At 47.7% G+C, this 141,332-nt stretch overlaps 4 protein-coding genes, 2 long non-coding RNA genes and 1 other non-coding gene across 36 annotated transcripts in view; 4 read left to right on the plus strand and 3 right to left on the minus strand.

Moving 5' to 3' along the window:
• The first annotated feature begins 5,179 nt into the window (after positions 1-5,179).
• On the plus strand, positions 5,180-34,082 carry LOC118143791 (uncharacterized). Its single transcript, XR_004728232.3, has 3 exons — positions 5,180-5,567; positions 9,248-9,418; positions 23,095-34,082. It is a non-coding gene; the product is annotated as an uncharacterized LOC118143791 (long non-coding RNA).
• On the minus strand, positions 15,295-41,687 carry GARIN1A (golgi associated RAB2 interactor 1A). 3 transcript variants are annotated; one of them, XM_078343850.1, is made up of 6 exons: positions 41,087-41,687; positions 28,672-28,697; positions 24,765-24,949; positions 23,118-23,367; positions 21,029-21,147; positions 15,295-17,825 (listed from the first exon to the last, which is right to left on the minus strand). In XM_078343850.1, the coding sequence occupies exons 3-6, from the start codon at positions 24,842-24,844 to the stop codon at positions 17,654-17,656; spliced, it is 621 nt and encodes a 206-aa protein (XP_078199976.1). In that variant the 5' UTR covers positions 24,845-24,949; positions 28,672-28,697; positions 41,087-41,687; the 3' UTR covers positions 15,295-17,653. The 3 variants fall into 3 exon arrangements, with proteins under 3 accessions (XP_078199976.1, XP_054093702.1, XP_054093701.1); XM_054237727.2 differs by lacking the exon at positions 28,672-28,697; XM_054237726.2 differs by lacking the exons at positions 28,672-28,697; positions 41,087-41,687 and adding an exon at positions 28,398-28,662.
• HILPDA (hypoxia inducible lipid droplet associated) lies at positions 40,613-42,842 on the minus strand. Its single transcript, XM_009003114.4, has 2 exons — positions 42,711-42,842; positions 40,613-41,839 (listed from the first exon to the last, which is right to left on the minus strand). The coding sequence occupies exons 1-2, from the start codon at positions 42,769-42,771 to the stop codon at positions 41,580-41,582; spliced, it is 321 nt and encodes a 106-aa protein (XP_009001362.1). The 5' UTR covers positions 42,772-42,842; the 3' UTR covers positions 40,613-41,579.
• A 114-nt stretch (positions 42,843-42,956) lies between these two features.
• Positions 42,957-108,036, plus strand: IMPDH1 (inosine monophosphate dehydrogenase 1). Of its 27 annotated transcripts, none has more exons than XM_078343828.1 (19): positions 42,957-43,535; positions 44,716-44,808; positions 45,370-45,599; positions 89,697-90,336; positions 94,148-94,246; positions 96,247-96,295; positions 98,860-98,961; positions 99,081-99,155; positions 99,433-99,639; positions 99,789-99,876; positions 101,365-101,564; positions 103,242-103,332; positions 103,567-103,662; positions 104,984-105,127; positions 105,213-105,357; positions 105,702-105,845; positions 105,939-106,022; positions 106,585-106,601; positions 107,284-108,036. In XM_078343828.1, exons 4-19 carry the CDS (start codon positions 90,191-90,193, stop codon positions 107,382-107,384), a joined length of 1,788 nt encoding a protein of 595 aa, XP_078199954.1. In that variant the 5' UTR covers positions 42,957-43,535; positions 44,716-44,808; positions 45,370-45,599; positions 89,697-90,190; the 3' UTR covers positions 107,385-108,036. The 27 variants fall into 27 exon arrangements, with proteins under 27 accessions (XP_078199954.1, XP_078199955.1, XP_078199967.1 ...); XM_078343829.1 differs by having other exon boundaries at positions 45,507-45,599; XM_078343841.1 differs by lacking the exon at positions 44,716-44,808 and having other exon boundaries at positions 45,507-45,599; positions 89,697-89,860; positions 90,224-90,336.
• LOC118143960 (U7 small nuclear RNA) lies at positions 56,846-56,907 on the plus strand. The gene has a single exon (XR_004728438.1). It is a non-coding gene; the product is annotated as a U7 small nuclear RNA (small nuclear RNA).
• Positions 81,268-90,996, minus strand: LOC144578453 (uncharacterized). Its single transcript, XR_013524280.1, has 2 exons — positions 90,716-90,996; positions 81,268-89,853 (listed from the first exon to the last, which is right to left on the minus strand). It is a non-coding gene; the product is annotated as an uncharacterized LOC144578453 (long non-coding RNA).
• A 30,018-nt stretch (positions 108,037-138,054) lies between the features above and the next one.
• Positions 138,055-141,332, plus strand: part of PRRT4 (proline rich transmembrane protein 4) — an 11,591-nt gene continuing 8,313 nt past the window's right edge. Inside the window, exons 1-4 of one of the 2 annotated variants that reach the window (XM_035254823.3) lie at positions 138,055-138,180; positions 139,642-140,365; positions 140,452-140,556; positions 140,898-141,011. In XM_035254823.3, the coding sequence (XP_035110714.2) occupies positions 139,714-140,365; positions 140,452-140,556; positions 140,898-141,011 (871 nt within the window). In that variant the 5' untranslated portion in view covers positions 138,055-138,180; positions 139,642-139,713. Of the gene's footprint in view, positions 138,181-138,296; positions 138,436-139,641; positions 140,366-140,451; positions 140,557-140,897; positions 141,012-141,332 lie in introns of those variants that run through there. The other variant, XM_035254821.3, reaches the window with a different exon arrangement.

Raw genomic sequence — 141,332 nt, forward strand, 5'->3', positions numbered from 1 at the left:
GGAGGGAGAAATGATAATGTTATGGTAGAAAAATCTGGCAGACAACAAAATCAGTCCTCCCACGTGCGGCTCTGAGGACAGCACAGCTCCATTCCCAGGGTACCCCTGCGAGAAAACAAGACCCAGGTTTGATCATGAGGAAACGCCAGACAGACCCAGGCAGAAACATAAAGTCTGTGCTAAGAGAACAAGAAAGGCAAGGAAAGGCCAGGAAACGATTTGAGATTGGGGGGTGAGGGGGGAGGGGAAGACCATACTGACAACAGGTGGAAACCAAATTCCATGTATATTCCGGAGGGAAATGTTTCTAGCAGCTTTATCACCCAATCTGGAAACGACCCAGATGTCCCTCAACGGGTGAGTTGATAAAGAAACCGCATTACATCCACACAGCGGAATACCATTTGGCAACAAGAAGGAGCAGACTATTGATTCATGCAACAATAAGTCCAAGTGAAAGAAGACAGAAGGCTCCATATCGTAGGCTTCCATTGACCTGTTTTGAACTCTTCCTCTGACAGGGAGAAAGCTGGTTCTCATGATGTTTCCTTATTTGTTCAATCCTAACATATTGACCATTATCACGTAATGTAGTTTCAGAATTGCTAACCCATATTGTGTGAGAAACAAATTTACCAGCTAAAGCAGGGGTCCCCAACCCCCAGACTGCTGCAGACTGTTAGGAACCAGGTCACACAGCAGGAGGTGAGTGGCCAACAGTGGCCTTCATTTGTATTTACAGCTTCTGCCCATTGCTCACATTATCACCAGAGCTCGGCCTCCTGCCAGATGAGCAGCAGCATTAGATTTTGTTAGTTGCATTGCTCGGGTAAAGAGACCACCAGGCAGGCTTTGTGTGTGCAACGAGGCCGTTTTATTTCATGCTTGGGTGCAAGCGGGCCAAGTCTGAGAAGGGAGTTAGGCAAGGGGCGTAGGAATGGGGACTGGTTATATAGGTTGGGGCAAATGGTCAGTTAAAGGTGGTTATCTATTTTAGGAAGGGGAAGGGCATCACAGGATGTGTTATGGTGAAACACGGTATTGGCTGGATGTGAGGCCCACCTAGATGGAGGGCTCACATTTCCTATCAGTGGATTCCACTGGGACTTAGGAATGTGTGGATTTTGGTATTGTGGGGGAACCAAGACCTCTGTGGATGTGTTTCTTTCTTCTCTGGCTCCTTCAAGATGTCTTTTTTGTTTTATTTTCAGCAATATGAACTTAAAATGTGTAGGGAGTACTGTGCGCACGCGTGCGTGTGTGTGTGTGAGTGTGTGTGTGTGTGTGTGTGTGCATGCTGTGTTTGTCTATCTTGCTTTATGCTCTCTAAGCTTCTTGGATCTGTGGTTTGATGGCTGTCCTTAATTCTGAGAAATTCTTGGCCATTATTTCCTCAAATATTTCTTCCCTTCTCCTGGGATTCCAGCTATGTGTGCATGTTTCAGGCTCATGTTTTAATATTGATTTTAACATTGCAATGGCTCATGCCTGTAATCCCAGCACCTTGGGAGGCTGAGGCGGGGGTATCACCTGGGGTCAGCAGTTCAGGAACAGCCTGGCCAACATGGCGAAACCCTGTCTCTACTAAAAATACAAAATTAGCCAGGTGTGGTGGTGCATGCCTGTAATCCCAGCTGCATGGGAGGCTGAGGCAGGAGAATGGCTTGAACCCTGGTGGTGAAAGTTGCCGTGAGTTGAGAGCGTGCCACTGTGCTGTAGCCTGGGTGACAGAGAGAGACCCCGTCTCCAAAAAAACTCCCCACAAAAATACAAAATAAAACAAAAAATCTTACTAAATGGGAGTATTAAAGAAAGCAAGAATAATGGAAAATTACAAATTCTATATAACTGCAATTCACATGCTAATTAGTCAAAAGGAAAACATGGTACGATGCACCACTGCACTCCAGCCTGGGTGACAGAGAGAGACCCCATCTCCAAAAGAAAAAGGAAAACAAAATATAGAGAAAGCTTGAAAGTAAAAGAATGAAAGAAAAATATACTATATAAGTGCCAACAAAAGAAAGCTAGTGAGCTATATAAATGTTAGTCAAGTGGACTTTTTTTTTTAAGACAGAGTTTCACTCTCGTTGCTCAGGCTGGAGTACAATGATGCCATCTTGGCTCACTGCAACCTCCACCTCCGGTTCAAGAGATTCTCCTGCCTCAGCCTCCTGGGTAGCTGGTATTACAGGCACCCGCCACCATGCCTGGCTAATTTTTGTATTTTTAGTAGAGATGGGGTTTCTCCATGTTGGCCAGGCTAGTCTGGAACTCCTGACCTCAGGTGATTTGCCTGCCTAGGCTTCCCAAAGTGCTGGGATTTAAAGTGTGAGCCACTGTACCTGGCCCAGTCAAATGCACTTTAAGCCAAAAACCATTGCTAAAAAGAAAAAAGACTACTGTGTAACGATAAAAAGTTCAAATCACCAGGAACATTAAAAAACCCCAAATGCATAATAGTCTCTTTTTTTTTTTGAGATGGAGTTTCGCTCTTGTTACCCAGGCTGGAGTGCAATGACGCGATCTCGGCTCACCACAACCTCCACCTCCTGGGTTTAGGCAATTCTCCTGCCTCAGCGTCCCGAGTAGCTGGGATTACAGGCACGCACCACCATGCCCAGCTAATTTTTGTATTTTTAGTAGAGACGGGGTTTCACCTTGTTGACCAGGATGGTCTCGATCTCTTGACCTCGTGATCCACCCGCCTCGGCCTCCCAAAGTGCTGGGGTTATAGGCGTGAGCCACCGTGCCCAGCCCAAATGTATAATAGTCTCAATCTACATGAAGCAAAACTGACAGAACCGCGTGTAGGAATGGACAAAGTCATAATCACAGAAGGTGACCTTAATGCCTTTCTGTAATTGATAGAGAATGCAGACCAGATCAGTAAGGATACAGAAAATTTAAACATGATTAACAAACTTGGTTTAATAGACCATAGGCAAAGCACACTACATCCAACAATTGCAGAATATGCTTTGATTTAAAGTACATAGGGAAATTTACAAGTAAAAAATGCTTTATGAGCAATAAAGGCAATATTCAAATCTAGATCACAATGCCCTTAAGCTAGAAAGCACACAAAAAATTACTAGACTATGGGATTCAGTGGGATTCAGACATCAAAGTGATTGTAAATCAGGAGAGTGCAAGCATCCCTGAAAATGCTCAGGAACGACAGCGAGTGGCCTAGGGGCTTGAGTCACTTCCTTTAGATAATAAAAGAATCAGTGACCTTAGAAGGTTACAGAAATTGACACCCTCAGACTACACAAGAACATATGAATTATTAAATAAAAAGCAATTGAAGTGTTTGTTTCAATGAAGTGGGTTTTTTGGCGGGGGGTGCAGGGGGGAATAAACAGGCCCCAAAATTGCTTTAGTTCTGAATTATCGGAATCTTTTTGTAATACATATCTAAAATTTTTATTAAAAAATTCATTGAAATGTTCGTGAGTTTAATTCAGTTGGTGCCTTGCTAAATGTAAGAGATAAAGAGTTAGAGATGGCTATGAGGACTGGCACCTGGCTGCCCTGGAATACTGTGGTGAGGACAGAAACCAGGAGTTCAGGATTAAGAGCCCTCAGGAGAAGACAGTAAGTTAGCTGGTACAGGATGTTCCCCTCTTCCTTGACAGGACCATGGTAGGGAACCCCCAGGGCTCAGCTGGCTGGAGCAGGGACTGTATAATGAGGCGGCATTGGCAGGACACGGTGGCTCATGCCTGTAATCCCAGCCTTTGGGAGGCTGAGGTGGGTGGATCACCTGAGGTCAGGAGTTTGAGACCAGCCTGTCCAACACCGAGAAACCCCGTCTCTACTAAAAATACAAAAATTAGCAGAACCTGGTGGCACAATCCTGTCATCTCAGCTACTAGGGGGGCTAAGGCAGAAGAATTGCTTGAACCTGGGAGGTGGAGGTTGCAATGAGCCAAGATCATGCCACTGCACTCCAGCCTGGGTGACAGAGTGAGACTCCATCCAAAAATAAAAAGAGCTTTGGAACCTGATCCTATGAACAGGACAGGAATCTAGGCAGGAACCCTCCCTCCCACAGTCAGCCCAGAAGAGATTGAAGATTATAGGACTTAGTTGGAGTCAGTGTGGCAGGGAGTAGGGAGGGGCGGGAGTGACTGAGGTGTTGCTGATGCCATGACTGGGATTGAATCAGGGAGCAGGAGAGGCTGCCCAGGACTCTGCTCTGAGAGCTGGGGAGAGGGTGTGGGAAGAGCAGAGCAGAGGAGCCTAGAGAAGCAGCCCCAGTGTTGGGGGAGGGGAGGGAAGGCAGAGATGGTCCAGGAACTGTCTAAGTGCCACCAAAGTCAGCAGAGAAGTACTGGGGAGGTCAACATCCCTCCAGTGTTGTGGTTCTCAACCCTGTCAAGACCCAAGTCCTCTTTTTATGACAAATATTTTGTCACACCCTTTCACCAACCTGAAATAAAAATCATAGTGATTGTAACCTACCGATATATATATAAATTTTAAAAATTGATATCCTGCCCCAACTGTATATACAAGGAAAATATAAAACAATACATAAATCAATATGTAAATACTTGTGCATGACTTCATTCAAAGTCATGAAATAGACTCAGAAGCTTGTGGCCGGCGTGGTGGCTCATGCCTGTAATCCCAGCACCTTTGGAGGCTGAGGTGGGCAGATCTCCTGAGGTCAAGAGTTTGAGACCAGCCCGACATGAAGAAACCCTGTCTCTACTAAAAAAATACATTAGCCGGGCATGGTGACACATGCCTGTAATACCAGCTACTCAGGAGGCTGAGGCAGGAGACTCGCTTGAAACCGGGGAGCAGAGGTTGCAGTGAGCTGAGATCGTGCCATTGCACTTCAGCCTGGGAAACAAGAGTGAAACTGCGTCTCACACACACACACAAAAGAATCAGAAGCTTGTACCCAGAATGCAGTAGTTACAAAAATGGACCCATAAAGTTTATTGAATTTACTACTCAAAAACAGTAAAGATCTACTAAAGATTGGTAAGTGCGGTTCAAAATACTCAATCAGGGTGGGGGGGCGTTATTGCAAAGTCGATGAAATGCTGGGGTTAGTTGGCTCCCCCAGGGGGCTGGGAGGGGCAGAGCCAATCTGGTGGGGTCCCAATTGTGGCGTTGCGCCACCTGGTGGCAATTGTCCACTCTGCTTACACAGCTGGGTGAAGAAATTGAGGTCTTGGCCAGGAGAGGTGGCTCACGCCTGTAATCTCAGCACTTTGGGAGACTGAGGCAGGTGGATCACGAGGTCAAGAAATCAAGACCATCCTGGCCAACATGGTGAAACCCTGTCTCTACTAAAAATACAAAAATTAGCTGGGCGTGGTGGCTCATGTCTGTAATCCCAGCTACTCTGGAGACTGAGGAAGGAGAATCCCTTGAACCCAGGAGGCAGAGGTTGCAGTGAGCTGAGATGGTCCACTGCATCCCAGCCTGGTGATAGAGCGAGACTGTGTGGAAAGAAAGAAGAAAGAAAGAAAGAAAAGAAAAGAAAAGAGAAAGAAAGAAAGAAATTGAGGTTTTGAGGCTGGCTGGGATTCCCAGGACCAGAGGTAAAGATTCCTGCAGTTTCTGGTTACCCGGCGCCCATTTTCTTGGTTTGATCTGCAGAGACCTGTAGGGACCCAGAGGAGTGGCCCTGCAGGAGTGGCCTGCCTTTTCCTGCTGGCTTTGCTCTTTTCTCTAAGCCCCAGCTAAAATCAGAGTTGTGAGGGGATCTGAACCCACTTATTAAATAGATTTTGCTGTACTAGGAGCAACTTTGTAATATCCAAACTGTGAACAACTTCTGGTTAAGCACCAAAAGAACCCCTCAAAGTACCATCTCCCTTTGACTTACAATATGATTACATTCCTGGACAATTCTGAGTATATTAAAATTGGGTGAGTGAGTAGGGGAAGTTAAGGTCTGGACTCAAGTAGTTGTAAACAGGTTCTTCACCTGCCAGAATGGTTGGAGTGGCATAAGGAGATCATTATTTATTCTCTGCAGGGCTTCTAGCATCATGGGCCTCAATTTCTAGAACGCCGTTAGAGCCCTCCAGCCATGGTGACTCCCTAAACACCCTATCATTTAAGAAACTCCAAACACCTCCTATGGTGGGGTTCTGCCCACTGAAACTCATTGACTTAGAATCTTTTTTCTTTTTTCGAGAACAGGCCCTTGTTCTATTGCCCAGGAGGCTGGTTTTGAACACCTGGCCTTGAGTGAGCCTCCTGCCGCAGCCTCCCAGAATGCCTGGATTATAGACGTGAGCCACCATACTGGGCCTGACTTAGAATGTTAGACCTGAAAAAAGCTAATAATCTTGTTACACATCTCAGTCTAGACAAAAAACTGTGTTGACAGAGAGACTGGACAACTAGAGAAAGTTGATAATTTACATTAGGATTCACTCCTGATGTACATTCTATGGGTTTGGACAAAGGTATAATGACATGTATGTATCATTACAATATCGATATCATGTGGAGTATTTTCACTGCCCTAAAAATTATCTGTGCTCCACCTATTCATTTCTCCCTCATCAATCCCTTACTGTCTCCCTAGTTTCGTCTCTTCCAGAATGTCATGCAGTTGGAATCATACAATATGTAGCCTTTTCACATTGGCTTCTTTCACTTAGTAATATGCATTTGGGGTTTCTCCATGTATTTTTGTGTCTTGATAGCACTGAATGATATTGTATTGTTTGAACATATCACATTTTATCTATTCATTCACCTATTGAAGGGCATCTTGATTTCTTCCAAGTTTTGGCCATTGTGAATAAAGTTTCTATAAACATTCAAAAAATAAAATTAAAAATTAAAAAAAGATTCAGGGAGACTTCTTTACTAGACAACTTAGAATCTTTATAAACAAGACGGAGGCTATATTAGTAACGCCATCTGCTGAGGTGGCCTGCAGTGGAGGGCATCTGAAGGCTGGAGAAGGGTACACAGGGGGCGGATGCAGCAGGCATAATGCCCGACTAGTCACTGGAAATAATGCCAGGTCACACCCTAAGAACAAGCTCAGCATTTATTAAAACTTTTCAGATTGAGCTGAAGGTAAAACAACTCAAAAACTAAGGTAAAGATTGCTTTAAAGGTGCTGCTAGAGTACCATACTAATAATCTAAAGGTTTCTTGTTTCTGCAGCTTCATTTTCTAAAAGGCCAGGTGTAATGTGTGTTTTTTTCTGTTCAGCTTATAAGATGATTGGCTTTCTATTTGAAACCTCTGTGTTGAAACAAGCTGATAGATTGGTATTCAATTTACTACCCATCTACGAGAGTTTAACTGTTCTCTCATCTGGTCAGGATTGAGGCCGTGTATCTGGTTGGCAATATCTGTTTTAGGAGTATTCCTAAATGTAAATATTTAGCTGAGTATTGTTTGTTAAGATAATCTGGTGAACAGCAATGTTTAGGAACTATCTGTAATAGCCTGGGTCAAGATGAAGAGGCACAATATGGTTTGCTCTCTAAGCAAACTTAAAAATCCCTGATCTCTTCTCTCCTTTCCCAGTTATAGTCTGCTCATCCTCAACTTAAGGGAACCACAGAGAAAAACCTTTCTGACAGGGAAGGAGTAAAGCAGAAAAACCACTTTCATCAATCCCAGTTAGGAACTGACATTTAGCATGGACTCAGTTCTGAAACTCTCAACCTCTTCCAGCATGCAGACAATTGTTATTCACAATTGCCAACCACTTGAGGCCAGGCATTCAAGACCAGCTTGGCCAATATAGTGAAACCCTGTCTCTACAAAAAAAACCATAAAAATTAGCCAGGTGTGGTGTCCCACACCTGTAATCATAGCTACTGGTATGGCTGAGGCATAAGAATCACTTGAACCTGGGAGGAGGAGGCTGCAGTGAGCTGAGATCACACCACTTCACTCCAGCCTGGGCAACAGAGCATGACTCTGTCTCAAAGAAAAAATAAAAATAAAACTTAAAAATATTCAGGAAGACTTGGCAGTGGTATAATCTATACTTCTTCTTTTGGTGACCATAAAGATACTGTATTCAGACCTCCAGCTGCAGGGAAACCCCATTCCAGGGACATGCAAATCCCTCTAATGTACACTGGGTTTGAGGGTTCCTTGTCAGTCTGCTGAAACTTTCTTGGAACTGTGCTGCAGCCTGAGACTCTCCTACCCAGTCCTCCTTGATTTCCCACTGGCCAAATCCAACCAAAGCTGCAAAGCATGGGCCTCCCTTGACACAATCCATAGAGGTTCCCAGCCTCTGGGGCAGAGAGCAGGTTGGAGGAGGGTGGAGAGTGGCTTGGCTTGGTCTGGGGTGGGATGGGGGCAGGAGCATAGAGAAGATACCCAGCATATTACAAAAGACTTGGTTTGGGCCAGGCGTGGTGGCTCACGCCTGTAATCCTAGCACTTTGGGAGGCCAAGTGGGGAGACCATAAGGTCAGGAGACAGAGACCATCCTGGCCAACATGGTGAAACCCTGTCTCTACTAAAAAATAGAAAAATTAGCTGGGCATGGTGGTGCATGCCTGTAGTCCCAGCTACTTGGGAGTCTGAGGCAGTAGAATTGCTTGAACCCAGGAGTTGTAGGTTGCAGTGAGTCAAGTTCGTGCCACTGCACTCTAGCCTAGTAACAGAGCAAGACTCTGTCTCAAAAAAAAAAAAAAAAAGACTTGGCTAGGCCTGTGTTAGAAATAGATGCTCAGTGCTGCAAAGAAAAATTAGCAGTGAGACAAAGGATTTTTCAGCAACACAGTTCTTATTTTCTGGACTGCAGGAAGGGTACCCTTGCTAGCCATTGTGACTTAAGAGTACAATGAACAAAGGAAAACACACAAATTTATCCCTTACACATTGGTGGTTGTCCTTACTACTGTGTCTGATCTCCACTGGCTGGAGCCAGACCCCACACTCCAAACTAAAACCCGATTGGCTAACAACTTAAAACTTTTCTAAATAGGTGAAGGCAATGGAGAGCTGGGACATGCCTGTGAGCACATCCAACACAGACATCTTGGTTAAAGTACAAGGACATAGAATGTACTATATGCCTGTAAGCATGGCATGCCTAACAGCTAAATAGGATAGGGCTTAACAAAGTTATCAGCACACTTATTCTTTAACAAGAAAAGAAACTTTAAATAGGAATTTTTTACTCGCCACAGCCTGCAAGGAACATAAATCTTTTTCTTTAAAGTTTAGACATAGTGAATAGAGTTCCTTAACCTCTCGTTGACTGGGTTCTCATTGTTTGCAGCTAAACATGAGGCTGATACAGACCTTAAAGCAAGAAGCCCATTTGCTGTGAAGATAACGTGAGTACACAAAGACCAAGGGACCTGGGAAGAAAGGAGTCCAGGAAAGATATGAGCAAAGCCAATTTCAGTCTGTAGTGAAGAAGGCTGGAAGTTCACGCATGGTATTCACAGTTGAGTGACTATATTTATGCCTAAATTAACTGCCTTGCAAAATATATTTAGTTTTCATTTCAGTTTGCGAGGTTAGTCATTCTCAACAAATCCTTTTCCTGTGCTTATAACCTCTCAAAGTATTGTTATATATAGATGTGTGGACCACATGGACTGAATTCTTATGCTCAGACAGGAAAAATACTTGTGATCAGTTCCCCTTATAGAATTGCCCTATTCAAGTTTATTTACATTATCATGGGTTATATGTTACACGTGCACTAAAGCCCATGTGCTGATTATTGTTATTATTATTATTTTTGAAAAGGAGTCTCACTCTGTCACCCAGGCCGGAGTGCAGTGGCACAATCTCAGCTCACTGCAACCTCCACCTCCTGGGTCCAAGCAATTCTCCCTGCCTCAGCCTCCCAAGTAGTTGGGATTACTGGTGCCCGCCACCATGCCTGGCTAATTTTTGTATTTTTTGGTAGAGATGGGGTTTCACCATGTTGGCCAGGCTGATCTTGAACTCCTGATTTCAGGTGATCTGCCCACCTTGGCCTCCCAAGGTGCTGGGATTACAGGCGTGAGCCACCATGCCTGCCCCACATGCTGGTTTCTCATCCTTCTTCAGTCAACTTACTTAATCTTAGAAATATGTTACAGAAACTAGCCCTCCTCTTTACTTTTAAGAAGTATTTGCAACGTCAAATGTGTGGTGGCACACGTCTGTAGTCACAGCTACTCAGGAAGCTGAGGTGGGAGGATCGCTTGAGCCTGGAAGGTTGAGGCTACAGTGAGCCATGGTCACGCTGCTGCACTCCAGCCTGGCCAATAGAGTGAGACCTGTCTCAAAAAAAAAAAAAAAAAGGTATGTACAATCTCAAATGTCTTTTAAGAAGGTAGCTCTTCTTGATGGTGAGTCTCTTGATTGCTGAGCACCTTAGCGAGCTTGTATATCTAGTTTACATGTAGAAGCTGGAAGAGCTGAATTCTCTGCATGGTAGAGGAAGAAGAATTGGAAGCTGGGAGGGAGTCTAGGAGGAAGGGAAAGGAAGCCAGATGGGCTGGGAGGCAGGAGGAGGAGCTGTCAAAATGGGGGAGGCCTTTTAGGTGACTTCTTAATCTTTAATAGAGTCTACCAGACTCACAAAATTCTCAGTATAGATTTCTTTAGAAGTCAACAAAGGACTGAGTTCTGTGGTCAGAATGGTTGGGTATAAAACAGTGATGCATGCATTGATGCTGGAGGCAGAAATCAGTGGAGGGAATGAGAAATATATATCTGCCTTTTCAAAGGGGAAAGAGGCCTGAGCTATGTCTGGATTACAAATGATTTTAAGAAATGCACTTGTTTGGTGTCCTGGCAACAAGGGATTCAATTAGGGCCATGCAGAGGGCTGTTTAATCAGGTACACAGATTTAGGAAGGCTGGAGGAACATGTCGAGTTCTAGAAAAGTTTCCAGGGAAAAGATTAAATATTTTATCTTACTATTTTTTTAAGAGATAGGGTCTTGCCCAGGTCTTGCTGTGCTACCCAGGCTGGAGTGCCCTGGTGTGATCATAGCTCACTGCAGCTTTGAAGTCCTGGGCTCAAGTGATCTTCCTACCTCTGCCTCCTGAGTAGCGGGGACTATAGGCATGATTCACCATGTCCAGTAAATATTTTCTTTAAAAACATGCTTAAAAAAAAGAAAATAAAAAAATGCTTACAGTGATAAGATTTAGTTGTCTGCTGTTTAAAATGAGAGAGAGGCTGGGCACAGTGGCTCACGCCTGTAATCCCAGGACTTTGGGAGGCTGAGGTAGGTGAATCATCTGAGGTCGGGAGTTTGAAACCAGTCTGACCAACATGGAGAAACTCCGTCTCTACTAAAATTACAAAATTAGCCAGGCACTGTGGCGCATGCCTGTAATCCTGGCTACTCAAGAGGCTGAGGCAGGAGAATGGCTTGAATCTGGGAGGTAGAGGTTGTGGTGAGCCGAGATCATGCCCTTGCACTTTAGCCTGGGCAGCAAGAGTGAAACTCCATCTCAGAAACAAAGAGGGAGGGGGAGAGAGAGAGAGAGAGAGAGAGAGAGAGAGAGAGAGAGAGAGAGAGAGAAAGAGAGACAGAAAGATAATTGGAAAAACGTGAACAGATACTATCAAGGAATATGGGAAGCAGGTCCAGCTGTCCAGGGAAGGCCTCTGGAGTCAGTCAGGGCAATGTCAGGGGATCGTGCTGGGATCAGAGAAGGGTTCAAATCCCTGCAGTAATCAAGTCAATGGGGTGAGAGGTACGGAAGGTCAGGACATCCCCATGCCCATCATAGGAACATGGCTCCTCCCAGACTGCACATGCTGAAGGCTGAACACCCACGGCACAGCCTTCTGTTGGGTACACTGGCTTAGACGCTGGGTTGGGCTGAGCCTGCAACCCAAGATCTCAGTGATGACAGCTGAGAGGATTGGGCAAAATGGGGCTGACCCCTGTGAGGAAAAGCCCAGAGGCCATCGCCCCAGCGCCTGCTGGACTTTGAGGATCACAAGCTGCCTGAAGCTCATGCCTGTAAGCATAAGGCCTGTGAACCCCTTAAGCAGTTCTGGGATTTTCTTTTCTGGTAATCTGTGAAGTAGAGTTAATAATAAAGGTATCTTACACAATTACGAGAATCTCATTAGATTATAGATGTGGAGACACTAAAAAATGCCAAACATTCACCAATGAAGCATGCTGAGTATGTTTGTGTGACAGCCCCCACCGCTAGTTGCCGGATTCTTCTCCTCCTCCTCCTCCTTCTTCTTCTTCATCTTCATCTTCCTCTTTGTCTTCTTCACCTTTGTCACCTTCTTCTTCACACTGAAAGGCAGCTGGGGCATTGACTGGCATTACAAAAGCTTTCCTTTAAATGAGTGAGAGGATCTGAACACTAAAGTGTCCACCGTTTTATGAAAACTTGAGCCCAAACTCTCCATTATCTGTACACAGCTTGATCATGACCAGGAGCAAGAATCTGAGTTGAATAAATTGAACCAGTCCTGCTATAAGACCATGAAGGGAAACGGGGGTGTGTGGGGCAGGGCGGGGTTGGGGGATATGTGGAGTTCTTGCTTTCTGTTTTTGAGACAGTCTCACTTTGTTGCCCAGGCTGGGGTGCAGTGGCACAATCTCAGCTCACTGCAACTTCTGCCTTTGAGGTTCAAGCTATTCTCCTGCCTCAGCCTCCGGAGTAGCTGGGATTACAGGTGCACACTGCCATGCCCAGCTAATTTTTTGTATTTTAGTAGAGACGGGTTTCACCATGTTGGCCAGGCTGGTCTTGAACTGCTGACCTCAGCCTCCCAAAGTGCTGGGATTACAGGCTGAGCCACCGTGCCCGGCTAGAGTTCTTGCTTTTACACTACAAAGTTTCCAACACAAGCTAACAATTCTACAGTGCAGCACCAAATCACTTTCCACTGTCTCCCAAGACACAGTCATTTAATAATCAGTAATCCAAGTACTAAGAATACTAAGAAAAATTCCTGGAAAACAGGGACCACGCCCTCTCCCCGCCTTGGCTCTGTGCATGGCCTGCCATTGAGGAATCTAAGAACCTACAACTGGCTGACACTCTTGGGGAGAGCGCCCTCACAGAATCTCCAGCATCAGTTTTCCCGTCTGTAAAAGACAGGCAGCTGTGGAGACTGGGAGACCAGCAAGTCTTCCAGATCGAAGTCGTTGCACTCCTCGTTGTACCACAGCATGTGCCATGAACTTGGATGAGCTGACAAAGTCCTCCATGCGGCACAGGACAAAGAAAGGTGGAGTCGGTAACCACATCAGGGGCCCATGCACACATGGCATTGCTCCATGAAAGCCCTGCAGCCTGAGGAGCACGGTGGGCAGGAGGCAGTGGCGACAAGGACAAGGCCTGGATAAAGCCCTGACAATGTCGCAGAGTTCGAGCAAGCCGTGTGGGCACCAGGCCCAGAGCATACAGCTTGTCAAACAGTGCTTGGGCCGCTTTGGCATGGGAGGCTTGGCTGGCTGCAGCATGTGTCAGCCTCCCTCTGCAGCCAGGGAGGCAGCCTGTACAGGTCTGTGACCTCCCAGTTCAGGAAGTCCACCTGCTCCAGCAGCTTCCGCTCTTGGAACTTAAGCTTAGGTACCGTGATGGCTGCAGACAGAGTGGCAGGACCCCAAAACACCGCATTCTTCTTGCATCCAGATATGGCCCTTGAACGGAGTTAGAGGAGGGATGGATGTCACAGACATTCCTTTCCTTCCTTGCCCAAGGCAGTGTACTTAATTTGGAGACTTTAGAAAGGTTATAAAAGCAACTGAGAATACACCAACTGTGAATATTTATTTGCATGTCATGGATACGTTGTGTGTTTCTGGCTGCAACTGCAATTATTAACACCAGAAGCAGTGTTTTGTTGGGATAGAATTTAAAAATCCAGTGATAGTTTACTAAAAGGAAATTATCTAATTTTCTATTAGAATGCCCGAGGGGGAAATAAATTGATTTGTTCTAAATCGGGCAGGAATCAGAGACAGAGCAAAATCCAGAACCGCCTTCTCTTAGGCTCTCTGTAGTTTGTGGTAGTTCTGGTGGTTTCCACTCAGGTTACAGCTTGTGTAAATGGCCTCAGCCTTAATAACTCTAAATGCTTCTTCTAAATTATGAAGCTTTACCACTCTCAGTGATTGGAACCACTTTTGAAGCCATGATGTTGAATTTCTTGAGATGGGCCCCCTGTGTTTTGATGACCTGTGTTTCTGGGAGGTCATTCATGAATTCCCCAGAACCGCGCGTTTCTATACATTCATGCTCCCAGCTTCTCTGCTTCCCTGCCTGCTGTCTCATCAACATCTGTACAGCCCTAATTAATCCTCTACTTATTATTTTTCTCAAGACTTACAAAGGCATTTGTGAAGCTTTCATCTCATTTCCATCACAGTTTTAAGAGCGTCCATTTGGGTGTTATTCCTAGAGGATGTTTTCTCTTTTCTCTGAATTCCATCTCAGAAACTTTAAGAAGCATTTTTACATTGTCTTGAGGATTGTTTTTGCACATGTCATGTTCTGGTGGAGTTTACTTGACTCTAGATAACAACGTTTTGTTTCTTTTCTCTTTTAAATGGTGTGTATCTTGGTCATTGGAAGTTTTACTGATCCTTTGTGTGGTGTTAATTTCATCTAAGAAATAGATTCTGAGAAATCAGCTTCAAAGATAAGCCCAGTCAGCAAGAGCTGTTGTTTCTTCCCTTGTTTTGTGGGAGAAACAATGTGGAGCCGCCAGAGCTGGCTATGGCAGAAATGGATTTATTTAACAAGAAACAGACACTTTAACTGGGTCAGTCTAGTAGGATGGACCCAGGTACTGGCAGATTCACAATGAATAGACACATATAGTTGGCATGTTTCCCTACACAGCATCCACATTTCTGGGCACAGAACCACATCAATTAGACTTCATGGTTCTACACATAGAAAGCATGCAGCCAACCCAAGCCAAAGGGAATTTATTGGAAGACTGTTGGGGAGCTCTTCACACCAACTGAAGGTTAAGGGAACCAGACATGGAGAATAGGCCAGAACCAAGAAGCAGTAAGCTGGAGGGAAGCCCAGCAACTGTCTCACAGCTGGAACTGCCTCGCCAGGATGGTGTCTCCACCGCCACACCTGCATGGAGATGACTGACGTTCCTGCTCATGTTACACAATTCAGGAAGGGGGCATCCAGTTAGCTAAGTCCATATCAGGGATCTGAAGGGTGATGGGAGGGAGTGGTTACTGGATCCAGGAGAGTCTAGTAGAGGAAGCCACCACCAGAGGAGCAGTGTTCTTAGTGGAAAGGGGTCCTGATCCAGATTCCAAGAGAGGGTTCTTGGACCTCGTGCAAGAAGAATTCAGGGAGAGTCCATAAAGTGAAAGCAAGTTTATTAGAGAATAGCAGCCTTTTCACATGCTAATACATTATAATTATCATATATGAGCAGTGGGGAGACCAGAGGTCACTTTTATCACCATCTTAGTTTTGGTGGGTCTTGGCTGGCTTCTTTACTGCATCCTGTTTCATCAGCTGGGTCTTTGTGACCTGTATCTTGTGCCAGCCTCTTATCTCATCCTTTGACTAAGAATTCCTAGCCTTCTGGGAATGGAGCCCAGTAGATATCAGCCTTATTTTACCCAGCTCCCAATCAAGATGGAGTTGCTCTGGTTCAAATGCCTCCGACAGTTTCCCTCTGTTAACAGCCTACCTTATGTGATCACAAGGGAGGGAATAGTTGTCCCGACCTCATTCTCCTCATCCTCTCTTGTCACCTGCCTGGGACTCCCACTGGCCAAATCCACCTGGAAACCAGAGGCAATGAGCCCTTAGATATAGATCAGCTTGGAGAACATGCAGGAACCATGGGAATTCTGGGGCACAGAACTTCCAGCTATGGAAGAGAAGGATTTAATCTTCACTGTTTTGTCCTTCCCCCTTTCCCCCACTCCCCAAATTGCCCTTCAATCATCCTTTACTTTGACTTAATCTGTATTCAATATGTACAGTATTATGAATAGTCAAAGATACAGTACATAAATTATAATTCTTTTTTTTTGTATAACTTCTTCCTCTTGAAGTAAATAGTTATATTATTTTTTGTTTGCTTGATTTAATAGTCCTGTTCCTAACACACCCCCAAACTTTGCCATATGTGTGACTCTCTTAGTGCATTCAAACACATCAGGTATTCCATCAATTTGATCTTTGTGGAGATGCATTTAGCAGAGTCCTCTCTCCTGCTCCAGTGAGAGCTGACTGCTTCCTGGGGCTGCTGTTCCATCATTCTGGCTCTCTCTTCATCTTTATTCACCTGGATATTGCCTTTACTTTTTTCCTTCATGGAACCCACCCCTTTCCTGAAGCCATGTTTTTCTGAGTTGACTTCATTTTAATGGAGTACATCCTCCGGGAGTTTCTTAAGAAAGAATAGTATGAAAAATTGCATAGAACATGTGGGAAAAGATGTTTTAAAAAGAAAAAAAATTATTGCACATATAAAGTTTGGAGATTTTAATACCTAAGGGTGAAAGTGATTTCACCAGGGACACAAAAATCATTCCACTAACTGAAGACTGAGCTGCGGCTGCCATTTTTGGCTCCTCTTGCCATTAGGATTGCATAGTGTTTTGGAGTTGTTGGAGTGGATTGACTGCTATTATTAAAAGCAAAAAGATGGCTCTATAAAACGGAGGCAGAGAGGAGTAGGAATGGTATTCAGAGGAGACTGAGATGCTCTTCACAGCTCCTGCTCTGTCAATAGAAGATCACACAACTCTACATGTATAAAATCATCAAGGGCTTAGGCTTTTCAGGAGTGAAAGTCTGTGGACTCCATACCAGGGAAAGAAGTCAGTCAAAGGAAGAGGTACCTGGAATGGTAGCATAGGAGGGAAGTCATAAATAACAGCCACTACTGACTTATAACCAAGAAGCCGAAATAAGAACTAAAACTTCCACCGGATTTCTTTCTTTGCAGTGATGTATGCTATTTAAATTAATCCTTCTCTCATTTTTGTACATAGGGTATGCTTGTGGCATTTAAATTTACCAATTGGTCTAGAAGTTTTGGAATACATAGGTAAGAAAGAAACCAGGGAGGCGGGGTGGGTGCAGCAGCTCACACCTCTAATCCCAGCACTTTGGGAGGCCGAGGTGGGAGGATCACAAGGTCAGGATATCGAGACCATCCTGACCAACATGGTGAAACCCCGTCTCTACTAAAAATACAAAAATTAGCTGAGTGTGGTGCTTCATGCCTGTAATCCTAGCTACTCAGGAGGCTGAGACATGAGAATTGCTTGAATCCAGGAGGCGGAGGTTGCAGTGAGCCGAGATCTCACCACTGCACTCCAGCCTGGTGACAGAGCGAGATTCCATCTTAAATAAATAAATAAAACCCAGTCTCAGGTACTTCTTTATAAAAATGCAAGAATGGACGGATACACAGACAGTAGTTTTTCCCACCTATTTTTCCAAAAACGGTGCTCCTGTTCTCAGTCACTCCTTTCCCAAACTCGAGCCTCCCAATAGCACAACCTACAACAATTAGAGACTCACTTGGAGGTTTATTGGCGGAAGTACAGAAGCACCTTGTCGGAAACACCATCTTACCTCTCCCATGGTCCTCTGACCCACAGTGGGAAAGGAGTGTTATAAGAGGTGGTAGCAAGTACACACATGCCAGGAAGAGCATGTTTTGTCTAGTGTCAGGGTCCCAAGAAGTGCTCTCTTAGGGAACTGGCTGCAGGAACTTGTAGAAAGTGTCATGAGGGTCCTCTTGGTCACAGAGGCTGTGGCTCAAAGCAGCTGTCATGGGTATGTTCAAATTGATTGGAGATGCCACTGGCGAGGGTATCTTATAGCTTCTGTAATTGCCTGTTTCAATGGCAGTGTCATTGTTCCTGTTGGAGGCCAGGGAATTTTGGGGTTATTGAAAGAAACAGAAGAAAAATAAAACATTGTTAAAATTTAACTTAAAAATCACTTTTGGTTGGACACAGTGGCTCACGCCTGTAATCCCAGCACTTTGGGAGGCCAAGGTGGGTGGATCACTTGAGGTCAGGAGTTCGAGCCCAGCCGGGCCAACACGGTGAAACACTGTCTCTACTAAAAATACAAAAATTAGCTGGGCACGGTGGCACGCACCTGTAATCCCAGCTATTCAGGAGGCTTAGGCAAGAGAATCGCTTGAACCCAGGAGGCAGAGCTTGCAGTGAGCCGAGATGGTGTCACTACACTCCAGCCTGGGTGGCAGAGCAAGACTCCATCTCAAAACAAAAACAAAACAAAAAAATCCACCCACTTTCTAATTATGTCTTTTTCCAGCGCCAGTGCCTTGAACATATGTGGAAATATGGAAATGCGGGGCAGTTACAATATGCATATGTGGAATGATGTTAAAGGCAACCTGAGGAAAGAAAGCCACAGAGGAGAGGAGGAGGGAGCCCGGAGCTAAGGCCTGCCCTGCTGGAGGAACAAACAACTCTTTGAACCTTAAGCATTGCTGCAATGTGTTGAGAATCTAACGTATTATGACTCAAAGACAAAATCCAGGGGACCAAAAATTTACGATCAGGGAAATGAGAGTGAGCTGGGCTGCCTGAGGGATTGCCAGCCTTGGTAACCAAGGGCTTGGGCTGTCACATGGGGAGAGTCCTTTGTAAAGAGCTGCTGGCTCCTTCTCCTCAAGCTGAAAGAGAGGGCCTTCCTGGGACAACCCAGGGAGCTTGAGCTGTGGCTCCTGTGTCTAGAAAGCGAGGTCTTCCTCCCCAGTGCCTGGTCAAAATATGACGGGATGTTTCCTGAGGACCAGATGTGGACTGTGCCAGAGAGAGAGAGAGAGAGACTAAGCACATACAAACCTGGAGCCACTGTAAGCCCTTCCCAAGAGGACTCCTTAAAGGGGTAATGGGATAGCTAGTGCTTGGGATGGCATGGACCCTGTAGAGCCCACAGCTGGCCAGGGGAGGGGGCAGGTAGTTGCTGGGTGGCCAGATAAAAGGGAAGTGTTGCAGTTGAGGGGTCAAAAAGTGATTTCAAAGAACCCAAGAAAGCTCCTGACCAGCTGTGATGGCTCATGACTATAATTCCAGCACTTTAGGAGGCAAGGTGGGAGAATCACTTGAGCTTAGGAGTTTGAGACCAGCCTGGGCAACATAGCAAGACCTTGTCTCTACTAAAAATAAAAAAAATAATAATCCGGTGTGATGGTGTGTGCCTGGAGTCCCAGCTACTTGGGAGGCTGAAGCAGGAGGATTGCTTGAGCCTAGGAAATTGAGGCTGTAGTGAGCCAAGATCATGGCACTATACTCCAGCCTGGGCAACAGAGTGAGATACTGTTGAAAGGAAAGGAGAGGGGAGGGGAGGAAATAAGAGAAAGAAAGAAAGAAAGAAAGAAAGAAAGAAAGAAAGAAAGAAAGAAAGAAAGAAGGAAAGAAAGAAAGAAAGAAAGAAAAGAGAAAGAGAGAGAAGGAAGGAAGGAAGGAAAGAAAGAAGCTCCTAAGAGGAAAAACGTTAACTTCAAACAGGAAACAGAAAAAGAAGAGTGACGACCCAGTTCCCCTCTAGGAAAGGTCACCTTGATAGGGAGCTAAGGAGAAGGTGTGATAAATTCAGAGTTTTGATAATTTTTAGACATTAGATACCTTAATTTCAGAATTGAGGCTGCTTTCGCAATTTAAATGCGAAAATGGGCTCTCTTTGAGAATATAAAGGACATTTTATATTCTCAAAGAGAGCCCATATGCTATGTGGCCTGCCCAGAAAGCCAGCTTTTATCCAGGGGTAAGAGGAAAACTTCTCCCACTGAAAAAGTTATGAAGGGCAGACAAAATAAATTTGCATCCTGATGATACCCTACAAGTTGCACTTGTTCAGCATATTGGTTGCACTATCTGGCTTTGAGTTTCTAATACTTGTTACAGAAAGAATCTAATACAATTATTAGTAAATTAATGAAACTTTGGAGCTACTGGTTGTTTCTCTTATTCTGTCCATTTTGCAGAAGAGGTAGGTGAGGGCTGGGTGCAGTGGCTCATGCCTGTATTCCCAGCACTTTGGGAGGCCTAGGTGGGTAGATCACCTGAGGTCAGGAATTCGAGACCAGCCTGTCCAACATGGTGAAACCCCACCTCTACTAAAAATACAAAAAATTGTCCAGGCATGGTGGCTCATGCCTGTAATTCCAGCACTTTGGGAGGCCAAGGCTGGTGATCACAAGGTCAGGAGTTCGAGTCCAGCCTGGCTAACATGGTGAAACACTGTCTCTACTAAAAATACAAAAGTTAGCCAGGCGCAGTGGCAGGCGCATGTAATCCCAGCTACTCAGGAGACTGAGGCAGGAGAATTGCTTGCATCCGGGAGGCAGAGGTTGCAGTGAGCTGAGATGGTGCCACTGCACTCTAGCCTGGGTGACAGAGCAAGACTCCTCCTCAAAAATGAACAAACAAAGAGTACAAAAAGTTACGTGGGTACAGTGGCAGGCGCCTGTAATCCTAGCTACTTGGGAGGCTTAGGTGGGACAATCGCTTGAACCCAGAAGGCAGAGGTTGCAGTGAGCTGAGAGATCAGGCCATTGCACTCCAGCCTAGGCCACAAGAGTGAAACTCTGTCTCTAAAAATAATTAATAATAATAATAATGATAATAAAATAAAATAAAAGAAGAAGATGAGGCAGATGAGGTCGAGAGAACTGGGGTTTTACCCCAGGGATCCTTGTGAACTTGGATTGGAAATAGTCAATAGCTAACTCCACCATGAGTCTGCTTTGTTAGCTTATACTTCTTTGTATTAATTTTCTCATCCCTCACTCCTTTTATTGAACACCTGTCATTAGAAAACACTGGGGTTTGCCTTGGGAGTGAATATTCAGATCAAAGAGCCAAAGTCCTTGTTTTCAAAGACAGGCTTATAATAAATGTAAGCCTGTATTCTAGATAGTCATGCACGTGGCTTTTTTTATTTATTTATTTTTTTTGACAGAAAAAGCCACGTGCATGACTATCTAGAATACAAAGGAACTGAGCTAGGTTGGTAGAGGGTGTCATTGACCCCATGACTTCACGCTGGAGGAAGGGATCTGGAGCTGACGCCACAAAGCACCCACCTGTCTGCTGTGAGCTGGGGCTTTCCTGAGAGCCGTGAGACACTGCCATTGGTTTGCTCAGCCGCCAGCAGCATGAGAGTCTCGCTGGGCTGGGGGGTTGACAGGAGGCTGTTTTCAGACTGAATGGAGAAATTTAGAGTCAGGTGTCTGCTGAGAGTGTTCTTGGCCTCCTCAGGGCAGAACTTTGTAATATCACAAACTCCTATCACAGTTGAGTTTCACAGCCTAGCCCTGGGAATCTGTTCCTTCAGTATTAAGCCCCCAGAATCATCAGACAAAAAAATGGGACCCCCTGGCAGGGTCACACATGCTCCTTGGTCAGCTACAGTGGCTGCCCTGTCCAGAGTGCAGATCTGAACATTCAGAGGCAGAGCTGTCAGGCTGTAAAACTGCTGACCCTCAAAGTCAATGACAACATACCTGAAGCACACAACTTAGGTGAGAGAAGAAAAGCATTTAGATTCTGAAATCTGAAGGTTTTGGACAGTCTAATCTATCGGCCTTCTTTCCTGTGCTTCTACACCAATCAAGACCTGGAAAGGCCTTATGTGTGTCAAAGACATACCCTAAATAAACCAAAGAAGAAGGGCAAATACTTGAGGAAATATCTGCAAAAAGCTTGTAATTAAAGGGTCAAAAATCCTGATGTATCAAAAGTTTTATTTTACAAATCAATTTAGAGAAACAGAAGATTGCCAATAGAAAAATGGCCAAAGAACACAACAGACAATGCCATATATACACGTATGGCATTATATATATACATATGTAGAATTGTATATATATGTATATATACATATATGGCATTGATATATATAATATATATAAACAATCTTGTGTAATATATATATAGCTATAAATACATAACAATGTAACAATTGTTACATATGTATATATACATAACAATGTTGAAACTCATTGAAAATCAAAGAGATGCCCCTTTTTTACCTATTATACTAGGAAATTTATTAAAACGTTTACTGCTCAATTGTAACAGAATACACAGTGACACAGACACTAATTTTTTTTTTTTTTTTGAGATGGAGTTTCACTGTTTTGCCCAAGCTGGAGTGAAAAGGTGTGACTTTGGCTCACTGCAAACTTCACGTCCCCGGTTTAAGCAATTCTCCTGCCTCAGCCTTCCCAGTATCATTACGGGGGCCCACCATCACACCTGGCTAATTTTTGTATGTTTAGTAGAGGCAGGGTTTCGTCATGTTGACCAGGCTGATCTTGGAATCCTGATCTCAGATGATCCACCTGCCTCGGCCTCCCAAAGTGCTTTGTAATTTGTAAAGTGTCTGATGATTCTGGGATTACAGGCATGAGCCACTACGCCTGGCCCACAGACACTCACACTGGTGAGAGTATAATTTGCTATGATCTGTATGGAAATGATCTGGTAATATGTGCTAAGAGCCTTGCAAGTATTCATGCTCTTTGAATCCTACTTCTAAAAACCAATCTGAGAATATTATCAGAAATGTAGATGATACACATAAATACTTGTTTTAGCATTATTTACAGTAATAAATAAAGGCCAAGCACAGTGGTTCATGCCTGTAATTCCAGCACTTTGGGAGGCCAAGGCGAGTGGATCACTTGAGGACAGGAGTTTGAGACCAGCCTGGCCAACAAAGTGAAACCCTGTCTCTACTAAAAATACAAAAAATAGCTGGGCATGGTGGCACATGCCTGTAATCCCAGCTACTCTGGAGGCTGAGGCAGGAGAATCGCTTGAACTTGTGGGGTGGAAATTGCAGTTATCTGAGATCGCACCATTACTCTCCCGCCTGGGTGACAAGCAAGGCTCTCAAAAAAAAAAAAAAAAGAAAAGAAAAGAAAGAAAGAGAGAGAGAAAGAGAGAAAAGGAGAGAAAGAAAGATTGATTTCTAAATGTCTAACATTAAAAACTGATTAAGTAAATTTTAATTCATTCATATTACTGAATAGAAATTATCAAAATGGTATTTATAAAGGCTTTTAAAAGACATGGAAACATGTCTATACACACACACACACACACACACGCACTTACATATATATATACACTTATTTCTTGACAGGTCCCAGAGGGAGGCCCACTTACTGTTGTTTCCATGGAGCTGGTGGGCATCTTGGGCACCAGGCAGTGAGTGAATTCGATTCTCTGGTCTTTGGTGGTGATGGACAGGCCTTTCTGCAGAATTTTCACCAAGCGGATCCAGAATTGAAACACAGTCTCTGGGTGTTTTTCGTGGAGCCTCAGGTAGTAGATCTTCTCAGTCACCGTCCTCACCCTCAGGATGCGTTGGAGCCGGTCATAGATTTGTAGCTCCACATACTTCAGGGGGAGAAGCCTGGGCATAATCAGGACATTCCCATGGGGGAGCCAGTGGTTTCAATTGACCACGTGGGTGCCCACCTAGAAGTGGTTCAGCCTCCTACCTCTCTGCCTGGGGGATGCTGGAGGGAGAAAGCTCGTGTAATGAAAGCGCAGGTGATTGCTAAGACTGACTCCTCTCCAATTGCCAGGACTTTCCTAGGAATACAGGTGTGTGCCAGTAAGCTCAGCTAATTTTTTTTGAAAGTTTTTGGTAGAAACAGGATCTCCCTTGTTGCCCAGATTGGTTTTGAACCCCTGGCTTCAAGTGATCCTCCCACCTCAGCTTCCCAAAGAGCTAGAATTACAGATGTGAGCCACTGTGTCTTGCCAAGATAAGTGTAATTAATTCCACTTTACAGATTTCAAGGCTGAGGCTTAGAAAGGCTAAGTGATTCGCCCAAGTTTAGAACTTATTAAGTATGACCTGGAACTAAGATTTCCTGACTCAATTTCTAGGACTCTTTCTCCCTATATCCTGATTTGCTGTGTTGAAAGGGCAAGGAAAAGAATGGATGTCACCTGTTTATCTAGTATTTTTTTTCAATCTCAGCACTTCATAGTTGTGTTTGACTTTCATATCCCCGCCTTTTCCTTGGAAACCCCCTCTATATTGACAAAAAGAAACATTTCTAAATGTCTAATATTAGGGGACTAGTCAAGCAAATTTTAATTCATTCATATTACTGAATAGAAATTATCAAAATGATATTTAAAAAGAGATTTTAAAAGACATGGAAATGTGTCTATACACACACACATGCACACACACTTACACAAAAGGAAGCCACGATTCTCAAAAATTAGGCTCTAGACAAAGACTTTTACTGCCCTATCCCTGCACGAAGCACAGTGCTTGGTATATACAGACACTAAATAAATACTTGCTAGGCCGGGCGTGGTGACATACACCTGTAATCCCAGCAGTTTGGGAGGCCAAGAGTTGGGTGGATCACCTGAGGTCAGGAGTTCAAGACCAGTCTGACTAACATAGAGAAACCCTCTCTCTACCAAAAATACAAAATTAGCTGGTTGTGGTGGCACATACCTATAATCCCAGCTACTCAGGAGGCTGAGGCAGAAGAATCGCTTGAACCCAGGAGGCGGAGGTTGCAGTGAACCAAGATTGTGCCACTGCACTCCAGCCTGGGCAACAAAAGTGAAACTCTGTCTCTAAATACATACATACATACATACATACATACATACATACATACATACATATATACTTGCTAAACAAATGAATGAATGAGTTCTACAGGGTTTATGCACTAAAGAACACTGCCCTTTCTTTTGATCTAAAATCCAGCTACAAAGCAATGCATATTCCCGTCAATCATTCCATCCCTTCCAGCCCCTCCCTCAAGCCTTTACCTGCTGAGGGTGATGACTGGGGCATCACCAGGTGTGTTCCAGGTGGAAAACGGACCCCGGGGCGAGGTAACATTGGCCATCAGGAGGACATTGGGGAGTGGCAGGGAAGGCACTGAGGAGGTCACCCCAAGGATCACAGTGGTAGACCTTTCACAGACATCTTTCCAGTTCCCGGGCTTAGCAACCTAGAAATCAGCCCGAGGTACATGGGTCAGAAAGAAGCAGAAAACAAGGGGTGGAAAGATACAGATACTGGAAAGGGGCACTTCATGTGGGGGGCAGGTGTATGGCACATGGGGCTGGGCCCTGACCTGCTACTGATCCTTTTCGTTGGTTTCCCCAAATAGACTTCGAGGTCCTTGGCCTCAAGAGCCCTGTGTTATCCTTCTCTGTGTCCTCTGTTTTATCTAGCGTAAAAAGATGCATTAGCAAGAAAAAGCTGAGTGGCACTGAAGTTTTCCTTCCCCTACCCTTGGGTAGGAGAAGTCGGCCCTGGTTTCTAGTGGCCTAGAAGGAAGATTGTGTGAACAAAGTCCAGAAGGGGAGGAAAGTGAGGAAAAAACTGTTGAATAGGGAAGACCCAGAGAGCTTGAGTTGAGGGAGGTTTGGAGCACTAATCCCAGGGTGAGGAAGGGGCTATCTTGTTGCTGGGTCTTGAGTGGAATGAGGACCTATTGTGTGGAAGCACCAGGGGGCTGTCGCAGGACAGAAAGACTGGATGCGTGGCCTGGCACTGGGCACAATGTCTCAGCTAAGACACACCCCACCTCACTGTGCATGGCTGGCAGAAAAGCACCAGAGGTATGGCCACTAAGGAGCCACGAGGACCCGGGTAAGGAATGTATGAGGAGGGACCCCTACGTTCCCAAAGCCAGAGGGCCTTCTCCCAATGCTCTACACCTTTTTTTTTTAGAAAATAGAGAATGGGGCCAGGTGCTGTGGCTCATGCCTGTAATCCCAGCACTTTGGGAGGCTGAGGCGGGCAGATCATCTGAGGTCAGGAGTTCGAGACCAGCCTGATCAACATGGAGAAATCCCGTCTCTACTAAAAATACAAAGTTAGCCAGGCATGGAGGTGTATGCCTATAATACAAGCTACTGGGGAGGCTGAGGCAGGAGAATCACTTGAACTTGGGAGGCAAGGTTGCAGTGAGCTGAGATCATGCTGCTATACTCCAGCCTGGGCAACAGGAGTGAAACTCTGTCTCAAAAAAATAATAATAAGAAGAAAATAGAGAATGGGATCTCACTATGTTGCCCAGACTGGTGTCAAATTCCTGTTTGATCCTCTCCTCTCAGCTTCCCAAAGTGCTGGGATTACAGACACAAGCCACTATGCCCAGCCAATGTTCTAGACTTTGTAAAACCATCGGCACCATTGCACAGTCCTTGGTGGAAGTGGGGACAAGGGAAAGCCCTGGGGATGACTGAAATGTAATTTCCCACCAGCCTGACCAGATGGTGTTCCAAGAAAAGTGATTTTTGATTTTGAAAAAAAAAGTGACACTTTCTGGAGCCCATGTTGAGGAATGAAATTCATGAATTCTGCAAAACACAGAGGATTGTACGCATTGAGAGTAAGTGCCCGATAAATGTTTGTGGGTGATGCTGCTTTGGGATGGTGATAGTGATGGTGATGTGGAGGAGACGGGAGAGAGGAAGCAGTGTAACTGTCCGTAACAATGATAACGATAACTAATATGTGGATTGCATCACTTCAAGTAAACTTTGAGCTGCGTGTGATCGTTTATACCTATAATCCCAGCACTTTGGGAGTCCAAAGCAGGAGGATCACTTGAAGCCAGGAGTTCAAGACCAGCCTGGGCAACATAGTGAGACCCTGTCTCTATCAAAACATTTCTTTAAAAAATCAAACTTTGAACTTTACTGTGGGAGTCAGCCACTCCCTAGCAGGTTCTGAGTTTGCTGCTACCTTGGTCACTTAGTGTCCATTCAGATAATCTGAACAGTTTTAATATTAGGCCAAGGAAAACACATTGAGGCCGGGTGCTATAGCTCATGCCTATAATCCCAGCATTTTGGGAGGCTGAGGAGGGCAGATCACCTGAGGTCAGGAGTTCAAGGCCAGCAAGTTCAACAAGGTGAAACCCCATCTCTACTAAAAATACAAAAATTAGCCAGGCGTGGTGGCAGGCACTTATAGACCCAGCTACTCAGGAGGCCGAGACAGGAGAATTGCTTGAACCTGGGAGGTGGAGGTTGCGGTGAGCTGAGATCGCATCATTGCACTCCAGCCTGGGTGATAGAGCAAGACTCTGTCTCAAAAAAAAAAAAAGAATAGAAAACACATTAAGAGAACAAATTTGCAGCCAAATCATTACACCCAAATAGAAATAACTAGAAATTGGATCCTGAGACTGGATTTCCCATGCTGCTCTGTCTCCACCAAGGTTGTGTTAGGAATGAGCTCACCTCAGATTTGTCAGCTGATCACCCAATACACATCTCCCAGGGGCAGCACAGGAGCAGCAGGAGCCATAAACATAGCTCTCCAAAATCTGGGGACTCCATCAGGGAGTAGCTCACTGCTCTGTAAACAGTCTCTAAATGAAGCCCAAGACCCACCTCCAACTGTTCCCGCCTTCTCTCCTATAACCGCTGGCTGGCCGCTTTCCCCCTCCATTTGAATGGGTCTGTGTCTTGCAGACCTCCCTGCATTCCAGTCTCCCTGCCTTTCCTCAGGTACTCTAACGCCCCTCTGGGACACACTCCCCCTGCTCTTCTACTTACCCAAATCTCGGCAGTTTCTTAAAGAATGGCTTACGACACTTCTGGAAAGCCTTCCTCAACTGCCAAAGTCGAGAAAGAATGCCTTCAACACTCTCTGCAGTCATGCCTGGGGCATCAGCTGGCCCAAATTCTCTGACATGCAGCTTGCTTAGACAGTTGCCAAATAACAGGTAAACCAAACTCTTAGGCTTCCTGGCCAGGGACACTCTCTGATCTTTCTCTGCACCTCCTTCCTGCTCTGCATGCAGTAGTAGATGTTTAGTGTTTACCAGCTGATTAACTGGTCATGCTCTCCTGCGCAAGAGCATGGGTTCAGGCTAGACCGCTAGAGGGAGGCAGGCAGTACCTGCATAAGACTTGACATATAAGAAAACGATCACCCTCCACTCCCAGTGGCTCCATCCCAGGCTCACTTCCATTGGTGGTATGTCACCACCACCCTTTTAGGGAATGGTAGGACCTGGGCAAGGCCTATTTACCCAGTGTCTTTGCTTTCAAATAAGGCTGTTTCTAAACCATCCCAGAGTGAGGAGGTTGGATTTCAAAGCAGAGTTTCTAACAGCAACCTTTATTCCTTGTAACCATCCAGTTTGGACAAGCGGCCCAGAAAGGGCCTGTGAATCCTGCCTGGAGATTGAGCTCTGATCTCTCCTTTCACAAAGTATAAATCAGTTTCCTTAAAACAGATGACCTACAGGGAGCTCCAATATACCACAGGCATAAATGGAGGTGAACATGGGACCCAGACACCCTGGTTTTCTCTAGCTTTGGTGGTTCTTTGTTCTCCCCAGGGCTTTCAAAGGCCACAGCATTTCCTAACCAACATCTAGGAACAAGTTTTGGAAAGAAAAAGACAGCTGGCCCTGAGCGCCATGAGGGTACCTGGATAAAGTTGCTTTCAAACACCACCGAGTCGGAGAATAAGTTGAATTCTGGAGAATGAATCAGTTGACAAAGAAGGCCATTTTCCACCCCAAGTTCCAGTCCAGGGCCTGGTTCCCTGACCTCAGGTGGGAGGCCCCTGATTTTACTCATTGATTCTTGGGAAGAATGGGCTGGGGAACATTTCTGGGGCTCCACATAGACCCAGCCCAACGCCAAGATGTTGATGTGATCTGCCCCCACCTCCCCAGCTCTTTCTCCCCTCCTTACTTACAGGCTGTCCACCAGAGCTGGGAGGGCCTGCAGCTCACAATGGCAGGAATGACATCAAGGAATGTGATGGTGATAACAGAAAAGGAAAAAAAAAAGGAGAGGAAGGAAGAGGATGTGTCAGGCTCTTTTCTCCTTCTTTCCACCAACTACAAACCAGCAGTAATGCAGCCTATCCCACTTTTTAAACATTCAATCATACCCCAAATGGGCAATATGACCCTCCCAAAGTTATGCCAAGACAGCAATGAGCTGGCCAGATGCAAAGAAGTCTCTTGGGAACACACAGGCTTTCATTCTCTTGTCTCCCAGTGAAGCCTCTCACAAAACTTCCATGTGACTTGTTCACCTGCTGAGAGAAGCCTAAGGGTAGGAGAAAGGGAGTTCCTCTTCCCTACCCTATCTCATGGGAGAAAAGGAGATTTTTTAAAAAAATAAATAAACACCTATGAACTAAAAAAGTAGGCTTATTTATTTGGAAACAGTGGGCAAAGGAGAAGACAGTTGCACAGTTTTGTGCTGGAGCCAGACCAAGAGAGGTCATGAGAGCTGGTTGTTGCATTTTCAGGAATGTTACAAGCCGTTGTTAAATACAGCAATTATTAAAACTTTTCTTTCTTTTTTTTTTTTTTTTGAGATGGAGTTTTGCTCCTGTTGCCCAGGCTGGAGTGCATTGGTGTGATCTTGGCTCACTGCAACCTCCGCCTTGCAGGTTCAAGCAATTCTCCTGCCTTAGCCTTCTGAATAGCTGGGATTACAGGCATGCACCACCCGCCCAGCTATTTTTTTTTTTTTTTTTTTGTATTTTTAGTACATGGAGTTTCCCCATGTTGGTCAGGCTGGCCTCAAACTCCCGACTTCAGGTGATCTGCCTGCCTTGGCCTCCCAAAGTGCTGATATTATAGGCATGAGCAGCCGGGCAAGGCCACTTTAGATATATTTTAAAGGATAGGCCTTCCATGGCCCTAGTGAGACATTTTAAAAAGCCCTTTGTAATTTTAAGCCATTGATGTTTTGAGATTGCTTATTACCTCAACTTAACCTAGCTAATCCTGATTGGTAACAAGAATAAATTCTTAGAAGTAGAATTGCTGGGAAACTGAGGCAGGCGGATCATGAGGTCAGGAGATCAAGACCATTGTGACCAACATGGTGAAACCCCATCTCTACTAAAAATACAAAAAGGCATGGTGGCACGTGCCTGTAATCCCAGCTACTTGGGAGGCTGAGGCAGGAGAATTGCTTGAACCAGGGATTGCGAGGTTGCAGTGAGCAAGATCATATCACTGCTCTCCAGCCTGGTGACAGAGCAAGACTCTGTCTCAAAAAAAAAAAAATAAATAAATAAAGTAGAATTGGTGTGAAAGGATGTATATGAGCCAGGTGTGGTGGCTCACTCCTGTAATCCCAGCACTTTGGGAGGCTGAGGTGAGATCACTTGAGTCCAGGAGTTTGAGACCAGACTGGGCAATATGGTGAAACTCCATCTCTACTAACAATAGAAAAAAATTAGCCAGGCATGGTGGTGCACGCCTATGGTCCCAGATTCTTAGAAGGCTGAGGTGGGAAGATTACTTGATCCTGGGAGGCAGAGGTTACATGAGCCGAGATCATGCCACTGCACTCCAGCCTGGGTAACAGAGTGAGACCCTGTCTCAAAACAAATAAATAATTTGAAAAAAAATAGTGTATATGCTGATGGATACCACTGTAATGCGCTTCATAACAAGTATACCAATTTACATTTCTACCAACAATGTTTGAGAGTTTGTACTTCTCATAGATCTACCATCCCAGTATGTCATCAAGCTTTTGAACTTATCAGGCTGAAAGTTTTTAAAACAGTATCTCAATGTAATTTTAATTGAGTATCTTTTCATTTCCTTCATTGGTTTTTATTCTCTGAATTTTTAATTCATAACATTTGCCAATTTTTCTCTTAGGCTACTGGCCTTTTTCTTATCTATTTTATAGGCAATCTTTTCATATTGGAAAGATTGAGATGTGATTTTTTTCCTAGTTTTAAATTTGTCTTTGAATATGTTTACTGTAGTTTTATATTTTCATTTATGGCTTTGGGATTTTGTTTGGTATTTTGACAAAGTTTCCCCATTCCAAGATTATACAATAATTTCCCCATGGTTTCCTGAACTACTTTTATGGTTATTATCTTTCTATTTAAGTCTTTAATCCATCTAGGTTTTTTTCCTGGTGTATGAGGTAAAGTCTAGAACCAATGTGTTTGCCTGTATTTCCCCAATGGCTATCAATTGTCCCGTGTCACTTATAGTATAGTATGTTACATCTTTCAGTACTTACTTGAGATTCATTCATTTAACAATTACTTATCAAGTATCTGCTATATATGGTGGGCACTAGATGCTTGGAATAGATCAATGAATAAAATAAAAGGCCTATATTTAAGCAAGGGGATTCCAACAATTAAAAAAAATGATATAGTGTGTTGGAGGTGGTAAGTGCTATAGAAAGAAAAGAACAGGATAAGGGGGAGCAGGAATGTTGGGGATGGATGTGGTGGAAGGTTGTGCTATTAAATATTGGGGGTCAGTTTAAGCCTCACAGTCCAAAGTCTCACCTGAGAAGGCAACTGGCCAAGTTGGAAATCCCTTCTACCCATAAGCCTATAAAATCAAAAGCAGGTGCCAGGCACGGTGGCTCATGCCTGTAATCCCAGCACTTTGGGAGGCTGAGGTGGTGGATCTCCTGAGGTCAGGAGTTCGAGACCAGCCTGGCCAATATGGTGAAACCCCATCTCTACTACAAATACAAAAATTAGCCAGGCATGGTGGTGTGCACCTGTAGTCCCAGCTACTTGGGAGGCTGAGGCAGGAGAATCATTTGAGCCCAGGATGCAGAGGTTGCAGTGAGACAAGATTGCGCCACTGCACTCCAGCCTGGGTGACAGAGCAAGACCCTGTCTCAAAAAAAAAAAAAAAAAAAAAAGCAGGTTGTTACTTCCTGGATACAATGGGGATATAGGCATTGGGTAAATACGGCCATTCCAAATGAGAGAAATTGTCCAAAACAAAGGGGCTACAGGCCCATGCAAGTCCAAAATCCAGCAGGGCAGTCAAATTATAAAGCTCCAAAATGATCTCCTTTGACTCCATGTCTCACATCTAGGTCATGCTGATGCAAGAGGTAGGTTCTCATGGTCTTGGGCACCTCTGCCCCTGTGGCTTTGCAGAGTACAGCCTCCCTCCTGCTGCTTTCATGGGTTGGCATTCAGTGTCTGTGGCTTTTCCAGGTGCACGGTGCAAGCTGTTGCTGGATTTACCATTCTGGGGTCTGGTGGATGGTGCCCTAGTAGGGACTCTGTGTGGGGGCTGTGACCCCACATTTCCCTTCTGTACTGCCCTTACAGAGGTTCTCCATGAGAGCCCCACTCCTGCAGCAAACTTCTGCCTGGGCATCCAGGCATTTCCATACATCTTCTGAAATCTAGGCAGAGGTTCCCAAACCTCAATTACTGACTTCCATGCACCTTCAGGCTCAACACCACATGGATGCTGCCAAGGCTTGGGGCTTGCACCATCTGAAGCCAGGGCCTGAGTTCTACATTGGCCCCTTTTGGCCATGGCTGGAGCAGCTGGGATGCAGTGCACCAAACCCCAGGCTGCACATAGCCTGGGGACCCTGGGCCCAGCCCATGAAACTACTTTTTCCTCCTAGGCCCCTGGGCCTGTGATGGGAGGGGCTGCTGTGAAAACCTCTGACATGTGCTGGAGACATTTTCCCCATTGTCTTGGGGACTAACAATTGGCTTCTCTGTACTTATGTAAATGTCTGCAGCTGGCTTGAATTTCTCCTCAGAAAATGGAATTTTCTTTTCTATTGTATTGTCAGGCTGCAAATTTTTCAAACTTTTATGCTCTGTTTCCCTTTTAAAACGGAATGCTTTCAACAGCACCCAAGTCACCCTTGAATGCGTGGCTGCTTAGAAATTTCTTCTGCCAGATACCCTAAATCATCTCTCTCAAGTTCAAAGTTCCAAAAATCTCTAGGGCAGGGCAAAATGCTGCCAGTCTCCTTGCTAAAACATAACAAGAGTCACCTTTCCTCCAGTGCCTAACAAGTTCCTCATCTCCATCTGAGACCACCTCAGCCTGGGCCTTATTATCCATATCACTATCAGCGTTTTTGGTAAAGCCATTCAACAAGTCTCTAGAAGGTTCCAAGCTTTTCCACATTTTCTTATCTTCTTCTGAACCCTCCAAACTGCCTATTCCCAGTTCCAACCTCTGCCTATTACCCAGTTCCAAAGTCCTTTCCACATTTTCAGGTATCTTTCAGCAATACCCTACTCCTGGTACCAATTTACTGTATTAATCCATTTTCATGCTACTGATAAACACATACCTGAGACTGGACAATTTACAAAGAAAAGAGGTTTAATTGGACTTACAGTTCCATGTGGCTAGGGAAGCCTCAAAATCATGATGGAAGGAGCAAGTCATGTCTTACACGGATGGTAACAGGCAACGGGAGAGATCTCATGCAGGGGAACTCCTCCTTTTTAAAAAACTATCAGATCTCAGCTGGGCACAGTGGCTCATGCCTGTAATCCTGGTATTTTGGGAGGCTGAGGCAGGCAGATTATCTGAGTTCAGGAGTTCAAGGCCAACCTGGCCAACATGGTGAAACCCCATTTCTACTAAAAATACAAAAATTAGCCAGGCATGGTGGCAGGCAACTGTAATCCCAGGTACTTGATAGGCTGAGACAGGAGAATCACTTGAACCTGGGAGGCAGAGGCTGCAGTGAGCTGAGATCACATCACTTCACTCCAACCTGGCTAATAGAGTGAGACTCTGTCTTGAAAAACAAAATAAAAGCAATTGGATCTTGTGAGACTTATTTACTCCCACGAGAACAGCACAGGAAAGAATTGCCCCCATGAGTCAATTACCTTCCACCAAGTCCCTCCCACAGCACATAGGAATTAAAGATGAGATTTGGGTGGGGACACAGCCAAATCATATCACAGAGGTTGTAGTGAGCTGAGATCGCGCCACTGCACTCCATCCTGGGTGACAGAGCAAGACTCAATCTCAAAATTAATTAATTAATTCACAGTGCATTAATACAACATCGATATCACAAACATATCCTGGGTGATATAAAGATATAATTACTGATTCATCATTTGCAGATTTGTACTCTATTACCATATTCATTTTTAAAAATCTTTGATATTTCCATTTTTATAGTAACAAAAACCCAAACGGGAATATAATTGGTCCCAAATCTATCCTTCCTCTGTTTCCTTTTAATGTTGTAATTGGTTCTCCTTTTTTTTTGAAACTTTTTAAAATTAAAAATAAAATTATAATTGGTACTCTCAAATGATTATGCAAAACTGAATAATTTTTAGACTCCTATATATTTGCTTTCTTGATTTGGCAAAGTTCTTGTAACTATTAAGGCCCCAGGAACATTTTATCTTCAGGAAATCTTGTTGGCCACAATTAAACCTCTCAAACTTTCTAGACAATATTATTTTAGGAAGATTTTCAGGTCACTCTTTTACTTCTCCCTAATGCATATTCATACACGTGCACAGGCAGACTTTCGGTGTTCTGTCATGTGAAATTCTGATTCCTCCCTTTCCACTCCAATTCAACACTGTATAACTGTCTTGGCAGTGGTGTATTACTCATTGTTTTATGCAGAGGTTTGCATAATAAAGACCTGTATAACGTGTATCCTTCAATATGCCACATCTGTGGGTAACCCCTCATATAGGCACTGAGGAATGAGAGATAAGCAGAACCCTGGCACAGTTAGGGCCTGAGGAATATCTCAATTTATAGTGTTACTACTCAGCTATTTCCTTTTATATAATCCTTTACATAATCATATATTAGTTTATAGAAATAGGGCTTGATGAATCCCTTTATATAATCCTCTATATATAATCATATAATAGTTGATAGTATGAGTGCCTAAATAATATTTCCCTACATATATACCTATAATTATATCTTAGTTCATAATTGGAAGAATGCCTAGAGTGGACACAGTACAGCGTGAATTAAGGAATAAGCAGCTTATAATCAGAGGAATGCCTAGAGCAGAACAGTGCAGAGCATGATTTAAGGGAAAAACAGTTATACCAGGACAAGAATCCATGGTCCAGGCGGCAGCGTTCAGTATCATAAAGAAATCCACTGTGTGGGTTTGGGGCAGGCTTGGGGCAAGAGCCACTCCTCCCGATAAAGGAGTTGTAGGATCTTGCTCCAGTTCTTGCGGAAAGCTGCCCTCAGACCGGCAAGCCACCTTGGTGACTGTGAACTTTATCAGCTCTTGCTACTGTGCTGCTTGAAAAGCATCTTCCCATAGAACCCATTGGAAGCTGCCAGAAAGTGGCGGTAACCTTGACAGCTCTGTCACTGCTATGTGACTTAAAGCATCCTCCTATAAATCTTCTTATAAGTAGTTTCCCATAGATAGAAGTATTGCACACTGCACCCTCTTCACTGAGCGCGGCCCACCTTCAAGCCTCGGTGACCTAATGGGAGTGGACCCCTTACTGCACACGGCCCTTGCCTTCATGGGAATGGGCCCTTTCCTGCGCACTGTCCACCTCCTGGCCTAGGTGACCTAATGGGGGTGGACCCCATGTTTTATTGCTCACGACCCTATCACTATCCTTAAAGATGATTTCACTCACTGCCCTGCCCCCTAACCTATACACAATAAATACTCACGCTTCTGGACATTTGGGGCCTCGCCTGACTCCGCTGATAGGTGGCGTGGCCCTGGGCCCAGCTGCGTTTTTCTTGTACTTCTGTGTCCTGTCTCTTTATTTCTCGGATCCTGCGCCTCAGCACAGCATAAGGCTCACCCCACGACCCTGTGGGACCCTCAGCCCTAAACACATTCACCTCCATAGCAACAAAAACCCTTCTAAGTGAACTAAAAAGGAAAAGGGAACCTGGTGGCCAGTTTTCAAGACTGTGATTCTCGCCTCCTGGTCTTTGGAGTAGTCTCTCTAAGTCTCTATCCATTATGTCTCAAGGTTGGGCTGTGTGACTAAAAGAATAAGGCACGACTAGTGATATGTCCCTTCCAATATTAGGTTATAAAAGGCACTGCAGCTTTCATCTTGGTAGTTTTCTCTCTCTCCATACCACCCCCACCCTGGCCCTTGCCCCCTTATCATTCCACCTAAGGGGAAGCCATCTGCCATGTCATGAACAGCCTTGTGGAGAAGTCCACATGATGAAGAACTAAGGCCTCCAGCCAACAGCCATCCAGGAACTAAGGCCTGCCAACAGCCACGTGAGCTAACTTGGAAATGAATCCTCTAGCTGCTGATGAGACTTCAGATGACTGTAGTCCCAGCCAACAGCTTGACCGCAAACTCATGAGAGGGTCTGGCTCTGAGCCAGAACCATGCAGCTAAGCCACTCCCAAATTCCTGACCATCAGCAACTGTATGTGATAACAATTGCTTGAAACTGCTAAGTTAAGGTGTATTTGTTACATAGCAATCGACAACTAATAAATATACTAACCCTAACAAATACAGCCCACCACCACCAAGAAGAAATATACAAAAAAGAAGAAAAAGCTTTACATAAAAAGGGAGAGGAAAGCAGGTTTCTTTTTAGTTATTGGGTAATAGTTTCCCTTTGGAGCACTTTTAGCACATTTCCAGCATGTATTGTCTTGCTTTCTCTATATTCTCCCATCCAATTGTTAAGTTCTGTCACCCCTGGGCACCTAAGACCTATTAAAGTTTGAGAACTTCATATAGTATTTTTAAATTTAACATTATATTTTGCTAGTAAGTCTTACATGAGTATAATGTTCTCCAAATTAGAATTCCTCAGATTACATTGAACTACTTAACTTTTATTAATTATTTAATTCTGCAGGTTAAAATGGTAAGTAAAAGGAAAAAAAAAGACGCTAAATTGCATTCATACAATTAAAACAATACAGAAATTTCCAGTCTGGGTGTGGTGGCTCATGCCTGTAATCCCAGCACTTTGGGAGGCCGAGGTAGGCAGATCACTTGAGGTCAGGAGTTCAAGACCAGCCTGGCCAACATGGTAAAACCCCATCTCTACTAAAAATGCAAAAATTAGCCAGGCATGGTGGTGCATGCCTGTGATCCCAGCTATTCAGAAGGCTGAGGCAGGAGAATTGCTTGAGCCCAGGAGACAGAGGTCACAGTGAGCCGAGATCTCACCACTGCACTCCAGCCTGGGCGACATAACGAGACTGTCTCAAAAAAAAAAAATTCCCCATGTGTATGCACATGGTCTAAAAGAAAATAGTAATAAAGACAGTGTTCAAGTGATTAATTATAGGTGATTAATTTGACATATTTTTGCCATATAAAGCAAATCAAGTCTGTAGGCATTGTTGATGGTCTATGGGCAAGGCAGCATGAAAATATTCTAAGTAATACCCATTTTATGATTTTAAATTTTACATTGGGTTTCCTTTAATTAAAAAAAAAAGAAAAGAAAGGAGTCAAATCCCATGTTCCCACCTAAGAATGTCCCAGGAGTAGCAAACAAAGCTCATTATTAACATGCTTTGTTATACTGCATTTCAGTTTTAGTAAAAGAAAGCATGCAGGAGGGAATAGAGCTGCATTCTAGGAATTGACTACCAATCAGCTCAATAACATTGTCTAAGTGACATAGTCGTCTTCTGCCAATTTTCTCAGCAGTAAAATGAAAAGACTGGGCCAGACCTGCACTGTCTAGTGCAGTAGCCACTAACCTACCACATGTGAGCAGTGAGTGTTTAAAATGTGGCAAATCCAGGCTGGGCATAGTGGCTCACGCCTGTAATCACAACACTTTGGGAGGCTGAGGCAGGTGGATCACACGAGTTCGAAACCAGCCTGGCCAACATGGTGAAACCCCATCTCTACCAAAAATACAAAAAAATAGTCTGGTATGGTGGCAGGTGCCTGTAATCCCAGCTACTCAGGAGGCTGAGGCAGGAGAATTGCTTGAACTTGGGAGGTGGAGGTTGCAGTGAGCTGAGATCATGCCATGCACTCCAGCTTGGGCAACAGAGCAAGACTCTCAAAAAAGAAACAACAAAAAACAAACCAGCACCACCAACAAAAACTAACTAAAAGGTGGAAAATCCAAGTAAAGACGTATTGTAAGTACCAGTATACACACTTAGCACCACAAAAAAAGTATTTAAAATATCTCATTAATAACACTTTGTGTTATGTTTTGGAATGATACCTTGAATATATTGAGTTAAATACGTAAAAAGTACCTTCTGTTTCTTTTTACTTTTTAATGTGGACACTAGAAAATTTAAGTTATATACGTGGCTTGAATTATATTTTAATTGGACAGTGCGTGGCTAGATTGTATCTTCCAACCCTTAATATTCTCATATCTTAAGCTTTAGAGGCAGTCATTCAAATTCAGAAAGCGTTAACACTGAAAGTGTTAACTCCCTTCTTTAGAGTCCACTAGGTGGCACTAGAGTTCAGGCTGCAAGCTACTAAGACATTTAAAATTTGTACTTGCACTTTTTAAATTTATTTATTTATTTATAAATGGAGTCTCGCTCTCTCACCCAGGCTGGAAGTTCAAGCAATTCTCCTGTCTCAGTTTCCCCAGTAGCTGGAACTGCAGGAGCACGCCACCATGACAAGCTAATTTTTGTATTTTTAGTAGTGACGGGGTTTTACCGTATTGGTCAGGCTGGTCTCGAATTCCTGATCTCAAATGACCTACCAGCCTCTGCCTCCCAAAGTGCTGGGATTACAGGTGTGAGCCACAATGCCTGGCCTTAAGTTTTTAGAGACAGGGTCTAGTTCTGTCACCCAAGCTGGAGCACAGTGGCATGATCATGGCTCACTGCAGCCTCAAATTCCTGGGCTCTAGTGATCCTCCCACTTCAGCCTCCTTGGTAGCTAGGACTACAAGTGTGCATCACTATGCCCAGCTAACATTGAAAAAAAATGGGGGGGGTGCGGGTGCAGTGGCTCACACCTATAATTCCAGCATTTTGGGAGGCTGAGGTGGGTAGACCCAGGTGTTCGAGAACAGCCTGGGCAACATGGTGAACTCCTGACCTCAGGTGATCTACCCGCCTCAGTCTCCCAGTACTAGGATTACAGGTGTAAGCCGCCGTGCCTGGACTGTACTTGCTGTTTTCTAAATGAGCTGTGCATAGGCTCAACTCCATGCCTTGCTCACCGTGTTCTCTCCACTCGGACACCTTTTCCTAAATTGGCCAGGAGGGCTACCCACTACTCATTTTTAAAAAATTGAAATCCTCTAAGAAGCCTTACCTGAAAATCCCCCTCCTGCCTACAAATAACTTTATATACCCACTATCCTGTATACACATGTCTATCATAAAACCATGACACATTATTTGTTCACATGCTTTCCCCCTACTACCTCCTGTACATTTTGAGGAGGTAGTGATGAGGTCTAGCTGATGCCTGGCATCCAATAGGAGCTGTACACAATGTATCAGTCAGGATAGGCTAAGTTACACTTCAGTTAACAAAACCCCCAGATAACAGGAGCACAATTCCTGTGCTGCAGTTCAGGTGTCAGTCACCTTCCTGAAACAGGCTCAGTCCTTTTGCAGAGGGATGGTGGGTAATGGGAAATACAAAAACATGCCCTAGAGAAAGCAACTGGTCTAGAATTCTCTCCCACATCCCAGTCAGACTGGACAGATTAAGGGCTCTGCTCCATGGCATCATTATTCCAGGACCTACACTAATGGAACATATGAAGCATTGCTGGTCACTGCACAGAGAGAAAAAGAGGGCCTCGCAGGTTTCTCCAGCACTGAAATGCTCTCGTGTAGAAATAACACAAGTCATTACCACTCACAGCTCACTGGCTAGAACTAAAGACATGGTCCCATCCAACCACAAGGGTTAAACTAAACCACTTGGAGGAGAGGCTTAAGGTACAGCTCTCCAATTGAAAGTTCAAAAATATGCAAATTACAGAGGCATGAGAATGAGAAAATATATCAAATACAAGAAATATGACTAGGAAAGGGCAACTACTGGCACGTGAAGCTCTGAAATCAGACAGAAAAAGCCACCTACATTTTTGAGAGTAGTACTATGCTAACAAAGTAAGAGTCATATAAACCCAGTCAGCCACAAGGGGACCAACTTACCATGTATCCAGAAGGTGGGAAACTGGAAATACTTGATAAATAACACTAATGTCAACCACAGTGCAATAAATGAAAGTGATGCTTAACCCACAGGCTTTGATCGTAACACTCTAGGAACACTCACTCAAGGAGCAAAACCAGTTTCACAGAAGACACTGTACTCCACTGTTTCCCTTTGACAAAACTCAATCCAATTAATCAAATGATGCACACACCGAGATGGGAGTGTAAAGTACTGTCACAGGCAGAGGAGTGGATACAATTGTACATGGGACAGGGAGCACAAGAGTGGTGGATACAAGGAAAAAAAAATACCTCCAACTTTTGAGGAAAGGCCAAGTTGCTTAGATCTGGGAGAGCAGAAATAATCATCTGTGGTGTGGACACTTTACCAACTGACTTTGAGAATAATTGGAATTAAGCAGTTTTTTTGTAGGGTAAGTAAAACATGCTGAAGACCACAGAAGAAAAAAGCCACGGTCTGACAGTCCTCTTTGCCCCAGAGACTCAAGGAGAGGGGCTGGAAGTGGCGATGCTCATTTTTCTTCTTTACAGATCCAGTCACGTGAGGACTGCAGCAGTCGTGGCCTAGGCTCACACAACTGGTTGATACAGGGCAGACCCAACTGTCTCTGCCCCCAAATTCAGAGGTTTATTATGTTTTAAACAAAGTGGTTTAAGCACTTTCCTGCTCCAAAGTTTTGAGATGTTAAACCTCAGGTCTAGAAATTAAGACCTTTCCCTACCGAGAATTTCACGGGCAGAAGCTGACATGGCACATAGTAGAAACAGGTATCCCACTTTATTAATTAGAAAAAATCATTTAAGCCACATAGTGGCCACAATGTCCGTAACCTGAGCAGGCTCTGGCATCCCACGATCCCCTTCAGACCAATACACACTATGTAGGCGGAAGGACTTTAAAATGTAAAACAATGATTAATGGGCACTGAACACTCCATCCTCTCCCTCCCAACAGCCCACCCACACACCTCTTCAACTGCTATCCAAACATGGAAGAGCTCATGGAAGACAGGCTGAACACCAAATAATTGAGCATAAGACACTCATGTCTAAAGAAACTCCTGGCTGATGTTTAGGAAGCAGGGTTCAAAACATCCTCTCCCAACAGCTAAAGCTGGGACCTCTAAGAGATGTCAGAGCCATACTGCTGAGGAAAGCACAGCATACAGCAGGCCCTGAGGAAAGGGCGAGTTCAACCTGTCTCATAGCCATGAGCAATCCATTCACACCTGTGCATTAAACAGGCTCTTTCTTTTCTTTCTTTTTTTTTTTTTCATGGAATTTTGCTCTTTCATCCAGGCTGGAGTGAAGAGGTGTGATCTCGGCTCACTGCAACTTCTGCTCCCGGGGTTTAAGCGATTCATCTGCCTCAGCTTCCGAGTAGATGAGATTACAGGCAGTTGCCATCATGCCTGGCTAACTTTTGTATTTTTAGTAGAGACCAGGTTTCACCAGTTTGGACAGGCTGTTTTCAAACTGCTGACCTTAGGTGATCCACCTGCCTCAGCTTCCCAAAGTGCTAGGATTACATGCGTAAGCCACAGCAGCCAGCCTAAACAGGCTTTGTCCAGGCAATGAGCATCTAGTTGGCCAGGTTCTTCCAGGCCTAGTAATAGTTCTCTGGTTACACTGTTGCTCAGCTTGCCTGCTAGGAATGGGACTCCCATCTGGACACGTGTAGGTCAGTGTTCCGAAATATGACCAGCACAGAAAGAAGTCTTATCACATGCCTCTGGATGGATGGTCTGGAAGGCCCTTGGGGGGCTCTGTGTTGGCTAGCTGGCTTCTGGTGGTCCAGGAGGTCCCAGGCGATGGGATCTCTCGTAAGCCCTCTAGGGACTCCATCACTCTAACAAAGATGGAAAGTAGGGTCAGCACCACACCTAGGAGGTAGAGGTTCAACACATGCTTCATGGCTGAAAGGACCCTACTCCTCCGCAGAGCAGCAGAGCTGTCTTCTGCTTCTGGAAGGCCTCTGGATCCTGAGGAAAGAGTAAAAAATCAATCTACACCCTCTTGGGATATGCATGCATCCAGCCCTGACTCTTCTGGGAGCTGAAGGGGAGGCTTAGCCAGTGACGGAGACAGGGATCATAGGAGGTTCCTACACAGCGACTCTCCAAGTATATTTACATTTCAAACTTCATGGCTGCGGAGCCAGTCTCGCTTCTTGGACTAATTCAAGAACATTTCTTAAAAATTTTACTTTCTCGAAAACTTTATTCCTGCAAATTGTGCAAAGGGGTTGCACAATGCACAACCCCTGTGCTGCAGTGCAGGTATCAGTCACCTTCCTGAAACAAGCCCAGGCCTTTTGCAGAGGGGTGGCGGGTATAATGGGAAATATATGAACATGCGCTAGAGAAAACCACCTGCCTGGAAGTCTCTCCCCCACATCACAGATTGGAGTTAACTACAAACTTTTTGCAAATCCAAGTAACTCCAAGAGTCAAATCTATCAAGTTCACTTATTTAACCAACATACCATGAATATCTGCAATGTGTTAGGTACCCTGGAAGATACTAGGGCCACATGGCAAACCTTGTAGACAAAGGGTGGTTACCACCCAACACGCTAAGTGCTGGGACAGGAAGGAGATGGTGAAGGTGCTTTGGGAGGGCATAGCAGGGACGCCTAACCCAGCACTGGTGGGCAAGGGATGGCCGACGTGGAACCTAGTTAGGGCCATTTCAAGACAAAACAGGGCTGGGCGGCTGACTGGGGAACCCGGGTGGGGTGGGGGCGAGGAGAGAGACTCTCAGCGGCGCAGCCCCAGCCCTGCTAGGCTGCTGGCCCGGCCCGCACTCGGGCGATGGGAGTGGGGAGCCGGGGAAGCCCATAGGGCCGCTCACCTCCGGGGGAAGAGCCGGCTGTAGCAGCAGGTAGTGTAGGAGTCGGGAGGAAAGTCGGCATCAAACAGCAGCGCAGAAACTTCCCGCCACAAAACGCACCGAAAACAGAAGCGCGGTCCACCGCAGAACGCTGAGCAAGGCAGCCCAGCCTCCACCTCTTATAGTCGCGGGCCCACCCACCCCCCCCGCCCCCGTAGGGCACGCGCACGCGCATGCGCACTTGACCCCGCACGCACGCGCTGGGACGTACACGCCGGGACGCACGTCCGCGGCCCTGCCGCGTTTGGGGACTGTACAGGGTGCTCTCCTGCGGAACTGTTTCCAGAAGTACGCGTCTTGCGGTTTTGAGTCATTGCGGTCTGAAGTGAGACGTCTCGACTGCCATCTCCTGCCGTAGAAAACGTTTGAAGGAGCCAGAGAGTACATCTCCCTCCTACCTAGCGGGTGAAAAACACCGGCGTACTTCGTGTCGGTGAAGCCCTGCCGCGGAGGGTGGCTTCTTCCCCAGAGATTTCAGCAAGCACTAAATTGTCAGAGGGCAGACCCGCATCCCACTCGTTATTTTCTTCATTTCAAGGACTGAAGAGCAGGTTTTGTTTCACTTCTTAAAGATACCAAGATTCCAGATCCCGAGTTTCAGTTGCCATCGATCTCTCTGGAATGGTGAGGCCCTTGTGCACCACGTAAAGCTCTGCTTTCTGTGAGAGTTTGTCGTGTCGTTTAAGAAGATGTGAAATACACCCGGCCCGGGTATGGGATCCTAACTACATGTGGGCAAGTCACTTGGTATTTAAATGGGCCTCAGATTTCTCATCTGTAATGAAGGTATTGGCCACTAGATGATTTTCTTCTCCCCTCCCCCTCTCCCTCTTTCTCTTCTCTTCTCTCAGAGTCTCGCTGTGTTGCCCAGGCTGGTCTCAAACTCCTGATCTCAAGCGATCCTCCTGCCTCGGCCTCCCTAAGTGTTGGCGCTACAGGCGTGAGCCACTGCGCCTGGCCGCTAGATGATTTTTAAGGGTGCTTTTGGCTTGAACTAAAGAGCCAGGAGGTCACAGTCCATACAGCCTTATGCCCAGATTTGGGGGTTGGGCTGCCCTACCAAGCACCCCCCTACCAAGCACCCCCCTCCACCCACCCCACCCCCACCACCCAGCCGAGACTGTACGGTCTGTCTTGAGAGCAGGCAACGGGGGAATCTCGGAAAGTAGAGTCCCGGAGAGACACTGGGAATGGGGAGGACCCCTGGGAAGGAACGTCCACCCGGTGGAAGGGAAGGCTGCTGGTGGCTTTAGAACTGGCGTTTCCGTGTGCCCGGGTCTAGTGCATGGGCCGCATGGGAAAGAACCTAGACTTTCTACATCTCCGCGAGCTCGGCGGGCTCTGCTGAATAGGGGCTGTTGGACGGGAAGGGAGGAGCCAAATCCCCACTGCTTCCTTACCCCTCCTTTCCCGGCTGGCTGGTTGTGGTCTGTCGGGAATGAAGGGGTGGGGAAGCCGGGAATGCAGAAGGTTGAAGTTGGAGGCCTGCTGGCAGGCAGGCAGACATTTGGAACCAACTTTCCTGCTCAGCCCGCAGAATTTTTGGTCCTTCGTTATACCAGAGTTGCGTCTGGTTTTGTGCTTGACCCTGTGACCCTTCTCTCACGCTGTTACTAAGATAAGTCTCAAGCTGTGAGATCACTGCCAGATCCAAATGCCCCTACTTTGCCAGGTGAGGGCCTTGGACAAAACCTTTAACCTTCTTGTAGTTTGGTTTCCTCAGCTGTTATGTGGGATCATAACAGTCTTAACCTGGATACTAAATGAATTAATCCATCTAAAGCACTTACAACAGTGCTTGGCACATAGAAAACATTCCATGAGTGTTAACATTATCTGTATCATCAAGTACACAACTCCCAGTGAGGGGTTTTGCTCATTAGCAGCCTAGGCTTGGTGAATGAGTGCAGGAATTTCCCAATGACCCTTTGGGTTCTACTGAGTTCTAAATGTATGCGTTACACAGCTGGAAGAAGGGATGGGCGCCTCTCCAGTAACTCTCCCCATACGCACTGCCACCGTCTAAAGGTAACGACAGCTGGAGATAAGAAGTGTTTGGGTGAGTGCAGCTCTGTGCTTTCGTCACTACAAATGTAGCTGCTTGCATCAGGGTTTAGGCCAGCCTTCAGCCTCTTGAACTCTAGTTTCCTTATCTGTAAAATAAAGAGAATCTGTAAAACCAGGTTGTTGTGAGGGTTGGAAATAATGTACATAAAGAGTATGTCATATATGCTCAGTAAATAGGAGCTATTATTTTGCTAAAAAGTATAAAACCAGATTCTTGTTCCAAATAAGCTTGTCACCTGGTTGAGTAAATGACCTGTATAAGATAACTAACAACCCAAGGCAGTGTGGGGTAGTGCTTAGAAGTAAGTATGTAACTAGGGTGGTAATGTTTTGCTTGAGGAACTGGGATTTTAACATTCACTAATATATGGTTATTTTTTAAAAAAAAGAATGGAAACAAAATAATAATTCTCCCAGTAACTGACATGTGCTGAGCATTTGCTAAATGCATTACATGTATTACTTAATTTTTCTAATGATGCTATGAGGTAGGTATTATTGCCTCTCTTCTTTATTTGTTGTTGCTGAGAAAGGGTCTCACCCCGTTTTCCAGGGTGAAGTACAGTGGCACGATCACTGCTCACCACAGCCTTGACTTTCTGGTCTCAAGCTATCCTCCCACCTGGGACTACAGGCACGCACCACCACACCCAGCTAAGTTTTTGTTTCTTTCCTTTTTTTTTTTTGTAGAGATGAGGTCTCTCTATGCTTCCCTGGCTGGTCTCAAACTCCTGACCTTTAGCAGTCCTCCCACCTCAGCCTCCCAAAATGCTGGGATTGCAGGTATGAGCCACTGTACCCAGCCTTCTTTATTTGTTAACTATGCTTTTTCTTTCAGAGGAGGAAGAGACTTTCTTTACCTAGTCTTTTACTCATCTTTCATATCTCAATTCAAATTGCTGACCTCGGATGCTATTCCAGGTTCCAGTGGCATGATAGCATCTCTTTCCCAATGTGTTATTTTACCCTTAGTTGTGTTAATGTCTGAGTCCCTTCAAAAGCCTGAAAATGTCAGTGAAAGGAGTGTTTGGTCTGATTTTGTTTCATTCCTTCCCCAGCAGCTAGCACCAAATAGTAGCCTTTTGATAAATATTTGTTGATTGAAGGACTAAATGAATATTTTACCCAGCATCTTCAGTGAGTACCCATTGTTTCACCAACGAAAGGTAGATAAGGGCTCCAGGTCAAGCCCTTTTCAGGCTCTACCTTCTCCTTGGAACTGCAACCAAGGAAAGCTTTTTATAAGCTGCCCTCTCCCAAAGCCGCTAAAAAGAAGTGATTCTGAAGTCAACCCACACAAGAGTACCATACTAAGAACACAGTATTTTCACAGATTTGATCTTATCAGCTAGTATTCATTTAGAGAATGTGTACTTACATTTCTGGTGACTATAAACCGGCACATTCATTATGAAATCAATTTGTCAATATCTGTCTCCCCATCCCCCGCTTTTTTTTTTTTTTTAAACACCTCAAGACCATTGAGGTATTAAAAAAGACCACTGAGTACCATTTGGCAATATCTGTAAAAATAAAAGTATACATATGCCCTTTAGCCCAGAACTCCACTTTTAGGAGTTATCCTTACAGACAGACTTCCGCATGTAGAGAATGTAGGGTGTAAAGGGAGTTGTTGCAGCACTGTTTGTCATAGTAGAAGATTGGAAAAAAGAGCCCGTCAGTAGAGAACTGGTTAAGTAAAAGATCGTACATTCAGACAGTGAATTATAAAGCCAGAAAAAAGAGATTATGTTCTGTACATATCGATAAGAGCTCCACAATATATTGTTAAAAGAGTATATAGTATAGTTTGTTAAAATGAACATAAAATACAGAATACAGTGAGATACCACCTCACACTCACTAGGATGACTGTCACACAAGCAAAAAAAAAAAAAACCCAGAAAATAACAAATGTTGATGCAAATGTAGAGAAAATCGAATGCTTATACGTTACTGTTAGAATATCAATGGTGCAGCTGCTTTAGAGTAGTTCCTCAAAAAGTTAAACATAGAATTACCGTATGATCAGCTGGGTGGGGTAGCTCACGCTGTAATCTCTGTACTTTGGGAAGCCAAGGTGGGCAGATCACAAGGTCAGGAGTTCAAGACCAGCCTGGCCAATATGGTGAAACCCCGTCTCTACTAAAAATACAAAAAATTAGCTGGGCATGGTGGCGCACACCTGTAATCCCAGCTACTCAGGAGGCTGAGACAGGAGAATTGCTTGAACCCAGGAGGCAGAGATAGCGGTGAGCTGAGATCGTGCCATTGCACTCTAGCCTGGGTAACAAGAGCGAAACTCCATCTCAAAAAAAAAAATTAGCCTGGTGTGGTGGCGCACGCCTGTAATCCCAGCTATTCAGGAGACTGAGGCAGGAGAATCGCTTGAACCTGGGAGGTGGAGGTTGCAGTGAGCAGAGATTGCACCATTGCACTCCAGCCTGGGCAACAGTGTGAGACTCTGTCTCAAAAGAAAAAAGAAAAGAAAAAAAAACAGGGAATTACCATATGTTCCAGCAATTTCATTCCTAAATGTATACCCAAGTGAACTGAAGTTATATGTTCACACACAAATGCTTATACACAAATGTTCATTGCAGCATTATTCATAATAGCCAAAAAAGTAGAAACAACCTCTGTCAGCTGGCTAAAGGATAAACAAAATGTGATACAAATATGATTCAGCCATAAAAAATGAAGTATTGGCACATGCTATAATATGGATACACCTTGAACATACTATGCTAAGTGAAAGAAACCAGACACAAAGGGCATATACTGTATGATTCCATTGATATGAAATGTCAGAAATAGGCAAATCCAGGGCTGGTTGTAGTGGCTCCCACCTGCAGCCCCAGCACTTTGAGGATCCCAGCACAGAGACAGAGGCAGGCAGATCACTTGGAGGTCAGGAGTTTGAGACCAGCCTGGCCATGGTGAAACCCTGTCTCTACTAAAAATACAAAAATTAGCTGGGCATGATGATGCTCACCTGTAGTCCCAGCTACTTGGGAGTTTGAGACAGGAGAATCGCTTGAACCCAGGAGATGGATGTTGCAGTGAGCTGAGATCATGCCACTGCCCTCCAGTCTGGGCAACAGAGTGAGACTGTCTCAAAAGAAAATAAAAAGGCAAATCGACAGAGACAGAAAGTAGGTTAGTGGTTGCCAGGGAGGAGAGGGAACTGGGGAATGACTGCTAGTGGGTACAGGGTGGTTTTTTTTGGTGTGTGGGCTGGTGATGTTCTAAAATTAGTGGTGACAGTTGTACAAGTCTATGAATATACTTCACCGTTGAATTGTATACTTTAAAACGGTGGATTTCTGGTATGTGAACTGTATCTGAATAAAGTCATTTTTTTAAAAAGGAGGGCAGATTGAGACATCTTCAGATGACAAAAGCAAATAGTTGGCTGGGCAAGGTGGCTCACACCTGTAATCCCAGCACTGTGGGAGGCCGAGGTGGATGAATCACGAGGTCAGGAGTGAGCCCAGGCTAGCCAATCTGGTGAAACTCTGTCTCTACTAAAAATACAAAAATTAGCCGGATGTGATGACATACTGGTAATCCCAGCTACTCAGGAGGCTAAGGCAGGAGAATCACTTGAACTGCGAGACAGAGGTTGCAGTAAGCCAAGATCGCACCACTGCACTCCAGTCTGGGCAACAGAGAGAGACTCTTGTCCCAAAAAACGCAACAACCAAAAACGAAGAGTTAGCTGCCATAGGCCCTTACCATGGAAACTTCTGAAGAGTGAACCTAAGAAACAACACTGAACCCAAAAGGAAATAGGGAAATACAAGAAAATATGGTGAGGAAATATTTACAAAACATGGGTGCATCTAGACAAATTATGACTACTCAAAACCATTTTTAATAATAATGGTTGATTTAGAAAAGTAAAAACAAGATAAACTTAAAAATTGGTAAACATTTCAGATGGGAACAGTGAGCAGAGACAAGGTTGAAAGAGTTTTTGTTTGGTTGGGAGGAAAGTAAATATTGATTAATTGTAGACTTTTTTTGTTTTTGAGTTGGAGTCTTGCTCTTGTCACCCAGGCTGGAGTGCAATGGTGCAATCTCAGCTCACTGCAACCTTCTCCTCCCAGGTTCAAGTGATTCTCCTGCCTCAGCCTCCTGAGTAGCTAGGATTACAGGCACCCACCACCACACCCAGCTGACTTTTGTGTTTTTAGTAGAGATGGGGTTTCACCATGTTCGCCAGTCTGGTCTCGACCTCCTGACCTCCAGTGATCTGCCAAGGAGCTGGGATTACAGGTGTAAGCCACCGCACCTGGCCAATTTTAGGCTGTTTAAGTCTGCATGTAAAAATGTTAAGGGTTGGTCGTATGCAGTGGCTCATGCCTATAATCCCAGCTTTGGTAGGCCGAGGCGGGTGGATCAGTTGAGATCAGGAGTTCAAGACCAGCTTTATTAGGTAAATAAATATATGAAAGTATTTTATTTATTTATGCAGTGGTACCATCTTGGCTCACTGCAACCTCTGCCTCCCATGTTCAAGCGATTCTCCTGCCTCAGCCTCCCAAGTAGCTGGAACTACAGGTGGCAGCCACAGCTATCACACCCAGCTACTTTTTGTATTTTTTTTTTTAGTAGAGATGGGTTTCAACATGTTGGCCAGGCTGGTCTCAAACTCTTGTTTGAGTGACCCACCTGCCTTGGTCTCCTAAAGTGCTGAGATTATAGACACAAGCCACTGCGCCCGGCCAAAACAAAAATAAAGGATAGCTCTTCCTCTTCCTTTCCTTCCTGTACAATTCAGTCTTCAGGCCTTTAGGTAAAATAGTACAAGGTGTCTCCAATGAAGAGGAGGACCAGTGCCCCAGAGTGGAATGTCACTTTTATTCACTACTATGTCCTCAGTATCTGAAACATGTTCAATATTTGATGAATGAATGGATAAGTGGCTCACTCTGTCACTTCCTTCTGGACCCTGATCAAATGTTATTTCTCAGGAGGCTTTACTAATCATCCTCTGTACAGCAACACTCACCACCTACTCTCCTGCTTTACCCTGTTTCATTCTTTCTTCATAGTACTCAATACAAACCTATTTTATACTTATTTGTTGAGAATCTATCTTCCTTCACTAGAATGTAGCTCTGTGAGAACAAGGACTCGGACTGTTGTGTCAATTACTATGTTCCTAAACCCAAAATAGTGCCTTCCAAAATATAGTACATGCTCAACAAATATTTGTTGAGTAAATGAATCATGTTTGTGTATCTGAGATATTTTATTACTGAAAGGAACGTACTGAGCTTGGTGGCTGATGCCTATAATCTCAGTACTTTGGGAAGCTAAGGTGGGAACATTGCTTGAGCCTGGACAACATAACAAGACCCTGTCTCTAAAAAAATTAATAACAACAGAGCAGCTGATCGGTTTCTAATTCTATTCATTGATGTTTGTTGCATAGCATTTTAGCAATGATCGTCTCTGGGTGATATGATAATGAACTACTTTTTTTACTCCTGTTTTCTCCCATTTACATCTGTTACTTTACAATCAGAAAAAAAATAAAATCTACTAACATGTAAATTTACAGCTTGAGGAATGTTGTGACAATGAAGGGAAAACAAGGGGGTTTGGTTGGGGAAATTGGGTCAAGAGCTTGGAGCAGCTAGTGGGAGGTGGGAGTGAAGTGGGAAAGCCTGGCGGTATGGCACCAGAGGAAGGTGCCCACAGAGAGTTGGCCCTGGAAGTTGGACAAAGGGCACGCAAGGCAAGCAGTGGCTTCTTCACCTCCCACCTGAGCCAGCAACCTCAATTCAGAGTCTGGTCGTAGCACTAACTAAACACTCACCTGAGGCCAGTCACTTCTTCAGGCCTCAATTTCCTCATCTGTGAAGCACAGGTCTGAGCGAGACAAGCCGTCTTTCTCAGAGCCTTTCTGCCTATGAAGTGTGTGATCCTAGAACCTGCACTGAGAAGCTGCAGTGTGTGTGGGGGACTCCCACCGACACAGCAGGCCTCTGCTGTCAAGCTCTGGGACATACTGGATGAACAATGTAGAGTAGGAAAAAAACCAGTATTCAAAAAAACTGTATGGGCTCTATAAGTTATCCATGATAAATACATAGAGAGAGAGAGAGAGAGAGAGAGAGACTGACATATATCTACTTTTAAATAGTAACATTTTTCACTGGGCAAGATCCTTTTTTTCATTAGTTATAATAAGCATAGTTCCTCTGGCTTATGGATTTTTCAAGACTCTCAAACACATTTGAGTTATAGAAAACAAAGTATGTTGGCTTTAAGCTCACGCCTGTAATCCCAGCACTTTAGGAGGCCGAGGTGGGGGTATTGCCTGAGGTCAGGAGTTCGAGACCAGCCTGACCAACATGGTGAAACCCTGTCTCTACTAAAAATACAAAAATTGGCAGGACATGGTGGCACACACCTGTAATCCCAGCTACTCGGGAGGCTAAGGCAGAAAAATTGCTTGAGCCCAGGAGATGGAGTTTCCAGTGAGCCGAGATCATGCCACTACACTATAGCCTGGCTGACAGAGCAAAACTCTGTCTCAAAAAAACTAAAATTTTTTAATGTCAAAACTAAAATTCATAAATATTTAATCAAAGGCCTGAAAACTATATGTTAACTAGAGTTTCTTTTCTTTTTTCTTTTTTTTTTTGAGATGGAGTTCCGCTCTGTCACCCAGGCTGGAGGGCAGTGGCACCATCTTGGCTCACTGCAACTTCCACCTTCCAGATTCAAGCAATTCTCCTGCCTCAGCCTTCTGAGTAGCTGCCCATCACCATGTCTGGCTAACTTTTTTGTATATACCAGAGATGGGGTTTCACCATGTTGGCCAGGCTGCTTTTGAACTCCTGTCCTCAAGGGATCCACCCACCTCAGCCTCCCAATGTACAAGGATTACAGGTGTGAGTCACCATGCCTGGCCAACTAGACAGTTTAACTCAGCATGGTAACTTCGGTTGTGAGATGTGGGTGCATTTTAACGTGATGGGGCATCCTGTGGCAGGTATATATGAGGCCTAGTGGAAGTAAAGTGAGGATGGGATGGATTATGGAGGTTTTACAGTTTCCTGAGTTTTAATTTTTCTACTATGAGCATATATTATAAGAAAAAGGGCCTAGCGCAGTGGCTCATGCCTGTAATCCCAGAACTTTGGGAGGCCGAGGTGGGTGGATCACTTGAGGTCAGGAGGTCGAGACCAGCCTGACCAATTTGGTAAAACCCTGTTTCTACTAAAAATAGAAAAATTAGCTAGGCGTGGTGGCATGTGCCTGTGGTCCCAGCTACTCTGGAGGCTGAGACGGGAGAATAGCTTGAACCCAGGAGGTGGAGTTTGCAGTGAGCTAATATTGCACCATTGCACTTCAGCCTGGGTGATGGAGCAAGACTCCCTCTCAAAAATAAATAAATAAATAAAATAAAAGAAGAAAAAATATTCAATGAATGTTTTGAAAACATATGTAAGTAAAAGCAAACCTTAGGAAAGATTTGGGGTGAAGAAGTCCCTATATTCTCATCTCAGTAAAGGCTTGGGGACAGTCCTCTGTCTTGGGGAGGTAATTAGAATCAAAAAGGAAACTCACTGGAGACATGTATTTAAGAGAGTTTATTCATCAGCAGAGAGTTTAGTCCATCAGCAGTTTAGGATAAATCTGTGTATTGACACGTTGCTTTCTCTTTCCTTCATGGAACCATAAAATCATTGAATGTTATAACATAGGGGGAGCCTTCCTCCTTGCTGTCATCTTCTCTCGGTGGTCACAGTGGGGTCTCTCAGCATGGGGCAGCCCAGGTTAGCTGCAAAAGGGCCAGGCCCGGCCGGGCGTAGTCGCTCACGCCTATAATCCCAGCACTTTGGGAGGCCGAGGCGGGTGGATCACGAGGTCAAGAGATTGAGACCATCCTAGTCAACATGGTGAAACCCTGTCTCTACTAAAAATACAAAAATTAGCTGGGCATGGTGGTGTGCGCCTGTAGTCCCAGCTACTCGGGAGGCTGAGGCAGGAGAATTGCTTGAACCCAGGAGGCAGAGGTTGCGGTGAGCCGAGATCGCGCCATTGCACTCCAGCCTGGGTAACAAGAGTGAAACTGTGTCTCAAAAAAAAAAAAGGGCCAGGCCTGTAATGAGCTCCATTGCTCTTTGGTAGGTGGTCGAGGTGGTGCTACCAGAGTAGATGGGTATCTTGCTTCTGGCAGGGAGGCAGAGTCTGAGTCTATGGGTTTGGAGACAATGGGGTTCTCCTGGTGTCTGTGCCATTTTCATTCAGAGTTACAACAGCTGCTCTTCCCCTCTGCTGCATATGTTCACACACACATGCCCTACCTTTACACATGTGTGTGCACATGGGCACATTTTCTCTCGGCCTAGCCAGCTGGCACCTCTCCCCCCAGACCCAGATGCCCAGACATTTCTGCTGCTGGCCAGCTCACTCCGTGACTCTGCTCCAGCTTGGCTAGAGCAGGTCAGGGGGCTGTCCTGCTGCCTCTTATCTTAGCCTAGGACAGCGGCTGCTGACAGGAGAGGGGGTAGTGAGGCATAGAGGACAACTGGCCTTTGAGGAGACTCCCACCCTGTTTTCCTTTACCAGTGACCCCTCATCCTTTAGCTAAAGGACTGGAGAAAAAGCTGTCCAGTCAGAATCTCTCCTTTCAATGATGGAGGCCCAAACCCCTACCTACACTGTACCCCTCAGCCCCTCGCCTGACAGATCCTGAAAGTCAGCTAAAACTGCTGGTGTCTCAGGCTCCCAGCTCTCCCATTTGACTGTGGAAACCTCCCCAGTCCCCCATCCCAGGTTCTTTTGCATGTTGGGGTATCAGTTGCTGATACAGCAGTTGAGTTTATGCCTCTCAGTTGATAAGCATGTTAGTCTAGAGAATGCTTGTATTATTCTTAAAAGAATGTCTTATATTATTCCTAAAAGTTCTTACCAGGGACTCCCAAAGAGGATCTCTTTTGAAAAACTACTCACTGGGTGCAGTGTTCATTGTTCGGGTGATGGGTTCACTAGAAGCCCATTATGCAATATACCCATGTAACAAATCTGCACATGGACCCACTGAATCCAAAATAATTTTTTTTTTTTGAGATGGAGTCTTGCTCTGTCACCCAGGCTGGAGTACAGTGATGTGATCTTGGCTTACTGCAACCTCTGCCTCCCTGGTTCAACCAACTCTTTTGCCTCAGCCTCCTGAGTAGCTGGAATTACAGGTGCCCACCCCCACACCTGGCTAATTTTTGTATTTTTGGTAGAGACGGGGTTTTGCCATGTTGGCCAGGCTGTTCTGGAACTCCTGATCCACCCGCCTTGGCCTCCCAAAGTGCTGGGATTACAGGTGTGAGCCACTGCGCCCAGGCAAAATAAAAATTTTAAAATGTATTATAAGCATCATCCTCATTTATTGATAATCTCTGTTAATTAGTTATCTCCTGTAACTTTGAGAGGGTTGTTTTAAGATTTAAAGATATAGCCAGGCGTGGTGGCTCACACCTATAATCCCAGCACTTTGGGAGGCCGAGCCGGGTGGATCACAAGGTCAAGAGAGCAAGACCATCCTGGTCAACATGGTGAAGCCCCATCTCTACTAAAAATACAAAAAAATTAGCTGGGCATGGTGGTGCGTGCCTGTAGTCCCAGCTACGTGGGAGGCTAAGGCAGGAGAATTGCTTGAACCCAGAGGCGGAGGTTGCGGTGAGCCGAGATCGCACCATTGCACTCCAGCCTGGGTAACACGAGCGAAACTCCATCTCAAAAATAGAAGAAAAAAAAAAGATTTAAAAATATATTTGCTTCTCAGTCTGTGCCTTGTGCAAACCAGATGCTTATTTGTTATCAGTGGATCAGTCTTTGTCACTCACACCCACTAAAGATTAGTAAACCAGGCCAGGTGTGGTGGCTCATGCCTGTAATCCTAGCACTTTGGGAGGCCAAGGCTGGCAGACTGCCTGAGATCAGGCATTTGAAACCAGCCTGGCTAACATGTTGAAACCCCATCTCTACTAAAATACAAAAATTGGGCCAGGCATGGTGGCTCACACCTGTAATCCCAACACTTTGGGAGGCTGAGGCAGGCAGATCATGAGGTCAGGGGTTCAAGACCAGCTTGACCACCATGGTGAAACCTCGTCTCTACTAAAAATCCAAAAAAAAATTAGCCAGGCTTGGTAGTGTGTGCCTATAATCCCAGCTATTCAGGAGGCTGAGGCAGGAGAATTGCTTGAACCCGAGAGGTGAAGGTTGCAGTGAGCCGAAATCACACTATTGCACTCCAGTCTGAGTGACAGAGTGAGACTCTGTCTCAAAAAAAAAAAACAAAAAAAAAAACAAATATTAGCTGGGTGTAGTGGTGCACGCCTATAGTTCCAGATATTTGAGAGGCTGAGGCAGGAGAATTGCTTGAACCCAGGAGGCATAGGTTGCAGTGAGCCAAGATCGTGCCACTGAACTCCAGCCTGGGTGACAGAGTGAGACTCTGTCTCAAAAAAAAAATCAGTAAACCAACCCCAACCCTACCCTCGAGCTAACTAAACTCTCTTAAACTCTCTAGCTAAACTGAACCTGCCCATCTCACCTGTATCATCAGATTCAGACTCAACCACTGCCCGGCCTGGGGCCTTGGGCAAACTTCTTCACTTCTCCAGCCTCAGGATCCTTGCTTGTTGTGAAAGCAAGCTGACTGAGCTCCATTAGGTCTAGCCAATTAGATTCTATAACTGAATGCTTTATAGAGTCTTTTCCTCAGTCTTCTGGAATAAAATCACCATTGTCCCTTGCCACTTCTATCTGCACAACAGAGAGAAATCAGGGAGAAGGAGGAATAGAGGGATGTGGAGAATCTCAGCAAGTAAAATGAGCAGCCTGGGGACTAGCTCAAAAAGGGGGTTCTACCTAAAATAAGGAGCTCAGTACATCATGGGATGTGTACTGCCCAGGGGGCTCTGAGTATGTAAATCAGGACAGATGTGTACATATTAGGCAAATGTATATACACTAGGAACCTTTGCACCTGTTAGTGGCCTCAAGCCTGTTGATGTTCTCATTGTCCATGTGACTCCTGGTACCCTGCGGGCCTGGGCCTGTGGCTTTCACAGCCTCCTGGGGTAAGTCTCTGAGTCAAGGGGCATGTGACTCTTGGTGGTTTTGTATACCTGAGACTGTGTGTTGGCCTCATCACTGCAGGAAGTTCAGGTTCTTTGGTTGGCTTATTGAATTACCCAGGAAACAGTTGACATGGGCTGGCTGAGCTTTCCTACTTTTTCCAAGCCAAGAAAGGAGGGAAGTGCCCTTTGTGCACTCCCAAAGGTCAGTATACCCTTCCCACAAAGGGGGTGCACTATGAAAAGTCACCCTTGTCTCCTGAGGATGAGGCTTCACTTATGAGGCCTCTAGAGGGAAGTGTGTAAAGCCAAAGTCATTCCAAGATCTGGAGACAGGGCAAAGGCCAGTAACCAAGCACAGTAACCAGGCTGCAGTTGGCTAAGCCCCAGAGTCACATTACCTGGTTGACCAAGGAAAAGGTGTTTTTATGCACCAGACAGGACTGAGAAGTTGCCGCTGTCATCAGAGCCCAGGTTTCCTCTAACCCTACCCCTGAGGTCGGGCCACTGTGACCCACCCATCAGGGAAGAACAGAGAGCTGACCTTGCTCCAGGTAGGCCCTTTCCCTTGTCCTCCTCTTCCTCCTCCAGCTCTCTCCCCACTCTGCTGTTAGGAGACTGCTGTCTACCTAGATACAGATTTCCTCCTCAAATGGTAGCTTCCCAGTAAAGCCACATTCCTGCTTCCAAAGCAGGGAGCTCACCAGTGCTTTCCCCAACTTGGGACACTTGATGTCAGCTGACCTGGCAGCTGCATGACTGCCAGGCCATGCAACAATTCCTTTCCTGTCCTCCTGCTAATCTGAAAAAGGCTTAAGCCAGCTCTGCAGCTGAGCTCTTTGCATTTTTTAAGTCCTCTTTCACATACCTGAGGTCCCCTTGCCTCCATATGGTCCCCGATGTACTCTTGCAAAATTAGTGTGTTAGTGTTACAGCTCTTTGAGAATTTGTCTAGCAGGCTTTTGGGTCTTTACTAGAAAGCCCCTTACAAAAATTAACATGTTAAATTAAAGGAAAGGCATCTCTCTAGTAGCCCCCACTTATTCTTTCATTTATTCTGCATTTATTTAGCATTGTCATTTTTCTGTTGAAGATTTCATGCTTTTGTTACCAATTTCCCAAGTTCTTGATATATTAAGAAATTGAAGCCTTTGTATTGTACTTATGAAAGTACTTCCCTGCATATTTGCTTTTAATTTTTTAAAAATAATTTTTATTTTTTAGTAGTAGAGACGGGGTCTCACTATGTTACCCAGACTGGTCTTGAATGCCTGGGTTCAAGCAATCCTCCTGCCTAGGCCTCCCAAAGTGCTGAGATTATAGGCATGAGCCACAATACCTGGCCTATTTGCTTTCAATTTTGTTTATGACCATTTTCTTCTTTTTCACAGTCATTTATTCAACAACTATTTATTAAATGTCAAGTATGAAAAACCACTGGGCAAGGGAGTTTGGAGACTGAACTACTTGTCTTTAGTACACGTCTTCCCTCCTACCCTTAATTATTTAACTGATAGATCTGGAAGCTTGATAGTATCATCACACCCTTAGATGATAAGGCTCTGGGCCTTATAACAAATCATTTAAATTTATATATGACTCATGTATAATAAAAGTTAAAAATTAATAAAAATAGCCAGGCATGGTGGCTCATGTCTGTAATCTCAGCACTTTGGGAGGCTGAGCTGGGCGGATCACCTGAGGTCAGGAGCTCGAGACCAGCCTGGCCAACATGGTAAAAACCCCATCTCTACCTCAGATATAAAAATTAGCCAGGTATGGTGATGGTCACCTGTAATCCCAGCTACTCAGGAGGCTGAGGCAGGAGAATCACTTGAACCCAGGAGGCGGAGGTTGCAATGAGCTGAGACCGCACCATTGCACTACTCCAGCCTGGTCAACAAGAGTGAAACTCCATCTAAAAGAAAAATGTAATAGAAGTATACTATTATAATATATGCAGCTACAATAACTCACCTAAAATTAGTAAAAGTCACACAAAATTGACATATAAACACTTACTAATTAACTTCCATTTATTTATTTATTTTATTTTTATTTATTTATTTATTTTGAGACGAAGTTTCACCCTTGTCCCCCAGGCTGGAGTGCAATGGCACAATCTCGGCTCACTGCAACCTCTGCCTCTCGGGTTCAAGTAATCCTCCTGCCTCAGCCTCCTGAGTAGCTGGGATTACAGGTGCCTGCCACCACGCCTGGCTAATTTTTGTATTTTTAGTAGAGATGGGGTTTCACCATGTTAGCCAGGCTGGTCTCAAACTCCTGACCTCAAACAGTCCATCTGCCTCAGTCTCCCGAAGTGCTGGGATTACAGGCGTAAGCCACCGTGCCTGGCCTGAAGGCAAAAATTTGACTTAATTCTTTCTTCACTAAAGAGTACAATAATGCGTATTTAGAAAATTAATGAGTCTTAATCTCTTCTATATGTAGAAGACTGTCAGGTGTCCAGATATTTTGATACTTATTTCATCCTGGAAAACAATTAAGTTAGAGAAGCAGACAGTTTAAGAAATTACATAATGGAGAAGTGTCAATTAGAACCATTTATAAAGTTTTGATACCTAGAAGATTCTACATAAACAGAATTCAATTAAATATATACTTTGTTTAACTTTTTATTATAGAGAATTTAGATCATACACAAAAGTAGACAGATGAGCAGAATAGCCTCTGTGTATCCAATCCTCAGCCCCCAGCAACCCTTAACCCATGGCCAATCCTGCTCCAGTCACACACCCATGTGCTCTCTCCTGCTCCTATATTATTTGAAGTACATTCTATAAACCTGTCAGTTTACCTGCAAATATCTGGTACACATCCGTAGAATCTGAAGACTGAAGGCCAGGTACAGTGGCTCATGCCTGTAATCCCAGCACTTTGGGAGGCCAAGATGGGAGGATCACTTGAGCCCAGGAATTCGAGACCAGCCCAGGCAACTTTGGAAGACCTCATCTCTACAAAAAAAAACTTAAAAATTATCTGGGCCTGGTGGCAGGTACCTGTAGTCCCAGCTACTCAGGAGGCTGAGGCAGGAGGATAGCTTGAGCCAGGGAGGTTGAGGCTACAGTGAGCTGTGATTGCACCACTGCACTCTAGCCTGAGTGACACAGAGACCTTATCTCAGAAAAAAAATAATAAAATATGGCCAGGAGTGGTGGCTCATGCCTGTAATACCAGCACTTTGGGAGGCTGAGGTGGGCAGATCACGAGGTCAGGAGTTCGAGACCAGCCTGACCAACATGGTGAAACCCTGTTTCTACTAAAAATACAAAAAAATTAGCCAAGTGTGGTGGTGCATGCTTGTAAGCCCAGCTACTCAGGAGGCTGAGGCAGGAAAATTGCTTGAACCCAGGAGGCGGAGGTTGTAGTGAGCTGAGATCATGCCACTGCATTCCAGCCTGGGTGACAGAACAAGACTCCGTCTAAAAAGAAAAAAAGACTACAATAAAAAATAAATAAAGGTTTACACATTTTTAACAAAGCTAAAGCATTATTACATAGCTAAAATATCAACAGTGATTCCTAATATCAAACTCTATTCAAGTTTCTAATTGTTTCATAAAAGGACATCATTTTAATATCTGCAAGAGTGTTGTGGTTCTAAGAGAAGGAAACATAGATAAAAGTAAAGAATTCCGTTGAGTTTCAACCACTTTAAGAGTAAATAAATTCTCCTTTGAATTCATTTAGAATGTCTGTGTTGCTTTTTACTGTTTTAAGCAAAGCTGCAATGAATATATACTTACATTTTTATGTTTGCCCAATTATTTCCTTAAGATTAATGCCTGTGAGTAAATATCAGAAGGCATGTGTTTGTTTTTGTTTCGTTTTGTTTTTGAGACAGGATCTCGTTCTATCACCCAAGTTGGAGTGCAGTGGTGCCATCATGGCTTGTTACAATTTCGACCTCCCAGGCTCAAGCCATCTTCCCATCTTTGCTTCCCAAATAGCTGGTGCCACAGGCACACACCACCATTCCTGGGACTTTTGGGTTTTTTATTTTGATATATTGTAGAGACAGGGACTCACCCTGTTGCCCAGACTGGTCTTGAACTCCTGGGCTCAAGCCGTCTTCTTGCCTCAGCCTCCCAAAGTGTTGGGATTACAGGCATGAGCCACTACACACAGCCCACACACCTGTTTAGGCTCTTGTTCCATACTGTGAAGTAGCCTTCCTAGGAACACTGTTTGACAGTGGCCATTTTCCTATGCTCCATGCACACACAGTCCAAATAGTATTCTCTTTATTTGCAAATGAGGAGATGGAATGAGGGGCACTGGATTAGGGTGGGCCCTAATCCAATGTGACTGGTGTCCTTATAAGAAGAGGAAAAGTTGGACACAGCTAGACAGAGGGAATATGGCCATGTGATGCCAGAGGCAGAGAGATTAGTTAGGGTGCTGTGAACCAAGGAATGTGTGGGGCTGCCAGAAGCTGGAAAAAACAAGGATCTTCTCCTAGTTGGCAGTGTTGCCCTCCAATGCCCTGATTTCAGACTTCTGGCCTCCAGAACTGTGAGAGAATAAATTTATACTGTTTTGAATCACCTAGTTTGTGATACTTTATTACCACAGCCCTAGGAAACGAATATAGATGGAGCGGAGTGGTTTGTAAAATAGGGAAGGGAAGGAATTCCGACATGAGTTGACACCATCTACACATTTGCTGAGGATATGTCAGACTAACTCCTTTTACTATTGTATTGGATTATGGGGAAGGGTTTGGAACAAGGCAGGTGGATAGTGCTTTAGGACACTAATTACCACAAGAGTCATACATAAGAGTGGGTGTCCTCTGGACTTCTGGGAGTGGAAGATATCTGAAAGCAGACCAGGGTGAGCTGGGAGCAGAGGTGCAAGGGACCAGAAGAAACAAGGCTTCAAGAAAAGCAGCGTCCTCAGCAGTATTACCTAGGGGGTAATTTTGGGTACAGCCAACACTCCTGGGTTCCCCAAAGGCACAAATTTCTACTCTTCTCACACCAACAACTCTTTATTTATTTATTTATTACTGTTTTCCTCAGTAAGACACATCAACAACTCTTCTATATATATTTTTTATTTTTTTAATTTAATTTTTTTTTTTTAGAGACAGGGTTTCTCCATGTTGGTCAGGCTGGTCTCGAACTCCCAATCTCAGGTGATCCTCCTGTCTCAGCTTCCCTATGTGCTCGGATTACAGGCATGAGCCACCGCACCCGGCCCCCAAGAACTCTTTTTTGAGATGAGGTCTTGCCCTGTCACCTAGGCTGGAGTGCAGTGGTGCCATTATAGCTCACTACAGCCTTGAACTCCACAGCTTAAGGGATCCTCCCACCTCAGCCTCCTAAGTAGTTGGGACTACAAGCATGCACCACCCCACACCCTGCTCATTTTTTTATTTTTTATTTTTGTGGAGACTGGGTCTTGTTATGTTGTCCAGACTGGTCTCAAATCCCTGAGCTCAAGTGGTCCTCCTGCCTTGGCTTCCCAAAGTGCTGGGATTACAGGCGTGAGCCATGCAACCGGCCTATTTTTAGGTTCCATACAAAGGAATACTATTCTGGACATTTCATATAAATGAGTAATGTATAACCTTTTGTGTCTGGTTTAGTTAATGGATGGTGCTGCGCAGTTGCAGGCTCTTGGTGTCCCAAAGAAAGAACTGGACGTGACACACACACATAGGATAGCAAAGCAGCAAAAGTTTGTTTGCATGGTAACACGCCTGGAGAGGGGAGAGCGGGCTGAATGGCAAGTGGTATCAGCCCTACTTTGTTACATTTCATGGCCTTTTATATGTTTTTTTCCTCTTGCTCAATCTTTATCTCTTTTGACCAAATTGCTCATCTTTATTTTTATTTTTTGTGACCAAATTGCTACTGCGAGTCTTTCTCTTTTTTCTTATCTTGCATGTTTCAACAGCTCTCTGCTTGCTCCCTTATGTATGTCCTGCTTATTCCCTTATTTAGTATGTTCTATTTCTGCTATTTTGCATGCTTTGCTTTTGCTACTGCTTAAGCTAGCCTGCATGGGTCCCCTTCGCCCCCAGCTTACTCTGCTATTTTCCTGCCTCCCTTTCTTCCAACTTGCACAGTGTTCTCATGGCATGCATGTTGTAGCTTGTATCAGAATTTCATTCCTGTCCAAGTAATATTCTGTTGTATAGATATACCACATTTTGTTTACCTATTCATCAATTGATGGACATGTGGGTAGTTTCCACCCTAGCTATTATGAATAAGTCTGATAGGAATATTTGTATACAAGCTTTATGTAGATATATGTTTTCAATTCTCTTGAGTCTACAACTAGGAGTAGAATTGCTGGGTTATATGGTATCTCTATGTTTAATATTTTGAGGAATTGCCAAACTATTTTCTAAAGTGGCTGCATCATTCTATAATTCTACCAGCAATATATGAAGTTTCCAGTTTCCCCACATCCTATCAACTCTTGTTTTTGTCTTTACTTTTTTTAAATTTTAGCCAACCTTCTGGTTGTTAGGTAGTATCTTATTGTGGATTTTATTTGTATTTCCCTAATGACTAGTGGTGTTGAACATCTTTTTATCTGCATATTGGCTATTTGTAAGCTTCCTTTGGAGAAATGTCTATGTAAATCCTTCACCCAATTGTAGCCAGGTATGGTCACAGGCACTTGTAATCCCAGCTACTCAGGAGGCTAAGGCAGGAGAATCACTTGAACCTAGGAGGCAGAAGCTACACTGAGCCGAGCTCACGCCACTGCACTCCAGCCTGGGTGATGAGCGAGACTCTGTCTCAGCCCCACTGGAGCCTGTTACAGATCCATGTGCTCTGGAAGATGAGTTAATCAGGCAAGATCAGGAGTTCAGGGTGGTATGGCTGTAGAAGATGAGTTAATCAGATAATGGAATTCCTATGCTGTTAGATAATTGATGTATGACCTCTCTTTGGTTAAATTAGAACCTTGACCCATTTTTAAAATTTTTTTTTTATGGAGATGGGTGTCTCAATGTTGTCCAGTCTGGTCTTGAACTTCTGAGCTCAAGTAATCCTCCTGCCTTGGCCTCCCAAAGTGCTGGGGTTACAGGTGTGAGTCACTGTACCCAGCTGTATGTATGTATGTTATGTATGTATTTACTTTTAGAGACAAGGTCTCTCTCTGTTGCCCAGGTTGGAGTACAGTGGTACAATCATAGCTTGCTGCAGTCTCAACCTCCTGGGGTCAAGTGATCCTCCCAAGTCAGTACCCTGCCCCACCCCAAGTAGCTGAAACTACAGGTACACACCACTGTGCCCAGCTAATTAATTGTTTTGTTTGTTTATAGAGATAGGGTCTCATTTGGTTGCCCAGGCTGGTCTTAAACTCCTAACCTCAAGTGTTCCTCACATCTCAGCCTCCCAAAGCACTGGGATTATGGGTGTGAGCCGCTACAGCAGCCTAGATAGAATGCATTATTTTTAAGAGGGATTATATGGTGTGGCTGTATCCCCACCCAAATCTCATCTTGAATTGTACTTCTCATAATCCCCATATGTCTTAGGAGGCACCTGGTGGGAGGTAATCAAATCATGGGGCAGTTACCCCCATGCTGCTATTCTCCAGATAGTGGGTGAGTTCTCATGAGATCTGATGGTTTTATTAAGGGCTTTTCCAACCTTTTGCCCTGCACTTCTTCTTGCTGCCACCATGTGAAGAAGGATGTGTTTGCTTCCCTCTCCACTGTGATTGTAAGTTTCCTGAGGCCTCTCCAGCCATGAGGAACTGTGAGCCAATTAAACCTCCTTCATTTATAAATTACCCAGTCTCTGGCAGTTCTTTATAGTGGCATGAGAACAGACTAATACAAGGGGTTTGAAGATGGGTAATCGGTGCTAAATCTTGCAAGTGGCCAGGAGGAGGGATGTTAGAGACAAAGGTTGGTTTCTCAGAGACCTTTCAATCAATCGCCCTCATGCCTAATTCTACTTGGAGCCTTAGGGGAAGCCGTGAGGAACATGGTGTCTGACACATAGTAAGTGTTCAGTAAATATTTGCTGACCAGATATAATGGAAGTGCCTTCTCTTCCAGTCTCTTTGGTCTCAGCCACAGAAGCAAGATGATGAAGGGAACGTTACTGTTTGGAAAGCATCACAATAAGACACCCATGTTGTGCCACCTCTGTGGCTCTAAGTCCTGCCACCTTCAGAAGATGACTGTGGCAAATGTGGCTACCCTGCCAAATGCAAGAGGAAGTATAACTGGAGTGCCAAGGATAGAAGACGAAATACCTCTGGGTCTGGGTGAATGAGACAGCTACAAAATTGTATATTGCAGATTCAGGCACAGATGCCGTGAAGGAACAACTCAACCCAAGAGGGCAGCTGTTGCAGCATCCACTTTATCTTAAGAGTTTCAATGATTAGTCATGCGATAAGTGTTCTGGTTTAAAAAAATAAATAAATAAGTAAATATTTGCTGACCGAATGTTGAATGCTTAACTGAGTCATTGTGTCACAGACAACTCCCTAATGTTTACAGTAAGCTTCCTTCTCTGTTGATGTGACCAACCCCCAACCCAGAGCTGGAGAATAAGTTTGTTAAAACATTTATTCTGTGCCTGTAATTCCAGCACTTTGGAAGGCCGAGGCAGGCACATTGCTTGAGCCTAGGACTTTGAGACCAGCTTGGGCAACATGGCAAAGGCAAAACCCCGTCTCTACCAAAAAAAAAAAAAAAAAAAAAAAAAAAATAGCCAGATGTGGTGGTGCGCACCTGTAGTCCTAGCTACTCAGGAGGCTGAAAGGCTGAGGTGGGAGAATCACCTGAGCCTGGGAAGTCCAGGCTGCAGTAAGCCATGATTGTGCCACTGTCCTCCAGCCTGGGTGACAGTAGTGAGACACACACACACACACACACAAAAACACAGAAAAAGCCAAACAGAACATTGATACTGACAAATGAGAGTGGGTGAGTACATTGGGGTGATGTTTGACAGCCATTTCAGATTAATTAAAGGCGGCTTCCTGTGCAGGTGGACTTGAAGTTGAATAGTGAAGGGTGGGCTGCTCCAGCACTTACACAGAAATTGGGAACAGTAATATCTATGGGTACTTACTATGCCTCAGCACTATACTAAGTTCTCTCCATCTATCAGTGCATTGAATCCTCCCAACAACCCTTAGAGGCACTATTATGATTCCATTTTACAGATGAGGAATGAGACACATGGAAATTAAGTAACTTGCTAATTAATGATGGAGCTAGAATTCAAAGCCAGGCAGTGTAGCCGTGTGTTTGTGTGCCCAGCTATCATACCATGTGGTTCTGCTTGGGCCTCCGTTCCTATATACAGAGCCACATTTTGTTCCACGGAGCACCATGTCATGGGAAGTCTCTGAAACTTGCTTGTACTGTTCCCAAAACTTGAAATGACCCTTTCTTCATCTGTGAAGCTCTTACTCATCTTTTCTGCCTCCACTGAGATTTTTGATGCCTCCAGAATTTGACTCTAGTTTGGGCAAGGGCAACAAGGACAAAGAAGAAAGAAAGAATCTATAGTCTATAATTAGAAAAGATCAATAGAGTTTGATTTTTATTATGTAAAGGGAACAAAGAGACATCCAGGTTGGCTCCCGGTCTGTGGCTCCAGGGGACCAAGATGCACCCTGCTGTGTGTGGGCAGACAGGGATTGATTGAGGCACGTTTAGGAGTTTTAGGAAATGCTATTTGCATCCTAGTTCCCAGCTTGTCTCTAATTAAGACTGTTTTATCCAGAAGAGAAACAGAAATGGGGGCAGGAGGCACAGTCTAGTCTATTCAATACAGCGTGGGTGGCAATACAAACCCTGCCTGCCCAAACATACTTTCTACTTTGTGTGAAATTCCCACCCGTCGGGATTAAGTGTTGTCCTGAAAGGCACATTTTAAAGCCATGCACTGAGCTCCTGTCCTGTGCCAGGCACCATTTAAGAGCATTCCATGTTTCGTCTCATTTAATTTTCATAGTAATCCTTTAAAAAAGTGCCATCATAACTATTGGCCATTTTACAAATGAGGAAACTGGCTTCTGAGGAAAAGAACTCACCTAGAACAACAGAGCCCCCAAAAATGGCAGAATTGAGACAAGTTCAAGTCAGGTTGCTAGAATCTGTGCTTTTAACTATTTCTCATACTGCCTCTCTCATGTTCCGCCTTCTGTGTGTGTGTATATATCCTTGCCCCTGCCTCTTGAGAGTGGAAGGGGTCCCTCCTGGGGAAGGGTCTTTCCTTTTAGCTGTGAGTAAAATTGCTTTACTAGCAAAGTACGAGCTGGGGAGGTAATGCAATGCCACGATAACGCTGTTTGTCCCAGGAAGAGGGGGAGATCTCAGCAGGTGCCCTGACCTGCAGGGGTCGAGGAGCAGTTCAGGGCACTTCCAGGGTAGCTGGACCTCCCAGCTCAGGGAGGAAGTGAGTGGGCCAGTCCCACCACTGACTGGAGCAGTGCTCTCCCGGCAGAGCTGATTCAGCCAGAAACCATCCTGGGCCACCCATAACGGGAGGGGTCTGTCCTCACCTTTACCCTGCAACTGAGATATTGAGGCAGGGAGAGGGTGGGTGGACACCAAAACCAGAATCCTCGGGGGGTGGGAGTGGGGGCGGGAGGGCTCCATTGCCAGATTGTGATTTGGGGCCACCAGTTATGCCCAGTCTCATAGCCAGGGACAGTCTCTGCGTCATCTCAGAAGCCACCCTCAGGTCCCAGCTGGAGGGTCTGTGGGTGCCTTTGGGGTCTCGTGGATTGTTCTCTGAGTGGAGGGGCCTCCCAAAGGGATGTTCCCAGAACTGAGGGAGGCAGCCACTCCCTCTTCCTGAGGGTGACCACATCACGACCTGCTGCTGGGCGTTCCAAGGCTCCCTGAGGAGGAGCACCAGGCACCCCCACCACTGGACAGAATTGTAAACCCCCTTAGGATGGTAGAGCCCAGTCCGGGTCCCCCAAGGCCCAAGAGGAGTCTTCGTGTGACAGTCTGACTGCCACACGCAGGTGCCTTCCTGCACCCTGTAGGGACCTATGAGTGCAATAGGGAAATAGGTGAAAGGTCCCTCTCCAGCTAGGTCTCCACCCTCACCCATGAGGTCAGCAACCTGGGCTAGGCAGGGCGGGCCAAAGTGACTGAGTCGTTTCCAAAAGCTGGGAAAGGAATAGGTCTTGCTCCGGTCACAAGCAGGTCAAGGACTGAATGGTCAGCTGAAAGGCTTCTTGGAAGCAGTGGTCTCTTTGGGATGGGAAGTTTCTATTCTGATGAATTTTACTCATAACAACTTGTAAAGATGGTGGTGAGGTTGGTGTTTTGCATTTGGTCACTCAAGGTCCCCAGGTGGGGACAGGTAGGTGTCAGTCCTGGCCTGGGGTATTATACCTGGATGTCATGCCACCATGTGGACATTATGTTGAGAGTGGATTTCTAGCCACACCACCCTAACCTCCTGTCCTGCACAATCTGGGTGCCCCAAAGGTTTAAATAGAATAAGGCAAATTGTCTCCTCAGCTGTGGTCAGAATTTTGGTGTCCAGTCCTCAACTAAAAAACATCTCATTTCCCACCTTTTTCCCTACACTCAAGTTACTGATGGGAGCAAGAAGACATCTCCAGGCCTCTGAAACCCAGAATGGGTGCAGCACCACCTGTGTCGCCTCACCTCTGACCCACTATACCCGATGGCTGCAGGTTTAGTACAAGCTCTGCCTGAGGCTGAGGCTTTCTCATGGGGTTGCTGGAATCCAAAGCATGCCGGGAGTTAGGACAAATGACAACCAAGATTCAAACCAGTCCTGCCATCTAGGAAGGGCGCTAGCCTGGGATAACTAGTCTTAAGAGGGTGTGTCCAGGTGTGGCAAGATCAGGGAAGATTAGTTTGGGCCTCATATGGCTCACAGTGTTATGACGTGCAGGTATCTCTTTCTTTCTTTTTTCTTTTTCTTTTTTTGTTCCCACTCCCTTCGCCAAGGGATGGAATGCAGCAGCATGATCTCACCTCACTGCAGCCTCAACTTCCCAAGCTCAGGGGATTCTCCCACCTCCACCTCCCAAGTAGCTGGGACCACAGGCATGTGCCACTATGCCCAGCTAATTTTTATATTTTTAGTAGAGATGGACTTTCACCAAGTTGTCCAGGCTGGTCTCAAACTCCTGGACACCTCAGCCTCCCAAAGTGCTGGGATTACAGGCGTGAGCCACTGCGCCCAGCCATTGTGCTGATGTTCTTACACACACAGCATGCAATAGCAAGGGGTCTTTACGTATGGAGGAGCTCAGCAAATAGTTGTTAAATGAAAATTCTGGGCTAAATTTTGGACTTAAAAAAAGTGGTTCTGGGCTGGGCACGGTAGCTCACACCTGTAGTCCCAGCACTTTCGGAGGCTGAGGTGGGTGGATCCCTTGAGATCAGGAGTTTGAGACCAGCCTGGCCAACACAGTGAAATCTCATCTCTCCTAAATACAAAAATTAGCCAGGCATAGTGGCAGGCGCCTATAATCCCAGCTACTTAGGAGGCAGGAGAATCACTTGAACCTGAGAGGAGGAGGTTGCAGTGAGCCAAGGTCACGCCACTGTACTCCAGCCTGTAACAGAGCGAGACTCTGTCTCAAAAAAAAAAAAAAAGTGGTCTTAACTATGCCCCACACTTGTTTCGAGGTGCACCCAAGTCCCACACTCCATGCTTCTTCACCCCTGGACTTTTTTCTGTGCTGTTCTGTTTTTTCTACCTGGAATGGTCCCAATTCTGTTGTGGTCCTAACTCCTCCTCATCCTTTAAGTTTCAGTCTGATGTCGCTTCCTTCAGGAAGTCTTCGCCCATGCTCTGAGTCTTGGTTCAGTGTCCCTCCTCTGTGCTCCCATAATTCCTTCCTGGATTAGCATATGTCACATGGGACTTGTAATCATCTGTTTCCTAGCCTTGGTCCTTTATTAGATTAAAAAGCCTTGAGGGCAGTGATAGGGTCTTGTTCATGCCTGTGCCCCTGTGCCTAACACATAGTAGATGCTCATGAGATATTTATGGGATGAATGTTTTAGGGACACTGCTTCTTCTATTTCCTCCTCAGTAGCTGACCTGGAGTTCAGCCATCTGCTAAGTGAGACATAGATTTACCTCTTGTAGAGAGAGGTCTATTTTATAAAAGGTTTCAAGCCCAAAGAAGTAATATTCAAAGATGAAAACCAGCTGGGCACAGTAGCTTACACCTATAATCCTGACACTTTGGGAGGCTGAGGCAGGAGGATCTCTTCAGCCCAAGACTTCATGACCAGCCTAGGAAACATAATGAGACCCTTGTCTCTACAAAAAAATTGTTTTAAAAATTAGCAGGATGTGGTGGCACACATCTGTAGTTTCAGCTACTTGGGAAGCTAAGGTGGGAGGATCACTTGAGTCTTACAGGTTGAGACTACAGTGAGCCATGATTGCACCACTGCACTCCAGCCTGGATGACACAGCGAGACCCTGTCTCAAAAAAATAAATAAATAAAATAAAATGAAGGCCTAAACGCCTTGACTGGTATAGGGACCTTTCTCCTGCAAATAACACCTGGGGGTGGTGGTGATAATCTGTTCTGGAGCTGCTGCTGTTAAGAACCAATGGTAGGGCCGGGCGTGCTGGCTCACACCTGTAATCCCAGCACTTTGGGAGACTGAGGTAGGTGGATCACCTGAGGTCAGGAGTTTGAGACCAGCCTGGCCAACATGGTGAAACCCCATCTCTACTAAAAATACAAAAATTAGCCGGGCGTAGTGGCATGTGCCTGTAATCCCAGCTACTCAGGAAGCTCAGGCAGAAGAATTTCATGAACCCAGGGACAGAGGTTGCAGTGAGCCAAGATTGTGCCATTGCACTCCAGCCTGGGTGACAGAGTGAGACTCTGTCTCAAAAAAACAAAAAGAACCAATAGTAGGGGTGTGGGGATGAAATGGAAGACATTTTTAGGTCCGGAGTGTCCCTTTGTTCCAGTGGCATATGTACAGTGACATAATGGGCGACTGGAAGGTAGGCAGATGTGGACTGACTGAGCCTGCACAACACTTGGGGCTGGCAGAGGATCTCCCAGTTGAGGACATGTGGAGAAAGGAGAGTGAGTTCAAGAGCTTATTTTGTTTGCCTCATGGTCCTATCGGTTTTCGTGCTGATTTAATCAGACAAGGTGTTGTGATTGTATGTATGTATGTATGCATGCATGTAAGTAAATCTGTACTAACAATGTGCCTGAGGCTGAGGACGGCGTACAGGCAGTCTGGTGGTTGCACGTGTGAGTGTGTTTCACACCTCCATGCACACTTGTGTGCCCTCATGTCTTCAGGTCTGTCATGGAAGTGAGGAGGGGAGAAAGGGAGAGAATAAACTCTGAGTCCCTGCTCTAAAGCAAACAGGTCGCGATTTTTAGGTTGTTTAATCATCACAACAACCTTGTAGTGTGGTTTTGCCATCCCCATTTTACAGATGAAGAAACTGAGGCTCAGGGATGTTATGTAATTTGGCAAAGGACATTGTACTCATGCGTGGTCCTGACAGTCGTGTTTAATTTATGCTCTGTCATTTCCGGGTTGACCCCTAACTCAATGCTGAGGGTTTGGCATCCAGGACAGGGCACAGAAGAAAAGCAATGATTGAGCCCAGTTCAAAGAAATGTTAAGCATTCGACTCAGGGCTCGGACGGATCGAGTCCTACTTCTGCCCTTCTATCGTGTAGCCTTGGCATTAGAGGGTGCCCCTTGTATGTCAGTGCCTTAAAAAAAATACAACAAATTTACCTTCAAGTAAATTGTTAGGTCCAAACAAGTTAATAAGTATTTATGTCCTAACAACTTAACTGTTTAAAAAGATAATGCACATAAATAGAAAAAAAAATCGTTTCTTGCTTAAATTACCAATTACTTACTAATGGGAGAGCTATGCCTATTGGGCACTGTGCTACTTCCCCAACTTTGGAATCAGATTGACCACTACCACACTGATATCCTATTTCATGCTGATTTTCATGCTGAAAAAAAAAAAAAAAATTGTTTTTCGAAGATACTGCCATTAGAAGGAATATAGCGTCATCTCCTGTGGAAATGGTGAACTACCATAAGCTAGCACAGTAGTTCCTTGGTGCCCTCCACAGCTGAGTATTGCTGTTTCCTGAGGATTTTTTTCTTTTTGAGACAGAATCTCACTCTGTTGCCCAGGCTGCAGTGCAGTGGTGCGATCTCGACTCACTGCAACCTCTGCCTCCCAGATTCACTCAATTCTTCTGCTTCAGCCTCCCGAGTAGCTGGGATTACAGGAGCCCACCACCCTGCCTGGCTAATTTTTTTCTGTATTTTGTTAGAGACAAGGTTTCACCATGTTGGCCAGGCTGGTCTCGAACTCCTGACCTCAAGTGATCTGCCCACCTTGGCCCCCCAAAGTGCTGAGATTACAGGTGTGAACCACTGCACCCAGCCTCCCTGATACTTTTCAAATGTGGTGCTGAATCCTTGTGAATCCATCATGGAGACTTGGAACGCCTTAGTGAACAGTCTGGGAATTGTGGTGTTAGGGGCTATCCAAGGTCAGCTGGGCAATTTGCATATCATTTCAGCACGTGGCTGGTATACCTAGCTGGTGGGATTGTGATGAGGTTTAAACAAAGCCCCACACAATGGCATTTGGTGTTGTACATTAGAAACACCTGGAGGAGCTAATAAGCCCACAGATGCCTGGAACTCCACCACGGACTCAAGGTAATTGGTCGGGGAGGGCCCAGACAGGACAGTTACTTAGGTTTAAGTAGCCCAGGAGATTTTCGTGTGCAGCTAAGGTTGAGAATCACTGACTTACCACATAGTAAATAGGATATTGTGAAAATAAAAGTAATATTTTTATTATGGTTAGGCAGAAAGAATGCAAACCCCATATCCCAAGGCCTGGGTTGTAGAACTTCTTTCCCATTTACTAGCTGGGAGCTCTTGGGCAAGCCACTTACTGTCTCTTAACCTTTGTTCTTCCATGTAAAATGATGATAATCATTCGTGTCTCGTCTTAAGTCACAGGATTATAATGACACGTGAAATAATGAGTGTGAAACTGTTCTTTTCTTTGAGACGGCATCTTGGTCTGTCCCCGCCCTAGGCTGGAGTACAGTGGCCTGATCTCAGCTTACTGCAACCTCCACCTGCTGAGTTCAAGTAATTCTCCTATCTCAGCCTCCCAAGTAGCTGGGATTAACGACACCCGCCACCAGGTCCTGCTAATTGTTGTATTTTTAGTAGAGACAAGATTTCACCATGTTAGCCAGACTGGTCTTGAACCTCTGACCTCGTGATCTGCCCGCCTTGGTTTCCCCTAAGTGCTGGGATTACAGGCGTGAGCCACCGTGCCCGGCTGAAATTGTTCTTTAAACTGGAAAGTGCTATACCAATGTAAAACAATGTTGGGGAGTAGATGCGGCCTCTTTCCTCAAAGAGCATGCAGAAAGACTTCTGAAAACCCAAGACACTTGAAGACTATTGTTCTGTAGCAGTCTGAGCACCATGGAAAAACCTACAGCCCTGAAGATGGAAAGAGATGGCCTGGGTTCTACCAGGGCCCTTTCCAATGAATGAAGGCAAAGAGCTTGCCTGAGTAAGGAGTCACTGCAGTACTGAAAAGTCCCAGAAGGGGGCAGTCTTGTCCCAGCACCCCAGACATGGATTCAAGTGAAGCCATCCAAGCCAATTTGCTTTTAAAAAGTTTATGTGACTGTTTAGAGATTTAATTTATTTTTATTAGCCATCGTACGATGGTACACAAAGTAATTACAAACTCAAGATTAAAACTAGGGCTGTGGTGTAAAAGCTAAAAAATTAAAGCTAATTTTTAATTTGCGTAAGCTTCTTTGGTAAGAGAGGTTAGCAAAAAGTTTCTCTAGAGTTCTTCTTTTTAATTACCATTTAAAATTTTTTATTTATTTATTTTTCTTTATTTCCCCAGAATACCTAATTGGCATAAATTAATCACCATTTTGACTTTGATTATGACATCTAAGTTTATATTTCATTCATGCAAGTTAGGTATGCACATGTAATGAAAACAGTAACAATGACATAAAATTATTCCAATAGTTAGGAGATAAAACACTAGTTTTAGTGAATTAGCAATAATACTTCATCCTTTCGCTCTGAATATAGCCCGAGGTCAAGTGAAACCAAGTCTCAGGCTATATTCATATAGAGCTCATCTCTGCAAAGTGAGTATGAAAATGCTCAGGATGGCTGTTTGGCTTCAGCTATCACAGTCATAATAGCTTTATGAAGCCACTGCTATGTGCCGGATGTTTAATTAATACTAATAAACTGCTGTTCTTCATAGCATGTTAACAGAAGTCATAATCATCCTCGTTTTCCAGAAGAAGAAACAACTCAGAATGCCTGTCTATGGTCACATAGCTAATATGGAAGGAACTAAGGGTTTCAGCCAGGCTTCTGTCTGCCAAGCTCGTGGACATTCAGCACCTCTCTCAGCTAGTCCCAATAACTTTGGCCAACGTGCTCTCTGGGGTCTCCTCCAAAGCCTCAGGCAGGACTGTGTAGGAATATCTTTTCCCACAGCTCCCTGCTCCATCCCATATGAACTGCCCAATAGCATCATGAACCTGAGGTTCAGGGGGGTACCTGCCACCTACTCCCAGAAGTGGAATTAGGGCATGGCTGGAGTAAGAATATGAATCCAAGGAATGGAGTAAGGGGCATAAAAGTTGGATTTCCAGCCTATTTGTTGCTGAACTTAATGGGAACTATGTTTATAAACCATGTGAGCTCTTCCCGAATCTAGAAGAAAGGACAGCTGAAGGGCCTGTCTGTGTCGTTGCTGGGCCTCTGCACCCAACCAAGGCTTTCTGTGGCAACTGTGAAGAAGGCGTTGAAGATCCTAGGGGGATTAATTTTTGTAATAATGCAACCCTTTATAAGTACCCTTTTCACTTAGTGTTGCCCATCTTCTCAATGGTAATTACTAATACACATGGTACACATTAAAGCTGCTAGCCAGATTTTTCCTCCTCTCTGCCTTCTGGCCACTCAATAGGATCGTATTCCCTGGTCATTTGTGATTGGGTGTGGCCATGGACTACAGTAGTTGTGGCCAATGGGATGTAAGTGAAATTGATGCTATCACTGCTAGCCTGGAGCATTTTATTGACTTTGTGAGACCTTCAGAGCTCTCTTGCCCTCTGCCACAGCTAGTGGCAGGCTTCCAGACAGTCATTGCTCCATCAGCCTGGGTTTTAGAGTAGCCCCATCTGACCCCACAATGCACATGCAGAATAAATGAGAAATAAATTTTGGTTATGTCATGCCACTAAGAGTTAGGTTTTGTTACTGTTCTTCCTGCAACATAACCTAGGCTGTCCAACTGGTAGAGTGGATTTACTGGCCACCTGGCACTGTACTCTGAGTTAAGGTGGAGTAAATGGATTATTTAAGGAGCAGTAGGTCTTAAGTTTTGGTAGAAAGAGAATGGATTGGCCGGGCGCAGTGGCTCACACCTGTAATCCCAGCATCTTGGGAGGCCGAGGTGGGTAAATCACCTGAGGTTAGAAGTTTGAGACCAGCCTGGCCAACATGGTGAAATCCTGTCTCTACTAAAAATACAAAAATTAGCTGGGTGTGGTGATGGGCACCTGTAATCACAGCTATTTGGGAGGCTGAGGCAGGAGATTCGCTTGAACCCAGAAGGCAGAGGCTGCAGTGAGCCGACATCGTGCCATTGCACTCCAGCCTGGGTGACAAGAGTGAAACTCCCTCCCAAAAAAAAGCAAGCAAGCAAGAGAATGGATTTTGGAGACAGGTAAATTAAAAGTAAATAGCAACTCTGCCACTGGCTATATATGTATGATTTTAAGCAAATTTTATAACCACACCTATCAGAATGGTGAAAACACACACACACACACAAAACCTGACCATACCACATACTGAGAAGTACACAGAGAACTGGAACTGGGGATGCAAAATAGTGTGGCTAATTTGCAAAAACAATTTAGCATTTTATTATAAAATTAAAGATACAACGTACCACAGGCCCTATCAGTCCCACTCTGATTTAACCAAGAGCAATGAAAACTTCACTGACACAAAAACCCGTATGTGAATGTCTATGTTGGTTTTATTTATAATTGCCCCAAACTGAAACCCCAGGTGTCCTTGAGCTGGTAAGTGGATAAACAGCCTGTGGTACGTCCATATAATGAACCACTACTCAGCAATCAAAAGGAAGGCAATGTGGATACAGAAAACAGTATGCGTAAATTGCAAGTGCATTATGCTAAGTGGAAGCAGTCAGGTGCAAAGAGCTCCATATTATATGATTCCATTTATAGGACAATCTGGAAAAGACCAAATTATAGGAACTCAGGGGTTGCAAAGGATTAGGGTGTTGGGTCAGTGGGAGGGTGGTGGGACTGCTGATGACAGAGGAGCAGTGTAAAGTAATGGGAACTGTTCCATGTCTTGCTTGTGTCAGTGGTCACATGACTTTACATCGTCAAAACTCAGAACTACCAAAAAGTGAATTTTACTGTTTGTAAATAAAACAATTTAAGGGGGTGAAAAGCCAGACATAAAAGGCCACATATTGTTGGATTTATATGAAAATAAAGCGAAAAGTCCAGAATAGACAATCCATAGAGACTGAAAATAGATTGCAGGTTGCCAGCGGGTGGGGGGAGGGAAGTATAGGGAGTGACTGTTAATTGGGTGTAGGGTTTCTTTTTTTGGTGATAAGAATGTTCTGGAATTAGATAGTGGTGCTAGTGAATAAACTAAAATCCACGAATTGTACATTTTAAATGGTGAATTTTTTGGCATATGAATTATAGCTCAGGTTTTTTTAAGTCTATTTTATTTTTATTTTTATTTACTTTAAAATTTTGTAGAGATGGAGCCTCCTTATATTGCCCAGGCTGGTCTTGACCTCCTGGGCTCAAGTGATCCTCCTGCCTTCAGCCTCCCAAAGTGCCGAGATTATAGGGGTGAGCCACCATGTCCAGCTGTAAGTGAGTTTTAAAAAACCCACTGGGCATGGTGGCTCACTCCTGTAATCCTAGCACTTTGGGAGGCTGAGGCAGGTGGATCATTTGAGGTCAGGAGTTGGAGACCAGCCTGGCCAACATGGTGAAACCCCATCTCTACTAAAAATACAAAAATTAGCTGGGCATGGTGGCGGGAGCCTTGTAGTCCCAGCTACTCGGGAGGCTGAAGAATGAGAATCACTTGAACCTGGGAGGTGCAGGTTGCAATGAACAGAGATCGCACCACTGTACTCCAGCCTAGGGGACACAGCGAGACCTTTGTCTCAAAACAAACAAAAAAACAGACCAGGCGCAGGGGCTCATGCCTGTAATCCAAGAACTTTGGGAGACTGAGGCTGGTGGATAACTTGAGGTCAGGAGTTTGAGACCAGCCTGACCAACATGGTAAAACCCTGTCTCTACTAAAAATACAAAAAATTTTTAACCAGGCATGGTGGCGTGCACCTGTTATCCTAGCTACTTGGGAGGTTGAGGCAGGAGAATCACTTGAACCTGGGAGGCAGAGGTTGCAGAGAGCCGAGATCGTGCCACTGTATTCCAGCCTGGGTGACAGAGCAAGACTCCGTCTCAAAAAATAAAATAAATAATACAAAAATAAAAAACCTTTCTTGGCCAGTTTCCTCATCTATAGAATTAATATTCGTATTCCACAGGATTGCTGTGTGGGATGGATGTAAAGTGGTACACTGCACAGCACGGTGTTCACTGTGGATGTGCAGTGAACGGCTAGCTGTGTCTCAGGACTCCAGTGCTGGCTTAATTGCTCTGTGTGGCCTTGGAAAACCACTTCACTTCACCAAGCCTCACGTTTCTCATTTGCAAAATGAAAGAACTGGAGTAGGTGAACTCTCAGACATCTCCCAATCTGGCAGGGACGTCTGTAGTACTCCTTTATGATGAAAACACTAAGAATCATGACTTGAGTTTGTGTAGTTCTTGACATCTTCCGAAGCACTTTCAAGTAACTTCCTTCATCGGTTACCTCACCTAGCACTTAATATATTCCACTGCAATGACAATCTTCAGAAAAAAAGGTGATAAACCATTAGGAAACTGAGGCCAAGATGTGACAGGGTCAAGGCCAGGGCAGGGGAAGCTGACACACTCTGACAGAGGGGCCCTGCAGAGAGAACTGCTGCAGAAGCCTCCATCTGCTCATGAGACCTCCTTCCTCCCGTCTGCCAATGCCAGGATAGTTGCCAGACCTGGCTCCCATGCCAGCACTCAGGGACACAGTAGCATAGTAGCTAATGCATGCAGCAGACTTGTCATAGACATCCCACCCCATACCCTCCCCTGCTGGCTCAGGATGCTAGGGGCCACAGATACTCACTCTGTTGCAGGTCGGTGGTGATGGAACCTTTCTAAAACTCTTCCTAAATCTGCTCTCCATCTTAGGAGAATTCTTTTTGATATTGTTGGCTAGAAATTAAACAGGACAGTATTTCACAGCATGTCAAGACTGCAGGCCAGGTGCAGTGGCTCACGCCTGTAATCCCAGCACTTTGGGAAGCTGAGGTGGGCAGATTGCTTGAGCCCGGGGGGTTCAAGACCAGCCTGGGCAACATAGTGAGACCGTCTCTACAAAAAAAAAAATGTTTTTTAAATTTTAATTGGGCATGGTGGTGTGCCCTGTAGTCCCAGCTATTTGGGAGACTGAGGTAGAAGGATCATTTGAGCCGGTGAGGTCGAGGCTGCAGTGAGCTGTGTTTGTGCCATTGCACTCCAGCCTGGGCAACAGAGGCAGATTCTGTCCCAAAACAAAACAAAAAGACTGCAGATATGAAATCCTTTTCTCTTTTTCCAGTGTATGCAGGGAGAGGAAGCCCTAGGGCATCCTTTCTCTCTCTCTCTCTCTCACTCTCTCTCTCACACACACCACCACACACACACACCACCACACATGCACACACACCACCACACACACACCCACCACCACACACACATACACACACCACCACACATACATACACCACACACACATATACCACCACACACACATACCACCTCACATACATACACACACACCACCACACACACACCACCACACACATACCACCACACATACACACACACCACCACACACACACATACCACCACACATATACACACACCACCACACACACAGCACCACACACACATACCACCACACACACACCACCACACACACATACACACACCACCACACATACATACACCACACACATATATACCACCACACACACATACCTCACATACATACACACACACCACCACACACATACCACCACACATACACACACACCATCACACACACGTACCACCACACATATACACACACCACCACACACATACCACCACACACACACAGCACCACATACACCACCACACAAACACACCACCACACACCCCTCCATACAAACACACCACCACACAAACCACCGCCACACACACACATACCACCACACAAGCACACCACCGCCACACACATACCACCACACACCCCCACACACACACATCAGCACACATACACAGGCACATTGCCACCACCACACACACTCACTTTTAGGCCTGCCTGGAAGGTAGGGTAGGATTATGTCAAGGGTTCCACAGCCCTGATATGGAATACAGTGAAAACCCACATGGGACTTATAATGGAAGGGTGACAAAGAGCAGGAAGAGTGCTTCTTGTGCTCCCAACAAGATCTCACATGGCCTGGGGTCATCAGGCCCACCTCTGTGCCTTCAAGAGAGTAGAGGTGTTGCCTGCCCTCCTCTCTTTGCAGTTGGCTCTGGGCTGAGCTGCAGAGGCACCTGAGGGAGGGGAAGGCAGTGCTGTGGATACAGCTCCTGGCTGCAGGTAATTAATTAGATGGGGCTGGAAGCCGAGGGTAGGAAGCCTGGGGATCAACCAATAGGCCCAGTTCTCCAGGCAGGAAATCCTGGGTGTCCACTCACACTCACACCCACCCTGAGGACTGACGGGTGGAAACAGGAGCACAGGGAATTCCTCTCCAGGCATCGGAATGAATGAGTGGGTCGGACAGGAAGAAGTGAGAACAGCTGTGAGAACCAACCAGGTCTCAAGGCCTGGGAGTAGGGTGGGGATGTGTCGCTTCCAGATGTGCCCTTGCACTGATCAGGCAAGTGGGAAGCTTTGCCTAGGGGCGGAGGAAGGCTTGGAGGGTGAGGTGGGCCTGGAACTATCTGTCCTGTGGCTGGGACCCTACCCTTCTCCTCTCTCCCTCCCACCTTGAGAAGGAAGCCCCAGTACACCTCCCTGCTCCCTGCCCTCTATTCTAAAACACAGCAGCCTGCTTGCAACCTATGACCTGCCAAGAGGTAGGGGCTTAGGCTACAAGGAGGGAGGGTGGGGCTATTTTTGAACTTGGGGTCCAATTGCCCTCCTGAACATGGACTGGAACGTCTTCTGACCCACTTGCACCCTTCAGACTGAAAATCACTCACAGCAGCACCTCCTCCAGGCCAGGCAATGCAGGGACCAGGATGGGGGCCTGCTCTGGTCCCACACATTAGCACCAGCACCCTGGTCCCTCTGCTTTCAAGCCCTGGGCGAGAGGCAGGAGTGGGTTGGGGTGAAGGCTGGGGTTTGTTGTGGTTCTGATCATGTCAGGGCCTCCCAGGCAAGAGAAATGCACAGTCTGCACAGTGCTTATATTTTTCTTATGAGGCCAGGCTAGGAAATAGTTGAAAATCAAAGCAAGGGAGGGTGAGCACACTGTCCTTAAAGCCACACTCTTGGTGCCCCCTGTTCCACTGGGGCTGAGAGAAAGGGCGTCTTGGTGGGAATCCAGTGCAGAAGCAGCTGTGAGGGTAGGTGGGAGGAATCACTATGGTCTCGGCCTAGATGCTTCCTGGACCAGAACCTCCACCACTGCACCAGCTCTTCACTACCCCCCACCTTCAGCCTCACTGGAGATTCAAAAGCATGCACAGCTGGGTGAAACACAGCCAGGCTTTCAGATTACAGTGGTCGGCTTATCCTCGGGGCACACATTCCAAGACCTCCAGTGGATCCCTGAAACCTCAGATAGTACTGAACCCTGTATATACTATGTTATTTCCATCTGATAACCCAGATGGCACCTAAGTGACTAAAGCAGGCAGCAATAGCGTGGATACACTGAGCAAAGGGATGATTACACATCTCCGGCGGGTGGAGCGGGATGGCGTGAGATTTCGTCCCACTACTCAGAATGGCATGCAATTTAATTTTTTTAAATTAAATTAAAATTTCTTTTTAGAGGTAATGTCTCACTATGTTGCCCAAACTGGTGTTGAACTCCTGGACTCAAGTGATCCTCCTTCCTCAGCCTCCCAAAGTGTTGGGATTACTGGCGTGAGCCACCACGCCTGGTAATGGTTTGCAACTTAAAACTTATGACCTTTTTTCCTGAAATTTCCCATTTAATATTTTTGGATCGCAGTTGACGACGGGTAACTGAAGCCTCAGAAAGTGAAACTGAGTATCAGTGGGGACTACTGTATTTCAGCCCTAGAGGCCAGGGCTGCTGGGATGAGGAGGGGTGAGGGAGAAGAGTCCCAGTGGTGGTGCCTGGGTCCCTGCTTGCTCCCATGAATCCCATCTCTTGGACACAGGTGGCTGGCAGGGCTGGGAAGACAGACCCAGGTTTGGAGCTCACCTCCTGCATGGCTCTTCCAAGCTGCACCTTCTCCACCGACTTCACCCAGCTCCTCCATGTCTGCCACAGGAGTCGGGGCAGCCCTGGCAATCCACTTCTTTCTTTCCCCAAATCCATCCCCTTCTGGCCTACAACACCTCCAGTTACTTGCTCTTTTCTTCTGCCCTTCATTCTCCTTTCCAACCTTTTCTGACCATGCTCCAGAGGCTGCTTTTCCTCGGGATCCTTAAATGTTGAATGGATAGGAGGGAACTCCGGCAGTCAAAAGGGACTCTCAGGAACTGAGGTTGTGTTAAGAGTTGCCTAGGGACCTTGGCTGCTCCCTCCTCTTCAGACGTGCACCGGTCTTTGCTCTTCTATCTCCTCAGAGTGTCTGAGTGGGAAGTTCCCAGTTACAGTTACCCCTTCACTCTACCCAGTGCGGTTTCCCCCACTGCTCCTGCTCTGGCAATGCTGAACACCCATCCGCTCCCGCTCCTCCTTCCCCCACTCTCCCACGCTTGCTGGCATCTCCATTCACAGAGACTGTGCCTCACTGGCCAGAGGCTGTTCTGTGGCTTCTGCACCAGCAGATTCTCTTCTTAACTGGTATTCCATACTTTGTGTCTGTGCTCTTCAGAACATGACTCAATTTTCTACCTGCCTCTCTATTTCTTCAGAAGTGTGTGTGTGTGTGTGTGTGTGTGTGTGTGTGTGTGTGTGTGTGTGTTGGAGGTTCTACAGGGTGTCCTTTCAAATAAACAGACACTGAGGTTCCGGAGTAGTACTGCTAGAATTGGGGCAGAAGAAAGCCTTTGTCTAGGTGATGCCCCTGAAGGTTCCACTTGGCTCCTGGTGGCTGTTATCAGCAAAGGGTGGGCTCATAGCTCAGGTGAAGTAGGTTACACTGGGGAAGGGTCTGGGCCTGGGTAATGGGTGGACTGGCCTCTAGCTCCAGCTCCGAGACAGTTACACGGTCCCCTCTCAAGCTTTCTGTGACTTGGTTTTCCCCATCTGTCATGTGGAGATAATGTCACCTGCTGACCCACTCGAGGCTGTGGAGAGGAGAGAATGCTCCATCCAGGACGGCCTGCTCACTGCCCCCACAAACCTCCCACTCACTCCCCTCCAGCACTCTGCCCATAGTCCCTCCTTGGACTGTTCTCTCTAGGCGCCCTCCCTTCCTAAATCCTAGCTCTTCTTGGAACAGTCCGATCCTTTCTCCTCTCTAAAACCTTCCCTGACTACTCCAGCTGATAGTGTTGGGTTTCTTCTTTCAACTTCTGTAACACTCGGAGTTGGCACTACTTGATGAGCATGTAATTCTTATGTCAGGATTTCTCAAGCTCAGCACTATTGGCTTTTGAGCTAGACCATTCTTTGTTGTAGGGGGTCACCCAGAGCATTGCAGGATGCAGCAGCATCATTAGATGCCAGCAGCACCCCTCCAGTTGTGACGACCAAAAATATCTCCAGAAACAGCCAAATAAATCCTAGGGCAAAATTTCCCCCCAGCTGAGAATCATTACTTTACATTGTTCTTTATCTATCTAGCTTTTCGTTTGTTAGGTTGATTTTCAGATGGAGTCCCATTCTGTGGCCCAAGCTGGAGTGCAATGGCGCAGTCTCGGCTCACTGCAACCTCTACCTCCTGAGTTCAAGAGATTCTCCTGCCTCCGCCTCCTGAGTATCTGGGACTACAGGCATTTGCCACCATGCCCTGCTAATTTTTTTTTTTTTTAATAGTAGAGAGGTTTTCACTATGTTGGCCAGGCTGGTCTTGAATTCCTAACCTCGAGTGATCTTCCCCACTTGGCCTCCCAAAGTGCTGGAGTTACAGGCGTGAGCCACTGTGCCGGGCTGTTATTTAGCTTTTAATGTTTCATTTCCCTGGCTAGATTTCTTTGTATGCTCTCATGAGACTAGCACACTATACATGTCACATGCTCCACGATTATCTGTTAAACAAATCAGTATACTCTTTTCAAGCATTAAAACCGCAAGTAGAAAATTAGCTGGGCATGGTGGTACACGACTGTAGTCCTAGCAACTTGGGAGACTGAGGCAGGGGTGACTGGTTGAGCCCACGAGTTTGAGGCTGCAGTAAGCTCTGATTGCACCACTGAACTCCATCCACTCTGGGTGACAGAGTGAGATCCCATTTAAAAAAAAAAAAAAAAAAGCAAGTATAAGTTATTATAGCTACCTTAGGCCTAGGTTACACTCTATGGGATGGAGACATTCACATTTGTTTCTAAAATATTAGTTCACTGTCTTCCCACAATCGGATTGTGGGGAACAATTGTTAGCAAGGAATTTTGCTGTCTACTGCAGAAATTCTGTTACAACAAATGTAATATATAACAAAAATATTTCCAAGCTAAAACCCACTTCTTTCAAGTAATATTTTCTCAGGTCAAACTCTGAATCACAAAATAATTGCACCCAGCCTTGGAAGGCCATTGCAATGGGCTATGATTTGTTTTAGATTCTCTGCTGATGTGTCAGGTTCTATATGCTGAAGAAGAGAGTTAGTAAGACGGTATCTAAAAGAATTAGGGTCGGGTACAGTGGCTCATGCCTGTAATCCCAGCACTTTGGGAGCCCGAGGCGAGTGGATCACTTGAAGTCAGAAGTTCGAGACCAGCCTGGCCAACATGGTAAAACTGTGTCTCTACTAATAATACAAAAATTAGCCAGGTGTGGTGGTGCATGCCTGTAATCCCAGCTACTCAGGAGGCTGAGGCAGGAGACTCGCTTGAACCCAGGAGGCGGAGGTTGCAGTGAGCCAAGATAGCGCCACTGCACTGCAGCCTGGGCAACAAGAGCAAAACTCCATCTCTAAAAACTAACTAACCAAATAAATAATGATTCGCGTGTCTCCCTGCCCAGGAAATCTCTCTTGTTTTCTCTCCAGGTTGGGCTATCTCCCTCCTTCCTCTTTTACAGCAAAGAGACTGTAAGAGCTCTTTGCGTACTCTTTTGGCACTAGGCAATAGTTGTTAGAAAAGATTCAAGAGTTGGAGTAAACAGGCTGGGGGGGTGGGGTGCTTCTCCAGCTTCCACCAATCATTGTCTGATTCTGGAAAAGCTGCTTAGCCTTCCTGAGCTTCAGTTTCCTTGCCTGAGAAATAGGCATACTTAATAAAATGCAGTGAGGACTGAGGAAAGTATACTGAGTGCCTCTCCTTGTGTCTGACATGTATGTACTCAATTAACATTGGTGTTCTTTCTGTCATTAGTGCTGGTCTCATAGCTATCCTTGCTTGTTCTATCCCCCTCATTCTTTGCACTCCTCTAACACCTAGCACAGTGCCTGCCCATAGTGGGAGCTCCATACAGAAGTATTTTTGATGAAAGGACTCAGCCCTTGACTCCAGGAAGTTTGAAGGTGAGGAGATACAGACAGACTAGCACTTGGACTGACCTGACCATCATCCCCTCAATCTTGTAGTCCATGTTAATTAATTTATTTATTTTTTTGAGACAGGGTCTCATTCTGTTGCCCAGGATGGAGTGCAGTGGTGCAGTCTCAGCTCACTGCGGCTTCGACCTCCTGGACTTGAGCGATCTTCCAGTTTCAGGCTCCCGAGTAGCTGACCACCGGGTACGCCACCATACCCAGCTAATTTTTGTATTTTTTTTGTACAGTTGCAGTTTCGCTATGTTGCCCAGGCTGGTCTTGAACTCCTGAGCTCAAGTGGTCCTCCCATCTTGGCTTCCCACAGTGCTGGGATTACAGGCATGAGCCACCATGCCCAGCCTGCATTCTAATCCTTTAAGTATATTTGACTCATATATATTTTTTTCCAGCTGGAAAGAACTTTCTACATTATCTAATCCAATAATCTCGTTTCTCAGATTAGGAAACTGAGGCCCAGTGAGGATGCATAGCTCTTTCATGTACAAAGATTAAAACAGTCTATTGTCCTCATGTCTTTAGGAAGATTAAATCGTTTGCTTTAGTTCTAATTTTTTGTTTTTGTTTTCAGACAGGGTCTCGCTCTGTCACACAGGCTGGAGTGCAGGGACGCAATCTTGGCTCACTGCTGTCTCTGCTTCCCGGGTTCAAGCGATCCTCCACCTCAGCCTCCTGAGCAGCTAGGATTACAGGCGTGCGCCACCACACCTGGCTAATTTTTGTATTTTAGTAGAGATGGGGTTTAACCAAGTTGGCCAGGCTGGTTTTGAACTCCTGACCTCAGGTGATCTGCCTGGCTCAGCCTCCCAAAGAGCTGGGATTATAGATGTAAGCCACTGTGCAGGCACAGTTCTAGTTTTGTTTAGTAGTTCCTCTAGACAGCACCTCTTAATCTCAGCACTCTTGACATTTGGGACCAAATATTTCTTTATTGTGAAAAGCCATTGCAGGATATTAAGCAGCATCCCTGGCCTCTACCCACTAGATGCCATGAATACACCCTTTCTCCCCTTAGTCATAACAATAAACGATGCCTCTAGACGTTGCCAAGTGTCCCCAGATATTACTGGAGGTAAAATCCCTTCATATGAAAGGCTGAGGCCCTCAGGTTATTCCATCATAATATGATTGTTTTAATGAATAGTGTCCTGGCAAATCTCATTTGTAGTCAACGAGCTCTGGAGATAAGGCAGAGCTGCTCTGTATTGCGTGCCAGGTCTCAGTCACTACTCGAGTTCTCTCATTATGTATGTGTGTTCCTTTATGTGTTATGTTCTGCCTACCTCCAGGAGCTTTTAAAGTGGTCCCAAATCATTTCTTTCTCAGAACATCTGACCTATCTGTGCATTGCCTGGGCGTCTGGCTGTATGGAGGGGTGTCCTTCTCTGTCAGAGCCCTTCCCACACTGTCTTCTAGTTGCCTGCTTGTCTCTCTGCCACTGGCCTTTAAGGCCTGTGACAGTACAAACAGCGACCATCTTGCTCACCATTATATTCCCAGCATCTAGTTGGCACATGAGAGGTGTCCAATGAACATTTGTTGAATGGATATATAATAGAAGTCATGTATTGTATTTAGCTGGGGGTCAAAAGTATAGAGGTTAGCTACAACTTACTTAGTTTACAATAATCATTGTGTCTATTGAAACCCTACTATGTACCAAGAACTTTACATGTGTCAATCACAAAACAACCTTATGAGATAGAGTATTAACCCCACTTGAAAGATGAGGAAACTGTGACTCAGAGACGGTTCATGACTTGGGTGATGATATAGTAAGACTAGATTTGGGCCACGGCCCACCTAACTGCAGGATCTGGCCCTAGTCTGCTGTGATATATGAGAGGTCTTCAAAAAGTTCATAGAAAATGTATATTATACCAGGCATGGTGGCTCACACCTGTAGTCCCAGCACTTTGGGAGGCTGAGGCAGGTGGATTACAAGGTCAGGAGTTCAAGACCAGCCTGATGAAACCCCATCTCTACTAAAAATACAAAAATTAGCCAGGCGTGGTGGCAGATGCCTATAATCCCAGCTACGTGGGAGGCTGAGGCAGGAGACTTGCTTGAACCTGGGGGGTGAAGGTTGCAGTGAGCTGAGATCACATCACTCTGCTCTAGCTTTGGTCACAGAGTAAGACTCCATCTCATAAAAATATATATGTATAAAATGAAAAAAACTATCCCTGGACTTCAATTTTTTTTTGCACCAAAATATACTCATACTAACTTTTTATAATGTATCTGAACAGGATCTAGTTTGAGGCACTAAAAAGGATAAGACATCAGTTTGAAAAGAGCCCCCATCAGAGCAACATGAATTCTGCTAAAACTGCAGCAAGAACAAACATTAAATATATGATAACATTTAGGTGGAAGAATTATGAAATCACTGAGCTTTATCCAAAGTTTACGGGGACAATGTCCCAACAAAATCAGCAGTTTACAAATGGATAACTGATTGTAAGAAGGGATAAGGTGTTGAAGAAGAAACCTAAAGCAGCAGACCATCTACATCAATTTGCAAGGAAAAAATTAATCTCGTTTGTGCCATAACTGAAGAGGCTGATGATTAATAGCAAAAACAACAGCCACCATCGTAGATATCTCAGTTGGTTCAGTTTACACAATTCTGACTGAAAAGAATTAAAGTTGAGCAAACTTTCCACTCAATAGGTGCCAAAACTTCCTCAGTGGCAGGTAAGGGATGTTGAAAACCTATTTTTCTCCGATCCAAGTTGAAGTCTGTTGAGTAGGCAAAGGGAGATGGATAGTATCTTCCACCTCTCTTGCCCTAGCTTAGGAGGTCTGTGTCCAAAGCAGCCACAGATAAGAGCAGAACATTCAATGGAAATTTTAAACATGTGGGATCAAGATGCTGAAGCGTTTCTTTGAAGACTTGTAAAAGAGATGAAACAGGCCAGGCAAGGTGGCTCACGCCTGTAATCCCAGCACTTTAGGAGGCCCAGGTGGGTAGATCACGAGGTCAAGAGATCGAGACCATCCTGGTCAACATGGTGAAATTCCGTCTCTACTAAAAATACAAAACTAGTTGGGTGTGGTGGTCCACACCTGTAATCCCAGCTACTAGGAAGGCTGAGGCAGGAGAGTCACTTGAACCTGTGAGGAGGAGGTTGCAGTAAGCCAACATCACCCCACTGCACTCCAGCCTGAGTGATGGAGCGGGTCTCTGTCTCGCAAAAAAAAAAAAAAAAGAGAAAAAAGAAAGAAAAAAATCCTTAAAGGACTCCTATTTTTCTTCAATTAATCATGTAAAACAAAACAAAACAAAAAAACACTGCACTGACTTGCTTAAATTCCAAAGACCTTAAGTTCTTTAGGGATGGGTGAAATGGCTGGTGTCATGGCTTAGGGATGTGTCTTGAACTTGATGGAGCTTATGTTGAAAATAAAGTTTATTTTTTTCTTCTTATCTTTTAATTCCATTTTTCATGATTTTACTTTTTTGAGACAGTCTTGCCCTGTCACCCTTTTTTTTCTCCCCCAGTACATTGTCTTCATCTGACAACACTGTTCACTGGGTTACAATACATTTAATTATGTTACAGTTATCATTCATGTCATTCTTACTGTCCTGGTAACTTTATTTGGATTTGGGTTTTCTCAGTTTAACATGTTTACAGACGATCATTTAAAGTTTAGGCTATAGCTAGTTCTAAGTTTCATCTGTTGAGTAATTGATTGCTTTTGACTAGTTTCTCCTTCAGAGTCTATAAACACATATGGGTACCTTATCTGCTTATTTCCAAACAGAAACCTTTGGCTTTAGGGTGGTATTTTTAAAATGGTCAGTCCAAAATCAATTTATCAGGCCCCTCACCAAAACAGGAGACAGAATACAAAGTATCAGAGGGCATTGAATATAATCAATGAATTAATTTTAGCTTTTTTGTTGTTGTTGAGACAGTCTCACTCTGTCATCCAGGCTGGAGTACAGTGGCCCAATCTTGGCTCACTGCAAACCTCAGCCTCCCAGGTTTAAGCCTCAGCCTCCTGAGTAGCTGGGACTACAGGCATGCGCCACCACACCCAGCTAATTTTTGTATTTTTAGTAGAGACAGGGTTTCACCATGTTGGCCAGGCTGATCTCGAACTATTGACCTCATGATCTGCCTGCTTCGGCCTTTCGAAGTGCTGGGATTACAGGCATGAGCCACTGTGCCCGGCCTAATTTTTGTATGTTTTAGTAGAGATGGGGTTTAGCCATGTTGGCCAGGCTGGTCTGAAACTCCTGACCTCAGGTGATCTGACCATCTCAGCCTCCCAAAGTGCTGGGATTACATGTGTGAGCCACCGTGCTGGACCTAAATTTTTTTTAAAAAGTGCTGGGATTACATGTGTGAGCCACCGTGCCAGACCTAAAGTTTTAAAACTTTTTTTTTTTGAGACAGTCTTGCTCTGTCTCCATGTGCCAGGCTGGAGTGCAGTAGTGCAATTTCCGCTCACTGCAACCTCTGCCTCCCGGATTAAAGCAATTCTGCTGCCTCAGCCTCCCGAGTAGCTGGGACTACAGGTGCACTCCACCACACCCAGCTAATTTTTGTATTTTTACAAAATAGTAGAGACGGGGTTTCACCATGTTGGCCAGGATGGTCTCGATCTGTTGACCTTGTGATCTGCCCGCCTCGGCCTCCCAAATTGCTGGGATTACAGGCATGAGCCACCATGCCTGGTCCAAAACTTTTTTTTTTAAAAAAAGAATCCTGATTCTGGGGAGTGGGTGTGTATGTTCATAGGAAGAGGCTCCATGAAGGATAGAGTCCAAGACCTTACTGTTGCATGAATTCAGTTTCCTTTGTGAAATAGTTGCTGAGGCTGGGCGCAGTGGCTCATGGCTATAATCCCAGCACTTTGGGAGGCAGAGGGGGGCGGGTCACAAGGTCAGGAGTTCAAGATCAGCTTTGCTAACATGGTGAAACCCTGTCTCTACTACAAATACAAAAAATTAGCTGGGCGTAGTGGCAGGCGCCAGTAATCCCAGCTACTTGGGAGACTGAGGCAGGAGAATCTCTTGAACCCAGCCCAGGAGCTGCACTCCAGCCTGGTGACAGAGTGAGACTCCATATCAAAAAAAAAAAAAAGAAAAAGTTGCTGAAAGTCTGACCCCTAATACATCTTTAGCACCCCCCAATCACGTAGTGTTTACCATTTATTCCCTCAGACTTGTCAGACTTCGTTTAAAAGTCCAGATGCTTCTCAGCTTACTTAAAAGATGGGGCTACCTTTGGATAAATCCATCTGTAATGTTGAAAAATCATAAGTCGACCATTGTAAGTCGAGGACCATCTGTACATGGCATGAGAATTGTCAGCTGTTTATTTTCATCTACTCTGTTTCCTGAAATAAACTGCCTGAGGGCAGGGAGTCTTGACATTTCTTTGTCAGTTTTGGTAGGTGTTCAATCACGGTTCACAATGATAACAGTAGGAAAAAGTGCGCTTTCTAAGAAGTGAACAAACAAGCTGGAGTACATTGCTCTGCCCCCCTCCCTTGTTACGGGTAACATCACAAGGCAAAGTACCTTCACCACGAGGCAAGACTAGGTCCTGTTCCTTAAGGAGCCCGCAGCCTTGTCTGTTCTGTTCGTCCGCTGTGGAAATCTCTCTCCCTGCTCTCGAACGTGGGGTCGGCTGAGCAGGCACAGGCAGATGGAGAGTATCCCACCTCTCGCCCCAGCGCGGGAGGTCTGCGGCCGGCGGATAGGAGGCGCTCCAGGAGACCTGGCACCGTCGGTGTGCAGCAGAGCAGCGGATCCGAGACGCGAGGAGAAGCCCTGCCTCCGGCGGCCCGCTCCTGTCCTCTTCTAGTTTTCCTCGGAAGGGGCCTCGAGACACTGGAAGGTACGGACAGCAGGGCAGGGACGGGGTCCTTTTCAGTTCCACCCGTGTAGGGACATCTCTGCCCCTCATCCCCCGATATGTCCTCGCTGAATCCGGGGTGGGAGAGACGGACCGAGTCTAGGCATCCGCGTGGCGGCGCGGAGGAGAGCTGGGAGCCCAGGGCGGAGCCCAGTGGACTCCCGGATTCCTCGGCCCCGCCCCCGGCACGAGGCCCCGCCCCGGCGGTCCCGCCCCTCCCCGGACCCGATCGGGCTGCGCTCACTGCCCAGCCGGGGCCGGGGGAGCCTCCAGGCGGAGAGGCTCCCGCCCGCCCTGAGCTGCGGCCTCCGCATGGAGGGGCCGCTCATTCCGCTACCGCTGCAGGGAGGCGGAGCCGCTGCCGTTCCGGAGCCCGGAGCCCGGCAACACCCGGGACACGAGACGGCGGCGCAGCGGTACAGCGCCCGACTGCTGCAGGCCGGCTACGAGCCCGAGAGGTGACGCCCAGGGCAGAGCGCGCGGGGCGCATCCGGGGCGGGCGGCCGAGGAGGGCGCGGCGACTCTGGGAACCGGGCGGCGCTGCGGGGGAGGGGAGGGGCAGGCCCCACACACCTTTCCCTATTACCGCCTCAGCCTCCAACTTTCTAAAACGCCACGTTCCCGGCTTTGGTTGAGGGATCCAGGCGGGCACTGTGCGAAGGATTAGGTGCTTCGTTGCACAGATGAGCAGAGGAGAGGGAGCAGGTCGTCAAAACGTTTCCTAAAATCTTAGCCCTAGATTGGACCTCGCTACACACCCGACGACACCCCGTTCAGGTGGCTCCAGCCCCTGGGGTTCAAACAGTGCTTGTTGGAGTCCCTGTCCGACTTGCTTACCCCTCCTTAGCTGTTTCCTCCTAGAAGTATCTTCAGTGGTCTTACTGGCAGGTGTAGGTGTCCAGATGGATCGCCTTCGCAGGGCTAGGCGAGGACACTCTCCCTCCTCAACATGCACTGATATCTGATGAGGCTGCCAGGGCAGCTCACCTCAAGATCTTTCGGAAGACGCAGGCCCCCGTACTGGGGTCTGTCGGGAAATGAGGGTCACTGGAGGAAGAGTAGGGTAGTGAGCTGGGCCCCAGGGGTACTGGCTGAAAAGGAGACAGCAGCTAATCTCTGGATTTTATCGCAGCTTGAAATGCAATCCCACTGTCCTTCCGGTGCAGAGGATTTGGACTTCTTTCTCTTCCCATCTGCTGGTGTATAGCAGCTTGGGGAGGTGACCTGACAGCTGGGTTTGGGGGTGGCGGTCTGGGGGAATTAGCCCGGCAGCTCTTCCCAGGGGCTGGCCGCTTATGTAAGAACTTTCAACGGCTTAAGGGGCTCCTGGGCAGTGGTCTGCTGCGTTAGGCCCCTCCTGTGCGGGCAGACTGCCTCTCTAGAATTGACTCAGGCTTAGGCAACCCCCAGACTTTCTCCCATCCTAAAAATCCAGCTCCTGGGCTTCAGGGCGCAGGGTGATGGGGAGGGGCCACAGGGGCTGAAGGAGCCGGTTGGGGCTTGATGGAGGCAGGGCTTAGTAAGAGCAGGGATTGCAAACATATTGTTTCAGAGCTCAGGCCCAAGCCATGTGAGTGCATCCTTCTCCAAACTGCAGTTCTGCATCAAGGGGCCATCCCTACCGCCACTCCAACCCCACCCACATCCCCCACTTCGGCTCAGAGAGCCTGTGTAAACCTGAGCCCCAGCCAGGTGGTGTAGTGAGATTCAAAACCTGCTGGCCAGACCTCCACTTGCCTTCACCAACCTGGAACTGTGGGAAGAGGACAGGAGTCTGTGAGCAGTTCTGGATTTGAGTCCGGTGTTATTGCTCTCTGGCTTGAACTTGGACAGGCTATGCCCCCGTAGTAGCTCAACAGTGCTAATGTCATAACCTCTTCTCCCCTTCCCCCATCTTCCCCTCAAGAGTATTTTGAAATCTTGTTCATTCAAACAGCCCCAGGCCAGATAGAGCCTTTGGGGCTCCCTGCCTGGACTTCTGTACCCAGCTGAGCACTGCTACCTTGCTACCCTGAGAAAAGGGCTTGGACCTGCCTTCCTATCCCCACAGCTGCTAGGTGGGGGTCTCAGGGGACAACAGCCCTTCCTTGGCTGCGGCGGCTCACTGGTTTCCTCGGTGTCTCCTCCCCATGGAGGAAGCAGCTGGGGAAGATCAGGAAGAGGGTGGAGGAGAGTGGGGGGGTTGGGGGTGGATTAGTGGAGTCTCTGGAAAAGCACAGCCTAACCCAGGGCTGAGCCCAGCAGCTTAGAGTGATGAGGAGCCCGACACAGGTCAAAGCGGGAGGTGAGTTGGGGAGCAGGAGAGGGGAGTGGGGCCATGAAGTCTGTAATCACTGGGAAGGTGACCCTCCCCATGCCTCAGCCAGGCAGCCTCCTCCCTTGGGTCCCAGAGTTCTAGGCTGGGGCAGATGTCACAGTAAAGGTCACCTGATATGGTCAAATCCAGCTGCTCTCCTTGGCCTTGGGCTCTGGTTGAACCCCGAATAGTACTCTAGCCATTCCTGACCCGTATGGTAGGGGATAGTGACCAAGAGCAGGTCACTTAGTGACCCAGTGACCCAGAGCGACCACTGGGGTAGTCTGCTCAGTGCCTGCAGCTGGAATGATAGCTCTGTTCTTCTGTGGCCAGAAAGGTACCCCAGAACAGCTCTGAATGTTCAGGCACTTTCTCTGGCTGGTCTCACTGCTCTGCTCCACGTGGTCAGTGAAAGGTCCTAGTGCTGGTGCTCCTCAGGACTTTTCCCTGGTCCCCCAAGTGGCCTGGGCTCACCTTGTGAGCCCGTGAGTGCTGCAGGTTCAGAGGTGCTTCCCAGGCATCACTGGCAAGCTGGCCCCAGCCTCCCCTCTGCACACAGATGGAACAGTCTGTGTTTTCCTGGCAGGGTCCCGGGGGCATCAATGAGGGAGGCTGGGCAACCCAGGGAACCTCGTGGCTTGGAGGCCAAGCCTCCCCTGGGCCTGGCTGCCACCACACTGCTGAGAGGTAAACAAACCCAGCCTCCCAGGGCCACAGCCAGCCACTCTACCAGGGAGGGGACTGTGTCCCATGCCACCTTATTCTCATCTTCCCAAGTGAGCTGTGGGAGCCCTAGGAGGACACAGGGAGGAGGTTGTGGAGTCTGGGTAGGGGGACCGAGGAGTTCTGTTCCCATAAGAGGGAAGAGTGGCATCCTGCCATCCCCCCTTTCCCCATTCGAATCAATCTGCTACCCAGTCACTGCCCCCGTGTGGAAATCAGGATCTTTCTGGGTACCCAGGGCCACCAACTTCTGCTCTGGGGATTTTTCAGAAGTTCCCTAGCCCTGTCCTTATTTCTATGCACACTTGCCTAAGCCAGGCTTATGATCCTCCTTCATCTTCCCACTCATGCAGGACCCTCCCAAATAACAAACTGCTCTCTGAGGTTAAAAGCCCTGGTACCAACGACATTTTCTTGGCCAGAGACAGGGTTACAGAAGCAGTACCCCCACCTCCCTTTCTGAACTGTAGATTTTGCCTGTCAAGGGAATGGAGTACCCAGTACTTTGCAATTAATAGATTGTGGAGTTAATGTGCTCATTTATGAAAAATGCTTTGTAAACTGCAGACGGCTCCAAGGCCACCCAAAGGTCAAGGAGTGTCATTGTGAAGAATGCCCGCTTCCTAGGAGGGACGTCGGATAGCGGTCCAAACTCAAAGTCCTTAGTGCAGGGGAGCTGAGAGCCCAGACCGGTTTCTCAGGGCTCCGGGCCTTGATCGCGGCTGGGGAAGAGTACTGGGGATTGGGGAACGGCAGAACCGTGTGAGAGGTACCCTGGGGAGAAAGGCAAGGTGGGTGGCCCAGGCTGGGGGAGAACTCGGGGGTGGGGTGGGGCCTCTGCTGGGGGTCCTGGGAGGCTGGATGTGGAGCGGAGGAGGGGGCGTGTCCTGGCCTGGCCCCGTCCTCTTCCCCGCGATCCCCACCTCCTCCCCAGTCGGGGCTGGCGGGGTCGCGAGGGCACTGCAGGCGACTGGGGGCGTACGCGCTGCGGCAGCAGGGCCCGGGTCTGTGGGGCCCTTTGTGCGGCGCGGGCGGAGCTGTCTCCGCGGGAGGGGCCGGAGGGGCGGGAGGAGAGGGAAGAGAGGGCGGTGCCCTGGCCCGCCCCGCCGCTGCCGCAGCCCCCGCCCCCGGCCCGCCCGGCCCGCGGCGGCAGCGTGGCCTCAGCGCGGCGTCAGCAGCAGTGGCGGCGGCGGCGGCAGCGGCTGGCGGCCGCGCGGGTGTTTATGTCGGGTCGCGGGGTCTCGCGGCAGCATGGCGGACTACCTGATCAGCGGCGGCACCGGCTACGTGCCCGAGGACGGGCTCACCGCGCAGCAGCTCTTCGCCAGCGCCGACGGCCTCACCTACAAGTAAGAGCCGGGGCTCGCACCCCTCGGTGCGCGCACCCACGCGCCGGACCCCCGGGCCGGCCCTGCACGTGCGCGGCTTCCCCGGCGTTCCCGGCCTGGTGCGAGTGCCTGCTGTGGGCGCTGGGGGCTGGGCACGGGAAGGAAGGAGGCCCGCGCCGGGGCAGAGGGACGTGGCACGGCGACACCGCGGCCCTCAGAGCCCTGACCCGTTTCTGGGCGGATCTGGGCTCGGCCTGCCCCCCTTCCTCCTCTCGGGGGCATGGAGGGTCCCTGAGGCATGTGGGAACTGGAGATATGGGCGTTATGGGGAGACTTTTCCCAGCTGTGGGTACAGGACATCGCCTCCCAGTCTTACCACGAGGGCAGAGGGTCCCTGGAGCTCAGCTTAGGCAACTGCTTCCGCGTGGCCCCAGCAGATACCCAGCCAGGTGGTTGGGGTGGCTCCTTTTCCAACTGTCCAGTCCAGCGCTTTTTCCAGTTGAGTCCCTGCCTGCCCACAGGTTGGTCCTGGTGCCCCTCCCAAGGCGTGAATTATTCTGTGACTGCCACCCCTCATCCCACCCCACATGGGGCTTTGGAGGAGGACAGAGACCTACCTGCCTGCCTCTGGCGTCATTTGCCTTTTCCGTGGGCCCGAGGCCAGTTGTCCTGCCTGCTGCAGACCTGGCACTAGCTCTGCCTCCTGGCTGCAGGACTGTGTCCCTGCCAGGAAGGCGCATCAGAAGGGGCAGAGTGGGGATGCTGGGCAGTCAAGAGCTTGTCTCCTGCCAGCCCTGCCCTGGCTTGTAAGCACTCCTGCTTGGCGGGCAGTTTCCCTAAACACCAGGATACCCAGTCACTCCTGAGGAGTGTCTCCTCCTGCCTGCCCGTAGGCGAGGGGTGTATAGAATACCTAGAAAATGCTTGGAGGCCCAGACACTAGCATTTCTCCCTTGGCCTCCTTGCTATACAGAAGAAGAGCTGTCAAAGGCTGGGAGCAGCTGACATTCTTTGTTTCTTTGCTGCGGGGGGGGGGGGGGGGGGGGATGAGATTGGAGTCTACCTTTGATACAGTTGTCACTGAAGTCTTCTAGGGGAACTCCCCAGGGGAACGCCTAGGAGTTTCTCTAGGCCTTAGGGCAGATTCACAGCCCACTCCCCTCCACCCTGTGGCTTTCCTTCCTGTGCTAGGGATGCCTGCTGATTTGCTTAGCCCAGTTCAGAGTGTTCCTGAAGTGTGGGATATTTGCTTTTGGGTGTGTCTGTCAAGGCCTGCTGTGATTTTAGCAGGTTGGGGCCCTGAGCTATGGCCTTGCACCTAGATGTACCCACACAGGCCTGCACTCCCCTTCCAGGGCTTGCTGTGACTGTGGCCCCCCCTAGTGTTGGTAGATGCCATCCTTTGGCTGGGGCCCCAGTGTCATGGTCCCACCTCTGAGGCCTCTTTCCTCCCCATTCCCATCCCGGCCATTTCTGTTGAGTGCCTGCTCTGTAAGAATACGCCCTGCACTCAGCCCCCTGGGGTCCCTCCATGCTGTTTCCAGCCTTGTGTGACTCAGCAGCCCAGGCACTGGGGCGTAAGGCTTGTCCCGTGCTGGGTCATGTTCATGCTGTGCTGTGCTACAAAATTGTTCTCTGTGTTTACTTATTTGGTCTCCCCATCAAGATTGAGAAGTTTTCAAAGGCAGGCACTGTGTCTGCTGCATGTGGCAATATGGGAACTTCTGTGTCGCTTGACAAACTCTGAGCCCTGAAGGCAGTGGATATTTTGGGCCTATTGCCTTGATGGCACCCCAGCAGACCTTACGCTGTCTTTGGCTCTACCTCTTGGGGCTGGAGTTTGCCAGACTCTAGTTGGGAGCACGAGGTGGGAAGTGCCCTGATGGGGCAGTAGGGACAGGAGGGCTCTAGCCTCTGCTCCTGTAGGCTTTTCTGCATGCCCCTGCTGCCTCCTCTGGCATGGCAGGCTCTGCCCCTTTGGGGCACCCCTCCCCACCAGTAACACTTCTCTATCTTCACAGCGACTTCCTGATCCTCCCAGGATTCATAGACTTCATTGCTGATGAGGTGGTAAGTACCTCTTCCTTTGACAAGGGGAGGGGACTGTGTGTGTGGTGGAAGAGGCTGACTTCTTGCTCAGGGGCAAGGTGTGGAGAGACTTTTTTTGGGAATGGTGGATAGGATGTAGCCCCTCCCCCTCCTTTTTTTTGAGAGAGTCTCACCCTGTCACCCAGGCTGGAGTGCAGTGGTGTGATCTCGGCTCACTGCATCCTCTGCCTCCGAGGTTCAAGTGATCCTCCTTCCTCAGCCTCCTGTGTAGCTGGGATTACAGGCACATGCCACCACCCCCGATGATTTTTGTATTTTTAGTTTAGACCCCCAGAGAATTTTTGTATTTTTAGTGTACACAGGGTTTCACCATGTTTGCCAGGGTGATTTCAACTCCTGAGCTCAAGTGATCTGCCCACCTCAGCCTCCGAAATGCTGTGATTACAGGGGTGATTCCAGCCAGCCAGAATAGGTGGATATAGCCTTTATTGTTGCCAGAGAAACTGGCAGACATCAAAGGGTTATACCTGATGGGGCCAGAGGCAGCTATGGGGACACAGGAGTGTCTTGAGTGAGGCCTGGCCCAGGGCTGGGTGGCTCTGTGTCAGCGACAGAGCCTGTGGGCAGGTTCAGAGGAGGCCTGGGAGGGGTGGACTTGGGAGTGGCTGTCTTATCGTAGAGACCATAAGGATTGGATTTTGTCTGAAATGCTGAACAAGGACATGATTGAAGCCAGTAAAATCATGGAGACTTGAAAATGGTAGACAGACTTGTTCACTGATCTGCAATGTACAAGAACTGGCAAGAGGATTTGAAAGAGTTACATTTCGGATAAATACAAGGAAACAGTGCCTTGATTTCCCAGGGGGGGCTCATCAATGAGCTGAATCAATGAACAATTAACATAAGATACACTCAGAGAAGCCAAGGTGGGTAGTGATGATGGTGTAAGTAATTGCAAGAAAGAGTACCATGATTCTGTGATGAATTCATACATATTTTGGGAAAAATCCCATTTGTTTTCTGTTGCTATTATTATTGCTATTTATTCTGATCTGATTCTCATGAAAGGCTAGAGGGCCTGAGTGTGCCTGGATCACTGACGTGAGGGAAGCTCATGTCCTGCGTGTAGCCAGAGCTGACCCAGACAGATTTTCGGGGGGAAATTTGGATGATTCTGGTTGTTTCCCTTATGACAACAAGGAAGGCTTCTTGGTGCAGCTCTTCAGTTTAACAAAGTTTACTGAGTATGGTGGCTTTGTGTCAGACACTGGGCTGGCTGCTAGGAAGAGAGGGATTGAAAAGACCCCTATCAGCTGCGCGTGGTGGCTCATGCCTGTAATTACAACACTTTGAGAGGCTGAGATGAAAGGATCACCTGAGGTCAAGAGTTTGAGACCAGTCTGACCAACATGGTGAAACCCCTTCTCTACTAAAAATACGAAAATCAGCTGGACATGTTGGCAGGTGCCTGTAATCCCAGCTATTCAGGAGGTTGAGGCAGGAGAACCACTTGAACCTGAAAGGTGGAAGTTGCAGTAAGCCAAGGCCACACCAGCGCACTCCAGCCTGGGTGATAGAGTGAGACGCCATCTCAAAAAGAAAAAAGAAAAACCTCTGCTTGGCTGGTGAGGGTCTCCCTGTCCTGTGGCCTCCTCTGTCAGGAAGGCTATGGCCCTTCTGTGGCATGATGTAAGAGGAGAAGGTGGTGGTTTCTAGATCATGGGCCTAGAGTTCTGAACCAGGGTCAATGATGGGTTTCAGGGGCTTTGAATCTAAAAAAAAAAAAAAAATTATGTAGCAAAATCTGCACAAATGTCTTGGGGCTGGGGTCTACCACTGTTGGCCTGACCCTCAGAGAGGTATGTGCTCTGGCCTTACCTCCATAGGCAGGTGGCTTTTAAATGGATGCTTGGAATCCTGTCCACTCTCTCGAGCTGCAGACCATTAGTCACTTGCTTTCTTGGACGCCTAAAAGACTTTTCCGCGCCTCTGCCCACCTTGGCTCTTGTCACCCAGAATTCGTTCTCCATGTTGGAGCCTGAGTGACCTCTTTGAAACATAAATCAGATTATGTCTCTGTCAAGACCCTCCAATGGCTTCTCTTGGAGTTGGATCTGAGCTTCTCTCCATGGTCTTTGAGGCCATGCATGCTGCCCCTACCTTCCTCGTGCCTCTCCCTGCCCTCCACTCCCCTGACCTTCTTTTTCTTTCTTAAATGTGCCTCCAAAAGAATTGGACTCTGAGGAAGGTTTGCACTTAGCCCCTTCAGCCGGGAGTGACAGCCCTCTGACTTCTACTTGATCGGCTCCCACCAGTCCCCTCCCTGGAAAGAGGCTTTCCCCAGTCACCTGGTTGCCACCTGGCCTTCTTGTTTTTCTCTGCAGCATTCATCCTGACTGAAGTCATCTTGAGCGTGTGTCCTGTCTGTCATCTTTCTTTCCAAAGTAGAACATAAGCTCCGTTAGAGGAGCAGGGACCTCATCCACCTTGTTCACTGCCGTATCCCCAGGGCCTGTCCTGGTGCTGGGTATATGTAGGAGTTGGTGAATAAGTCTTCACATGGGCTGTGCCTCCATCCTCAGGACCTGACCTCAGCCTTGACCCGGAAGATCACGCTGAAGACGCCGCTGATCTCCTCCCCCATGGACACTGTGACAGAGGCTGACATGGCCATTGCAATGGCTGTGAGTGACACACCTGTGTGGGGACTCCAGGGCATGGGAACTGACTGGCGGGCTGTGTTGAGGGGCAGGGCTGAGGACAGATGGGCCCCAGCTCTAACCACCCTTCCCTTCTACATCAGCTGATGGGAGGTATTGGTTTCATTCACCACAACTGCACCCCAGAGTTCCAGGCCAACGAGGTGCGGAAGGTCAAGGCAAGTACAAGGACTGTCCCCAGCAAGATGCCACCTGGCAGTGCCCACCTCAGAGGCCCTCCCAGCCTCCCCTGCCAGCCCTGCACTGCGACACTCCCTGGGCGTCCTTCCTCTCAGTGGGGTCATGGGGCCAAACCCTCATTTTCCCATTGGTTCCTCATCCCACTGAGGGTCCCGGCTTCTCTGCGGCACAGCTGCATTCTCTGTTCCCTGTGGCCAGCCCAGACATCATCCTGGGCTTTCTTTCAGCCTTTCCTCCCCTCATCTCTGCCCACAGAAGTTTGAACAGGGCTTCATCACGGACCCCGTGGTGCTGAGCCCCTCGCACACTGTGGGTGACGTGCTGGAGGCCAAGATGCGGCATGGCTTCTCTGGCATCCCCATCACCGAGACGGGCACCATGGGCAGCAAGCTGGTAGGCATCGTCACCTCCCGAGACATCGACTTTCTTGCTGAGAAGGACCACACCACCCTCCTCAGTGAGGTACCTGCAGGGCAGGGAAACAGGGCTGGGTGCAGAGAGGACCCTCACGCTGGGGCCTCAGACTGGTGCCTGTGACCAGGGACCAGAGGGAGGCCTGGCTCCTTCTCTCTCACCTGCCAACCTGCAGGCAAATGTTCCTGGCCCCACAGGTGATGACACCAAGGATCGAGCTGGTGGTGGCTCCAGCAGGCGTGACATTGAAAGAGGCAAATGAGATCCTGCAGCGTAGCAAGAAAGGTACCAGGGAGCTAGTTGAAAACTTGACCCCCAGCTTAACTCCCTGTCCACAGCCCCGTTCCTTCAGAGCTTCGCAGGTTTTCCCAGCAACCAGACTGGGCCCTGGAAAAGGTTTGAATAACCTCAGGCAGGTCAGAGCACAATTCCTGCCATCCTTCTCTTGGCTTAGGGAAGCTTGTCCCTCATGCAGGATCTTCACAGTATGTTCCCCAAAACTAGTCCTGTGAGATGCTCATCACAAACAAAGCCTCTGTGGTCTTAAAAGCCTGAGAAGCAACTCCTTTCCCTATCCCCTATCTTGCATAAAGAATTACACATTAGCGTATTAAAGGCTCTGAGAAGTCCTGCAGTTAAATTTATTTGACATTGGAGCTGCTTCTATATTTACTAGCTAGAAACAACTTTGGCACAGAGTCTCACTTTGTCACCCAGGCTGGAGGGCAGTGGGGCGATCTTGGCTCACTGCAACCCTTGCCTCCTGGGTTCAAGCGATTCTCATGCCTCAGCCTTCCAAGTAGCTGAGATTACAGGTGTGTGCCACTACGCCAGCTAATTTTTTTTTTTTGTTTGTGTTTTTAGTAGAAATGGGGTTTCACCATGTTGCCCAGCTGGTTTTGAACTCCTGGCCTCAAGCCATCTGCTCTCCTCAGCCTCCCAAAGTGCTGGGATTACAGGTGTGAGCCACCATGCCTGGCCACAACTTTGGCTATTTATTTATTTATGACATGGAGTCTTGCTCTGTTGTCCAGGCTTGAGTACAGTGTTACTCAGCTCACTATAATCTCCACCTTCCAGGTTCTAGCAACTCTCCTGCCTCAGCCTCCCTAGTAGTTGGGACATAGGTGCACACCATCACACCCAGCTAATTTTTTTGTATTTTTAGGAGAGATGGGGTTTCACCATATTGGCTAGGCTGTTCTTGAACTCCTGGCCTCAAGTGATCTCCTGGCCTCAAGTGATCCACTGGCCTCGGCCTCCGAAAGAGAGGAAGCCATGAGCCACCGTGCCCGGCCAACTTTGGCTTTTTAGAAAAAAGGGAAAAATAAAATATTCACCAGGTCACTGTTGCCTACACTGGAAATGCATCCCTGGTCCATGCTGGAGGGTTCTTCGGAGTTTGTTTTGGATAGGGCACATGCTTCTCCCTACAGGGCAGCTTCACTCCTGGCTAGGAGATTTCGGCCACTGTGGCCCAGCAGGTGAAAGGCTGCCAGTGCTCAGGGGCTGCCCATCCCAGGTCATGTTGTTGCCCATCCACACACCCGCCAGAACCTGCTGGGCTGAGAGGTTTCTTTGCTCCCTGTTATTTGGGAAGAGGTCTGTGTCCCTAGGAACACTTTCTGGGGGGTGCTGTCACCTAGTGGCTGCCTGAGGTACTTCAGTGGAATCTCTCGCGTGGTCTCACTTGCATCTTCACCCTCCCCAACACTTCCCAAACCCCTTCCTGCCAAACCTGCTTCTTCCTCTCACCCCTGCATTCCTTGTCAGGGAAGCTGCCTATTGTCAATGATCATGATGAACTGGTGGCCATCATCGCCCGCACCGACCTGAAGAAGAACCGAGACTACCCTCTGGCCTCCAAGGATTCCCACAAGCAGCTGCTGTGCGGGGCAGCTGTGGGCACCCGTGAGGATGACAAATACCGCCTGGACCTGCTCACCCAGGCAGGCGTCGATGTCATAGTTTTGGTAAGGTCCCTCCTGGGTGGTGGGGAAGGTGGTTGGGTGGTTCAGCAGAGTGGAGGTTCATGAGGACCCAGGTTCACCTGTGATTAATCCTGTGCCCCTCCCTTGCTACTCTTCCTCTCTGTTTCCAAGTGCTCCCTGGTGTCAGAATTAGGAGTGTCTGCAGCAGGATCACCTGAGCTTGGGGGTTCAAGGTCATAGTGAGCTAGGATCGTGCCACTGCACTCCAGCTTTGGGGACAGAACGAGACCATCTCAAAAAACAAGCGATTTGTGTCATCTGAGATACAAAGAAAGAAAACAAGCAAATTAAAATTCTCCAATGGCACAGCCACGAGAAAGAATGAAACTCTGTCCTTTGCAGCAGCATGGACAGAGCTAGAGGCCGTTATCTTTAGTGAACTAACTCCAAAGCAGAAAACCAAATACTGCATGCCCTCACGTATAAGAAGGAGCTAAACAGAAGGCACACATGTTCATAAAGATGGAAATAATACATACTGGGGACTCCAAAATGGGCGAGGCTGGGAGGGCGAGGAAGGATGAGAAATTTCTCATCAGCCACAGTTTTCACCATGAGGGTATTAGGTACCCTGGAGCCCGGTTCTCACCAGTATGCAGTATGCCCATTTAACCAACAAGCACAAGTACATACTGAGTCTTTGAAAAAATGACAAATTGCTGTAAGCAACAAATGCAAATCAAGACCACCCCCCAGCAAAGGGAACTAGAATGAGGATCAAAACTTATGATCCCCCTGTGAATGATCTGGACCATATATCTAGATTTATCTGTATTCTAGGACTAGCAGGAAAATCACAATAGGAGGGTCACTGGCACTCTCAGCAGCTCACAACAGGCTGCAAACAAAGGCCTCTGAGGGCCTTCTTGGCTCATAAGTTGACCCTAATAATTTAGCTCATGTTCACTGAGAACTGCCTGTTTGCCAGGCACTGCGTCAAGACCGTTATGTATACCAGCCCCTTGAGGGACAGTCGCCATTTTGTTTTCAGATGAAGAAACAGGCTTAAAGAAGTTAAGTCATTTCATTTGGTTAGTGACTTGGTGGGAAGAGGATACGGCTCCAGGCAGTTTCTCCTTGCTGTAAGGATCAGTCTGTACAGTGAATGTAAAAAGCCTCATCGGCCGGGTGGGCTCGGTGGCTCATGCCTGTAATCTCAGCACTTTGGGAGGCTGAGGCAAGTGGATTACCTGAGGTCGGGAGTTCGAGACCAGCCTGACCAACATGGAGAAACCCCATTTCTACTAAAAATGCAAAATTAACCGGGCGTGGTGGTGCATGCCTGTGACCCAGCTACTTGGGAGGCTGAAGCACGAGAATCGCTTGAACCCAGGAAGCAGAGGTTGTGGTGAGCCGAGATCGTGCCATTGCACTCCATCCTGGGCAACAAGAGCGAAACTCTGTCTCAAAAAAGAAAAAAAATTTAAGGCCATATCTACTCTAAAACTACATTATTGGTGGTTAACCTTTTGGGGACACAGTCCCCTTTGAGAATCAAGTAAAAGTTGTCAAGTGAATTTCCAGGAAAAAAAAAAAAAACGGAAGAGGATTCTCATAACGGTTTTCACAGGATTTTAGGGGTTCATCCACTCAGGCTCTCCCTTCTGCCTTGAGAGTCCTCAGCTATCTAAGTCCAAGCGCTTCCATCCCTTCTCACAGGACTCGTCCCAAGGGAACTCAGTGTATCAGATTGCCATGGTGCATTACATCAAGCAGAAGTACCCCCATCTCCAGGTGATTGGGGGGAACGGTGAGTGCAGGGTCGCCTCTCTCCCCACTGCTCCTGCCCCTCCACTGAGTAACCCTTTCCTGCCCTTCAGCTTCCCTAGGTGATGGCATGGCTCCTGGCATGGGCAGCAGGGAGCGTGATGGACTTTGGTCACCATAAGGGGGTTGGGGGTGCTACACTGGGGTCCCAGGAAGCTGTTGGGCAGGCAGGGGCATCTTATCCTCACATTGTTCCTCTGCCCCTTCCCACCTCCAGTGGTGACAGCAGCCCAGGCCAAGAACCTGATTGACGCTGGTGTGGACGGGCTGCGCGTGGGCATGGGCTGCGGCTCCATCTGCATCACCCAGGAAGGTGGGTGTCAGGAGGTGAGCGAGTGCCCGCTGACCTGGGGGCCTCGCCCTTGTTCCCCAGCTGCATATCGAGTGCTCTCTCTGCCAGGCTCTGTTCTGCCATGGTGGGCTCTGGGGTGATCCAGGCCTGGACCCCACCGTTGGGCCCACTGACTTAGGGGAAGGCAGGTGTAAGCAGGACGAGAGAGCTCCAGCCTACTTCTCAGAGTGCGGTCAAGGGGGCCCCACCTGGGGCCTGGGGCTGGTGTAACTGTCCAAGGGGATTGTTGGAAGCTCAGGGTTTGATTCGATTTGTGACAAGGCAGATATTTAAGATACAGAGACAACATGTCCCTGAACATGTAAGGATATATTATACCCCCGCATCACCGTGAGGTTGGGGGGTGGGAGCTCCACCTAATTACAAAGCTCTTTTGCAGGGTAGGTTCCTGAACACAAAGAGGGAAGGAGGGCCCTGACATGTGTCCCCCATGTGGTTACTAAGGAGGTGCTTCCTGAAGGCTGGTGTCTGACTTGTAGGGTGGCTGCCTGGAGGACTGGGGTCCTGGCTTTGCCTGAGGAGATGTACCCGGCCCCTCCTGTGAAGGTCATTTCTCCAAAACACTGAGTGATACCTTTGGCCTTTGCTGCCCTAAACAGCTCTCCCTGTTGGTCTTCAGAGCCTCTGCTTTTTAATTTAGTGCCCTTCGCCTTAGCTGACCACCATGGTGAAATGAGGACCCTTTCTCACTCACATAACAAATATTAATTGGACACCTACTTGTCTCAGGCACTATTCAAAGCCTTAGAGTAGAGTAGGGACAAAACCAATGAGAGGCCCCATCTCTGGTTTATCCAGCTTTGCATCCATCTCTAGATAGGTGCTGGTTCATTTCAGTCCCCACCTAAACCTGACACTGAAGGGCCTTGGACAGTTAGACTTAAAGAAATACAAACCAGTATCCCAAAGGGGACCATAGCACCTAACTCTAGTAACAGTTTTTGCAAACAAAAGCCTTGAAGGGGAACTTGTGCCTTGGGAGCAGGTGGGCTGGAGTCACCTGTCTTGGGGTGACAGGCTCTGAAAGCCACTTCTGATTCCCCCATCAGAATCCCCTGCCATGCTCTTAGGGGTGGGGTGGCCCAGATCCCTGGAGTGACATTCATCCTGGTGTTATGTGCCAGTGCCTATGTTATGGCTCAGGAACACCGTCTAGTCCTGTCCCTTTTCCCGAGTAGAGGTGGTGCATGGGAGGAAGAGCTGGCCTAGTCCTGTGCCTGGCCCTGGAGCTGCCATTGACTCTTCTCTGCCTTGTGCACTCCACCCCCCCCCCCCCCCGCAGTGATGGCCTGCGGTCGGCCCCAGGGCACTGCTGTGTACAAGGTGGCCGAGTATGCTCGGCGCTTTGGTGTGCCCATCATAGCTGATGGCGGCATCCAGACCGTGGGGCACGTGGTCAAGGCCCTGGCCCTTGGAGCCTCCACAGGTGAGGGGAGAATGTGCTGGGGATTGAGCAGGTGGGGGCAGTAGGAGGCTGTGGGCTGGAGGCACTAATCCCTTGCCCACTGTAGTGATGATGGGCTCCCTGCTGGCCGCCACCACGGAGGCCCCCGGTGAGTACTTCTTCTCAGACGGAGTGCGGCTCAAGAAATACCGGGGCATGGGCTCGCTGGATGCCATGGAGAAGAGCAGCAGCAGCCAGAAACGATACTTCAGGTGCCCTGCCCCTGGGCCCCACCTGGGCAGATCATCCCACAACCCTTCAGGGCCACCCACACCACTGACTTCCCCAGATGGCAACCAGTCCCATATGGTGGTTCTGGAAACCGAGGCACAGGGGATAAATAGTAGATATAGGCTCTGTCCTTGGGCCACCTGACTCAGGGCTACCTGCCCAGCAAGGAGCAGCCTGGGGGACCCTCCTGGGCGGTGTCCTCTGAGCTTGATTTCCCCATCAGAATCCCCTGTGGTGCTCTTAGGGGTGGGCTGGCCCCTAATCTGACTGGGTGGGGTCCTCTGAGTGTCACGCTGCTGGACTCAGTCTCCCACCCTCCATGCAGCGAGGGGGATAAGGTGAAGATTGCACAGGGTGTCTCAGGCTCCATCCAGGACAAAGGGTCTATTCAGAAGTTCGTGCCCTACCTCATAGCAGGCATCCAGCATGGCTGCCAGGATATTGGAGCCCGCAGCCTGTCTGTCCTTCGGTGAGTGCTGAGACTGGGGCGGCTCCTGCTTCCTTTCTCTCTCTCTTCTCCACCCTTGGTGGCCTTGACCTGCTCCACCTCCCTGCCTCCCAGGTCCATGATGTACTCAGGAGAGCTCAAGTTTGAGAAGCGGACCATGTCGGCCCAGATCGAGGGTGGCGTCCATGGCCTGCACTCGTAAGTGTGTGGCCTCCTCGGCTCTCACCTGCAGGCAGCGGGTTGGGCAGGTGGGGCCAAGGTTCTGAGGCCAGGCTGAGGTTCCAGGGACCCCCATGGACCACCTGCAGCAGGGACAGATGCTGCTACAGAATGGCCTGTCGCCCTCTCCTCCAGGGCCCAGCCCTCTGTTCCCTGTCCTCTAGCCCCCATGCAGGCAGGCGCTCTCCTCCTTTGGGGGCCTCTCCTGAGCAGGGCACAGGAGGTGTGGCCACTCACTGCATCTGGACTGTCAGCCCTTGCTTGCTCAGGAAGCTTGGTGGCTGGTGGTAGGGGCTGGTGGTGCTGGGTTCTTGCTGGTGGTGGCACCAGGCAGGCAGGAAAAAGATGGGGGTATGACCCCTCTGGCGGGGACAAGGGCAGAGAGACGGATGCCAGGGCTGGCACTGGGGCATCCACGGGCGGGGGCAGTGCTCATTGGCAGCGGTAGTTGCAGGCATGTGCCCCGCCCTGGTCAGGAGCCCTGTCCCCAGGCATCAGCGGGTGTCTAACCTGTGTCTCTTTCCGCCCCACCCTCCCATAGCTATACCTTTCTGCCGTGTAAGTAACCGCGCTGCCCGGGCCAAGCGTAGAGTAGAGCAGGGGCAGTCTGGGTGGGACCTGGGCTTGTAGGGGGGTGGGTACTGGGTGAGGGTGGGAGGGCGCTGGGGTGTAGTCATGAGACATGGACCCCGGGTTGGGCCCCCCAAGCCCTCTATATCTAGCACCATGGTGGAAAAAACCAGTGGTGGCCACTCATCCCGCTGAAACACAGATCCCTTTCTGGCTGCAGAGAGACACCCGTGAGCTCAGGCCTAAGGCTGCTCCGTCTTAGACTGGACCCAGTGACCACGAGCAGTCTAGGCCACTGTGCCTGCAGGGCTGGGGCTGGGTGCAGACACGGGCAGCAGAGGTTCGGCTCCGGGTTGGAGCTTGCTCCATGAGGATGTGCCGTGCCTGTCTGAGCTGTCTCTTCACCCTGGGCACTGAGGACAGTCCACTCAGATGTGGTGATGGCCCAAAGGAGCATGCTGAACCCAGCACGGCTCTTCAGGGATCGCTGGCCTGGGGAGGATAGGCCCAGGGCCTGCTCAAGGCCCTCCTCCCACCCCTTACGGCTGAGATCCCAGAGCTCCTTAGCTCTCTGCTCTCTCCCGCATCTGGGGGCCCTGGGGAAAGGGTTTTGGGCAGGAGCAGGATCCGCACACCTACATTGGTTCTCCCTCTTGCCTTGTCCCCACAGTTACGAGAAGCGGCTGTACTGAGGACAGCAGCGGAGGCCGAGGTGGTGGAGGGGGCACACCCCAGTGTCTGCCTTCAGACGCAGCTTCCCTCCATAACTGAGTGGTCCACAGATTTGCACTACGGGTTCCCCAGCTCCTTTCCAGGGAGAGAGGGGGGAGGTTCTGAGGGGCCTGTGGCCCCTCACTGGGCATCCCCCAGAGTCAGGTCTGCTCCCTGGGCCAGGCTGCCCTGGGAGCCCCCGCCCGAGCCCAGCCAGCCAGGCTCTCAGGCCCTGCGCCTGCCTCAGGTCTTTCTTGCTGCAGCCTGCTCCAGCCCGGCCCCCACCCCAGGGGCAGGCAGCCCCTCCTGGCTTCTCCTGTAGGGCACCTCCCTGCCCCCAGCCCCCTAGGAAATGGTGCTCTCCTGGCCCTGCCTCTGGCCCTGTTCCTGGGCCGCTGCCCCCTCAGCCATGTGACACTTCTGAGCTCCTGACCTAGGCCAAGGGGAGGTATCTGCCCCCTTCCCCGGCCCTGGGCTACTCTTGGGTCCTGCTCCTGAGGCCACTCCCCTGTCCCTGTCCCTGGGGAGGAGGCTGCCCTGGTCATGGCCGCCTGCCCATCATTCCTGACTCACCACCATCCCCAGGTGTACCATTCCTGCCCTCTCCTCAGCTGCAGTTGAAGGCTTTAACTTTGCACACTTTGGGATTACAATCGTGTCATTGTATATTAAATAATCAGAATAAATCAAGCAGGTCTCAACATCTCCACCATCCTCTGTGTCCCCTGTCCATTGGGTGGCTGGAGCCCCATCAGAGTTGGGCTGGGGAATGTGGTGCCAGGCCCTGTGTCCCCAGGAAGGTGATGAGGGCATTGCAGTAGTGTGGGCGGCATGGGGGGGTGCTGGCACAGGTGGGGCCCACGTCGGGAGGTCTCCCAGGCTGGTGCCACACTGGCAAGTTCACCTGCCGCAAGCTGGTCAGCAGCTCGCAGCCAGGCAGCATCGCGGGGAGTCATCACGGTGGTAGAATTCCAGTGCTGGGGCCTCACAGTCGGCTGCCAGTACGTCCACCACAGCCTCATCATGCCATGTGGTGCAGCTAGGGCACAGGTGGAAGGACAGCATGGCCAGGGCCTGTGGTCTCATCTGCCAAAACACCTGTAGGTACAAAGCAGAGTGGGTCAGGACCCACCTCCCAGCCTCCACTCCTGCTGGTGGAGACAGCACTGTCACATGGGCTGCTGAATACCCCGTAGAGTTGAGCTGTTTTGAAACATTCACATTGCCTTCCTGTGTCTCTGTGCTTGGGCAGTGGGCACAAAGCTGTCCATTGAAGGTACAGACACTATTCAAGTAGGCAGAGGCAGGGAAGGTGGCCAGGGGATGCTCAGGCAGCAGGAATGAGCAGGCCAAGAAGAGCTGGATACACTCCTGTGGCTAAGGGAGGGGCCCCTCAGCTCCCTGCTGGCATGCCATGCCAACGCCTGCCGTCTCCCAGGCCTCTTTGGCCCAGAGAGCCATGTGCTCAGGACCCAGCCTCTCACGGCATCATTTTTTAGCTTTGTGCTTCCAGGGACAAGAAGGAAAGAGCTGGACAGCAGGAGTATCAGGTGGCTCAGAGCTGGTTCAACATCTGCTCCAGGAGTTGTTGCAAAGTGAATGGGTCATTGACAGTCCCGGGAGGCTTTGTGTCCTGGTGTTTTGATGAGCACCTGAATCAGGTAACCCAGCTGGGAGGGGGGGACAACGCCCAGGTCCCAGGAGATGGGATGGACCACAACAGCCACGTTCCATGGTCTGTCTTGTGCATTGGTTTACAAAAATCAATGGCAGCTTGACCAGCCATTGAGATGTGAAAGATCCAAGGGTTTTCAGGTAAATGCCAAGTCACTCTGAATCAGGGGCATGAGAGGTTCAAAGGGAGAAGTTCCCTTTTGAAACAAACCTAGTTGGTCAATAGAGCGGACCAACCGGATGAATTACTGTAGGTCATCTCCCCTAACTTGAGGTATGGTAGCACTGGTGTGGCCCTTCCAGGGGAGTTTAAAACAGTGGCCCTGGAAGTTTGGTGCATGTCAGAATCACCTGGAGAGCTAGTAACGAACAAGTCCTAGGCTTGCCATAGGAGGATCAGCTCTGGGCCTCTGGGTTGCTACTCGGCCCCTCAATTCTGATACATACTAAGGTTAGAGAATTACTGTTTTAGAGGAATTCTGTGCATCTAGTTACATGGTCGGAGACTTGCCACAGTATGTGTCCTAAGCAAAGCAGATGACACAGCACCCACCTCCAGGCTTCATTGCAAGGATTCCGTGAGAACATGGAAGGTTACAGGTGCTCAGTAAATGAGTCTTTTTTCTTTCTTTTTTTTTTGAGACAGAGTCTTGCTCTGTCACCCGAGGTCAGGAGTTTGATACCAAACTGGCCAACATGGTGAAATCCTGTCTTCACTAAAAATACAAAAATTAGCTGGGTATGGTGGCGGGTGCCTGTTATCTCAGCTACTCAGGAGGCTGAGGCAAGAGAGTCACTTGAACCTGGGAAGTGAAGGTTGCAATGAACCGAGTTTGTACCACTGCACTCCACCCTGCTCCGTCCCCCAGGGTGCACCAGAGATGGCTCCACTGCTGCCCCCTGATGTGAGGTTAACTTGACTCTCCTGCTCCACACACCTGCACTGCAGCCCGGGCCTCCCAGGGCATCCTGACCCTACCTGCTGCTCCTGCTCCTGCTCCTGCTCCTGCTCCTGCCCTGGCTGGGGGCAAGGGTGGCTGCCTTGTAGCTGAGATTACAGGCACACACCACCACAGCCAGCTAATTTTTGTATTTTTAGTGGAGATAGGGTTTCACCAGGTTGTCCAGGCTGGCCTCAAAGTCTTGACCTCAGGTGATCCACCCACCTCGGCCTCCCAAAGTGCTGGGATTACAGGTGTGAGTAAATGAGTCTTACTGTGTCTTATGTGTCCTCCCCTTGCCTGGGCAGTAAACTCATGTAAGTGTGGACCCAGGCAACACACTCACTCTGTGTTGCAATTTCAGCCACCGTGCAGGAGGCTCAAGTGGGACAAAGGGAGGGAGACTCTGGGTAGGAAGGCCACAGCAGGTGGATGTTCAGAGGCAGCCCAGAACCACATTTGGGAGAAATGCAGATCAGAGCTGCCTCGGTCAGCAGAACTGCCTGCCTACCTGGAGTCCAGCCAGGTCTGTGCAGCACAGGCACCCCTTCACCCCTCCCTGGCACACACCCAGCACCATGCGGTCCAGGCTGCCCACCACCAGGTTGGTGAAGATACGGCCCCACAAGTGCTGGACCGTGCTGCTGTGGTGCCCCAGGCCCCAGCCTGTGGTCAGCAGCGTCTGTGCAAAGGTGTAGCCACCCAAGGAGAGCCACCTCGAAGGACATGGCTCGGTGCACTCTCCCAGCCAGCGTGTTAAAGCCGAGGGCCAGGTGGAGCTGCAGGGACTTGGCCTAGGCAGCCACCCTTGCCCCCAGCCAGGGCAGGAGCAGGAGCAGCAGGTAGGGCCAGGAGACCCTGGGAGACCTGGGCTGCAGTGCAGGTGTGTGGAGCAGGAGAGTCAAGTTACCCTCACATCAGGGGGTAGCAGTGGAGCCATCTCTGGCACACCCTGGGGGACCAAGAGGAGGAGGAGGAGTGGGCAGCCCACGCCTCTGGCCTCACCTTCCCCCAGGCTCCAAGGACCGAGAACGGGGCCTTCAGATGGCATGACACAATTCAGGGGGGACTGGACTAGTCCTCTGAGGCTCCTTTCAGCTTCTGTGGTACCAGTGCCAATCAGGAAGTGGGCAGTCAGCCTGGAGGGGAGGCAGGGGCAGAGCCCAGCTGTGAGCCACTCAACTGCCCTCAGTCTCTCCCTCCACCCCTTTCCTCACATCCGGAGTCGGGTCTGGAGAGGAAGAGAGGACCTAGCCGTTGGGGCAAGGCGGGTTGGAGGAGGTGGCTCCACCCTCTGCCCTTCCTTAGAGCTTTTTATTCTTTCAGGATCCCTTCTGACTTGTAAGGGCCAAATTCCCACCTCAGCCTCTCTGGTCCCACTGCAGCCTGACACTCAGACTCAGCTAATCAGGAGGTTGGAAGGCCAACTTTGCCCACCTTACTGTAACCCTGAAGCCCTCCCACCTCCTGCTGAGGAGAGTTTGCAGGCAGGGAATCCCGGGCAGAGGGCAGTGACCAGGTCAGAGCCTCCAGCCCCATGTGGCCTCTTCTAGGCCAGAGCACCCAGCCCCACCTCTCACACCTGTGGTCCTCAGGGCAGGGCTTCTCACCTGCAGGGCACAGATATCACCATCACCAGCCTCCTCCTTGCTTACCCTCCTGGCTCAGCTAAGGAGGGAAAACAGGTCCCCCCTCCTGAGGTCAGGGACCCAGTAGACCTGGTCCCCAGCCTCCTGCCCACCTGCTCTTAAGCCCATTGACAACATCAACTTCTGGGGTAAGGGCCAGGGTGTTGGCTCCCAAGTCAATTTCCTCTTCCACCCCCACCCCAGCCCAACTAGAGTTGGAGAGGAGGTACCTGGATAGCAAGATGTGGTATTAGCCTGGAATAGGTAAAGACCAGCCTTTCACTCACCCCGTGCCTCAGTTTCTCTACTTGTGATCCTAAAAGGTAAAGAGGCACACTCCCAACCCCAGGCATCCCAACTTTAGATATTTCACTTCCTCCTTCACCTTTCAGGGCAGGCTGACCTCAGGGTGGCCAAGTCCAGAGGCTGCCTCGGGTGGGTATTGGACTGAGGAGTCCTGGTTTCATAGCAGGCACCTTTCTGCTTCTCCCTCTTCTGCCAGTGGACAGGACGATCTGAGGCTCCAAGGGCTTCACCTGGCAACTATCAAGTGGGTAGGAAGGTTCTCCCCAGAGAAGAAAAGGGGACTCGGGTCTAGGAGCAGTGGGAGCTGAGCGGCTCACCAAGAGGGGATGTTGCACCAGGGACCTTGCTGTGGCCCACATGTCACTCTCCCACCTCAACTTTAACCTCTTCATTTCCATGGCTCCTTCCCTGTGGAAAGCCGGGTAGTGGAAAACAAAGCTTCCAAGCGGATTGCAAGCCCGGGGAAATCAATTAGGGGACAGACGCCCTCGGACCCCAGGCTCCCAGGAGTCCTGCTTCCCTGTCCTCTTTCTTTCTGTGTAGAGAAGGACATCTCTTCCACCCTTCACAGTGCTTCCAACTCCTTCCCATGCCATTAATCTCTGGGAAAATCTGGGGGCAAAAGGAGCAAAAGACCTTTTATGTGGAGATGTTGGGAGGCAGAAGGGGAAGACGAGTGTTCCCTGCTCCAGGCTGCGGGACTCTGGGTCTGGGAGCTTCAGAAGCAGTGTAGCACTGTGTCCGGCAGATGGCGCCAGGACCCATTGACCGGTGGGACCCCAGGGAACCCGGAGTGGGGCAGTTTCCTAGGCAACAAGCATCCCTACTCAAAGCCCTGCCCTTGGCAACCATTTCCTGGTTGTCCGCATCCATAGTAAAATTTGGCTTCCGAAGGACGGGGGCGGGGGGGGGTGTTGAGGGTAAAATAATCTCATCTCTCAGAAAGGAAAGAGGCTGGCTAGGTGGGGAGAGGAGCCTAAAAGACTTGTTTTCTGCCACCATTCATTACTATGCTGTGCGAAGTGCATCTTATTCCCAGCAACCCTGTAGCAGTAATGCCTGTTCCCTTATGATGGATAGGACAGCAAAGCTCAGAGAGAGAAAGTGACTTGCCCTAGTTGCCCATGGGGGTAGGACCTGGGCCTGCCTGTCTGTTCTTGGGTCCATTCCATTCTTCCTCCCAGCAGCTGTGGTGTCCAAGCCCTGTGAGGGCGCTGGTGGAGAGGCTTGCAAGGAAGCCAGGAGTTGGAGAAATAGCTGGAGAGAGGCGAGAAGAATCCAGCCCCTTCCATCTGAGCTCTTTCCTTGGTTGGCCTGGTTGGGGGAGACCCCTCTGCTCAGGGTCTCCCCTGACCTCGTGATGGGGCTTTCTCCTGGCAAAGGACCACTGAGGGACAGGGAATAGCAGTTGGAACTGTGGAGGTCATATGACCGCTCTGCGGTCTTTCCCTTTTAGGATCACAAGTAGAGAAACTGAGGCACGGGGTGAGTGAAAGGCTGGTCTTTACCTATTCCAGGCTAATACCACATCTTGCTATCCAGATACCTCCTCTCCAACTCTAGCTGGGCTGGGGTGGGGGTGGAAGAGGAAATTGACTTGGGAGCCGACACCCTGGCCCTCACCCCAGAAGCTGATGTTGTCAATGGGCTTAAGAGCAGGTGGAGCAGGAGGCTGGGGACCAGGTCTACTGGGTTCCTGACCTCAGGTGGGGGGACCTGTTTTCCCTCCTTAGCTGAGCAAGGAGGGTAAGCAAGGAGGAGGCTGGTGATGGTGATGTCTGTGCCCTGCAGGTGAGAAGCCCTGCCCTGAGGACCACAGGTGTGAGAGGTGGGGCTGGGTGCTCTGGCCTAGAAGAGGCCATATGGGGATTGCAAGCCCAGGGAAATCAATTAGGGGACAGACGCCCTCGGACCCCAGGCTCCCAGGAGTCCTGCTTCCCTGTCCTCTTTCTGTGTAGAGAAGGACATCTCTCCCACCCTTCACAGTGCTTCCAACTCCTTCCCATGCCATTAATCTCTGGGAAAATCTGGGGGCAAAAGGAGCAAAGAACTTTTATGTGGAGATGTTGGGAGGCAGAAGGGGGAGACGAGTGTTCCCTGCTTCCCTTCGGTTTCAGGACAGGAGAGCCTGCCGAGGAGGACACGAAGCTAGAACCCAGGACTACCTGGGGAGAGAAGGTGCAGGAAAGGATTCCGTTCCAGGGACTGTGCAGAGGAAAAAGCTGACTTCAAGTAGGTCAAAGGACAGATTTAGAGGATTCAAATCCAGTTCAATTATCTACTCTCCACTCCCTTGAGCTCTCATCTCCCTGTTTACTCCACACCTCACACTGACCGTAACCAATGCTGAATTTCTGATTCCCTGTAGGAGTCTGGGCTCTCCAGAGAAACAGAACCAATTATATAATATTTTTCTTGAAGAAAATGTGTGTGTGTGTGTGTGTGTGTGTGTGTGTGTGTGTGTGTGTGTAAAGGCAGAGAGAGAGAGAGAGAGAGAGAGAGAGAGAGAGAGAGAGAGGTATTATAAATAATTGGCTCACATCATTGTGGAGGCTGACAAGTCCCAAGACCTGCAGTTTGCAAGCTGGAGACCCAGGAGAGCCAATGGTGTAGTTCCAGTTCGAGTCCAAAGGCCTGAGAACCAGGAGAGCCAATGGTGTAAGTCCAGAGTCCAAAGGCAGGAGAAGACTGATGTCCTGGCTTGAAGACAGGCAGAGAGAACAGATTCTCTCTTACTCAGCCTTTTGTGTTCTATTCAAACCTTCAATGGATTGGATGAGGGCCACCCACGCTGGGGAGGGCTGTCTGCTTTATTCAGTTGCTGATTCAAATGTAAATCTCATCCAGAAACACCCTCCCAGACACACTCAGAAATCTATTTAAACAAATACCTGGGCACTCTGTGGTCCAGTCAAGTTGACACACCTAATTAACATCACACTCCCTGCCACCCTCCCAGACCTGGTCCTCCTTCAATCTACCGTATCTCAAAAACTAGCAAATTCATTCCTCTGGTTGCTCAGATTAAAAACAGAAAAACACAAAAACCCTTGGAGTCAGTCCTGACTCCACTTTCTCTCACTATTTATTTATGAATGAGACAGGGTCTTGCTCTGTCTCCCGGGCTGGAGAGTAGTGGTGCAATCATAGTTCACTGCAGCCTTAACCTCCCAGACTTAAACAATCCTCCTATCTCAGCCTCCTGAGTAGCTGAGACTACAGACAGGAACTGACACTCCTAGCTAATTTTTTAATTTTTGTAGAGACAAAGTCGCACTTTGTCTCCCAGGCTGGCCTTAAACTTCTGACCTCCCAGCTTGGCCTCCCAAAGTGCTGAGATTATAGGCATGAGCCATCATGCTTGGCACAGACGTCATATTTAATCCATCAGCCAATCCCTGTAGCACTAGCTTCGGCTGACCACTTCCTCCAGTCTCTACTGTGACAGTGCTGCTCAAGCCATCGCCATCTTCCAACTGGGCTACTACAGAGGGCTCCAATTTCCCAGCCCCCACTGTTGCCTCCTTCCAGAATTTTCTCAATACACAGCAGCCAAGGTGATTCTTCTAAAATGTAAATGAGAGCAGGTCATTCCTCTGCTTAAAACACTCCACTGGTTTCGCTGGGGTCAAAGTAGAAGCCTGTCTTTGCCGGGCCCACACTCATGACCTTCCCTCTTGAGGCCTTGTTTTCTCCTGCTTGTCCCCTACCCATACTGTCCTGGTCACACTGGCCTCTTTGCTGTCCTCCAATGCCAGTGCCCTCCTCTTCACCTCAGGCCCCGTGGTTCACCCCCTCGTTTTCTCCAGGTCTCTGCTCAAGGGATCATGTTAGACCTTCCCTGAACCCCCTTGCTACCCCCGATACCCTCTCACTCTCTGCCCCCATCCCTGCCTCTCCTGCTTCAATGTTCTCCATAACATATCACAAACATACTCTTCATTTGTATGCATAGTACCTGGCCTGTGCCGTGTGTGGCTTCTGCCTGTAATCCCAGCACTTTGAGAAGCCAAAGCAGGAGGATTGCTTGAGCCTGGGAGTTTAAGACCAGCCGGGCAATACAGTGAGACCCAGTCTCTACAAAAAGTTTAAAAAAAAAAAAAAAAGGCATGGTGACGACAGCCACTCTGGAGGCTGAGGCAGAAGAATCCCTTGAGCTCAGGAGTTCAAGACTGCAGTGAGCTATGATTGTGCTTCTGCAGCCTGAGCAATAGAGCCAGACCCTGACTCTAAAACATAAATAAATATATGCAGAGTGTTTGTTTTCCCTTATGTGTTTTTATCCCCTAAAACACTGTCACCCGTAAACACTTGTTAAATAACTGAACGAATACATAACACATATATTCATCGCCCAGTCCACACCAGGAAGTATATTGCAAGGCTTCAAATACAAAGATACCAACAGGACACGCGCTCCCTTGAGGAACCAGGCAGCTGGCAGGGAGACTAACTTCTTTTGTATTTGTGGGTAATACCATGTATACAGGATGATAACACAAAGATGGCACTTGGAGGGTTGACTCTATACTGGACACTGTTCACATGCATGGTGCCATTTAATATAGCCCTGGGAAGTGGGGACTACAATCATCCTCATTTCCAGGGGAGAAAACAGGCTCAGAGGGGCATAGTCATTTGCCTAAGGTCAGCCAGCTTCTCAGCCACTGAGCTGAGGTTGTCACCCAGCCTCACTCTTTTTCTCTTTATTTTTGAGAGAGGGTCTCACTCTGTCACCTAGGCTGGAGTGCAGTGGCATGATTATGGCTCACTGCAGCCTTGACCTCCCAGGCTCAAGCAATCCTCCCACCTCAGCCTCCTGATTAGCTGGGACTACAGGTGCATGCCACTACACCCACTAATTTTTTGTTTGTATTTTGTGTAGAGATGGGGTTTCACCATTTTGCCCAGGCTGGTCTTGAACTCCTGGCCTCAAGTGATCCTCTTGCCTCAGCCTTCCAAAGTGCTGGTACTGCAGGCATAAGCCACTGCCTGGACCCCAGCCTCAATCTATAGCCCCAAAGTCCCTCCTTGGCCCTCCTACTCTCCCAGGGGAGGGCAGAATAGCCTGGGGATGGAGAAAGGAAAGAGAAGAGTGGGTGGAGGTACTTCCTGTCAGTGGGAGAGAGGGACTGAGTTGGCAGGGGTCCGTGGGCAACAGGGCACTGTGCCAGCCCCACCAGCCTCCTCCCTCCCCTCGTGTGAGCTCTGCAGCCCGGGGCTGATTGGGCTCCCTCTCGGCATCGACCTTCTTTGTCACACCCCTCACCCTTGCCTCAGGACTGGCTACACAGGGATCCCTTTCTGGCCCAGTCAGGCATATAACCCTAGGCTGACAGGCATCCGGGTGCCAGGGCAGCTGCGGCTGGCCAACGGTGAGGTCATAGGCTGAGCACTCAGGGCCTGGCCCCTCCTCCCTCTCATTGCAGGCTCAGCCCTTACCCTGCCCTTCTGCAAAATTCCCCCCTGACCTCCCTCCTGCCCCACAGCTTCCCAACAGCAGACTGTGGCTTCTACCTGGCAAAACCTAGTGTACTGGTTTCCTATGGCTGCTGTAACAAATTGCTACACACGTAGCAGCTGAAAGCAACAGAAACGTCTGATCTTACTGTCCTGGAGTCCAGGTGTCCACTGTGGATCCTTGGGGCTGCATTCTTCCTGGAGGCTCAAGGGAACTCATTCCCTTGCCTTTGCTGACTTCTAGTAGCTGTCCCTTCCTCCATCTTCAGAACCAGCTACGTAACATCTTTAAATCTCCCTGTCTTTCTGCCCTGCTTCCATTTTCACACCTTCGCTGTGAATTATATTGGGTTCACCTGATAAACTCTGATAATCTGCTCATCTCAAAACCTTCAACCTAATCACACCTGCAGAGTTCCTTTTGGCGTGTAAGGTAACACATTCCAGGCCCTGGATTATGGACAACTTTCGGGGGTCACCCCTAGCTAGGATGGTGACCTTCTCCATAACTAGAGGGAGTAGTCCTCGACATGCTACCCTGATCGCACGCCATCCCTGTGGGGTAGCATGGATGCCCGCAGTACAGATGGCAAGCCTAGCTGACCCCAAAGCCTTCGGCCTTGCTGCAATCCCAAGGCTGCCTTCCAGACTAGACATAAACCCCTCCCTCCTGGAGCTGCCCCATGGCCCCTTTGCTTTGGCTTGCATCCTATGGGTTTGCATCTTGGTCTGGCCTACAAGCTCCCTGCAGCAGAGGGGCCCTGGCATTCAGAGTGGAGGAAGAGGCACTCCGGCACCATCAGAGTGGAAGGAAAGAGAGGATGTTGTGGGCTGGGGGACATGAGTGGGCTCTGGAGGATCTATGACTCCCCTGCCACATTTGCGACATTGTGTGTCTGTCCATTTTTCTGGTAGAGGGAGCAGAACTTCCACCAGATTTTCAGTGGAAGTTCCACCTCCAAGTATCAAGAAACCCTGTTCTGGGCTGCCCTGATCCCCACTCTCCTGGGCTCCCTTCTCTTGAGGCTGCCTGTCACCAGGGCTCACTCAGCACCAGGGGACCAGGCTGGGGACAGTGGAGAGGGAGTGAGATAAGAGGCTGCTTGGAGCTGCCACCTCTTCGCACCTGTTGTGCATTCTGGAAGGACCCACTCAGACCCGTCTGGCCAGAGGAGAGGGGAGCTTTCTGGGCCTGTTTTAAGCCAAGGCAGCTGAATGTGTGCAGGGACACGGGCGGGGACGGTAGTGCAACCCTGCTCTCTCCTCTAGATTGCTCACATCTGTCTGTGGGGCAGCGGCCACTTGCTGAAATGCAGATTGCAGGGGGAGGGGCAAGAGTCTGCTTTTCTTTCCTCTTTCTTTTCTTTTCTTTCTTTTGAGATGGAGTCTCGCTCTGTCACCCAGGCTGGATGACGGAGTCTCACTCCGTCATCCAGGTTGGAGTGCAGAGGCACGATCTCAGCTCACTGCAGCTCTGCCTCCCAGGTACAAGTGATTCTCCTGCCTCAGCCTCCCAGGTATCTGGAATTACAGGTACTTGCTACCATGCCTGGCTAATTTTTGTATTTTTGGTAGAGATGGGAGTTTCGCCATGTTGGCCAGGCTGGTCTTGAACTCCTGATCTCAAGTGATCTGCCCACCGTGGTCTCCCACAGTGCTGGGATTACATGCGTGAACCACCGTGCCTGGCCAAGGGTCTGCTTTTGTAACAAGCATCTGGTGCTGCTGGTCCATGGCCACACTTTGAATACAAAGACCTAGAGGACCTGGGCCTACTTCTGTCCATTTCTCCTCTGCATTTGTTCAATGATTTGTATCTTTGGAGCTCCCACAATATGTCATCTCCATCTTCCCCCACCAGCTTTACCTCCTGGCACTGGCTGTGCGGTCCTGGTGGGGAGCTGCTGCCCACTCTCCTTTCCCTGGCAGGGTTTGGTCCCTTGGGGGCTGGGCATGGCCTTGCTCAGGGCACCAAGATGAAGCAGGCCCTCCTCTGCTGGGCTTCCCTGTCACTTCCCATGCTCCTGCCAGCCCTATGTCTTTGTGGCCTCCCCGCTCCCAGCTTTTCCTGCCCTTGGCCTTCACAGACATGACTTCACTCTTTTATCAGTCGGCAGTGGCCCCTCCTGGAAGAAGGGTGGAGCGGCCTTCACAACTTTGCCAAGGCAGAACTGGAACACAGCTCTCTCCATTCCCTGGGAAGGCTGATTCAAACACTTTATTAGAATTTCAGAATTTGGGATAAAGTTTGATGAATGGCGTATTTCTTATTTATTTATTTTTATTTTTTATTTTTCCTCTGGTTCACGTTCTCTCATAAGGTTGCATTATTCCACCTTGTAAAACAGGAAGTGTGTTTTGAGCAAGCTGCCCAAGAGCCGGAGGGACTGGTATTGTGTGGGTGCGTCCCCTTCACCCAAGCTCTCATTCCAGGCAGGTTTTACAAAAGGTTCCTCCAGCACCTCCTACAGGCCAAACGATAGGGGCTTCTACTTGTAGTGGGGTGGGGAGTGCAGAATCGCACAGATCACAAGCTGTTTGCATGCACAGCCTGTACTCCAGATATCTAGAGGCCCACTCACTCACCAGGAGAGGGTCAGGGGCCCAGGGGAGAGAGAAAACGGAAGGGTTCCTCTCTTCTCCCCCACCAGCCTCTGCCCCAGCCTCCCTGCCTAGCCAGGCCATCTCACAGGTCAGGGAGATAAGTGGCCCCAGCACCAACATTGCCATTTAGCAATCCTGCCACTTACATCATGAAGGCCTCAGATCTCAGGGGAGACAGGGAGGAGGGCTGCGATGAGGGCCAGACGTTGCTATGAGGTTCTTCCCCAGCTCTTGGCTGCAGGAGTGGAGAGGCCTGCAGAGGTGAGCTGGGGGGCTACAGTAAGGCTCCAGGGGCAGCATAGGGTGTCTTCCTCCATGCATGGACACCCTGATTAGGCCTCATGGGGGTGCTGACCTGAGGGCTTTGTTGTGATCCTCTCCTTCCCGCCCCCCCGACCCCCGCCACAGGCCCCTCAGCTGCTCCTCTGTTCTCTGAGGACCTGAGGGATGGGGGCATGACCCGTGAGGGGAGGGGGGTCACAGGCAGGAGGCCTTCATTCCCCTGATGCAAGAAACAGCTGAGTTCACATGGCACCTGTGGGAAGCCTTCAGCCTGTCAAAAGCCAAAGCCCCACTGAGGTTTGTTCCTACCTTGGTGTTGGTGTGGGAGCAGGGGCTTGGATCTGAGCCCCAGGGCTGAATCGACCTATCACCTCATCCCCTTTACCCTGTGCCTGGGTGGTCCAGGGATCTTTGTCAGGGAGGGAGGGGCAGGAGTGAGGGACTCTGCTCTAAGTGGGCAAGTTGTCTGGCTTTTCACAGTGGCAGAAGAACCAGGACAGTCTGCCCTGGGGCCTCCTCTGCCCTACAAAACAGATCAGTCCTGCAGATGGTGCATAGCTCCTCCCAGCCGCCATCCTCTTCACCTCTTTACCTGCTGGTGAGAACTCGCCCTGTGGCCCAGCCCCCGGTAAGACTCCTCTCCTGGCTGCTTGCATTTCTTCCTTGCCACCCCCAACCCAGCCCTGTCCTGGTGTCCCCTGCTACCAGTCTCTCCTGTTCACTGACCCAGACTTCTCTGCCTCCTCCACTGCACCCAGCGGCTTCATTTTTCACTCCTTGGAATCTAGTACCATAGTAAGAATAGTAGCAAACACGCACACAGCATTTCTATGCCGGGCACTGTTTAAAGCACTCTGTATAGATTGACTCATTTAATGGTGGTAGTAACTCTAGGAGGGCAGGACAATTATTATCCCGATATCGCAAATGAGAAATCTGTTACATTGGGAAACAGTGAGATTGAGTTAAGTCTAAGGGCTGAAGAAAGGAGATACAGACCAGCAAAGCAGGCCTTTGGGAGCAGTCATCCTGTCCAAAGATGAAAAGACTTGCTCTTCGTTACAAAGTATTGTGTGCAGCAGACTCCCCTGACCCTTGCTCTACCTTGTCCTGATCCCCAAAAGCTAAAGACCTAAAGGAATGAAAAACAGGCACCCACAGCGGAGCGTGGTAGCTCACAGGGCCTGGGTTCAAGTTTCTATTCCTATAATCCCAGCACTTGGGGAAGCTAAGGCAGGTGGATCACTTGAGGTCCAGAGTTCAAGACCAGCCTGGCCAACATGGTGAAACCCCGTCTCTACTAAAAACACAAAAATTAGCCAGGGGTGGTGGCACATGCTTATTGTCCCAGCTACTTGTGAGGCCCAGGCATGAGAATCATTTGAACTCAGGAGGCCGAGGTGGTAGTGATCAGAGATCTCACCACTGCACTCTAGCCTGGGTGACAGAGTGAGACACTGCCTCAGAAAAAAAAAAAAAGAGGCACCCACTGGAGGGCCCCTCTGCTGACCTGCTTCTACCCTTCAGTTCTAGGATCCAGGGCAGGAGGAGAGAAGGCCAGGGACCAGAGCCAGGAGGGATCCTGGGTTCCAGGTTCTATTCCTCAAGCCCCCTACCCCACCCTCACCACTCTGCTTCTTGTTCACCTCTAGTTTTCTTCATCCCTCTTGGAGAGAGCCCTGTGAATGCTGGGAAAGGTGTTCTGGCCTGCCTGGGAGGGGGCCGACTCACAGGGCTGGGCTGAGGTGCCCTCATTCCAGGCCTATTTTTTCTTGACATCCCTGCCATGGTCCTTCCCCTCTGCCTTCCCTTCCCTCTGACTCCCAGACCCAAAACAAGCTCTGCTCTCAGGTGGTTGGTGCCTGAGCCCCAAGCTGTTCTTGCTCCACTGTCCCCTCTCAGAAGGGACTCAGTCCCAGGAGAATCCCTAGAATATGGCCTCACTCTCTGCCCCTAGAGAAGGGCAGAAAGCCTCAGAGTGTGGTTGAAAGAGCGAGAGAGAGCCAACTGCTGAGCTCAGAGAGGACACACGAGAAAGTGGCCGTTGGAAAGGTGATAGCCAGGGCCACTGGAAGGGGGTGAGGGAGATCAGAGTTTGGGATCCACAAAGATGACAGAGCTCTTAGATGACAGAGGTGTTCAGGGTGTTGACATACCCACCTGGGTGATTTGTTTTGTATTGATTCTAAATATCACTTTTTAAATCGTAATTAAAATGCAATCAATGGGCCAGGTGCAGTGGTTCATGTCTGTAATCCCAGGACTTTGAGAGACCAAGATGGGAGGACTGCTTGAGGCCAGGAGTTTGAAACCAGCTGGGGAAACATAAAGAGACCTCATCTCTACAAAAAACTTTAAAAAAAATTAGCCAGTCATGGTGGCACATACTTGCAGTCATAGCTACTTATGAGGCTGAGGCAGGAGAATCCCCTGAGCCCAGGAGTTTCAGGTTCCAGTGAGCTATGACCATGCCACTATAATCCAGACTAGGCAATTGACTGATACCCTGTCTCAAAAAAAAAAAAAGTGGTCTATGGATAGCCATGACTGGGAGAAAATATTTGCAAAGGACATATCTGATAAAGGACTGCTATTGAAAATGTTTTCTACTTTCTTTTCTTTTCCTTCCTTCCTTCCCTTTCTCCCACCCTCTCTCCTATCTCTCTCTCTTTCTTTCCTTCTCTTTCTTTCTTTTTTTCTTTTGACAGAGTCTCACTTTATTGCCCAGACTGGAGTGCAGTGGCGTGATTTTGGCTCGCTGCAACCTTTTCCTCCCAGGTTCAAGTGATTCTCCTGCCTCAGCCTCCCAAGTAGCTGGGATTACAGAAACTGGCCACCATGCCAGGCTAATTTTCGTATTTTTAGTAGAGATGGGGTTTCACCATATTGGCAAGGCTGATCTTGAATTCCTGACCTCAAGTGATCTCCCCACCTCAGCCTCCCAAAGTGCTGGGATTATAGGCATGAGCCACTGTGCCTTAACACTCAATAATAAGAAAAGGAACAATGTGATTTTAAAATGGGCAAAAGAGCTGGAAGGGTCGCCCAGCAAAGAAAATATACAGACAGAAAATAAGATGATGAAAGATTCTCAACATCATATGTCATTAGGAAACGGCAAATTAAAACAACAGTGAGATACGACCACATGCCTATTGGAATGGCAAAAATCTGAAACGTCAAATGCTGCTGAGGATGTAGAGCAAGAGGAACGCCCACTCGTTGCTGATGGGAATGCAAAATGGTACAGCCACTTTGGAAGAGAGTTTAGCAGCTTCCTAGAAAACTATACATACTGTTACCATATGAGGCAGCAATTGTGTTTCTTGGCATACCCCAATTAATTGAAAACTGTCCACACCAAAACTTGCACAAAGATAGTTATAGCAGCTGTATTCATAATTGAAAACTTGGGAAGCAACCAAGATGTCCTTCAGTAGGTGAACAGATAAATACACTGTGGTACATCCAGGTGATGGAATATTATTCAGTGCTAAAAGGAGTAGGGTGGGCACAGTGGTGTATGCCTGTAGTCCTACCATGTTGGGAGGCTGAGGCAAGCGGATCGCTTGAGCTCAGGAGTTTAAGACCAGCTTGGGCAACATGGTGAAACCTTGTCTCTCCAAAACAATACACAAATTAGCCAGCATGGTAGCATGAGCTGGTAGTCCCAGCTACTCAGAGGTTGAAGTGGAAGGATCACTGGATCACTTGAGTCCCGGGGGCAGAGGTTACAGGGAGTCAATATCATGCCACTGCACTCTAGCTCCAGCCTGGGTGACAAAGTGAGACCCTGTTTTTTTTTTTTTAAAAAAAGGAGCCATCAAGCCTTGAAAACACATGGAGGAAGCATAAATGAATATTACTAAGCCAATCCAAAAACATGCTCTGTGATTCCAACAATACGACATTCTGGAAGGAACAAAACTGTGGAGATAGTTAAAGGATCATTGGTTGCCAGGGGTTAGGGGAGAAGAAGGGATGATTAATTCGAACATGGAAAATGTTTAGGGCAGTGAAACTGTGCTGTATGGTACTATAATGCTGGATACCTGTCATTATACATTTGTCCAGCCCCACAGACAGTACAGTCCTGGAGCGATCCCTTATGTAAACTATGGATTTTGGGTGATAACAATGTGTCAATGTAGTTCATTTGTTGTAACAAATGTACCATTCTGGTGTAGGATGTTGATAATGGGGGAAGCTGTGCTTCTGTGGGGGCAGAGGGCTTATGGGAAATTTCTGTACTTTCCACTCCATTTTGTTGTGAACCTAAAACCTCTGGGAAAAAAAAAGTCTATTAAAAAGAATTTTTTTTTTAAGACGGACTCTTTCTCTGTCACCCAGGGTGGAGTGCAGTGGCGTGATCTTGGCTCTCTGCAATCTCCATCCTCTGGGTTCACAGGAGAATCTGAGCGATTCTCCTCCCTCAGCCTCCCAAGTAGCTGGGATTATAGGCACCCACCACCATGCCTGGCTAATTTTTGTATTTTTAGTAGAGACAGAGTTTCCCTCCCCATGTTGGCCAGACTGGTCTCAAACTCCTGACCTCAGGTGATCTATCCACCTCTGCCTCCTAAAGTGCTAGGATTACAGGTGAGAGCCACTGCACCAGGCCTATTAACAATTTTTTAAAGTATTGAGTAAAAAAGGAAACAGAGTGAGGCCAATTACCCAATGCCATATATGTAAATTAAAAGCAAAAATACAAATAAAATAGTATTTCATGTCCAAAAAAAAAAATAAAATCTATGTTCAGGCAAATTAGGAATACACAGAAAAATAAATGTAATAATTGTGATGCTGTTGTATATATGCTTTTATGTCCTGCTTTTTATCGCTTTTTCAGGATTGGTATTTTAGTTCCACCTGGCTTGAAAAATTGACATTGTAACATACTTATTTTTTATTTTATTACAATCTTTAACACTTTATTTTTAACAGTTGCATTAGGGTTGTTCCATAATTTATTTAGATAGTTCCATTTATTTATTTATTTTTATTGAGGTGGAGTCTGGCTCCGTTGCTCAGGCTGGAGTGCAGTGGCATGATCTCGGCTCACTGCAACCTCAGGTACCCGGGTTCAAGCAATTCTCATGCCTCAACCTCCCGAGTAGCTGGGACTACAGGCATGCACACCGCCACGCCCAGATAATTTTTTATATTTTTAGTAGAGACTGGGTTGGCCAGGCTGGTCTCCGACTCCTGACTTCAGGCTATCCACCCGCCTCAGCCTCCCAAACTGCTGGGATTACAGGCTGAAAGGAAAAGTTCTTTTGGCGGAGAGATTGACTATTGTTTTGGTAAGAAATGGTTGAGAAAAAAGAGTTCTATTTTGAACACGACTAGTTTGAAGTATCTCTCAGATAGCCAAGTCGAGGTGTCAAGTAGGTGGTTAGACAAGACTAGTCTGTAGTTTAGAGGTCAGAGTTGGCATTTCCTAGGTAGATGGGATTACATAGGAAAAACTATAGATGAAAGAGGCAGGGCAGCAAAGAAGGCGAGCCAAGAAAATGCAGTGTCTCTAAAGGCAAGAGAGTGAGTCTTCGAGAAGAAAGAGTAAATGATTGTGATGGTTAATTCATGTGTCAACTTGACTAGGCTCAAGGGTTTTTGGGGGTGTCTGTGAGGGTATTTCAGGAAGAGGTTAGCAGTTGAATCAGAAGACTGGGTAGAGTTTATCCTTACCAATGAGAGTAGCCATCATCCAATCCTTCAAGGAGCTGAAGATAACAAAAAGTCAGGGAAAGATGAGTTTCTCTCTGCTTGAGCTGGGGCATCCATCTCCCCAAGCCCTTGGACATTGGTGCTCCTGTTTCTCCAGGCTTGAACCGGGACTTACACTGGTTCCCCTGGTTCTCAGCCTTCAGGTTTGGACTAGAACTATACCGCCAGCTTTCCTGGGCCTTCAGCCTACAGACAGCAGATTGTGGAACTTCTCAGCTTCCCTAATTGCATGAGCCAATCTGTCATAATAAACCTCTTCCTACTTATCTACATATATCCTTTCGGTTCCTTTTCTCTGAAGAACCTTGACAAATACAGTGATCAGTTAGATCTACTATTTCAACAAAGTCAAGGAAGAAGACCCAGCTCCACCCAGCCCAAAAGTCAGAATGACTTGGCAAGAGCTATTCGGTAAAGCTGTAAGATGGCTGCCAGACTGGAGTAGGGGGGTAAGAAAGTGGAGATGATAGATGCAGACAACTCTGCTGTGAAGAGCAGGGAGATGGGGTGGTAACCTGCTTAGTGCTGCTCCCTTTTCTTTGACCTTCCTAGTGAGTCTTATGCCGGCATCACCGCTGTGTCGTTTGTTTGTTCTTTGTTGTTGTTCTTGTTATTGTTTGATACAGAGTCCCCCTCTGTCACCCAGGCTGCAGTGCAGTGCTGCAATCTCGGCTCACTGCAACCTCTGCCTCCTGGGTTCAAGTGATTCTCATGCCTCAGACCCCCAGGTAGCTGGGATTACAGGCGCACGCCACCACACTCGGCTAATTTTTGTATTTTTAGTAGAGACAGGGTTTCTCCATGTTGGCCAGGATGGTTTCGATCTCCTGACCTCGTGATCCACCCGCCTCAGCCTCCCAAAGTGCTGGGATTACAGGTCTGAGCCACCTCGCTTGTCCTGTTTGTTCATTTATCACAGAATCATTGTAGCTTTTTAAGTATAGTTTAACATATATGTAAATGAATGAGCAAGTTTCTGCTGTACATCCCACTTGCTATTCTTTTTCTTTTTGTATTTTTGCCACTCTTCTTCTTCAAAATGGTATTATTCTCACAAATGAGTTTTAAAATAATTATTTCAAATTTTAAAAATATATAGATACTTTATTTAAGACGATCTCACGGGCCGGGCGCGGTGACTCACGCCCGTAATCCCAGCACTTTGGGAGGCCGAGGCAGGTGGATCATGAGGTCAAGAAATCAAGACCATCCTGGTCAACATGGTGAAACCCTGTCTCTACTAAAAATACAAAAAATTTTTATTTTTGTAAAATAAAACAGAGCGAAACTCCATCTCAAAAAAAAAAAAAAAAAAAAAAAAAAACCATCTCACTCTGTCACCCAGGCTGGAGTGTAGAGTGCAATGATGGGTTCTTGGCTCACTACAACCTCCACCTCCCAGGTTCAAGTGATTCTCTTGCCTCAGCCTCCCAAGTAGCTGGAATTACAGGGAGTACAGGCCACCATGCCTGGCTAAATTTTGTATATTTATTTATTTATTTATTTGAGACACAGTCTCACTGTCTCCCAGGCTGGAGTGCAGTGGCGCAACCTCAGCTCACTGCAACCTCTGCCTCCTGGGTTCAAGCGATTTTCCTGCCTCAGAGTCCCGAGTTGCTGGGACTATAGGCGTGTGCCACGACACCTGGCTGGTCTCGAACTCCTGACCTCAAGTGATCCGCCTGGCTAGGCCTCCCAAAGTGCTGGGATTATAGGTGTGAGCCACTGCACATGGCATATTTTGATAGTTTAATTGAAATAATACTAAAAATAGAAATCAAGTTAGAATTAATAACCTTATAAAATGTTGAGGAGCTCTATCCATAAATAAGAGTTGTTTCTCCATTTATCGAAGCCTCTTTTATCTCTCTCAATAAAATAGTATGGTTTTCTTCACAAATTTTTTTTTATTTCTTAATGAACTTATTTCTGTCTTTAATGTACTTTGTTTATATGGAATGGGCTATTTAGATTGAATCTAATCACATTTTTTTTCTAATTATTTTCTGTTTCCCAAAATAATTTTTTTTTTGAGACTGAGTCTCATTCTGTCACCCAAGCTAGAGTGCAGTGGCGTGATCTCAGCTCACTGCAGCTTCTCCCTCCCAGTTCCAGCAATTCTCCTGCCTCAGCCTCCTGAGTAGCTGGGATTACAGGCCCGTGCCACCACACCCAGCTAATTTTTGTATTTTTAGAGAGAAGGGGTTTCACCATCTTGGACAGACTGATCTCGAACTCCTGACCTCAGTTAATCTACCCACCTCAGCCTCCCAAAGTACTAGGATTACAGGCGTGAGCCACTTCACCTGGCCAATGCCCAGCTAATTTTTATATTTTTTGTAGAGACATGGTTTCGCCGTAATGCAATTAACCAGGCTTGGCATGCACCTGTAGTTCCAGCTACTTAGGAGGCTTGCCTAGCCAATAATAATATTTTAACTTTTCCTTTATTATTTTCCAATATTTTGTACTTATTTTTTCTCCTCCTTCTCCTTAATCTTCTCCCCCTCCTCCTTCTATTCTCTTTATCCTTCTCCTTGTTCTTCTGGTCTTAGTGCATTGGCTACAAATTGTAAAACTAAGTTAAATGTCACTATTGATAGCAGAATCTCCATTCTTCTTTCTCTCTCTCTGTCTCTCTCTCTTTTTTTTTTTTTTTTTTTGAGACAGAGTCTCACTCTGTCACCCAGGCTGAAGTGCAGTGGTGCAATCTCAGCTCACTGCAACCTCTGCCTTTCGAGTTGAAGCAATTCTTCTGCCTCAGCCTCCTGAGTAGTTGGGACTACAGGGACACGCCACCACACCCGGCTAATTTTTGTATTTTGAGTAGGGATGGGGTTTCACCATGTTGGCCATGCTGGTCTTGAACTCCTGACCTCAAGTTATCTGCCCCACTTGGCCTCCTAAAGTGCTGGAATTACAGGTGTGACTGCTGCACCCGGCCCTTTTTAGTTATTTTAAGTGTACAATAAATTATCGTTGACTGTAGTCACTCTGTTGTTCTATCAAATATTAGATCTTATTCATTCTATCTAATTGTACTTTTGTACCCTTACCCATCCCCACTTCTCCCACCCCCACTACCATTTCCAGCCTCTGGTAAGCATCCTTTTACTCTGTATTTCCATGAGTTAAATTATTTTCATTTTTATCTCCCACAACTAAGTGAGAGCATGGGAAGTTTGGCTTTCTGTACCTGGCTTATTTCACCTAAGAACCTCCAGTTCCATCTATGTTGTTGCAGATGATGGGATCTCATTCTTTCTTGTGGCTGTATAGTGCTTCATTGTATGTATGTACCACAGTTTCTTTTCTTTTTAAATGTTTTCTTAAATTTTTTAAATCAACTTTTATTTAAGTTCCGAGGTACATGTACAGAATGTGCGGATTTGTTACACAGGTAAATGTGTGCCATGGTGGATCACTGCACATATCAACCCATCACCCAGGTATTAAGCCCAGCACCCATTAGCTGTTCCATTTGATCCTCTCCCTTTCACTTCCCTGACAGGCCACACGCAGTTTCTTTATCCATTCATCTGCTGATGGACACTTAGGCTGGTTCCTAATCTTCACTATTGTGAAAAGTGCCACAATAAACATGGGAGAGCAGATATCTTTTTGATATACTGATTAGTTTTCTTTTGGGTATATACCCAGCAGTGAGATTGCTGGATCACATGGTAGTTATATTTTAGTTTTTGTTTGTTTTTTAGACAGTGTCACTCTGTTGTCAGGCTGGAGTGCTGTGGCAGTATCTCCGCTCACTACAACCTCCACCTCCCGGGTTCAAGTGATTCTTCTGTCTCAGCCTCCTGAGTAGCTGGGATTATAGGTACGCACCACCACGCCCAGCTAATTTTTTGTATGTTTAGTAGAGACGAGGTTTCACCATGTTGGCCAGGATGGTCTCCATCTCTTGATCTGGTGATCTGCCCACCTTGGCCTCCCAAACTGCTGGGATTACAGGCATGAGCCACCACACCCAGCTATTTTTAGTTTTTTGAGGAACCTCAAAACTGTTCTCCATAGTGGTTGTACCAATTTACATTCCATTCCTATCAACAGTGTACAAGAGTTCCTTTGTTCCAGATCCTCTCCAGCATTTGTTATTGCCTGTTTTTTTGATAAAAGCTGTTTTAACAGGGGGTTGGATGATATCTCATTGTAGTTTTTCTTTGCATGTCTCTGGAGATTAGTGATGTTGAACAGCTTTTTTATACCTGTTTGCCATTTATATGTCTTCTTTTGAGAAATGTCTATTCAGAGCTTTTGCTCATTTTTATTTTTAAAATTTTATTTTAATTTAATTTTTTTTTTTTGAGACAGAGTCTCAATCTGTCACCCAAGCTGGAGTGCAGTGGCACGACCTTGGCTCACTGCAACCTCCACCTCCTAGGTTTAAGCAATTCTCCTGTCTCAGCCTCCTGGATAGCTGGGACTACAGGTGCACGCCACCACGCCTGGTTAATTTTTGTATTTTAGTACAGACAGGATTTCACCATATTGGTCAGGCTGGTCTCGAACTCCTGACATCAGGTAATCCACCCTTCTCAGCCTCCCAAAGTGCTGAGATTACAGGCATGAGCCACTGGGCTGGCCTAATTTTTAAATTGGATTATTTGATGTTTTTCTATAGGGTTGTTTGAGCTCTTTATATGTTCTGATTTTTAATCTCTTTTCAGATGAATCATTTGCAAATATTTTCTCTGCCTCTTTGTTTTGTTTCTGTGCAGAAGGTTTTTAACTTGATGTGATCCCATTTGTCCATTTTTTCTGTTGTTGTCTGTGCTTGTCAGGTATTACTCAAGAAATCTTTGTTCAGTTCAGTGTCTGGGAATTTCCTCAATGTTATCTTTTAGTAGTTTCCTAGTTTCAGGTCTTAGATTTAAGCCCTTTTTTTTTTTTGTAACCCAGGCTGGGATACAGTGGCACCATCTCGGCTCACTGCAACCTCCACCTCCTGGAGTCAAGCAATTCTCTGGCCTCAGCCTCTTGAGTACCCGGGACTACAGGCGCATGTCACCACGCCTGGCTAATTTTTATATTTTTAACAGAGATGAGGTTTCACCACATCGGCCAGGCTGGTCTCAAACTCCTGATCTCAAGTGATTTGCCTGCCTTGGCCTCCCAAAGTGCTGGGATTACAGGTGTGAGGCACCACACCCAGCAGATCCTTTGAATTTCTGTGATATCATTTGTGATGTCTCCTTTTTAGCTCTGATTTTATTTATTTGGGTCTTCCCTCTTTTTTCTTAAGTAGTCTGGCTAAAGGTTTGTCAATTTTGTTTATTCTTAAAAAACAATCTTTTTGGCCTGGCGCGGTGGCTCACACCTGTAATCCCAGCACTTTGGGAAACTGAGGTGGATGGATTACCTGAGGTTAACAGTTCAAGACCAGCCTGGCCAACATGGCGAAACCTCATCTCTACTGAAAATACAAAAAAAAAAAAATTAGCTGGGCATGGTAGCTCATGCCTGTAAGCTGGGCTTGGTAGCTCATGCCTCCCAGCTATGTGGGAGGCTGAGGCAGGAGAATTGCTTGAACAAAGGAGGCGGAGGTTGCAGTGAGCTGAGATCTCACCACTGCACTCTAGCCTGGGCAACAGAGCAAGAATCCATCTCAAAAAATAATAAAAAAATGAAATAAAATAAATAAAAATAAAAAATAACTTTTCATTTCATTGGTCTTTTGTATTGTTTTCTTTGTTTCAATTTCGTTTATCTATTTGAGTGGAAACACAGCATACCAAAACTTATGGGATACAGCAAAAGCAGTACTAAGAGGAAAGTTTACAGCGATAGGCACCTACGTGAAAAAAGTATTAAAACTTCAAATAAACAACTTAATAATGCATCTTAAATAACTAGAACAGCCAGAGGAAACCAAACTCAAACTTTTTGTTGTTCTTTCTTTTTTTCTCTTATTTTTTTTCACAAGCCAAGGAGACAAATCTAAACTTGGTAGGAGAAAAATAATAACACAGGCCGGGCGCGGTGGCCTAAACCTGTAATCCCAGCACTTTGGGAGGCCGAGGCGGGTGGATCATGAGGTCAAGAGTCGAGACCACCCTGGCCAATATGGTGAAACCCCGTCTCTACTAAAAATACAAACATTAGCTGGGCATGGTGGCGTGCATCTGTAGTCCCAGCTACTTGGGAGGCTGAGGCAGGAGAATTACTTGAACCCAGGAGGTGGAGGTTGCAGTGAGCCAAGACCACATCACACACACAAAAAAAGAGACAAAGAAAGAAAGAAAGGAAAGAAAAAGAAAGAGAAAGAAAGAAAGAAGAAAGAAAGGAAAGAAAAAAAAGAAAAGAACGAAAGAAAGAAGGCGAGTGAGAGAGAACTGGACTTGGCAGCTCATGGCTATAATTCCAGCACTTTGTAAGGCTGAGCTGGGAGGATCACTTGAGCCAAGGAGGTTGGTGCTTCAGTGAGCTGTGATTGTGCCACTGCATTCCAGCCTAGGTGACAGAGCAAGATTCTGTCTCACTAAAATAAAGAAAGAGCTGGGCTCGGTGGGCTTATGCCTGTAATCCCAGCACTTTGGGAGGCTGAGGAGGGTGGATCATCTGAGGTCAGGAGTTCGAAACCAGCCACTACTAAAAATACCAAAAATTAGCTGGGCATAGTGGTGGGCGCCTATAATCCCAGCTTCTCAGGAGGCTGAGGCAGGAGAATCGCTTGAACCTGTGAGGTGGAGGTTGCAGTGAGCCTAGATGGTGCCATTGCACTCCAGCCTGGCTGACAGAACAAGACTCCATCTCACAAAAAAAGAGAGAGAGAGAGAGAGAGAGAGAGAGAGAAAGGAAGGAAGGAAGAGAGAAGGGAAGAAAAGAGAGAAAAGAAAGAGAAAGAAAGAAAGAGAAAGGAAGAAGGAAGGAGAAAAAAGAGAAAGGAAGAAGGAAGGGAAGGAAGGAGAAAAAAGAAAGGAAGGAAGAAAGAAGAAAAAAAGGAAGAGAAAAAGAAAGAGGAAGGCAGGCAGGCAGACAGGCAAACATCCATTTTTCTGTCTCATAGGTTAAGGAATAAAATATCACTGGTATCTTAGAAGCCCCCTGGGTTCCCTTCCTGAGTCATATCCACTCCCCCGTTGTCTTTCTTACCCCAGGGAATGATTCTCTTGACTTTTGGGTTAATCCTTCCCTTGCTTTTTGTCTATGGTTTTTACCATATATGTGTTTATTCCTAAACAATACTGAGAAGCAAGCATAATCCTAACATGAAAGGAAAGGACAATTTTATACTAGACGAAGACTTCCAGGAGAAGAGACACTGATAGCCCCTCTAGGTCTTAGTGTGGCTTCAGCTTCCCTAAGAGTTTACAAGAACCTTTCTGGGAATGTCAGTGAGCAAGGTCATGAGGGAGTCTTGGGCAGCACAGAGCTCCCTGCAACGAGGGTATGTGGCCGGCGGGTAGCATCAGCCAGACCTTGGACATCTGGGTGGAATCTGATCAGGGGCAGCTGGCTGCTCTGTGCTTTCTGCTTGGGAGCTCACTTCTATCTCCTTTCAGGGGCAGGTCAAGTGCAAACTTCCTGATCAGGCAGCAGGTTGTGGCAGGGAGAACATGAGTTCCATAGCACTTGGTCAAGATAAGGCTAGCACAATTCAGTATCAGGACCAGGCTCCCCAGACATCCTGATCTGAGTCAGGTTCCAAAAATGGTACACTGACAGCAGGGGTCTTGGTGGTAATAGCTGTCAGTGTGTCTGTCTCCCAAGTTAGTCACACCGCTCCAGTCTGAACTGGCTCCCTCTGCATGTGGTGCACAGCTGCTATCCTGGGACCCCGTCCACTGTCTTCCCAGGGCCTCCCTTTGCCTCTCCCCTTTGGCAAAGGGAGTCCAGATACCTTCTATTTCTTGCAGCCCGTGTTTTCCACTTTCCTAGTTGACACTCTGGTTTTGGTGGAGCACTTTCTCTGGTAGCTTTTTCAGATACTGTGCATGGGAGGCAAACCTTTTGAAATCTGATATGTCTGAGAATATAAATACCTGTATTGTAAATTCTTACTTGATTAATAGTTTGAATGGATATAAATTCTAGGTAGAAAGTAATTTTCTTCAAAATTTTGAAGGTATTGCTTTTGACTTCCAGTGTTGCTGTTGAGAAATTCAAAACCTTTCTCATAATCGAGTCTTTGTATGTTATTTGATTATTTTCTTTACATCTGGAAATTTCTAGTCTCTTTGTCTTTGTGTGGGTTTATTTTAATCTACAGTGTTCGGGACTTGGTGGGCAATTTTATGGTCTGGCAACTCATGTCCTTCTGTTCTAGAAAATTTCTTCAAAGTCGATAATTGGTTATTTCTCACTTCCATTTTCCTCTGGTTCTCTTTTTTTATTTTCTTTCATTATTTTTTATTTTTTTTTAACAGCCCTGGGAGCAATCCAGAGCCACAAGTGCATTCAAAGTGTAAATGATCGACTCGATGCAGGATTCTTTCCCCTTCCTCCCTCTCTCCCTCCCTCCCGCCCTCCCTCTCTCTCTCTTTCTCTTTCTTTCTTTCTCCTTCCCTTCTTCCCTCCCTCCTTCCTTCCCTCCTCTTTCTTTCTCTCTTTTCTTCTCTCCTTCCTTCCTTTCTTGCTCTTCTTCTCTTTCTCTCCTTCCTTCTTTCCTTCCTTTTTTTTTTTTTTTTTTTTTTGCTATTAGAATATATGTGTTTCTTTATTAACACAGTAGAAAACACAGTAGTAGGTCAAGTAACATTTTTGAAAATATAAATTGAGCATAAATAATTCTTGGAGATATTAGTGACAACTATGAAGTATAATGAAAAAGTTGCCATTTCTATTGGTGACGATAGGTACTGCCTACAGTACTGTAGTTTATTCCCTACATTTATAATCAGAGGAAATGCTAAATTTCAGCTAGAAATTAATGAAAATAAAGATGTAATTTTTTTTCCATTTATACCTACAGACTCCCTAAATTCTATTTGTGGATATTACCAAGGTTAAGAACTCATGTAATACAGGTGTGTTTGACCCTGGAATTATGTATGTTTTAAAATAATTCTCTATTCCCCAATTTTTTGAAATGTGGTTATATTACCTTTATAATAAAAATGTATACATAAGGAAGCTACAATTTAGGCTGTGTCCATATCCAGATGAAACGTATTCCAGATTTCTCAAAGTGGGTTTTATGGAGCTCGGTAGGTGTTAATAAGTGTTATGGAAAAACTGACAATTACAGGAACCACAAAACACATTGAATGCCTGGAAACAGCAGCTTAACCAAACCTGCACACATTCCTACTGCCAGTGTCTGTGCCTTCTGAGAGCCTTGCAATGTAAATCAAGTTGGCCCTCGGTTTTCCCCACTGCCAGTTTGGGATGTCTTTTTGCTCGGGGCTGGTAAGTCAGTAACTGCATGACTGCCTGCCAGCCTGTCTCAGAAATGCTGCTGCTATTGTCTCCTTTCCTGGTCATTGCATCCTTGTAGGTTTATCTCTTGATTTGAAAATCTCTTTACCGAAGTTTTAGTGAGGTTTTGGGAGGGAGTGAAATTAGATATATGCATTTGAGCACCATCTTAGCCCAGAACTCTTACTTTCCTTTTCAATATTTTTAAAAAATTATTCCTGGGAATAATCCTACTGGGTCATGGAGGATTGCTATCTTAAGGTACTGGGATACGTTTATTCCTGTCTTTCCCCTTAGAAGTATTTAAGTGAACATAATTAGTAGGAAACGGGCTTTTCTATGAGGAGGATTCAAAGAAAATGTCTCCAGTAGGATAACTTTTATTAAGCATATGAGAGAAAATTAGAGGCTGAATCCCAGTTTGCAGCCTCCAGGCAGCCCCTAATGGACTTGGGGATGGGGTCAGGTATGATAACCCCTGGGGGTGCAATGCTTTGTTAAGTGAGCCGGAATAAATTCCAGACTTTATCGTTGATGACCCTGAGAGTAGCTCGATTGGTGACCTGATTTGATTTTACATAAATTGGCAGGGATCTGTGATAAGGAAGATGCCTTCCTGAAATGCAACCCATTGCCCGTGTGGACCCCAGAAACATTCATTCATTATTCACTTATCAAATAGTCACGGAGAATGTAATGGGCAAAGTACTAAGCTAGTTCTCAATAAGTGAGGTGGAATTTGCCCTAGGCAAATCTTTAAGCAATACCACCACTCCGACCTGCCCCCCACAACCCCCACAACCTTCAAGAGAAGAGAGGAGATACAGATGGAAATGGAATTCAGGGTCATAAACAAGGCTATAACATGGTGACAATAATTTTTCTGTCTCTGTGGCTTTTGATGATGAAGAAGTAAGGTGACTTTTTTTTTTTTTTGAGACAGAGTCTTGCTCTGTCACCCTGGCTGGAGTGCAGTGGCATAATCTCAGCTCACTGCAACCTCCACCTCCTGGGATCAAGCAGTTCTCCTGCCTCAGCCTCCTGAGTACAGGTGTGCATCACCATGCTGGCTAATTTTTGCATTTTTAGTAGAGATGGGGTTTCACCATGTTGGCCAGGCTGGTCTTGAACTCCTGACCTTGTGATCTGCCTGCCTCAGCTTCCCAAAGTGCTGGGATTACAGGTGTGAGCCACCTCACCCGGCCTGTAAGGAGACTCTTATAAAGCATCCACCATCGTGCTTGGCATACAGTTGGATGTTTAGATTTTGAGGGAAAGTTTTAAATGGTGCAGAGAGCCAAGAAGTGTTTCATGTTCTGTTACTTTAACATTACTAGCATTGTTAGAAGAAAACGTGAAGGGATTTAGAGACTCAAAACCACATAAATGTGTCAGTACTACTTAAATTAGTCACTACTATAGCTTAATAGGTAGAGGAAGTATCCATAGTGACTGCTCGGTTTTCTTGGTCATCTTCAACATGTGCCACCTTTTGCCTGGGTTCTCTTACTTTCTGTGAGGGTGTACACTCTTTCTTCTTTGTTTCTCCTTTTGAGACAGAGTCTTGCTCTGTTGCCCAGTCTGGAGTGTAGTAGTATGATCACAGCTCACGGCCACCTCCACCTCCCAGACTCAAGCGATCCTCCAGTCTCAGACTCCCAAGTAGCTTGGACTACAGTTGTCTGCCACCGTACCCCATCGCACCCAGCTAATTTATTTATTTATTTATTTTCTTTCTTTCTTTCTTTTCTGCTTGCTTGCTGTTTGTTTTCGTTTTATGTTTTACTATGTTGCCCAGGCTGTTCTTGAACTCCTGGGCTCCAGCGATCATCCTGCCTCAGCCTATAATTCCAAAATGTTGGAATTACAGGTGTGAACTGCTGAGCTCAACCTTTGACTTTGCTGTTCTCCCACACCTCTTACTAGAAATAAGTTGTAATCCACCTCTCACAAGCAACTTAGCTCACTATTTTTTCTGGCAGACATTTCTGAAGCAGTATTTTTGAGAGATCAGTTTTAGCAAAAAGACATGTCATCACAGGGATTGGCATTTGGCAGTTCACCTCAGTGTTGGAGGCACTGCTGTGTAGCAGTGCAACTGCTGAAAACCACCAGGTGGTGGAGAGGGCCGACAGGGAGAAGGTTCAAGTTTCTACCAGGCTGTGCAATCTTGGGTAAATTCGGTAATTTTCGGAGTCTTCATTTAACTATCTGCAAAGTGGGGACATACACAGGGGTGCGATGAGGACTCACAAGATAAAGGAAGTAGAAATGCCGATTGTACTTCTACTTAGCAAACAGAAGGGCTCTTATCGCCCGGAGTGCCATCCTGGGGCAGGCTGCCATGTGTGCGTGTGCGCGCGCGCTCCGACCGGCGAGTGTGTTTCCTTGGGCGCTTGGGGATGTGTGTGCTGGGCCGCCCTGGGAGTGTGTGACCGCCCTTGCCAGGCTTACAGCGAGGAGCCCGGCGAGGCTGATTGGCAGCGCTGGGTGAATGAGCGCGCGTGGGGGCTCCGGGCACCGAGGTGGCCGCGGCTCCGCGCTGCTGTGCGCGCCTGCCTGCCCGCCCGGGTGTGGGGGGATCGCTGGGTGGGAGGAGGAGGAGGAGGAGGAGGAGGAGGAGGAGGAGGAGGAGGAGGAGGAGGAGGAGGAGGAGGAGGAGGAGGAGGAGGTGGAGGAGGGAGGGCGGGCGCGGGAGCGAGGGAGCGCGGGCGGACGGGAGGGAGGGCTGTCAGAGCCGGCTGCCGCGGAGCCCCGGCGCGGGCGGCTTCGCCGGAGAGCACGGCTCGGAGCCAGGAGGCGGCGCCGCTGGGAGGGAGCGCCGAGTGCAGAGCGCGGGGCCGGGCCGCCGGCCTGGTGAGAGCGCTGCGGGCCGCGGACCGGGCAGGGGGCGGGCCGGGGGCAGCGAGGCGGCGAGGCTGCGGTCTCTGGACTAGGCGAAGGGGCGCAGGAGTCTGGGGGTCCGGATCTTCACTCGGGGCGGTGGTCACAACAGAGAGAAGCGGAGAGACACGGCGGAGCGTTGCCCAGCTGGGCGCCAGGGCCGCCACTACTGCCCCTTTTCGGGGCTCGGCGAGGAGACCTGCCTACGGGAAGGACCCGGGGGAGCAGGTCGGCAGGTCCCGGCTGGGGGCGTGTGTGCGCGGGCGCGCGCGTGTGTGCATGTGTGCTGCGAGGGGTGGGCGTGTACGAGTGTAGGGGTATGGCGGTGTGTGGCGTGTGTCTGTAGTATGTGAATGTGTTCATAGGGGGTGTGCATCTCTGTACAGTACATGCCGTGTGTGCGTGTGTGTGTGTGTGAGAGAGAGAGAGAGAGAGAGACACAGGGGAGGCTGGGGGCTCACAGAGCTTGGGTCTGAACCCATGCAGGAAGAAGAGGGACTCAGGCGCAGAAGGGGTGTGTGTACGTGTGTGTGCAGGGACAGGGATGTGTGAAGAGTGAGTGTGTCACGGGTGCTAGGTGTGGCTATGTGTGTGATGTAACGGTGCCGGGTGCACGTGTGTCCCTGGCTCACCCTCCCTTCCCCCACCAGATGTGTGCGCATGGAGGAGAGAGTTCTGGGGAGAGGGTAGGAGTCGCCACAGCTGCTGTTCGCCCAGCTTGCCTGCCTGGCATTCTCCAGGAAGCCAGAGATCACCAAGCTGCCCCTTCCCCAAATACTTCTAGGGTCCAAGGGAAGGAGCAGGCCCAGCCCCAGGAAAGAGGGGAAGGGTTGGAGGGAAGGTGCTTTTGCCAGACCTGAAACAGTGCTTCTCTGGCCAGAGCCTGGGCAGCCTTCTGACTGGGCAAGATCACTCAGCACTGGCTTCACCCCTCCCCGGGGCCCTTATGCTCCCTGGGGTCTGAGAGTGAGAGCACCAGGACTTCAGGCTGGGGCAGGAGATAGGGGTTGGAATAGGTCAAGACATTGGAAGGGCTTGCTTGTTCACAGGTATATGCCCAGAAGGGTGCTTGGCATACTATAAGCCTTCATAAATACTTGAGGATCAACAGAGGGAAGGAAGGGAGGAATCCAGGTCTGGAAGCCCAACTCCATCCCTTTTGCTGCTAGTTAGGGATGAGGGCCACTGGTTGTAGTCAGACCCCAGAGTCTGCATGAGCAGGTAGGGAAGGAGGAACCCCCAGGCAGAAATTTGTCCTGGGGCCTGAAGGTACAGGAAAAGCTGGCAAGAAGAGCCAGAGCCATGGATGACACACTTTGCATCCTGCCACACTACCTGCTTCTCTGAGATCAGAATCCTCTCTGGGGCATCTGATCCTGGGAAAGGGAAGAGGGCGGCCACAGCTAGGGCTCACAGGGCCTCTCCTCTCTCCAGGACCTTCCTGATCAAAAGGTGCTGAAGAACTGAGCCCCTGCCCACCAAGGCCACCTGAAGCCAGGTGGGGCCATGGCTGGTTATGGCTGTCTAGGGCTGGGGCTGTTCTGCTGTGTCCTGCTTGCTGTTCCCGTGGGCCCCCAGCCCGCCTCCTCTGTCCCAGGTGCCCCTGTCACCACTTTGACCCCCCCACCTCAAAGTGAGGCCTCTATGCTGTCTCTTAACCTGGGACTTAACTTCAAATTCCATCTTCGGGGACCTGCTGCTGTCTGGGGGAGTCCTGTCACAGAGACCCAGTCACTCTCTCTTGGGCCAGGCCAGGAACCAGGGGAAGAGGTGGCCAGTGGGCTGAGGACTGATCCTCTTTGGAAACTGCTGGTGGGCTCCGCAGGGAACTCTCCCCCAGAGTGGGGCTCTGCTGAAGGCGGCTCAAAGCCCCAGGCCTCCTCCCTGCTTCCGGAGTCTACATCCTGGCGCTCTGGGCCCAGTGACTGGCCCACTGCTCCCTATCAGCCCCGGAGGAGCACTGTGACCTGGGACACTGCTCTGACAGCAACAGCACTTCCATCCAGTGCTCCCAGGCCCCACCAGAGTGAGCTGGAACTGAAGTTTGACATGGCGCTGAGAGCAGGTGCGGCTCCCACGCTCGGGCATCGAACACTGCCCCTGCTGCCCAGCCTGCGGGCCAGCCTGGCAGAGATTGCTGGGCGCCTGGGACCCTTTGGTGAGTACCTACCCCATCCCAAGGAGAGCCCCTGCGGGTAGGAGGCACCCCTGGCAGGTAGGAGGCAGCCTGGGCTTCTTTTGCAGGATTCTTTGGCACTACTCTGTCCCCACTCCGGAACTTCTCTGGCCTGAGTTCCCCAGGTGAAACTACATCCCCAAGCTCTGCCTCTGGAGTTTCAGGTTCTCTGGGTGAGTTTATTTAAATGCAAGAATCACGGAATACCTCTATGTGCCAAGCGCTGTGCTAGGGCCCTAACAAGTACCTTTATTTTTTTACTTTCTTGCATAGCTTCTTCCAGGCCCTAGGATATGGGCTGCTGCTTCCTTGGAAGGAGTATTCTTTTTGCCATATTGAATCTGGTTTGCTCTTTGTAGCTTAGCTCATGATGTACATGAGCTCAGCATGTGGCTACAATTCCTGGGTCAGTGACTTCCTTAGGACAAGCTCTGGGGAAGGACATAATCTCCAAATTCCCAGAGGCAAGGCTTCTGGTAGGGTGGCACTTGAGCCCCATGTGCTCCCTTTGCAGGGTTCCTTGGTACCACTGTATCCCCACACTCCCTGGAGAGGAAGCTCTCCAGCCCAAGTCCTCTGGACCCAGCTGCTTCCTTAAGTTTTGCCTCGATTGCAACAACATCACTAGGTAAGTATCCAATTCATTTGAACGTGACAATTAATTATTGAGCACTTACTACGTGCTAGTCACTCATCAGTGTTCTGGGACCCTTTTATTTCATTGCCATTATAATCATAATCACAATTCTCTTCATCATCACCATGGAGATATATATGAATGGTGGGAGAACAGATGTTGCTAGAGAAAGTCCCACACAGAGTTAAGTAATGGTTCTCTGAGAGTTTTGCAATGACAGCCAGAGCAGGATGTAGACAGATGTATCAGAGACAAACGGACACAGGAATTTCTTCATGATTTCTGCAGCCCTGGCACTAACCCCACCCTCCA

Source organism: Callithrix jacchus, chromosome 11, assembly GCF_049354715.1.
Source record: "Callithrix jacchus isolate 240 chromosome 11, calJac240_pri, whole genome shotgun sequence".
Classification (NCBI taxonomy): Eukaryota; Metazoa; Chordata; class Mammalia; order Primates; family Cebidae; genus Callithrix; species Callithrix jacchus.

What these genes read in the sequence shown, in the direction of transcription:
- IMPDH1 (XM_078343828.1), top strand. Translation starts at nt 90,191, where the DNA reads ATGGAGGGGCCGCTCATTCCGCTACCGCTGCAGGGAGGCGGAGCCGCT. An exon ending in GCCGGCTACGAGCCCGAGAG is followed by an intron (nt 90,337 to 94,147) that starts GTGACGCCCAGG and finishes GTCTCGCGGCAG; the next exon opens with CATGGCGGACTACCTGATCA. An exon ending in ACTTCATTGCTGATGAGGTG is followed by an intron (nt 96,296 to 98,859) that starts GTAAGTACCTCT and finishes CTCCATCCTCAG; the next exon opens with GACCTGACCTCAGCCTTGAC.
- HILPDA (XM_009003114.4), bottom strand. Translation starts at nt 42,771, where the DNA reads ATGCCGACTTTCCTCCCGACTCCTACACTACCTGCTGCTACAGCCGGC. An exon ending in AGCCGGCTCTTCCCCCGGAG is followed by an intron (nt 41,840 to 42,710) that starts GTGAGCGGCCCT and finishes CTCTTTCCTCAG; the next exon opens with GATCCAGAGGCCTTCCAGAA.
- GARIN1A (XM_054237726.2), bottom strand. Translation starts at nt 28,550, where the DNA reads ATGAGTAAAATCAGGGGCCTCCCACCTGAGGTCAGGGAACCAGGCCCT. An exon ending in CCAGTCATCACCCTCAGCAG is followed by an intron (nt 23,368 to 24,764) that starts GTAAAGGCTTGA and finishes GATTATGCCCAG; the next exon opens with GCTTCTCCCCCTGAAGTATG. An exon ending in CCCCAGCTCACAGCAGACAG is followed by an intron (nt 17,826 to 21,028) that starts GTGGGTGCTTTG and finishes GGCCTCCAACAG; the next exon opens with GAACAATGACACTGCCATTG.